The sequence below is a fragment of the Engraulis encrasicolus genome, chromosome 8, assembly GCF_034702125.1.
Source record: "Engraulis encrasicolus isolate BLACKSEA-1 chromosome 8, IST_EnEncr_1.0, whole genome shotgun sequence".
NCBI lineage: Eukaryota > Metazoa > Chordata > Actinopteri > Clupeiformes > Engraulidae > Engraulis > Engraulis encrasicolus.
Genome location: NC_085864.1, coordinates 36,283,725 through 36,427,903, shown reverse-complemented (window position 1 = coordinate 36,427,903; position 144,179 = coordinate 36,283,725). Strand labels below are relative to the sequence as shown.

Here is a 144,179-nt window from a genome sequence, read left to right as displayed (position 1 = left end):
TGCACTTTGGATGTCTAATCTGTTGTCTAATCTGTGTCTAAACTCCAAACCCCAGATTGAATCTTAATCTTAATAACAACTGCACATAACAAAATGAACTCTCTGAATGCCATTGTAAACAACACTTCAAAAATAGAAATGATTTTCAAACAATGAAACCATAAGTGGTCATGTTTTCTTTTTTTCAAACCTACACAATGGAGGGGAAAAGGTTCAAAGTCGAGACGGGGGGACAGAGTAGGCAGAGGAGAGGGTAAGGTCTTCCGCACATAGGCTCTGACAAAGTGCTGAGCACTGCTTCTCAAAAATTTGATTCCATTGTTTTCAATAGAACCCCGCACACTGGCGCCGATGTCCGCGGACATTCGCCGATGTCGGATAGCAATTAGAGACAAGTTCTATTTTGTCGGCGCCGCCCATTGACTATCAATGCTATGTTCGTGTGAAATTGGGTTTGGGGGTCCGAATTCTGTCGGAAGTAAAAGTGCGCCGCAGTGCTGATGGAGCCAATGTGCGGCCGGCCTAAAAGTAGGCCATGGACGTACTGTATCCCCACACCTCTCAGAGGGGGGTTGGGAGCTACACAGACTCAGCGGCCCACACAGGCCCTCCCCGTCTGCTGTCATCATAGTCCAGCCACCGTGGGCGTGGGGTGACACGCGGAGACTGTTAACCTTCCTCTCACCCGCCTTAGTGACGGTGGTGGTGGGCTGCTGTCACGTCGCTAAAATGGGCACATGAATTATTCAAAGAATCAGGCCCACCACCAAAGAACGACAGAGAGAGAGAGAGAGAAAAAAACAAGGGAGCGAGGGTGGGAGGCGAGGGACGAGAGGAGAGGAGAGGAGACGAAAGGAAAGGAGGGGTTACTGGGACAATGAGGAAGAGGAAAGTGGGCCAAGAGGAGATGAAGACAGACGAGGGAAAAGGCAAAAGAGGAAGAAGGGATTATTCATCTTTTGTTTTGCCCCCCCCTCCTTCTCCTTCTTCTTGGTGTAGATTCTGGGGCCATTTAAATAAAATTACACTGCTGTGTTGCTCACTCTTTTGCACATTCACAAGCTCAAGTTTGTGTTTCTCGACATGTCATTTTGAAACTGTCATACCACACACACACATTTGGAGATGATGGCAGTGCTTTCTGCCACCCACATTGGGTCTAAGTCGACCCATTGCTGCGTGCTTTCGGCAAAGATGAAAAGACAGGCATCTTTAGCTGTTGCTATAATTGTTACTAAATGCATTTTCACCAGACGAAGAGTCACTAAGCATAGTGGTGCTTTAAACTTAAGTTTCTTCAAGCTCTCCTTTCAGTATACCTTACCCTCTGCTTTTACAGCCATACATCAATGTGTAAATAAATTTAAAAGAACTACACAAAACACATGCATAAATACACTCACATCCAAGGGTTGCACATCCAAACATTTCACACAGGTATATCTTCCTCACAAAACAGAGTCACACAGTGATATAAACTGCAACACTGAAAGCAGACTTAGCCTATATTTATTGCTATCACCAAGGATTTGTGCTGTGTGTAGTAAGGAGCCCTTTTGTATCAGCCACTGCAGGCGTCTATATGGATTTGTGTTTGCACTCACAGAGCTACAAGGAGCAAGACATCAACGGGTGCACATGTACTGTAGGCTGGGAACTGTGCTTTGTGTGTGTGTGTGTGTGTGTGTGTTTTGTGTGTGTGTGTGTGTGTGTGTGTGTGTGTGTGTGTGTGTGTGTGTGTGTGTGTGTGTGTGTGTGTGTGTGTGTGTGTGTGTGTGTGTGTGTGTGTGTGTGTGTGTGTGTGTGTGTGTGTGTGTGTGTGTGTGTGTGTTTTGTGTGTGTGTGTCTGCGTGAAAAACCTGTAAGAATTTGAAGCCAGCACACCATTGTTAGCTCACAGTCTGCACTATACAGTACAGTGACGATCCATTCTTCATTGTAATGCCCCGGCAATTTGCTGTCATTTTTCCTCTTCTTGGCAGATTCTCGTTTGGCACACCAGGACAGAAAAGCCTGTGCTTGTCAATGAGGGCAAAAAGGGATTCACAGACCCCAATGTGGAAATCTGACATCCACCACTGGTGAGGACACAATACTTCGTCATGCACTCATGTTTTTCCCCTTTGTCTGTAATGGCAATCTGTATGCAGTAACCCATTGTTAAATTTAAAAAAAATAACAATTGAATTCATTAGCTGGATAAGGGAAAAGTTCAATTGAGTAGGTAAATTGACTGAATGAAGTAACTCAAAAAGGTAGTTTTACTAGTTTTGACATCAGGGAAGAAATGAAATATTCAGCTACTGTGACATCATTTATTGAAGAGAGCCTGGCTGACAGGACAGAGAGGTAGAAGTGGACCGTGTGGACATATCTATAATTTATCATTTAAAATCTGTAATTTCCATATGTATGGGCCTTCCAGGTGTATGGCAAGCATTCATCTGATTACATCAGCCTATAGTGGAGGCTTTAGTTGAAAGCCACTGATTAGGAATAAGCGTAAATGCACAGGGCTCAGGGAAAAAAAATCTGTAGCCAGACTACCAGATGGTACCCACATAGTAAAACAAAAAGGCTATACTGGAGTATAGCAGTGATTTCTTTTTTCACCGCAGGGTTATTTAGAAAGCCCGCCGCGTGGGTTTGTATGTTGGGATATGAATGTTTGCCTAAAACATGACATTTAGGTAAATATCAACCTGTTTGACATTTGAGAGAGGTTACATAAATACAACACAAGAAATAGACACAGGGAAGAAAGGCGTGAAGGAATGAGAAATGCTGCCAGTAAGAGGGAGACAGTCTGTGTCCTCCATATGTTTTTTTTTCAGGTGTTGTCAGAGAAGTCAGGCGTTGTCCTCACAGTTGGGGATTTTTATGTTTTACATTACTGTATCATAGTTATTTCATTTGTTGTTTCTCCCGCCCTCTTTTTTTCTCCTCTTCTCTCCTCCTTTTCAGGTTATCTGGCTTTGCTAAAGCTCTTTACAAACCAGAGGGAGCTTGTCTCAAACCCCACCTCAAAAACACACAAGGACTTCGGACTTCGGACACCGGACGTATCCCGCTGTCTTTGGACTAAGCTAAAACTAACAACAATACAGATGTACAGCGTTGTATTAAAGCACAGAGTAGACGGCAATATTTATCAGGTCTAATAAACAACAAACAAAGCAAGCAAGCAAGCAAGCAAGCAAACAAGCAAACAAATACCAAGATTCTAGACACTTCACGGGGGACATGGAGAAAGGGGACCTTTGAGTTTTCTGGCACATCAATGGATATCTCCGTCCCTCAATGGATATCTCCGAGCCTCAATGGATATCTCCACCCCCAATGGATATCTCAGACCTCTGGGAGACAGCACAACAATATATGAACACAGCAAGGAACTGAGATGTACCATAAGATGGAACTCTGACCTCTGAACTTTGAACTTTGAACTCTGAAGGCCTGCGTACAGGTTATGCCATCAAGAGGGAAATTTGGTCTCACTTGGTCAACTGGTCGCAAGGGATACTGTGACAAAGACAGGGTCTACAGAAAGACACAAACGTAATACGTAATAAACTTTTGACGCTGAAAGTTAAACGAAGAAAGGAATAAGAAGGCTTAAATGAACATTATTGACAACAAAAGCTTGGATCACCGCAATGACTGATTTGAGGTGGACAGAGATGGGAGAGAGTTCTAGAACAAATCCTCTGAGATTCTTTTCATCCTTAAAAAAACTAGCAACACTTAGAAGGGAAGGAGATTTTTTTTGTTTTTGTTTTGGTACATAACTATGTCTGCTTTTAATTGAATGTTTTGTTGTTTACAATCATTGTCTTGCTCTTTCGGAACTACTGATATTTGCATCCATCTCAAAACCCCCATTCCCTAATGCATTTTCAGGGTCCTTAAATGCCCAGGAAAGTACTGACAGAAAGTTCACACTCTCTCGTACGAAGTGATAGATCCCTGCAATGACACTTTGGAAGAGGTGAACCTAACATTCTCCAGCAGCACTTAAAAATGTTACTCACTGTGTTCCTATGTTGGAACCCCTGTACATATGAACTTTAAAAAAAGGAACAATCATAGGCTTCAATATGAAGTAAACTTTACAGAGCGAGCAATGTAACTACTGTATTTATGTAACTGGTAGAAGAGCAGAGAAATAACTATGAAAACACCTTGAAACATCTAAGAAGTATCTCCCATAACACCTTGCACACAATACTGTACATGACCAGCAAAAACTCACCTAGCACAGGGAATCAGCAAGGACCAGGATTTTCATGCAGCCATATCGACCCTTTGAGTAGCATCGATCAAAGGTCAAAGGTCATTGTAGGCATCAGGCACATAGCGCACCGCAAAAACATCATATCACTGCACTTTGGCCCACGCAGCTGTAGAGGAATGGCCATCTTGTCTAGAGTTAACATGTAAATGTATTCATTAAAAAAACAGTACAGTACACATTATTGACACAGTCCAGTTACACGTTGTGCCTACACTGGTTGTCTGACTCATGGCTTTGGTATGTCCAGAGATTCTTTAAGTATATAGAGATATGCCAATGTAATAGGTTGCTATGGGCACCTAATATGACCAGGTTCCGGTCTGCCTAAAGGGGCGTGTCATAATACTCCTTGTATTGAATAGAACAGTCTTTAGGTCTGCCTAAAGGGGGATTTCCCCCCCTCCCCCTTGCAATTGTAGAACCCGGAAACAATGGGCCACCGGAACCTCTCTCTTATCTACTCTCTCTGGTATGGCTGCTCCAGCCATTGTGAAGTCTTGCCCTGTCGCATGAGCAGCAGGAGCATACTGTACTCATCAAGACTCACTTCTCTTGTGCATTCTTGTTTGTTAGATAGGTCATATGTACTGCAAGGGCCTCCACACATTGGCTCCAACAGCATTGTGGAGCACTTTCTCTTTCCCGACACAATTCTGAGCCCCAAACCCAATTTCACATGAACATAGCATGGAAAGTCAATGGGCGGCTCCCACAAAATAGAACTCGCCTCTAATCGCTTGCCGACATCCGTGAATGTCCGCGGACATCGGCGCCGGTGTGCGGCGTTGTATTGACAACAATGGACTCGAACTTTGGCGGAGCAGTGCTCCGCACTTTGTCGGAGCCGATGTGCGCAGGTCCTTAGCCACAAGCTTAGCTTCCTTATGTTTACTCACGACCATAGATCTCAATAGCATTGTGCACTTCGCCAAGATGCTTCAAGAAACACACCAACATAACAGTGATGGCCTGGGATTAAAAACAGACAGTGCTAACACGAGTTCTTTTGCCTTTTTTGCCTATTTTCAGCCTATTTCCATTGGGCACCGTGATCTTTTCCAGGTGCCATTCTCTTATACATCTATGGATCATACCAGCTTCAAAAGACTCTACACTGATGTGTTCATATCTTAAAAGGTCAATTAATTGTCCAGGCTAAAAGGGTTGTTGAAACAAATGACTGAAAAAGACCAAGTTTTTGTACGCAGCAGGGGTATCCGAGAATTTCTCATAGAAAACCCTTTTGGTTAGAAAGCAACGTAAAGGTGTTGCTTGTGGAATAATGTTCTTATCATGTCATGGCTGTTTGTTTTCTTTTTGCAATGATATGACAAAATGTAAACACATACTTACTATTTTGCTACACATGCAGTCATAGAAAGTTCACAACGTTCTACACTATGTGATGTTGCATCACTAGACCATTGACATCTATAGTGCAGCACCATCTACCTGTTTGAATTCCTCCTAAGCCATGGCTGTGATCAACTGGAGTCGTGTGGAGAAAATGAGAGTGTCCCAAGTGACTGCCGGGGGTCATGTTGGGACCACTGAACAGAGTCCCCTTCTCTCTCTCTCTCTCTCTCTCTCTCTCTCTCTCTCTCTCTCTCTCTCTCTCTCTCTCTCTCTCTCTCTCTCTCTCTGTCTCCGTCTCCGCCTGATCATCTAAGCGCAGCACTTTGTCTCTCCTCCCAAGCCCATGCATTGACCTGTCAGTTATTTCAGCAGCAGGGCACAGCCTTGATCTTGTTTGCCATTAAATACTCTTGGGCAGAAGCCATAGGGGCCACCAGCGTACTCCTCATATACATGCATACATGGTATTCATTTTGAAGAGATGTGATTCGATCACTTCTTTTTGTGGGGGGCAATGCGATAGTTATTTTAGTCAGCAGTTCCTTCTCGAAGGCTTGGATCATGATCTGAAACAGTAACAAGCTGTATTGTGTTTTACCTGTTCACTTACACATACACGCACGCACGCACGCACGCACGTGCACACACACACACACACACACACACACACACACACACACACACACACACACACACACACACACACACACACACACACACACACACACACAGAGCAAAAAAGCCACCTCTCCTTTCTCTGTGACCTGGATGCGCTGTGGGTTTTACTTTTTTATAGGCAAAGATCAACCTGTTGTCTCTTGTGGATGTTAATTTTGTTTAGTTTTTTTCTGTTTTTGCATGTACTTTTAAGGGTCACATTAGTCACACAACAAGCACAAAAAAAAACACGAGAGGGTTTAGCATGATCAGGACAAAACTGAAAACTACAAATGTGCCACATGTTACTGAGCAGTGTTTGTTGATACGTATAATGGGTCAGTTTAAAAAATAAATGAAAGAGGCGACAGTGTGGCTCCCCTGTCACACTAGGCTACTACTGGTGTGTCTGCAGTCTGCACTGAGACGGTATTAAAAACTCAGTCATGCTTTCACCTATCATACATGAGTCGGTCCCAGATTTTTTTTTTGCTATTGAGCCAAATTTCCATAAATGTCCATTTTTCATCAACAATACCTAAATGCTAACATGTTGCTAGGGCTACATGGGCTACATGTTCTTTGGCTACACCCATTTCAATACATGTAGAGGAGTCTGTGTGTGTGTGTGTGTGTGTGTGTGTGTGTGTGTGTGCGTGCGTGCGTGCGTGCCTGTGTGCGTGCGTGCGTGTGTGCATGCAGGCTTTTGCCACATCTTGTTTGAGAGGCAAATGACGGATTGAATGGAGACACAGCAAGGAAAGACGTACAGTGGTAGGCAAGTACTGTACAAACCAGCCAATTGATGAGCAAAGACTCCTCTGAGACGGTTCTCCTTCATGTCTTGCGATGGAAGGTCGTGAAACATGCATGAGGAATATGTACATGCTCCAACCCATTTGGAAAAAAAGACTATGATTCATTTTTCAGCTTGTTAGCATTTTAAGGGTTTTCTTTTGCCTTACTCTCACTGTATTCTTCTTTACATGGCCGTTGATATGAACAAAAACATGGACCTGAAAATGCAATTCTGAGAACAAGACTACTACAGTATATTACTGAACAAAAGCACAGTGCACAGATACCCTTACTCACAATAAATGTTCCATAAACATCTTCTTAATCCCCTTCCCACCCATTCGCTGCAAACCCCTTAGACGGTCACTGGATAACTAAAATGGGAGTCTTATAGTGGTGTGCATTGGCACTGCCCTCATGATTCGATTCGATTACGATTCGGGATAGCGATTCGATTTGATTTGATTCGATTCGATTCGATTCGATTCGATTCGATTCTACGATCCACGGAAGTAATAGAAACTTGAAAAAATATGCCGCATCAATTATGGCACTTGCCGCATTGAATTGAATTGCCCTGCCCCGCATTGCGATGCATTGCCGAATCGATTATTGTTGACACCACTACAGTTGTTTCTAAGGCTAGAGCTCGAGGCTTGCTTGGGAGACTACGCTAAGAACCTTTGGCTTTCTATCACAGATTACAATTTTCTACTTTCTACCCCTTGGTATTGCATGTCTTTTGTGTGTTCTTCTTTTCTCCAGACAGAAGAAATCATCTAATATGTGACTACCGTACAAGACAGACACATTGCAAGTATGGTCCCATAAAAAAAGATCTGAAAAATAATAATTTTCATGACAGGAGATTTTCAAAAGGGGTTAAGTCTCATCAGAGCCCAAATCCCCTCTTGTTTTTATTCTTTCTTTACTGTCGTTTTCATCCCCCCACTTGCAGCCAAGCTGAGGGATGCAGTTGTATTGCAAATGCATTGTGATGTTTGATACAGGCTACAGAAGTTGGGACCAATTTTTAGGTCCTTACAAATACGACAGTCTTCACTTTACAAGTGAGATATGTGTATGTATTCACGCATAATATATAGGATGTATTTATTTATTTACTGTAGCCTATATATTTTATGTCAACAGCCCATAGTCCCTGCTCTCAAAATTTGTTACAAAGGTTTTGTTTATCTCACAGCTCACTAAGGAATGTTCTGTTATGCCTGTTTAGTGGATGTGTGCAGCACATAAAATTGGTTAGTTGCAATTAGAGTTATTAGAGTTCATGTTGACCAGCCATGTTAAAATGGGGGGGGAAAAACATTATCATCCATTCTCTAATGTGCCAGAGGGGGTGTGTGTGGGAGAGGGGGTGTAGAGAGAAAGAAAGAGAGAGAGAGAGAGAGAGAGAGAGAGAGAGAGAGAGAGAGAGAGAGAGAGAGAGAGAGAGAGAGAGAAAAGAGGGGGTGATACAATGTCCATCCATTTTCAGTCTTAAGACTTCACACCGTAAGAAAAAAATATTCAGATACAGGCGGGACAAACTGGGTCAGTCGTTTCATCTCCATAATTCTCAGAAAGGGATTTGTGCTTTTTACATGCTTAGTTTTCCGAAGATTGTATGCACATTTTGCCCTTCTCTTTCTATCTCAGATAGCAAATGTGCTGAATTTCTCTTGCTCCTTTAAAGTAAAGATGATAAATACTTCTGTCAAGACAGGCATATGATCCCACAACATTTAAACAAGTCTAAGACAGACATTGAATTTAAGACTGGAAGATGTCAACACAATGGGAAACATACTGGACAAGTGAGACTGTGAACTTCCACGTCTGAACTTCTAAGCCAAACAATTTGTCACATTTCCAAGCATCTTTTGGTCATTTGATCCACAGTATCATACAAAATCAAAATCATCACGTACTCAGTCACTTTGTCTGTTTTTTATTGCTTGTAGCACATCATTCGTATTCACACATACATTAGACTTACATACTCATACAAACCCCTACACAAATACACAAACATATACATGCACACACATAACACAAAGTGATAGACAGACCATGTCTGCATGTTTCTAGAGTAAAGGTTGTTCAGTTTCTTCACAATGCCCATTTCAGGAAAATAAGAAAATAAAAGTGTTTTAAAAGAAAATAAATTAAACTTGTTGGAAAAAGTCATGTTGTCTGGCTGTCTTGTTTTTGCTCACACCTATACACACATAAGTATAAACATAGATACACACACTAAAGTCTCAGAAATGTCTCCAAACACTGTACAAATAGTGGACCACAACAAATATTGCATTTAGGCTTTTTTTTACCTTAATGTATACCAAATATAAGAAGAAGAATATATAATATAGCCTAATAATAGGCTATTAGTTAGTCCTACAAAAAATATGAATGGCTTATATAGGCCTTATATATATGTCTATAATGAATAATGAAGTGTTGAGTCAATTCTGTTAGGAGGTACATATAATAGTGCTATAGTGTTATCTTTTGTGAAATGTTGTTTATGACAACAGTAGAGGTCATAAGCTGTTCACAACACTGCTGGAAACGCTGCAGGATGACACAGCATCGTGTCAAAGCAAGGTCGGGGACATTGATGTCTCTTCAGTATTGAATTTTGCTTCCATAACCCAGTGTTCCTGCAGCATGAAAGGGCAGAGAGGGGAGAATAAAAGCTGCCATTACCCAAAAAAAGCAGAAGAGTGTGAAAACCAACACACACCGCAGGGCTGTAGGCCCAGAGGCTCTGAGAAGCCGATAGCTGACTTGGCTTTATCTGTGAGAAACAAAGCAGACAGTGCCTCGACTCCTCAATAAATATCGAACCATTATAACGCAGAAGAACAGTTGGGTTGTTCCAGCAGGCAAGTCTCTTTTAGTCTCTTTCCTCTGTATGTTTTTGAGCAGGCAGTAACTCTTGTAATAGAAGAGGCCTGTAGCTTTGTTTTGATTGAAGAATAAACCTGCAAGTCTGTTCTGTTGCCTCTTTTCCACTGCCAGTTTTCTAGTAGGCCTACAGCTCGACATAATGCGACTTGGCCGCCATTTGCGAATGAGCTGTGTCACTCGTGCCTATTCGAAAAGCAAAAAGCGGTGGCCAACAAGTCGCGCTTTGTCGAGCTGTAGACCTACCAGAAAACTGGCGGTGGAAAAGAGGCATAAAAGGCGGTTCACAACAAGCGTTAGTATCTATAACAATATTTTTTGGAATATGTCCCAAGAGCATACTGCGAAAAAATATTTTCCAAAAAATTTCAATTGCCTTGTTTAGGAGAATTGTTCTAGTTATTGTCTAGCTAAACACACAGACAGACAGACAGACAACACACACACACACACACACACACACACACACACACACACACACACACACACACACACACACACACACACACACACACACACACACACACACACACACACACACACACACACATACACACACACAAACACACAAACACACACACACACACACAGGTCAAAGCTTAAAGGTCTTCTCTAGGGACATGCCTGTCAGCCATTATCATGCAGACATGTAGTCACACATTGCACATATATAATCACAAATTCAACCGCACCACCCCAAACATCCCCGTCGCCCGTCCCCACATAGTGTATATATCCCTCCAATATGGCTGTTGCGTCATCTGAAAGTGTGGTGTCAGGTTTTATCTCAGCACCTCTGTACCTGTCACACTTATCCGCATATATCACCACAGTCCCCCATCACATCTTGCAGCTGAATACTAATACTAACCAGCAGAGAGAGAGAGAGAGAGAGAGAGAGAGAGAGAGAGAGAGAGAGAGAGAGAGAGAGAGAGAGAGAGAAAGAGATAGAGAGACAGAGAAAGACAGAGACAGGCAGATTCAAAGATGAAAAGTAGAGTAGAGGGACCTGTAAGGAGAGAGAGAGGGGGGGAGAGGACAGATACAGGCAGATGGATCCACAAAGATGGAAATGAGAGTGGGGGGCGGAGAGAAAGAGGACAGAGTGCACGAGAGAGAGAAAGAGAGAGCGAGAGAGCGAGAGAGAGAGAGAGAGAGAGAGAGAGACTTTGACTTTTAACCACCCATTTATTGTATCATTTTCCGCAGGTCAGATTACACGTTTAAGCCATATAATTACACACCATATGTGGAGGGAGAAAACAAAAAAACCTCTCCTACACCTCAAACACACACATTCTTTGTGAACAGAAACAACACAGCCCCAAGCTAACTATCCCCAACTGAACAGCAGCCTCTGGTTGCCCCCCACTGTCCAAAGTCCCTTATCCATACACCATTTCCTCGCAAACAGCTCTAGGTCCTTTATCAACTGAAAATAAGCGAATTCAGCTGAGATTCTAACCTCAACTAAAGTCTTAAACATTTCACTTATTTCCACTACCCTCCCTTCTTGCTCCAGCTTACAGCATTTCCATACAGCCATCTTGGCCTGGCCTATGAGGAAATTTAAACAGGTGCATACATATTTGTTTCTGTTGGCGTACCTAACTCCAAAAATGAACATTTCCTTAGAAAAAATTACACCAAATTTATCACACACTCTTATGAGCAGGTCAAACATCAGTTTCAATTTGTCACATTCTGAGAAAACATGGTACACAGTTTCCGGCACATTACACGATGTACAGAGATTGGAGTCCTCACCCCCCACCCTTGCAACAAAAACCTTCGTAGGTATGGCACAATGCAATATACGCCATTGGAGATCGCCCGACCGTTTTGGGATGGGAGACTTGTAAAGCATCCTCCAGGATGGCGATATTGATTGGCTAGTACCAAAGAACGCCCTCCACTTTGTATCAGGCCGCCCGTTCAATTGCGACTGATAAGCAACCTTCACACACATGTGATAGAGCACCTTTTTCCCCACGGTGCAAAAACCCACCCCAGTGTATCCAGTCCATGTCAGTAAAGCATTTTCTTGGACCGCTTCCTCAGTTACATTCGGTGATATTTTAAAATCAGGAAACCCCACAGTCTCTGACACCATTCCCCTGGAGAGAGAAGACTCAATAGACGCCCTCAAGTGTCCAGGGAAGGAAGCTTTTAGAGTCTCGAGCAACATGTCAAGGTTCCTCAAGGACCTGACCCCCAGTTGTTGTGCTAGGGGCCCCACCGTTCTCCACCCTCCCGTCACAGGGTCCAGTAAGTCTCTTACCCTTGAAATACCAAGTCCAATGAAATTATCAATTAAGAACTGAGAAAATCCCTTCTGTTCCCCCAGGTACCTGTTATGAAACAGTGGTTCCTCCACCCCATAATGCTCATCATCCCCCCGCGAAATGTTGAAACGACCAAGAGCTTTAAACACTGAGAGATAGAAGGAAGAGCAGGGTCTCAACCTGCTCTGCCCACTAACACTGTCCATCAGCACCAGATGTTTATCCAGCTGTCCCCCTCCAGCCTTCCTTAGTATTGATAATCCAAACTTTGTCCATGGTGTGCTCTCTGCAGCATACAGTAGTCTCTGCAGTGATTGTAAACGTAAAGCCAAGATCTTTGACTCCACCTGGATCAGACCCTGGCCCCCTTCATCCACAGGCAAATGTAGCACCCCCGGAGCAAGCCAGTGGTACCCGTCCCAAAAAAAATTCACAAATTCTTTTTGAATCTGCGTAATGAGCCCTGCAGGGGGGTCAAGGACAGTGACCCTGTGCCAGAGCATAGAGGCGGCAAGGTTGTTTATCACCAGACACCGCCCTCTGTATGACAGCTGCGGCAGTATCCACCTCCACTTGTGCAGCCGCCCCTTCACTTTGTCCAACAGCCCATCCCAATTCTTTTGCATGTAAACGTCCGATCCTAAAAACAGCCCCAGTACCTTAAACCCATCCCTCCCCCACACACACTGCTGAGGAAGCTGCGGAGGTTGCACCGTGGCCCAACTCCCCAGCAGCAGGGATGTGCACTTGCTCCAGTTGATGCTGGCCGACGTAGCTCTTCCAAAAAGGTGCAGGGAGGTTAGAAGGCAACCAATGTCACTGTTGTTCCTAACCACTACAGTCACATCATCTGCATAGGCCGTGAGCTTCACAGGTGCTGAGAGAGAGAACCCAGGGGCAGTTACTCCAGTTAGGTGTTTCCTTAACAACACTAACAAGGGCTCTATGGCAAAAGAATAAAGGAGGCCAGACAAAGGGCACCCCTGACGAATGCCCCTCGTGACCGGGAACTGCCTGGACAGCGCCCCATTAATCTTAACCATGCTGTATACATCCTTATACAGTAATTGGATGTACGATATAAAGCCTTCCCCAAACCCAAATGCTTTCAGAGTCTTCATCAGATAGACTGTACAGTAGGGTGCATCAGATGCCCCCTATGAAAAGATATTGCCTTGGCCCTATAGTAAAAATGTTCTACACCCAGTAAAAACACACTGTGTAAAATATTTTGAAATTTGGATGAAGTCTACCGGGGCCACCAGCCCCATGAAAATAGAAAGTAATGGTGATAGTCAGAATCTTGGAATAGAAATGGACATTTTGCTGCATAAAGCTACCCAATAAAAAACATATTGTCTCAGCTCTGTGATAAAAATGTTCTATGCACAGTAAAATCACTCTGTGTAAAATATGTTGAAATTTAGATGAATTCTACCGGGTCCACCAGGCCCATGAAAATACAAAATAATGGTGATGGTGATGGGCAACCTGGATTCCCAAGTTGAAATCCAGTGCCACATATTCCAGATGACATACCTAGTTTTACCTTTCCAGTTAGGGCAATTGGACAGGTAAAACCAGGTAATTTGAAATCTGTGGCACTGGATTGTGGCTTTTGAATCTAGGTTTGCCATTGTCTTAAAACAGAGGTGGACACATTTCGCGTGACACATTTGCCCCAGCCAATATAATGAACCAGCTGAGCCTAATTACCACTTAAGCCAGGTTGATGAGGTAATTAGTGAGATCACCTGTATTGGGAGCACAAACAGAAGGAATATCTAAGCAGGTTGTGTATTCAGTCGATCCACTTACACAGACTTCAGTCTCAGGACAGACTGATGGTCAAACTGCTATATTTAGGCAAATTTGCTCTTTTGCAACACAATATCAATTCCTTGCTGCCTTGGACCACTGCTAGTATCAAGCAAGAGATTGCAAAGCTGCATGACTGTTATATTTGTGTGTTTCACCTGTGGGCCTACAATTCATGGAGGAACATCTGTACCAAAGCTGTGAATGTTCCTTGGAATGCCTAGGCTACAAAGCAGTCAATACAACTGTATTGAAGAGTGCCATTACTTCGTTATCCCATCGCCTGTGGTAGTATTTCAATTTACTCCATCAGATGAGTACCATAACTTACCTGAGAGGCCCTTGGCAATGGACTCTGGACCTGGTGATACCCATGACATACCTAGAAGCCACTTAAGTACAGGTTTTGGGAAGCCACTCTTTCCAACATCACATACAGTTTTATTGTATGTACTCTATTGAACTACTGCAGGGATTTCTTAAAAAAAACACAAGTCATTCCAAGGAGCATTCACAGCGTTAGTACAGAAGCTCCACCAGGTATTAACAGCTACCTGTACAATCCTGTAGGCCCACAGGTGAAGCACACAAAAGTCATACAACTTCGCAATATCTTGCTTGATACTGGCAGTGGGTCAGCTGGTTCATTATATTGGCTATATTTGGAATATGTGGCACTGGACTTTGGAATCCAGGTTGCCCATCACTATCACCATTGTTTTGTATTTTCATGGGCCTGGTGGACCCAGTAGAATTAATCTAAATTTCAACACATTTTCCACATTTTCCAGAGTGATTTTACTGTGCATAGAACATTTTTTTATCACACAGCTGAGGCAATATGTTTTTATTGGGTAGCTTTATGCAGCAAAATGTCCATTTATATTCAGGGCTGGACTGGGCGATAAATAGGGCCCGGGCACTTTTGGATTTAAGGAGATTATTAGTGCCGGAGAACTGACTCACTGGTGGGCCCCGCACCCTCATGGGCCCCTATTTTCAGTAATGTAAAAAAAAAAAAATGGGGGCCCACGAGGGTGCAGGGCTCACCGGGAAATGCCCGCCATGCCAGATGGCCAGTCCAGCCCTGTTTCTATTCAAGATTTTGACTGTCACCATTATTTTCTATTTTCATGGGGCTGGTGGCCCCGGTAGACTTCATCCAAATTTCAAAATATTTTACACAGAGTGATTTTACTGTGCATAGAACATTTTTATCACAGAGCTGAGACAATATGTTTTTTATTGGGTAGCTTTATGCAGCAAAATGTCCATTTCTATTCCAAGATTCTGACTATCACCATTATTTTCTATTTTCATGGGGCTGGTGGCCCCGGTAGACTTCATCCAAGTTTCAAAATATTTTACACAGTGTGTTTTTACTGGGTGTAGAACATTTTAACTATAGGGCCAAGGCGATATCTTTTCATAGGGGGCAACTGATGCACCCTATTGTACAGGTCTTATCAAAGGCCTTCTCCTGGTCTAGGGAGAAGAGCCCCAGATCGATTGAGTAGGTCTTTGAGACAGTCATGATGTCACGCATTAAAAACAGATTATCAAAAATTGTTCGTTTTGGGACGCAATATGTCTGATCCTCGTGAATGAGGGCGCCCATGCATTCCTTAAGTCGATTAGCAAGTGCCTTCGATAAGATTTTAAAATCCACACATAGGAGTGAGACCGGACGCCAGTTATTTAGATATCCCAGGTCCCCCTTCTTTGGCAGTAAAGTCAGCACCGCCCTCCGACAGCTCATGGGTAGCACCCCATGAGCGAAACACTCCACAAACACACTGTAGAGGTCTGGTCCAATGGTATTCCAAAAAGTCTGATAGAATTCCGCCGACAAACCATCCAGCCCTGGAGCCCGCCCCCGGTTCAGCTCGGCTGCAGCCTTGGATAATTCCGCATAGGATGGACAGCTCTCCAGTTGTTGCCGTTTCTCCTCTGCCAGCTGTGGTAGGTCTCTCAGTAGTTCATCCATTGCCTCCTCCTCACAAGAGCCCGCCTTGTACAGGGTCTCATAAAAGGAGGCGGCATGCGACATTATCTCCCTCTGGTCGAGTGTCTCTCTGCCATCAGGCAGCTTGAGGTGCGTAATCCTTTTCTGCTCCTGAACCCTTCCCTCCAGCCCAAAGAAGAAGGATGTTGGAGCGTCCATGTCGTTAAACTGGCAGAAACGGGCCCTCACGAGCGCCCCCTTCCCCGTCTCTTCCATGAGAGCTTTCAACAGCAGTCTATTTTTGCTCACTGCATCAGATCTTGAATTAGTCCATTCACCATTAAGGTGACTTGCAATTGTTCGTTCGATTGCCAGCATTCTCTCCTTAATCATTCTGGTGTTGTATGCTGTATACTGCTGACAGAACATTTTAATTTGCACCTTACCCACATCCCACCAATTGCTCAGGGATGGGTACCTAGACTTCTCATCTCTCCATGCCTCCCAAAAAGAGTTGAAAGCGTGAATAAAAGAGTGATCCTGAGCTAGTCTGCTATTAAAATGCCATTGTGAGGAAAAGTGTTGTTTAGCTTGGACAGTGACAGTGCAAGAGACAAGATGATGATCAGAAAGACAAGTAGGTGAGATAGAGTTGTTATAAAACAAACCCCTATGCTCCTCCCCCACATAAAATCTGTCTAGTCTAGCTCCAGCAACATGGCTAGACGTCATTCTCACCCAACTGTATTGCCTAGACCCCGGAAAAGCATCCCTCCAAATATCAATCATATTAAAAGTAGTAATTACAGATCTCAAAGCCTCAGCAGACGGGTGATGGGGCTCATCATGATTTCTGTCGGCCCCATGATTTAAAGTGCAATTCCAATCTCCAATCAGGACAATAATATTACCCTGAGGGCACATTGATAGTGCTTGTGACAGTTGATTAAAGAAAACAATACGTTCATTCCCTTCATTTGGCGCATACACATTAAAAAATGAAAATCCTTTCTCTCCAAGCACCACATCTACCCTCAACAAACGCCCCTGCACCACCTCCACAATGTTTGGTTGGGCAGAAACCTTGGATGAGAGAGAGAGAGATTACAGATACAGGCAGATACAAAGATGGAAATGAGAGTAGAGGGAGAGAGAGAGAGAGAGAGAGAGAGAGAGAGAGAGAGAGAGAGAGAGAGAGAGAGAGAGAGAGAGATGCTCAGTGGGTGATTGGATGCTGAGCTCTTCACATACAGTACATGTTTCCCTTCCCCTCAGGTGCATCCAGATGTAATACCACCATCAATTATTCAAAAGCCTTCTTTTTATTTATTATTATTTAACAAAATCCATAATGACACAACATTAGCATGAATAAAATATAAGTGAGACGTCATCTTCAAGAAATATGTCGGGGGGGGGGGACCACATATTTGATCTGGCATGCTTTATTTGTTGTCTTGACAAAACGACATACACTAAATAAAAAGTAAGAAGCTCAAAGACCTATTTAAAAGATTAATGCCATAATGAACAATAACAGAAACAAAAATCAAATACTGAACACATACTGTACACACAAAGACACAAAGACACATAGAGACACACACTAACAAAACAAAACAAAAAAAAACATGGTAGCGATGTGACCAGGAATCTCATTAAATAACTTCTCCTGGGAGTCGTGAGATGGGCTATTTCCTCAAAGGAAAACAAATTACAGCGATAGCTGGTGAATAATTAATAGTCCAGGCAGCTTACTGACGTGCTGCATCTGCCCAGGAAGTGGGCTAAGTGTCCCAGGGAGAGCAGGGAGAGACAGGGGAGACCGCGGGAGGAGGGAGAGACAGGGGAGACCGCGGGAGGGGGGAGAGACAGGGGAGACCACGGGAGGGGGGAGAGACAGGGGAGACCATGGGAGGAGGGAGAGACAGGGAAGTGGGCTAAGTGACCCAGGGAGAGCAGGGAGAGACAGGGGAGACCGTGGGAGGGGGGAGAGACAGGGGAGACCGCGGAAGGGGGGCAGGGGAGACCATGGGAGCAGGGAGAGACAGGGGAGACCATGGGAGGAGGGAGAGACAGGGAAGTGGGCTAAGTGACCCAGGGAGAGCAGGGAGAGACAGGGGAGACCACGGGAGGGGAGAGACAGGGGAGACCGCGGGAGGGGGGAGAGACAGGGGAGACCACGGGAGGGGGGAGAGACAGGGGAGACCACGGGAGGAGGTGGAGACAGGGGAGACCGTGGGAGGAGGTGGAGACAGGGGAGACTGCGGGAGGAGGTGGAGACAGGGGAGACTGCGGGAGGAGGTGGAGACAGGGGAGACTGCGGGAGGAGGTGGAGACAGGGGAGACTGCGGGAGGTGGAGACAGGGGAGACTGCGGGAGGTGGAGACAGGGGGGCAGGGGGGCAGGGGGGCAGGGGAGATCATGGGAGGATGGAGAGACAGGTGAGACTGCGGGAGGGGAGAGACAGGGGAGACCGCGGGAGCAGGGAGAGACAGGGGAGACCGTGGGAGGGGGGAGAGACAGGGGAGGCAGGGGAGCAGGGGAGGCAGGGAGGGGCAGGGGAGATCCACGGGAGGATGGAGAGAGAGGGAAGTGGGCTAAGTGTCCCAGGGAGAGCAGGGAGAGACAGGGGAGACCGTGGGAGGGGGGACAGGGGAGACCGCGGGAGGGGGGACAGGGGAGACCGCGGGAGGAGGGGGAGACAGGGGAGACCATGGGAGGAGGGGGAGACAGGGGAGACCGCGGGAGGGGAGAGACAGGGGGGCAGGGGGGCAGGGGAGATCATGGGAGGATGGAGAGACAGGGGAGACCGCGGGAGGGGAGAGACAGGGGAGACTGCGGGAGGAGAGAGGGGAGACCGCGGGAGGAGGGAGAGACAGGGTAGACCGCGGGAGGGGAGACAGGGGAGGCAGGGGGGCAGGGGAGGCAGGGAGGGACAGGGGAGATCCACGGGAGGATGGAGAGACAGGCAAGTGGGCTAAGTGTCCCAGGGAGAGCAGGGAGAGACAGAGGAGACCGTGGGAGGGGGGACAGGGGAGACCACGGGAGGAGGGGGCAGGGGAGACCGCGGGAGGAGGGGGGCAGGGGAGACCGTGGGAGGGGGGAGAGACAGGGGACGCGGAAGGGGGGATGAGATGGCGATGATGGGGGGCATGGCACAGAGTGATGGAGGTGGTGGGTGGTGGTGGTGTCTTTCTTTGTGTGTGTGTGTGTGTGTGTGTGTGTGTGTGTGTGTGTGTGTGTGTGTGTTGTGTGTGTGTGTGTGTGTGTGTGTGTGTGTGTGTGTGTGTGTGTGTGTGTGTGTGTGTGTGTGTGTGTGTGTGTGTGAGGGTGTGGTTCAGATGGTGGTGTGATGTGTCTCTCTTTATATGCACACTTCTTTGTGTGTGCGGTTGTGTGCGTGCGTGCGTGCATGTGTGCATGCTTGCTTGCCTTGCATGTGTGTTAGTATGTGCGTGCAATGAGCAATGAGAGACTATTTCACTGAGACTGGAAGATGCGGCAGTGGTGGTAGTGGTGGGTGTAGAGGTGGTATGGTGGTGATTTGGTGCGTGCGTGCGTGCGTGCGTGCGTGCGTGCGTGCGTGCGTGCGTGCGTACGTGCGTACGTGCGTGCGTGAGTGCTGTCTTGCCTGCGTGCATGCACACGTGCATACGTGCGTCCGTGTTTGTGTGTGTTTTTAGTTGTTATCTATAGCCGGTTATATCTGTACCCTCACATGACTCACTCTCTGAACGACGTCTGTACTGTACACCCACAGTGCATAAACTCAAGCAACCCTATTTCATCGATCAGAATAGGCAGGGGTAGGTGTACTGTATATTACTCATGTTTTAGCTACAAAAAACGTAATACTTAACAACTGACAAAGCCGATATGTGTTTAAGTGAATTGAACACCTAAAATGTGTTCTCTTGTATGACACTGGTGTAGAAGCCCAATTAAATCAGGACCTGACAAGTATGATGGATGATGTTGACAAGCCTATCTGCAGGGCCGCTGATAGCTTTTGCTGGGCCCAGGACAAAGTCATCTGAAAGGGCCCCCTGCCCAATACATACAATGTAATGAGGACCCAGTTCTCGGCAGACTGTCTCCCTGTGGCCCTGGACATCATACCCGTTTGCACCCCCTCTGTCAGCGGGTCTACCTGTCTGTCTCGTCCTTGAAAGGCGCCTCCTCTGATTCCACTGATCTGATGGCTTTCGTGATTCATGTCGGCCTGACAATCAATGCCGTCCTACCGACTTCCACCGAGATGTGCTCACTGCCAATCAGATTGGTGGGGTTACACAAGGCTCCAGTGCCTTTCTGAAGGAGGAGGAGAGAGAGAGAGAGAGAGAGAGAGAGAGAGAGAGAGAGAGAGAGAGAGAGAGAGCAAGAGAGAAGGAAGGAAAGGTGAAAGGAAATTTGAGGGAGAGATGAGAGAGGGGGCGCACTAGGAATAGAGAAACAGAGATCATTAACTCCCCAGACTAAACAGGGGTGGTCCTAAGCATGGGGCGCCAGGACAGTCGCCACAAAAATGTACTGTGTTGGGAGGAATTATCTGTCTTTTTTGTTTATTTATCTTGTCTTGTCTTCCTTGTCTTTAGTGTTTTCTGTACAAACACACCTTATCCCCTTCTGGGATAATAAAGTTCATGCTGCCTAAATTCACGTTTTGTTAAAAACGAAAGCTCGGGAGAAGTGTAACGAAATTTGACATGCCTAATTACCACCTGCACTCTATTCTCTGCTCAACTGTCAATCGTCTGAATTCAGCGCGAAAGATAGGCAAGCCTCGCTCACACCCACCACCTACCCGTTCGCCAGCTCTCAGAGGCGCCCCATACTCCCGAGCTCAAAAATGTCTCCTGCATAGATATTTCTCAGCTGTGGCAGTACTTCAGCACCACAGCCAGCGACCTTGCCCAATATGCCACGTAATCTATCTCAGCTTCTTGAGTGCAGTCGTGCCTGCGGACCCCGTGAAGCACTTTGATGATCGGTCCACCACGTGGACAGCCACTCTCCTGCGAGAGCGGCACGATCACGAGAAGTCCGTTCTCCAGCAAGAATGAAGATGTATGTATACATGCTTAATCCAAATTTCAGAGAGTGAACTAATGAATTGTAATTGTGCAGCAAAATAGCTCTCCTATGTTTGTTTTTCTTCCTAAAGGTGGGGTTGGAGAGAAGTTAGTGAGCACGTACATATTTTTGTTCGTATCTGGGGTTGGGAGGGACCAGGGGTGAGGTACAGGACAGTCAAAAAGGGATAGACAAAGAGAAGGTGAATGAAAGTAAAAGACTGGAAATGGCAGGACCACCGGCATGTGAAGGATGAAGAGGCAGAAATATAGAATGAGAGAGAGAGATAGAGAGAGAGAGAGAGAGAGAGAGAGAGAGAGAGAGAGAGAGAGAGAGAGAGAGAGAGAGAGAGAGAGAGAGAGAGAGAGAGAGAGAGAATTATTAAGATGACAACAGACAGTGCAGAGCAGATGTAGATTTTTGAAGTTTTAATTAAACTCCTTCAGAGTAGGACCAGAACCCTCAAATGTTACTTGCGACTTTTTAAGGGTTGAATTAGCACTGCGAAATAAAATATACTGCAGGTAGGCTAGCATAGCACAGCAGCAACAGTGTTAGGTGCCAAATGGATTTCCGGTGAAGATGTTCTACATCGATCTACCCCGTCTCTCTCTGCGGTAATGAGCCGCTCTAATCTGTACGATAAAGCCCTATCAGACAGACCTGTCCTGCGCCTGACAACACAGCACACACAACACACACGCACACACAGTACACATACATTATACATAGCCTACAGAGCTTCATGAGTATGTCACACATAACACACACACATAGAACCTCATGTAGGTGTGTGCTGTATCATGATCACACACACACACACACACACACACACACACACACACACACACACACACACACACACACACACACACACACACACACACACACACACACACACACACACACACACACACACACACACACACACACACACACACACACACACACACACACACACACACACACACACACACACCAGATAATTACTGTATTTCTCTGGGAAAAAAAGGGAAAAAAATATGTGCACAGTGAAGTCAGTGCTCCCATCTGCCGTCTGCTAACTTCAGAAGATAAGAAAGCCAAAAGCACTTAAGTACAGAGGTCAAGTGTGAGCAGAGGAGTTGCTGTTTTAGCCGTGATAACGGAGAGTGTTTAGCGGTCAGTAGGTTCTTTGGATTAAGCCACGGATTAAAGTTTTAAGATGCAAATTAAAAATATGAAAGCGGTGCGGGGGGTGAAGTCTCGTGCCCTGTTGTCTTTTTTAACTGCTCCAAGTCCAACCAAGAGCGAGAAAAAAGGAGCATTTCAATAGTCAAATCCATTTTCTCTCTAAAGGCGCTAGAGCCATCTAGTGGTCATGAAATGCATTGCCAATATAATGTAGTCGCTTCAACCATTATTAGTCAGATATAGGCTATACTGAATGTATTATGTAATGGTTGACATCAGTATTCAAAACTATTTAGCCAGACTTAACAATATCAGGGCTTATAACTTTGCATTATAACATGAGTTGGTACAAATAGCTTTGAATACTTTTGAATACTTAAAATAATGTCAATAATTGAGCCCTTGCCCCACTTCCCAATACAACCCATAAGGAATGTATTGATGATATTTCATACATTTCAGTTCATACAAAGACAAAAAAAATATGACACTGCCGTCCTCATGAAAAAAAATGTGACAAGGACACAAACAAAATGGACGACTGGACATAGAAATGTGTCATGAAAATTAGAATGAACAATTATTTTTCTGGCCACCTGTTATGTAGATTGAGGCCAACAGTCAGCATGAACAGACGGCAAGCGTCCATGGTTAATGCATCGGGTCCGAAGCTGCCAATTCTTCTGCTGCTTGCAGCCATCATTTCACAACATATGTTTGTTAGAGGACTCATTGTGTATTCATTTGACCTGCAAGATTACCAATCTGTTTTCCGGTTTTACCTCACAATTCAAAATGTACCACCTTAAATCCTAGGTCATCACCCACACAATGCTATTATATTGTAGAGTACATTATTTTGCATTTTACATTATTTATTTATAGATCAGACATGTAGTAGCCTATCTTTTATACAGAGTGAATAGCTCACATATTGTAGGCTGAAAGCAGTGACTTCATATTACATGTATGGTATGAATGGCGTTATCAGGTCAAATGAGCAATAATGACCCATAATGACCCATAATCACCCAATTATGTGTCATTACAGCAAAAACGTGTGATGTAATTAACGCCTGAATACTAGGTGGGCTGATTACAGTGATGATGGAGAGCCGTCTCACGTGGCTTTTCACACAGGAGCAGAACCCAAGAAGATATGAGCACAGCGCAGATCTGGCCCAGATTTGGCCTGGAGTTGTCTCAGGTCAGATGTGACCCCCGCATTGAATCTAACGCCACGTTGAACTTGTGTCATAATGACTCTAACTTGCAGTAATTCTGCAAGGAGAACATTTGAATAGAATGTGGATAGGATGGCAGTATTGTTCAACACTTTGAAAGTGTAGAATTGACATCACAAAATTCAATGTGCTTGTTCTGTTTTATTCTGAGCCTATTTTGTTACGATATGGATTTTGGGAGGCAGATGCTACAAAATAAGTAACATATTGATGAAGGCCTATAGACATGATCCAGAACATGTGCATTCGGACCTTACAAAATGTCAACTCCCTGTCTCTCACACACGCACACACACACACACACACACACACACACACACACACACACACACACACACGCACACACGCACGCACGCGCGCACGCTCGCACACACACACGCACGCACGCACGCACGCACGCACACACACACACACCTACACACACACACACACACACACACACACGCGCACACACACACACACACACACACACACACACACACACACACACACACACACACACACACACACACACACACACACACACACACACACACACACACAAAGTTCTTTTTTATAATGTGCCCTAGACCTTCATTAGCCATTCGATGTTCTGCAGGATTATGTGATAAATCCCATCAAAGACACTCCACCATCTTACCACAGCACAGACGTAATTGAGTGCTAAGCCCCAATAAGTGATTCAATGATGTGAAGATTTAGTGGCTTTGCGATATTTATTGACACAGATTTATCACTTCAACCCATGTGAATGGAAATCACAACATGAAAAACAACTGAATAACATACATTTTCAACTGCTGCTGCAAGGTGGTAATTATTTACTGATTATACCTTTGCCTATGGAGAGTGGGTGGCAGGACAGGAGCACACTGTTTTCTGGCCATTTGTAACAGATTGTAACAGTTGCCATGATTCTTTCAAGGGGTGCGAGGAACTGCTTGTCAGGGGTGCGTTTCTCGAAAGCGTAATTGTTAGCCAGTTAGCAACTAGGGTAGTTGTCAATGGGAAATTGCATTGAAAACAACAAAGTAGCTAACACAGTTAGCTATTATGGCTTCGAGAAATGCACCCCAGAATTGCTTGTCAGTAGGCCTTACTGGCAGTAGGCCTTACCTACTTGGAAAGTTAATTTCAGGACAAAAAAAGAATGTGCTTTGTGTTCAAAAGGGGTATTTTGGCCTGAACGTAAAAAAACTAGAAATTTAAAAGGTCACAGTGAGTCAGTGTGTTTAATGAGGAGAGATCATGACCTGACTTGCCTATAGGCCTACACTTGTTCCGAATGTCTGACAGAAAATAGAGGAAAAGAAAATATGGAGGAAAAAAAGCAAGTGAAATGAGGACAGGAAAGTAGGCCTACTGTATGTGCAGGGCTGCTGACAGTTTTTGCTGGGCCTGGGACAAAACCATCTGAAAAGGCCCCCTTCTCAATACATACAATGTGATGAGGTCCCAATTCTGGGCCCCTCCTCTCTCTGGGCCCGGGACAACTGACCCCTTTGCCCCCCCCTGTCGGCGGGCCTGCCTATGTGCATCACTATCTACCATCCACATTCACTGAAACAATTGCACACATACACACACAGAGACACACACACCTCAAACAAAGCATCAGTCTGTTTGTTCTGCTTTGAAAGGCGCCTCTTGTCCTTGTTGCATTGGGGCATTCTGAAACGGCTGCATTGATCTCCCACTGGTAGGTTTTGGTACCAAGGCAGCAGCTCCGCTGGCTTCAAAAACCAAACACAGGGCAGAAAAGTCACAGCAACCACCACAACCGGTCAACTGTCAACTGTCAACACCTCTACCATTGCCACAAGGTAGGCTGTCGGTTATTTATATTATATTCACAGAGCCGGGGTAGTAAAAATGGATGAAAATGTGCTTGGGAGTTTGTAGTATAGTGTGACTTTGGTTTAGCTTAATTTCCAAACCATAACTTCACTACTCGAACAATGTTTTACCGGCAGGCTGTCTTTTTTACTTGTCTATGGACATTTAACACAAAGTTCATTGAAAGGATATATTTGAATTGTTCACTGTCCATTGGGTGGCTATAAATGTGTGAGTATAGTATTTATGTTCTCAGGAATATCTGCTGCGATCATGTCCAAATACAGTGCTTGTTTTATGAATGTAAACTAATTAGGGCACTGTTTTTTAATCTCTGAGTTTTATGGACAGAAGAGAATCGTGTTATGTAGAGAATGATGTACAGCACTTGAAGTGCTGTAGTTTGAGTTGAGGGAAGAGGAAGGAAGCTAGCCACTTGATACAGTCTAAGACAGTGATTCTCAAAGTTCTTCAGACCGAGGACCACTTTGGCCCCCCCAAAAATCTTCAGGGACCACCTGTCAACTGAATTGACAGTTGACGGCTAATTTGACACTCCTATTTTCAGATCACTTACTTTTTTTCACATTACAAGCCTGTCTTGTTGTGGTGAAAATAAGACATCAGCTACATTTAGCTTTGTAATACTGTAATGTTACAATTATAGCCTACTGCTAGCTTGTCTTGGAAAAATAAAAATCTACTCGCGGACCACCTGAGCTCTGTCGCGGACCACCAGTGGTCCCCGGACCACACTTTGAGAATCACTGATCTAAGAGAACTTAATTTAAACACCAGCTGGAATGACAACCCATGATGGCCTACTGCTCTGAATTTTTATTATTTTTATTTTTTTACAAACTTGAAAAGGCCCTCTCTTCTAGACTACAATACAGTGCTAGTCTCAGATATGTTACCATTGTTGTCATTATGTCCATACCCAGACACCACACAGTATAGACATTCACATTTCCTCTCCACAACAGTGCAATCTGAATTTCTCACAAACGTATCATATCTTCTTCAGTTTGGATACCTTCAGGACAATGTTACCACTGCATGATCATAATTTAGGGCTGGGTCGGTTTATGTGAGCCACTTCGTCTTTTTTTTTTTTTAGAGCGAGTGGGAGAGTGGGCAGAGGAACATGGCAGAGAGACAGGGTCTGAGAGCGGAGTCCAGCCACTTCACCCTGCAGGGGGCCCCCTTTCGCATCTTGGGGGGGTCCATCCACTACTTCCGCGTGCCCAGGGGCTACTGGCGGGACCGTCTGATGAAGATGAAAGCATGTGGATGCAACACGCTAAGCACGTAAAAGCAGCATTGCGACGAGTGCTTTAAAAACATGCACATACTACACACATACTACAACACGCTAAGCACGTAAAAGCAGCATTGCAACGAGTGCTTTGATGCACATGCACATGCACAGACACATACACATAAACACTTGGGTAACCACACACACACACACACAGTCACACACACACAAGCAAGCATGCACAAATGTACGCGTACGCGCAGATAGGTCCACACACACATGCACTCACACACATGCACTCACATACACACTTGTGTAACTAACCACACACACAAACAAACAAACACACACACACACACACACACACACACACACACACACACACACACACACACACACACACACACACACACACACACACACACACACACACACACACACACACCAAGCATGTGACTACACAGACAGAGAAGCTGACAAACATGCACGTACACAAATACACCATCTTTCCCTCTCTCCCTCTCTCCCTTTCTCGCTCTCTCTCTCTTTCTCTCTCTCTCTCTCTCTCGCTCTCTCAAGCATGCAAGCAGGCACAAATGTACACATACTGTAAGTGCAGATAGGTCTACACACACAAATGCACTAATGCACACACACACACACACACACACACAGAGACACACACCTGTACAAAAGATAAAAAAGTGTTATCTCGCACATGGTATGGAAAAGTGTAATATGATTTTTGACACATATAAAATTTTGTATTGACCAAAGATCAGCATCATGATAATGTCTTTCTTGTGTCTGCCATTGCACAGGTACGTTCCTTGGAATCTACATGAGCCTGAGAGAGGCCTTTTCAATTTCAAAGACAACTTGGACCTAGAGTGAGTTGTATCTCTGAATTCAGTTGTCAGGTTGCTGTTTTGCAGTGAGCACAACTAATTTATTATTTCACAAATAGGCCAATACCCAGAGGAACAATGTGATCAGACTAGCCCTGATGTCTCCTCAGGCTTTTCAAGTTTCCATTTGGTTTTTTTTTCGTCCAAATATGACCCGTGTTTTGGTTCTGTCCAGGGGCGTAGGCAGAAATAATAAAACAGGTGGGCCCAGAAAAAATCGGACGGGCCCAACCCGAAAGCGTATAGGTAGATATTATAATATCGTGCTCAAAAATGATACTTTGAAATTGAAAAATCATAGAAATCACAGAAGATGAACCAGACTTTTGACAAAATGATTAATTATCGCTCAGTGCTATGCCATTAATTATAGTTCAATGAGGCAACAGTTGACTGTCAAGTGTGAATGGGGTGGGCTTGGATGTCAAGTGGGCGGCCCAGGCCCACCCTTGGCTACGCCTATGGTTCTGTCTGATCCAGTACCATCATCAGGACCACAGACAACTTTGCCAGGTCCCAAGGCAAAGTCATCTGAAAGGCCCTCCTCTCAATGTAATGAGAACCCAAATCTAGGCCCCCCGTGTCCCTGAGCCTGGGACAACTGACCCATTTGTCCCGCTGTGGGATGCTCTGATCATCAGCATGTACCATCCTGTATATAGAGTACAGTAGAACCACCCACTGAACACCCAGACACATAATGAGCATTATTAAAAGGACTGAGATCGGAGAGCGCTGCCTTAGGAGCCTCTACACAGTGTACACGCACACACGCACACACGCACTCACATAACACACGGCCCTATTTTTTTACCTTTTTCTTTTCTCTTTTCCTTTTATTTACATGCATGTTTTTTGCTTCTGTAGTGGATTTTATTTCTTTTGTTACTATAGTCAGGGAGCCGTGGGGTTGAACCCAGATTTCTTTGATAAAGTTCTTTTTTTTGCTTTATCTGATAGATTTTAGGCAAGTCTTCAAGATTTCAGACGATGCCCGGTGATATCACTTGAGCATTTTCAGATTTTGAGCCTTTATTGTCCCATAAATGCAAATTATGACAAAAAACTAAAGACACCTAATATTACTGTGAATAATGTTACAAAATGTACCAAATTACTTATATTACCTGAAAAACATTCACATTGGACTGCCTTAACACTGCCCTTATTGAAACAAACCCAATATGGGGTAATAATTAACCCTTTCATAACAGCAATCCCACAAATAAGACGAGACACTGTAGGTGAATAGGGTTTTTTTTTTTTTACTTGCAGATATCAATATGAAACTTTATCAGATGATTACTCGTATGAATTGGAGAAAAAAATGTATTACAAGTTTTCTATATTTTATGTTTAAATATGCTAATTAGGCTATTATCTAATTAAATATGCACTAATTTGCATTATATTTTGATGCAATGAATCTGACCACCTGAAAATGCCAGCTTCAAAATTCCTTTTTTAGTTTGTTAATATCCTACATACAAGAATATTTACTGTGGTTAATTGTGGCTATCTCCTTTTGTTATCCAGGTACAGAGAAAATACTGCTAATAACCTTAAAAAATGCGATTTCGGCCTATTTTTATGCATTTAGTTATATAAATCAGGTCATGAATGACAAATCAACAAATGCCTCAGTAAAAACATTCACAACATTGCTTAGAATAAGACTGTAAAGTATGGAACGGATTGTGCATTATGAGATCCTGCATAACATCACATCATGACAACATACATGACAACATCGCCGGTAGGTAGCCTACCACAAATAGCCAACATAAAAGGGAAAAAAAAAAGAACAACAGAGTGTGGGGGTAACTGGTGAGCAGTCGTTGGCTGTTCCAAAAGATGAGTAAAGAAATGACATACATCCAGTGTATCCAGACTGGTATTGAATGATCACTTAAATCCATAAAGCCCTCAAATAAGATCTGTATATGCATTTAAATTTACACAGAAAGACCTATATACACTGCAACATACAGTACCGCACGCTCAGAGAGAGAGAGAGAGAGAGAGAGAGAGAGAGAGAGAGAGAGAGAGAGAGAGAGAGAGAGAGAGAGAGGTCTAAACATAGGAAAACAGCTATACATTATATATACGGTTGAGTCAAAAAATTAAGTCAATCCAGTGTATCCTGACTGGTATTAAATGATCACTTAAAAGTCCATGAAGCCATCAAATAAGACATGTACATGCATTTAAATTCGCACAGAAAGACCTGTCTACACCTATACAACATACAGAGTCCTTAACACCTAAAACACCTATAGCCTACATTATACCACACACACACACACACACACAGTAAAGCTCACACAACATTGGTTCGGCAGCATCCCAGCCGAAAACATGCACAGAAAATGGTGCAAGGCACACAGTTTACAGCTCTCTTTACAGGGGCTTTTACTCTTGCAATCACATCTGATCATCTGTAAAATGTAGTCTGGTGCCACTTTGACGTTTTCTGGAACACGTATTGGTATCAGTGCTTTGTTGCATGGGTCTTTCTTCCATCCAAATGCTTCAGGAGATAGTTCAGGTGGAGTGTGAACCAATGTCCTCCACAATATTGCTTGAAAATGAGCCCTTATCACATTCTCAAGAAATGCCTCTGTTGTTGGTGGAAGAGCAGCCAGGTTAGGTGAAGATAAATGACCTTTCCCATTCTTTTTTCCCCATACCACCAACCTTGTATGTGACATGCTGATACTGTCTGGAATGCCATAACATGCCGACACAAAGTTAGTGGCCTCACTGGAAAGTTGTTGGAATGGTGCCAGCACATTACCAATTGATGTCAAGTGATATCCAGCTTTTAGGGTCTTGATAACAGAGCCTTTACCAATACCAAAATAGGATGCCACAGTGTCACACCCTGATATGGTATGGGCTGGTAAAAGGTCAATTACAATGTCATTTTGTGGATTTACATTTTTAATTTTATCTCTTTCCATGTTAATACGACCACCACTGAAATTATGTACTTTGTAGGCAAACAAATAATCAGCCAAAAATTATGTAATTATTACTTACAATTTTTATTTTGTGTTACAACAGCACAGGAAGAGTAAATAGCAATGTATGAAATGGTGAAATTCTGTGTTGAATTAGTACCGGTAATCCTTTCTGGGTATGTCTAAGCTGACACCACCAATATTCGCCTAAATGCTACATATTTCTGCTTGACAAACAGCTAGTTATGTAATTGTCTAAATTGTATTTGGTACAAGGACGCTTTCTCCACTTTGATGTGGCAGGCCTACCACCCAGAATGCTCTATGGTTAATCATAGTGCAGTTATGAAGCTGTCAAAAGCTTGTGGGCTATGGCTGCAGCGAAATCAACATGAAAGGGTTAATATCTGAAATTGGCACATCACCCACTCTTATCCTGATGGGTAAGTGTTGGACAACTACAAACAGCAAAACCAAACAACCCACTATGAGATATAAAGCCACGTTTGGCGAAATGTTGGCCTTTGTGTCTCCGACTTGGAAAATCAGGCTTTTTGGGTGAATGCCCCGCCCCCAAACATGCATGACCCCACCCCCACTGATGTCCATACCTCACCACCTGTTCTTATACACATCCCACCATGTAAACAAACACAAAATAAGTATGGTATAGGGTATTTGGTCAGCATAACATGAATTGGGAGCCAAAGACTGTTGTAATCTATGGCTGCAGCACATCAAGCATAAAAGGCTCAATATCTGAAAATGCTCAAGGGATATCACCGAGCATCGTCTGGAATCTTAATAGGTACACCTTAGGCAACCACAAACTGCAAAGAAAAAAACTTTATTAGACGAAACTGGGTTCGGCTGATATTTGGCTTTTGGCTGCCGGACTATAACAGTCTGTTTTGATATTGGATGAATGTTTGGGATTTTAATTTCTATTGCTTGTAAACATCTAGCCTGCCTATTTTGGACACCAGATGGAAATTAGCCCTTGGGCTACAATCTGGCATATTTACATATATGTACATGTATGTATATGTTCATTAATGTGCAATGTCCTGAAGAAATAAAGTAAAGTAAAGTAAAGGTCTCAATCAAGGGGGAAAAAGGGCATCAGAAACTTGAAAGTCAAGGAGGGTCCCCAGGAGTGTTGCCTCGGGACCCTCCTTGGCTTTGACATAATGGGCATTATTAATAGGCTACAGCCAGGATTTCTCCTCAGGGCCTTCATCTCTTTGGCATGTGAACTGGAGCTATGGGTCATCCTACGACCAGGACCCTACATCTGTGCCGAGTGGGATCTAGGAGGGTTGCCCAGGTGAGAAGGTATCAGCCTGGTAGTGGCAGTAGTAGTAGTAGTAGTAGTAGTGGTAGTAGTTGTTGTTGTTTTTGTTTTTTTATGAAGTGAAAGTAGAAGACAGTCATTAAAAAGTTTATTTGTAGGCAATTCATTATCTTTTTGTAGCATGAGCTGTGAGCCAATTATCTGTGTGCGTGTGTGCGTGTGTGTGTGTGCTTGCGTGCGTGCGTGCGTGTGTGCGTGTGTGCTAGGGTGACCAGATTTTTGTAGTCTGAAACCGGGACACTTTGTGCGTGACTGAAGGGTCTGGGGGTCCTCCCCCAGGAAAATGTTTATTTTTTAGATGCAATTTCCTGCATTCTAATCAATTTTAGAGGGAGGAATGACAAATCGCAACTGACTCCTTCAGACTTTCTGTACAAGCGCTGGCTGCCATTAATTGTGGCAGGTAAACATATAATTTTTTCCATATATTTACCCTGATAGACACGGTGCAATGTAGTGGGTGGCCAAAACTGGGACATATTTGTGTCCCCAGAGGATTTGCTCGGAACCTGGGACACACAACTCCAAACCGGGACTGTCCCGGTCAAACTGGGACGTCTAGTCAGCCTAGTGTGTGCGTGTGTGCGTGTGTGCGCGCGTGCGTGCGTGTGCGCGTGCGTGCGTGCGTGCGTGCCGTGCGTGTGTCCGTGCGTGCATTCACCTTTACCTGACCTGTGCTACAGTGCTTACTTGTTCTACCAATTTCTACCCATGTCCAGCTGGCTCCTACGAGACAAAGATATGAAACTGAGAACAACCTACCCTGGCTTCACTAGAGCTGTGAGCTCCTACTTTGACAAGCTCATACCCAGAATTGCAAATCTTCAGGTAGGCTACCAGATATAATTTTGACTTTATTTATTGAGGATTGCAATGCCTCAGAATGGAAAGTGTTTAATTTGAGCAGCGAAAACAGCTTAACAAAATTGTAGTGTAGGCCTGTGATGATCTATGCAAACTCTGGGCAAACTCAGGCCTGGGGGCCACATGTGGCCCGCTCAGCCATTTCATGCGGCCCTCAGAGCCTTTCCAAGAAAAAAAAATACAGATTCATATGGTCACTCATTCTTAAATTGGCTACCTAAAACAAGGGTCTTGGAAACCTAAGATTAGTACATCTAGATACAGTTAGTAGGAATGGCATAACTGACAATGGCGTAATTATTGCCATACAACATTTCTTATTCTTGGCACAGGCAAATTGCCTATACGACATCCGGCCCCTTGGTCAACTTTCTAAACCCAATGCGGCCCTTGGGCCAAAATAATAGCCCACCCCTGCCCTATGCACTGCCACATCCAGGAACCTTTGCAATGGTTTCATCGCACAATAATTTGTATAATTTTTATAATTTGTACAATTTATGCAACAATTTTATTCTATTCCGGTGATACAGATCGCAGCTCTGTTCAGTCAAATGACCCTGAGTCCGGACAATAGCTTTGTTGTTCATGAGTGAAGTGAATGGTAATTAGGTCAACTGCAGCAGTACATGGCATTAAATGGCCATTGTAATCAACATGACCTTCGAATAATGGCATAGTATTGCATGCTGGTTCATACTAGTAACAGTACTAACAGTGTATCAATGGTGATATTTGCAGCAATGTTTCTGTCTTACACTGACTAGTTCGATGCCCTTAATGACATCATTGTCTGTGCTCATGTTTTATGTTTTCTAGTTCAGCCACGGAGGCCCAATCATCGCAGTCCAAGTGGAAAATGAATATGGATCCTACTCTAAGGATGCTGCTTACATGAAATACATTAAAAAGGTAAATGCATGACATGACATCACTTATTCATGACGGTATACCATGTTTGCACCATTTGTTGTATACAAGTGTGTAAATAAAATCAATGCAATACATAATAATTCATTTATCCTTATATTTTCATGTATCCCAAACAATTTTCCCAAATTCTGTATGGTATTGGACACCTAATATCCGTGAGTCTGTCTGTCTGTCTGTCTGTCTGTCTGTCTGTCTGTCTGTCTGTCTGTCTGTCTGTCTGTCTGTCTGTCTGTCTGTCTGTCTCTGCAGGCTTTCATGTCTAGGGGTATAACAGAGTTGCTACTGACGTCAGATAACAGGGAAGGCCTCAAGTGTAGTGGGCTAAATGGAGGTACTGTATCAGCTATTCAAGACTGCTTGATAACGCCTTTGATGACATATTGAGATCAATATTAGACATGCACCGGATCCTGATTTTTAGGATCCTGCCGGATACCGGATCCACTGCTTAAGATCCTGCCGGATCCTGAACCGGATACCGGATCCTACGAAAGGGTTGAAACACATAACCTACTCGCACACGTGGGCCCCTTTTATCACGTTGGCTCAAACTATTTTGACTGAAAAGCCTCGGCTACCGGATCCTGGATCCTGGAACCGGATCCGGATCCTGTGAAAAACCCTATTATCCTGCCGGATCCGGATCCAGTGCATCTCTAATCAATATGAAAAAATCTTAAAATGGACGTGTGTGTTTTTTTTACATGCCTTCATAATGCCCATGGTCGAGAAAGTGACAATCCAATAGTGTGTTTACTTCATAGTGAGTTGGATATGTAATGGACTGTTATGAAAATTGAGAACTGGCCGGCGACTGTGCTTTCATGTCAAGGACAGTCTGACTGAGAACAAGTTTCTTTCTTCAAGCCATTTGCTTATGAAATTCCTCCTAATGACTGGACTCGACTCCACACACACCTGTACACATACACACACCTTTCTTCTGCACACCTTTTTGAATCGGCCACTCATTTCATTACACAGGACAGGAAAGTGTCTCTGTATATGACAAATAAATATCCTTGTATCCTAGTCAATGAAAAATGTCAAATTCTCAACTGTGTATGCTTGGCCCACCCTCCATGTAAATCCAAATGTTAAGAAGACATACTACTTAATACACAATCCACTGCACTTTTAAAGCCCATTTCTTCCATCTGTTGTCTCTTGGTAGTCTTGAGAACCATCAATCTCCAGAAGATTTCATACGGAGCTCTGCAGTCCTTGGCTGACATGCAGGTATATCTACAGGGTGTATAGCCTAGACACTTTTAATTAGGCCTATTGTAAAGCACTTGGGTGTCTAGAAGCTAATCTGTTTTTCGATGTGCAATATAATCTACAGACATCATTGTATTGTTTTGTCAAACTGACATGCCATCTGGTCCCAGAACTGCTCCAATGAGTGTTGCAGGTTTCATGATTTAGATTATAGACATTATTTTGAGAACAGGTTTTTAAATTCTATTACTTAATTTAAATTACTTTTTTAAAAAGAGCTCCTTAGAAATGATTTAAAGTGTGTAGACATTTTGGGACATCATGTAGGCCTACCATTTATTCTCAGAACTGATATCTACAGAAGTTGATATATGTACATCATTATGCACATCAGTTGATAGCCTATACATCAACAGACACAACAACCCTACCCACCAACCCAAACTAATTAGTTCTCATGTCCGCTCGGTTTACTCCCATAGCCTGAAAGACCGTTGCTTGTGATGGAGTACTGGTCTGGTTGGTTTGATGTTTGGGGCGATTCTCACCATATCTTCCCAGCAGAAGGTATGAAAAAACAAATACACCATTGTCCGCAAGAAATTGTAATGTGTGACAAAACACAGTAAAGTATTGGACAAAAAACACAAATACACTACACTTTGTCTAGGGCCAGGCTAATCTCTCCCATGTCCCCTTCCTGCTTTGGGTCCGACAGCACCATCTGGTGTTCAAAAAGAGTTGTGCTCAGTGGCCAATGGACATCCACTAATGTTGGATCACTTCCAGTACGTCGCCTCTGACGTCTTTTCTGATGCATGTTGATATCCCCATCATCAACATAGTGCATTGCACGGTTAAAATGTATATTTGCGTTATCTACTGATATTTTTTGAGAAGTGCATATTGTGAGAGAGCATATTGTCCTCCAGGCATTTTTCCCTCCTCTACACTAATGTTTTAAGGGAACCCAAATGTATATATATATATGTCAGTATTTCAGTGAGATGACAGAATAAACATTTCAGTACTTTTAAGCATATTTACCAGTATACCTCAGTTTAACAAACATTTTGTGAACAGCTTGGTTGAGCTAAGATGGCTGATCTGTGTGGATGTGGTGAAATACAACGTGACGCGTCTAGTCTTCTAGCCTACTCTATGGTTGTTCTAAAGGGGCTGTGGCCACAGCCGGTTTGCATAAACCGTCTCTGCTGTGGCGTCAAGTGCTCTATTATTTGCTGACCTCTGACCTCTTTGATCATAGACATGATTGCTGTGGTGACAAAGCTTCTGGAACGTGGTGCTTCAATCAACCTCTACATGTTCCATGGAGGAACAACCTTTGGCTTCATGAATGGAGCAGTCGATTTTGGCACCTACAAACCTCAAATTAGCAGCTATGGTATATATAGCACTACCAACGTTATTTTTTTAAATCACTATCAATTGTATTAATTTTACATATTTTGAATACAATGGATTTTGAAAAGCAATGTGCTATGTGTTCCTTGTAGACTATGATGCTCCCTTGTCAGAGTATGGAGACTACACATCAAAATATAACCTGCTCAGAGAGCTGTTGAAAACCTACAATAGTACGTATACACATGTTACCTCAGAACATCAACAGGATACTACCAGAATATTACAACATTTTAGTCCTCTTTAAACTGAATGAAACTGGACTTTTTGACAAACTAAATCTCTCTCTCTCTCTCTCTCTCTCTCTCTCTCTCTCTCTCTCTCTCTCTCTCTCTCTCTCTCTCTCTCTCTCTCTCTCTCTCTCTCTCTCTCTCTCTCTCTCTCTCTCTCTCTCTCTCTCTCTCTCTCTCTTTCTTTTTCTCTCAGGTGAGCCCTTGCCCGATCTTCCACCTCTTCAAGGTAGACAAGCTTATGAACCTGTGCTTATGTCTCATCACATGTCACTGTGGGACTCTCTGGCCTATGCTGAAAAGGTAAGAAATGTCCTGTTTTCCAAGGAAAGGAAGTCATTACAGACTGCCATCCAGTTTGACGTTTGCATTAATAGTAATGTTTTGCAAAAATATAGTAGGATTCATATTAATTTCCTACTAGCGTGCAGGAGTGCCGACAGGGGGGAGGGCCCAGGGAGAGAGGGCCTCCAAAATTGGGTCGTCATTACATTCTATATATTGGGCCGGGGGGCCTTTTCAGATGTCCTGGGCCCAGCCAAAGCTGTCAGCGGCCCTAATGAAAACATTTAAAATATCGGTGTGTTTATATTTTGCCATGTCCTTGACTTTTGATAGGGACCCCCTCGAAAAAGAGATGGAACATCTCAAGGGGCTATCCCTTAATAAAATAATTGAATTGAATTTAATTGATTTCATTACATGTTTCAGTGACCAGGGGCAAGCCCCCCTCTCAAACTACGCCCATGCTTTCAACTGTTTTACAACTACTGTAGCCTATATTGAGTTTCACAGGTGCACAAAATGAACTGAAATATATGATATTAATTTCTCGTCCATCACTGCAGCCTTTCAAATCAGAGGAGCCAATCAGCATGGAGAACCTTCCGGTCCACAATGGCAATGGCCAATCATATGGCTACACACTTTATGAGACAACCATTCAGAGCGGAGGGAGCCTCAACTCACGAAACAACATTCGTGATAGAGCCTTGGCGAGTATTGCCCGCTAGCATAACATGTCCTATATATAATGACTAAGGTTACATTTTCAGATATATAATATTTTATACATTTCCTCTACAGGTGTTTGTTGACAAGAAGTTCACTGGTATTTTGGACTACAGGACACAGAGACTCACAATACCAACATCAAAGGTGTGGACTGCATTTATGTAACACTATCTTCAATCTTCAATTGGCACTATTATACACCAATGACAGAAGGCTACCATGCAAGGTGGTTACCAGAATATCATAGGTAGCAAGTGTTCAAGTGTTCAGTCTTGCACAAGAACAATGTTAACTTGAGAGGGATATACTACAACGTCTTGCTCACAGATATTTTTTGAAAAGCAGCTATCTACCTCCTCAGCTCTGTATACTACATTCTTAAGTAAAGTAAACAATGGTGAGTATAATCACAAAAGACTGGAGGCTCCCATCGACAGATGTGGAGGAATAATAATCATGAATAATGTAAGTGGTTTTCATGATTGCATATTTTAACCATGAATAATTAAGACTTTTGGATGCACTGTAACACGATGCTGACCTCCAACTGTGCATTTGTGCTTTGTCTGTCTCTCTGTCTGTCTCTCTGTCTGTCTCTCTCTCTCTCTGTCTGTCTCTCTCTGTCTGTCTGTCTGTCTGTCTGTCTGTCTGTCTGTCTGTCTGTCTCTCTCTCTCTCTCTCTCTCTCTCTCTCTCTCTCTCTCTCTCTCTCTCTCTCTCTCTCTCTCTCTCTCTCTCTCTCTCTCTCTCTGCTGGTTAGTATTCAGCTGCTGATGTGATGGGAGAGCTGTGGTGATAGATAGATAGATGCAGATAGGTGTTGTACCGTAGGTGCAGGTGCAGAGGTGCTGAGATAAAACCTGGCACCACACTTTCAGATGAGGCCACATCACAAAGATGTGGTGATTCAAAGAAATGTGTAGTAGCAATTCTATACTAATCGCTAAGGAAAGTCAGAAAGCTCAGTCCAAGGACGAAGAAAATGAAAGGAATAAGTAAAGGAATACCAGTCTATTAAACGACCATATCAGTGTTCAAAAGTTGAAGTCTGGGGTGGGCGCTGTGGCGCAGCGCGCTAAACCCCCCACATTTGGGCTTGCATGCCCACCCACGGGGACCCCGGTTTGAGTCCGGCCGGGGTCATTTCCCGATCCTCCCCTGTCTCTCTGTCCCATTCGCTTCCTGTCACCATCTTCAACTGTCCTCTCAAATAAAGGCATAAAAGCCCCTAAAAATATATAATAAAAAAAAGTTGAAGTCTGGTGGTTGAAAGGAAGGTATGTTGCCAGAACAATTAGTCACAGCACAAATAAACCCAAACCATCTAATCGTCATCGTAATCCTCCAAAGAGCAGAACACTCTGGGACATGAATGAGGAGGGTCCTTGACTATTTTGCACACAGTACATGACTAACGTAAAGCCTTTTTACTGTGATACCCAAAATGTGTGTGTACAGTACACCAAAAGTGACTAAAGTGACAAGAGTCGCGGAAGTCATTATTTCTCTCTGATTTTTACTGCAGGATACCAGGACCCTGAGTCTGCTTGTGGAGAATTGTGGCAGAGTGAACTATGGGGAGGCCTTGAATTCCCAACGGAAAGGTTGCTTTTTGTCACTTTTGCTTTTTTGATCATGTCCACGATAATGGATGTGTATATTTAAACGTATGTTTATTATGAATGTAGAACAAATTTAGAATGTGATCAACAATTTAAAAAATAGTGTGTGCTTATTTATCCCCGAAACGCGGAGCGTCGGGGATGTAATGGTTTTGCGTGCGCCGCCGCCGCGTCCGCCGCCGCCGCGTCCGCCGCGTCCGCCGCGTCCGCCGCCGCGTAAGGTCTTTCGTGTTAACGCGATAACTTTTGAACGGATGTTTGGATTTGTCCCAGATTTTTTGGGTGAATGCTCTAGGGCAGGTTCATGAACTGATTCGAGTTTGGAGGTCAACACTTTCAAGATGGCTGAATTCAAGATGGCCGAATTTTTGTTTGGTCCATAACTTCTGACCGGGTGGATGGATTTGTCCCAGATTTGGTGTGTGAATGCTCTAGGGTAGGTTCATGAACTGCTTCGAGTTGGGAGGTCAACACTTTCAAGATGGCTGAATTCAAGATGGCCGAATTTTTGTTTGGTCCATAACTTCTGACCGGGTGGATGGATTTGTCCCAGATTTGGTGTGTGAATGCTCTAGGGTAGGTTCATGAACTGATTCGAGTTTGGAAGACAACACTTTCAAAATGGCGGAATTTTCATTTGGCCCATAACTTCTGACTGGGTGGATTGATTTGCCCGGTAACACCTTATTTTAATGGTTCACCATTTCGGTGAATCTACCATATTAGGTACAGTGTAATAACCAATGTAACAACCCATGTAATACTAGTGTAATACCAGTGTAACAATATGCAATATCAGGTACAGTGTAATAACGAGTGTAACAGTATGCAATACCATGTAATATAGTGTAATATCAGTGTAACAATATGCAATACCATGTAATACCACTTACGCACAAACACATGATGTAAGTAAAAAATTACATTGTATTAAATATTGTTACACTGGTTATTACACTGTACCTAATGTGGTATATCCACTGAACCATTAAAACAGTATTACCATTTGCCCCATTTTTTGCTTCATTTTCACAATAGTCGTTTGGTTTTAAGCCTATGCACGTCATGTCACGTCTGTATGTATCATATACGTTTACGAAATGGTGGACGGGAGTGGTAGGAATGATGGGGGACTGGAAGCGTTGCGTTTCGGGGATATACCTTAAGCAGTCGAAGGCGACTGCACAGGCAGTCTAGTTTATTTATCAAATCAACTTCAATATTCTATTCTCTGTTTCTCCTGTCCAGGCCTTATTGGGGATATTGTACTAAATAACACTCCTCTGAAGGGATTTTCAGTGCACTGTTTGGATATGATGCCCAGTTTCCTAAAAGGGTTTGTTTGTTGTTTATTTGATTTATTTGAATATGCTTATTGACACTTACCAGTATTCCTTTGTCCATATACTGAATACTCTACTCTGTTATTTTATTATTGTCTTTACATAGTGATTAATGTATGTCACATCCATATGCCCATCCATCAAACCATCCATCCATCCATCCATCCATCCATCCATCCATCCATCCATCCATCCATCCATCCATCCATCCATCCATCCATCCATCCATCCATCCATCCATCCATCCATCCATCCATCCATCCATCCATCAATTCATACAGTCAAATAGAGCATGAATTACAACTATATTACCAGAGGCATTCGCTCACCCATCCAAATGATAAAAATTAGGTGTCCTAATAACTTGGCCTGTCTGAAGGTCTATATAACATAAAGCACATTGGCATGTTTTTACTAAAAATTGTGAAAGATTGGGCCACTCTCAGGCACTCAGTGAACTCCAGTGTGGAACTGTCATAGGATGCCACCCATGCAACCTTGTGGGGAAATTTTTGGAGCGGGCCCTTTCCTCTTCCAACAGGACCGTGCACCAGGGCACAAAGCAAGGTCCTACATAGAGATATGGATGACAGAGTCTATTGATGAACTTGACTTGCCTGCACAGTCCTAACCGGAACCTGATAGAACTCCTTTGGAATTAATGAGAGCCATGCCTTCTCAACCATCAGTGTGTGACCCCACCAATGTGCTTTTGGAAGAATGGTCAAAAAAAGTTCTATAAACACACTCCCCAACCTTGTGGATAGCCTTCCCAGATGACTTGAAGTTGCAATAACAGCAAAAGGTGGCCCAATATCATAATGATCACTAGGGGTTAGGAATGGGATAGCAGTTAGTTCATATGTGAGTCAAGGCAGGTGACCGAATTCATTTGGTAATATGAAGTATTTTGCACATGACTGCTTCATACAGTATGTGATTACACATCTTCTATGTGTAGTTTGACTTCTGTTTGCTATGCTTTGTTTCTGGCTGGGCCATTGTAGAATGCACGGGGGGAAATGGAAGTCCATGACAGAGACTACAACATGTCCCGGGTTCTTCAAGGGCATTCTACTTGTAGACGCCGGGGAACCTAAAGACACCTTCATCAAAATGCCTGTAAATAAACACTGAACTGTTATTACACAATGTGCAGATGCATTACCAGCTGTTTCAGACTGCATGTATTAGTTAGTATCAGTATGCCACATTAATGTGTGTTATTTACAATCTGCCTCTGTCTCTGTCTGTCTGTCTGTCTGTCTGTCTGTCTGTCTGTCTGTCTGTCTGTCTGTCTGTCTGTCTCTCTCTCTCTCTCTCTCTCTCTCTCTCTCTCTCTCTCTCTCTCTCTCTCTCTCTCTGATAAAACCTTCAACTTTACTCCTAAATAAATAGCAACAGGAATGGATGAAAGGAGTGGTGTTTGTGAATGGGCATAATCTTGGACGATATTGGCATGTCGGCCCACAAAAAGAACTCTACCTTCCTGCTCCTTGGCTAAAGAAAGGAATTAACCAGGTAGGCCTACTGTTGTTGACATCATACTTTGACATGACTTCACCTAATGGCTTAACACTTCATTCATACTTTCTGGTTGCCAGAAATTAAAACAGGTAAAGTAAAGCAAACATCTTAATGTAAATTTCAAGTAACATGAAAAATGTATGTCCATTTCTTTTTTTCACAGATTATTGTGTTTGAAGAGCAAAAATCTGCCGGGAGAATTAATTTTGCTGAGAATCCAGAGCATGGAAGAATGATTGATGTGTCCAAACATCCTTTCTGCACAATTATCTAGCATAAAGAGGATAAATGCTCTGTCGAGTTTTGCTTCAACACTTGGGTCCAAAGAGTGATGATGATGTGTTTTGTATCATATTAGAGTCTTCATGTGACCGAATAACGTTCACTAACTGTAATACTTTTCCTGCAAGTCATGTTAACATAAAATATGAAGACACATTTTGGAAACAACATGCCCTTGTATCACACTTGTGCTTGTGGTCCATAATAAACATAAACAGTCAAGCCTTTTGTACATAACTGGTTTTAAATTTAAGCCAACATTTGCATCCATTCACTTTTTTGCTACAATAAAAATGGGAAAAAACACTGTAAAACATCAATAATCTGCCAAACCCCGCGTCTTGTTATAGATAATTTAAGAAATAACCTACAGTAGACTATGATAGAATTAACCAACTCATGGACTAGAGATTTTCTGAATGACCTGGTATATCATTTGCAGGTCGGCCAGGCTAATCTAATTTAGGACAGGCCAGGGTGAGATGCACACATGCAAAAACGTGCATGCGCACGCACACACAAACACACACACACGTGTGCGCGCAAAGAAAAACACATGTGCTATACACACACTCTTTCACCACTCTTTCTCACACACTCCCTCACACAATTGATGTTGTTAAGCACTTTCACTTTGCCAGTGTATGCTGTGTAAAAATGCTTTATAACCTACAGTAGAATGCATATCCGCATAGAAAATGCCCACGGCTCATGCATACCCACACAAAGAAAGAGGTTGGTGTGTGTGTGTGTGCGTGTTCGCACATGCGCGCATGTATGCATGTGGGTATGTATGGGGATATTTCAGCTGCCTTTCAGCCATGGATGGATAGGGAGAGGTAATGGTGGGATTCAAACCTGAAACCCTCTAATTGGTAAAAAAAAGTGCCCCATTTATGAACTGCTATATCTCAAAAATGTTTTACAAGTTGTCAAATGAAATTCACACGAATAAGTGTCACAACCCAGCCCTCTATGTCAAAGTGAGCAGTGCAAGTTACCATGATCAGGATGCCTCAGTTGAGGAGTAGGCGAGAGCACTGGATGATCCTGATATAGTTTTGGCAACAAAATCCTGATAAAGGTACACAGAAATCCAGCTATTTGCCATCAAACACAGAATATTGAGTATTCGAGGAGGATTTCCAAATTTGTAATGTACAGTAGTTTAAGAACTAGGCTTCTGCTGGATATTTAGGAAGAGAATCTCATGAAGACTGTTGAAGTCGAAACGTAATCCAGCCATGAAATAATAAAAGAACACAAAAAGGATTTTAAGTGTGTTGACCTCTCACTCCGAAACTACTGATGGATATTACCCATGGAGGAAAGGCCAGTAAGCACCACTCTGGACTAGCCTTGGAACTCCCATACAGCCTTAAAGGGGTATGCCACTATTTTGGGGCTTAATTCAGTTAAAGTCGTTGGCCAGGGTTTATAAAGGTGGTGGAGTGTCTTATTTTTCATGTGAGCAATTGTCTTGCTTTAAGACAAGTTAAAAGAGGGAATATGTTGCTAAGATAGTGAAAGTCAATGGTGCTACACGGATCCATTGACTTTAACTAGCTTAGCGACATATTCCCTCTTTTAACTTGTCTTAAAGCAAGACAACGCTTTACATGAAAAATAAGACACTTTACCACCTTCATAAACCCCAGCCAACGATTTTAACTGTATTAAGCCCCAAAATAGTGGCATACCCCTTTAAGTTCTACACAATCGTTCCGATCTGAAAGACATCAAACTCAGGACTGGACAGGCTGATTTAAAAGACATTGTGTAGGCCTTCATCTGTAAAGATGGAATGAGAGATGAAGTGTTTCTGTGTGAGAGAGACAGACAGGATTTGGTTTGGTTTCTGTTTTATTTCACCTGCATGTTATCACAATACCAACATAGAGATGACAGAATTTATTTGCTTTTGTGGTGGAAATTCATTTTTTAAAATAAATTGCACTTATTTCATCATCCACGCAATTGGCAACATGTCATTTTATCTACAATCAATTATTTTGATATAAAAAAGATATACATCAAAGCCCACACATACTGTACATACAACAGCTATTACAAGTCATTTCATTTTCAGTTTTCCATTCGTGTGCAGCATGACACTCCATGTTTATGCAGTTTTCCTTAAACCAAAAACCTTTCAGAGGCAATATAACCAAAAGAGGAAAAAAACACACATCTTAACAACAGACCCAGAAGAGCGTAACATGAACTTGATCTTGATGAAGAATTCATTCACCCAGCCATTTATGAACCCAGAAGAATGACCCAGACAGACAGGCAGACTTCGTAACAAGGAAAAAAAAGCATCTTCAACAGTCATCAGTCCCAATACACAGAAATTTGCTGGGGCAAATGGGAGCCTCAATATTGTGTAGTTGTGGCGGTACACGTCCACAACCTCCCAATCACAGCTAGAGTTCGGCATGAGGGCACATGTAGCCTACTTTAGCACTGAGCTAAAGGTCAAGGTCGATAGTTCAGCGCAAACGCATTCGTATGAGGCTTAAAGATGGGGTTCTACTGACGTTTTACTGTCGAACTCTTAGTTGGCATCCGTTACATAGTGAAGAAATAGTTTTAGTTGTTTGACAGCTATATGAAGTGTGAGAGAATGTGAAAGAGTTTTACAACTAGATCCCCACATGCCCTCAAACCAATACTGAGACATAACTCATCTGCTGAGATACAACACGTGTAAAAATGTTGCCACTTTTAAACTGAGACAAATGCTTCGTTGAGATGACAAAGTATTGAAAAATGAATAGTGGTTTTTGAAAGGAGATGCATGTTTGGAGATGTATCAGGTGTTGTACTAGAAGGGCATTTCCTAATTGGTCTGTCTTCCTCCCTTGTTGGAAAAGTCGTAGCTCTTCCATACTCCCACTGAAATTCTCTGTCTCACACACACACACACACACACACACACACACACACACACACACACACACACACACACACACATACACATACACATACACACACACACACAGAAGGACCCCCCCCCCCCCCCCCCCCCCCAAAAAAAAAAAACCCCAGACGACAACAAAAAAACATAAATATTTCAGGCATGTCAAACCTCCTTCTGCAGAAGATGGATTCGCCACCAGTATATTGCATGCTGACCGGTGACTGTGAACAGTGACAGTGGGGCTGGTGCTGAACAGCCCATGCCTCTGTCCACCCATGGACGGGAAAAGTGCAACATTAGCCTTTTTTCATTGAAGGACAGAATTGTACAGGGTGCCTTTACAGGTCTGTGTCAGCAGATGGTGCTAGCGACACAGCTTTCCAAACCTCTTCCAACCAACCAACACCTATTCCAGACATCTTTCCTTTGCTAACACTTCACTTGACGCCGGCGTCATTCGCATGACATAACAATATCATAACAGTGTCGTAATGCAGTCGTTCATGTGTCATACATTTTATGACTTTATCATTAAGTGACATTTGGTTATGGCAAAGACCGCCCTAACAATGTCAAATTTGTATGACCATAAAACATTTATGACACTGACACCAAGTTTACAACTCACTCATGACTGTGTCATGACACTGTTATGTCATTCGTATGACGCCTGCATCAATTTAAGTGGAACCTTTCCTTTTTAATTGGTGAAGTTTGAGGAGTCCTGTGGCATAAGCTTTTGTCAGGAATTCTTGTGCTTGATATATATACACGTGTCCTTGCAGGTGTGCGTGAATGAAACTTTGGACAGGACATGGGGTTTGGGGGTAGGGGCTATAAGGTATCATGCTGGTATATTTAAATGTATGTACTACTATGTATGCATTTATGTCCTCCATCACATACTCATTGAGCCGTTACTGGAACGCTTTGAGGCGAAGCTAAATGTAACAAACTTTTTTCCATGTACCAACAACAACCACAGTGCGACGGCCAAGGTGCGTTTGTATGGTGCGCAAATGCAGATGTATTTTTACCCCCACCAGTTGGGTGGATAGAAGTCTACTCTACTATGGCAATTCTGATCGTGACTCCACAGTGTTTAAAAAGAAGCAAATGCTCAATGTGGACCGAACAAACATCTTGGCTGGTCAGCTACGAGTGGTACATGGAAAACCCGTCATCTTGCCATCCCAAAACCACTCCTTGGATTCCTAAGTACAAAACTAGACATTTTATATTGAATTTAGACATGGCTCAACATTGTTTTGTAAACTTCCCTAAGTCAGGACACCCTCCCCCATACACACAGAGAACACACCGTCCACATGAGGCAAAGCTAGCAATGCTAGCAGTGATTTCCACTCTTCCGACACCTCATCTTCTTGTATGTATGTGTGTGTCGTCGTGCTACAACCACAACCCAGGAAAGGGAACCTGAGTCGACCACTTTCCATTCTACTTGAGAGAGAAAGAGAGAGCAACCAACTTTTGCTGCCTTGCACCACCAATTCATCTACATACAACACACATACACGCTCACAAGTCGTGCTGCCGCGGCAGGAAGGCAGGCGAATGAACTGAACCCCCTCGACCGACATCTCTCAAGGCACTGTATTGCATGAAATCACTCCAGAGGGGTTGGGTTTTTTCTTCGATCAATTCAACAGACAGACATGACGCGGCACAGGCGGGTGCCATGTGGTTACTAGCTAAGGTTGTTGGACTTGCTTTGGAGAGGACGGACAACAAAATAGGGAGGAGGTGATGGCATCCACATTTTTGATTTTTGACTCTAGGGGGCAGCAGTGGTGCAAACACAGTGGCAGTCTCTGTGTGAGCACTGTGGAGGGGAGGGCAGTAGTTCAAGGGGTTAGGGGGGGTATGGTCACTCACAGCACTGTGCCACCTGCTGTCTCTTCTAGGGTACAGCAGCCACATGCCGAGTCTGAGTAACCAGAAGTCTCTGATGCAGGATAGTGTGGAGTAGGGTAGCTGATATTGGGAGACAAAAGGGTCCATTGTCCCAGGCCCAGAGAGAGAGGGGGCCCCGAATTGGGTCCTCATTAGTTATTGGGGGAGTTGGGGGAATAGACATTTATATTTGTGTATGTACTGTATGTCTTTGTATGGATGGGGGATTGCCTTTTGATGCACTTCTCAGAGTCTCCAGCAGGGAGGCGACCTTGAGCGGTGCACATGAGAAAGGGCTAGTGCGGTAGGGGGCAGGTTGGCGCAGGTAGGTACGGTAGGGAAAGGCAGGAGGCGACGGGAGCACGGCATGGCATGGCGGTTGGGAGGCTCTGTCCCAGTGCGGTGCTGTGCGGTGGCCAACATCTTGCGTTACATCTTGTTGGCGTAGAGCGTGTCCTCTTCGCTCTCGCTGTCGTCCTGGAACTCGTGGCTGAGCAGCGACTTCTTGGAGCCCATGGAGGTCAGGTGGATCTCGTCGTCGTAGTCATGTTGCTGCCGCAGCCGGTGGAAGCCGTCCTTCTGCCGGTTGGACTTGGCCGAGCAAACGCACCAGATGATGCAGGCCGTGACGATGAGGGCCGTCATGGAGGCAGCTAACCATGGAGACACAACCAGCAGAATTAAGAGCCATCTTAAAGCTGTGTTTTGCATTATTTGATAGGTCAACTTTTCTGTTTTGGCATTAGTTAACACATGCAGTCAATATATTACACTCACTAATTGTGCTAAACATGTTTAAAGAAACATAAGCAACTTATTTATTCATGTAGGCCAATTTATTTATTCTGTAACCATTTTGTTGGGGGGGGGGGAAATAAATACTGTTCTTCTGGGGGGGAATGGCAGACAAAGTTTGAGAAACACTGGCTGGAACAGGTTGGAAGGGCTGTGGCATTTCAAAGAGCAGGCTATGTGAAGGTACCTTGAGCATGTCTTCAGAGTCAGCTTTATTAAGTACACCTACAGTGCATGTTGGGATATGCAATATTACATTGTGAACAAAAAAAGAAAGAGTAGAGAGATAATAGACAATCTACCAAAATGGAGAAATTGTAATGATCGTCTTGGCCATTGACTGCAATAACTTGAAGTTCTATGCTAGTCCTACGTTCTATCCAATCAGCAATTGCAATCAGCAGCCATATGCAAAGTGTGCACAGAACCGGTGGAATGGAAAATTGCAACTATGTACATTAAAATGTGTTCGCAAAGATCTGCACCATATATGTCAGTCATCTAACACACATAAATGTTACATGAATGGCAGATACTGAGATACTATCAGGCATTTGTGATTGAAAAAAACTATCTAAATTCAAGACAGACTCAGTCATTGCATTCATCAGAGGGTATTGCTAGTGAAGTAGTATATGTATTATGTAGTGAAGGAGTATATGTATTTACCTGCAGTGGCCACAACAAACTCCCTGGGCAGGCCAAATATACGGTTGTCCATGTCGAACTCAATGACAATGGACATGGCAGCTTGATAGGCAGACACTATCACCTGTAGAAGAGATCATACATTTACACACAACACATTACTACATTATTTCAACAATCCTGTGTACTGTCATATCCCAGCTTTATTGCAATACTGATTTTTTTTTTCTCTGCTATGCGACCTAGCCTTATGTAAACTTAATTTCGAAGAGACTGGCAGTATGATAATAAAGAGACATGTTGGTTATTATCCATGCATTTCCAACAGGATGCTTAAGTAATGTAAAGCAATTAAGTATTTTTCCTCCACTAATACTAGTGAACTTCCCGGACCTCTTGTCGTTGTTGTTGGTATCCCTCGGCGACGGCCTCGATGTTGTGAGAGCCAGGGGCGAGGAGTGCGTGGAAGTATCCTCCCTCGCTGGTGAAGACCCGCACGCCCCCATTCAGCACGATCATGGCACCCACGATAGGCTTCCCGCTCTTGTCCCGCACCACTCCACGCACACCCTTATGCACCTGGGGAGGAAGCGAGGATGACCAGTGTCAAATCAGCCACTTAAAAAGGGCCAGTTTGTGTGGAAATGAGCAAATGGGGCAGCCGTGGCCTAATGGTTAAGGAGATGGGTTTCAGATCAGAGGGTTGCAGGTTTGAATCCCACCCTTCCACTCCCTACCACATTCCATGGCTGAGGTGCCCTTGAGCAGGGCACCTTACAGCACATCGCTCCAGGGACTGCTACCAATACCCTGTAAATAACTTTACATTACAGCGTAATGTAATGTAATGTAATGTAATGTAATGTAATGTAATGTAATGAATGCCCTACATTTCATCATTCACATCTCCATGCATCAATCACTTTCATTACATAACATTTTAAATGTTTGAAATTCATTAGAAAGGTATTTGAGTTGTGGAATAAATCTATGGCTTGTTTGTATGACAGTACAAACAATACAGCTCTTATTTTCATGGATTTGCTCAAGGAAATCCCCACAAATGTAAGAAAAACAAACTCTAGCTCATGGTTGATTTCCTGCTGAGCATTTCTGGGCAACCTTGACATAAAGAGAGTTTGACGGGAAATTGGAGAAGTTGGGAGAGGGTGTAGGTAAATATAGAATACGTAAGAAAGGATAGAGAGCGAAAGAAAAAAAGAGTGGGAGAGTGAGCAGGAAAGAGAGAGGATGAGTAATGAGAGAGTGAGATTAAGAGAGTAAGATGAAGAGACAGTGGGGGAGAGCGAGAGAGAGAGAGAGAGAGAGAGAGAGAGAGAGAGAGAGAGAGAGAGAGAGAGAGAGAGAGGTGGAGAGAGGGAGAGAGAGAGAGAGAAAAAGAAAGAGAGAGAGAGAAATAGAGAGTAAGTGAGTGATTTTTTTCGCTCACCTCTCCCTATGAATTTTTATACTCATGGTACGCCACCGAGTGCTTCAGAAAGCCTGTTCAGGTTCATTTACATAAACTGACACAGACACCTTAATGTCCTTCGGGATTCATTTAAGTCACTCTACTCTAACCGTGCATTAATGTGCTCTGGGAGTGATGGTAAATACCAAGACAGACCTGCAGACATGGGGAGAACACATGAACACCCCCTTGTGATATTTCCCACTGGAAAACACATTGACATTTTTCACATTTCAAAAAGGAGTTTCCGAGACTGGATAATATCTACTTCCGAGGACCTCCGTGCAGCTGAATGCACAAGAAGAGAGAAAGTGAGAAGAAGAGTGAAGGGCTGCTAACCTCCACCAGCATGCGGAGCAGCGGCTTCCTGTTCTCGGCCCAGAGAGCGGCCAGCCGGTCAGCAGGGGGGAACAGACAGCAGCTGGTGTACACCGTGATCTCAGGACAGTGGCCAAAATCCATGCTGAAGTCCTGCAACACACATAATACACACACATATAATACACACACATATAATACACACATATAATACACACACATAGTACATACACACACAACACACACACACACACACACACACACACAAAACACACATACACAAAACACACACACACACAACACACACACACAAAGACCTTAGTCATGCCAGTGACATACTTCAAGACAATGCTTCAGTGTCTGCTCGCCAGTAAGTGCTGGGTGAGGACGTCATTGTGTATATACTGCATTAGCAGGTGAGGTCAGGTGATTGTGGCCGGCGAAACATACCTTCATGCTGCCCATGTGGCTGTGCTTCTCCGCAGCCCGCAGAAAGCCACCATTCATTGCTGAGGACAGAGGGGAACAGGTGGAGCCACGTTGAAACAATAGGGTGTTGAGGGCATGTCCATGTTTTGAACAGTGGGAACCACAGCATGCAAAAAACTGTAATTTACTGTACTTATTTTTAACACTGGTAACAATACATACAGATAAGAATGATATAGGGAAGTAAACAACAGATAACAGCATAGCATAGAGTAAACTAAATATAGATAACAGCTATTTCATTATGTGATAAGGGCCACTATACTATAAGTAACGAAAAAAGAGAGATAGTGTTGTAATGATAAATACAGAATTATTCTGTAGTTCTAAGAAAGCGGTAGGAAAATGTTTAATAAAGGGCCTATAGTGTCAGAGAAGTACAAGGAGAAAACATACTTGTGCTTTCCCCAGGACATCCCGTGTCTCCAGGCATGGTGGGATGGTTGTCAGCGTAAACCTTTGCCAGATACTTCAGTGTCTCTTCATTTTCAACTAAAACAGAAGATATTGTCCACGTTTACATTATATTTTTAATTCCAAAAGAATAATTAAAAATGTAATAGTTCCGTCAAGTTTACATTGCACTTTCATTTAATGTGAATTGAGTAGTGTTAACATGACGTTTTCAAAATGGTATTAAACTTAATTCAGAATTAAACTGAGTTAGTTCTGAATAAAATGTCTTTGGTAAACGAGGCCATTAGCAGAGTGTGTGTCAAGCTACAAACACCTACACGACTGGCATTAACGGTAACTCTAATCCTCGGACATTCACATTGCTCAATTGCATGAGGCCACATAAAAGGCACAACTGGTCTAAGGAATAGGGATTAAATTGCCCTGAATGTAGGGGAACGGGTTATCGTGTTTGTGACCGGCCCAAAGCATAGAAAGCCATACAAACGTTTTAACAAAGAAAGAAAAACTAAACGAGGTCAAGAGACCTCCGTAATGATCAAGCACTCCAAAAAGCAACTGAATTTCTGACAGACAGGCTGACCTACATTGTGATGTATAGAGTGTAGGCCTGTAACAATAATCAATAAATTATATAATTGTCAATAGATTTTTAACTAGATCAATACGTCATTATAATACATACTACTATATACAGAACATACTACATACAGTAATTTGTCATTTCCATCCGCACACATTTTTTATTTTCCTCATCTCTCTCTCTGTCTCTGCCTAAGATACTGAATGTCGAAATCCTCCTATTACTCTCCACGGACCTCTCTTGAAAGAACTTGTCTCCTACCACCACATTACACTATCCTTATAATGGATCTTATAATCTTATCGTTTTTGTTTAGTTTCAATATAATATAATTTGTCTCAATAATTTGTTGGTTAGTTAATCTTCTAGCGAACTCTATTATCGTTACAAGCCATGTGTGTGTGTGTGTGTGACTAAAAGCTGGCTGGGTGTCCCACCTGACTGCACGGGCTTATCATAAGGGTAGGTGGCCAGGACGGAGCCTCCATCCAGCGCCACAGACAGAGTGTAGCCCTTCTCCAGGATCAGGTCCATCACCGCACGGGTCTCCGGCTGAGCCTCCACCACACGCTGGGAGGCATTACCTGGCATGGCAAAAGCACACACATTTTTACATTTTAAAATATTAAACTTTGACTTTTTTTCGCATACCTCAGCTGGCAGGTGCGTCGGAGATGGCACCATGGGTCACTCAGCAACAACTTAAAGAAACTCCCGCACACTGACCATTTCGCTGCTCTTTCTTTAATAAACGACGTTTCGGTACTAGACCTTCATCAGGCCAGTTACATTTTTAAAATATCACATGCTACTGTTTGCTTTCATGGCACACACACATGCTACTGATATGTATCAGTTCAGAATAAGAGCCTTTTAGGTAGGTAATTTATGTACTTTTTCAGGATGTAATTTCAATGGTTAGGTAGTAGTAAATGTATTTAATTACATAATTAATATTTCACTGGTTGAAATATCACATGCTGTTGAGATACATTTACTGTCATGGCACAAACTCACATATTTCATATCAGTGCAGTACACTTCAGATATTTTTTGTGTTGTTTGTTAATTCACTGATTAAAATACAAACCTTCACAATTCACTGTTGTGAAATATTATAATACACACATTCACAACTCACTGGTTTTACAATTTCAATGCAGCTGGAATGCTATTCCTTTCATGGCACAAGCACACACGTTACAGTCAGTCAGAATTTTTTTTTTTTTCAAACTTCGTAAATTCTCTGGCTAAAACACCAACATCTATGAAAGAGAACCAGAAAAGTTTCATTTCATGACCATTGACCAAACCATCTTGAATCTAATAGGAGTTATTAAGCACTTGTAAATTTGCTGTGTTAAATACCTATCCATCTATCCAGCTATTTATGCATTCATTTATCCATCTATCTACAGTACCCATCGAACAGAACCAACAAACATGTGTAATTGGCTTACTTGAACAGTTCAGTTTTTAGCCACGCTAAGATTAAGCCAATGTCCTAATCTGGTAGGCCTGTAATTGGTCACTATTAGCCTCCACAGGAAAGACAGTTTGTGCCAGCTTTAAACAACACTTGGCGTTACTTCAAGTCAATCCGCAATACGGTACAGGCTTGAATTAACGCCAAGGGCAACCAAAGTGTCAATGTTAGCATAGCTGAACAAACTTAATGTACTCTTGCGTACCTCAATTTTACATCCGGACAACATACAGTATCTCTAATCTACGACTACAAGATAAAAATGCATTATTGTCATGTACTCATAAACTCTACTCATGAACTAATTTATGGAAAATGAAAATGTGCTCATTAAGTCCCAAAAGTCTTCCTCACAAAAAAGATAGATAGACAAATAAAATGAGAGCAGAAGAATTCTGACATGGTATCTCATGGCAGTTGAGTTGATCTAACACCAAGTGTTACTAACTGTAACGTGACTGGTGGGGAAAAAACTTAAGTTCCACCCCTGGTGTGTGTGTGTGTGGGTGTAATGATGGGACTGACCAAAGAAGTCAGTGTCCAGGTCTTTCCCACGGGCGTTGGTCTTGCCCAGGGTGGAGTTGCACTGCTGCTCACGGGCCTGCTGCCGGCCGTCTGGGTTGATGGAGGGCACGATGATGATCCTGGTCTCATTGATGAGCTGCAGAGAGGGGGGTGAACAGGATGTCAGGTTAATGGCCTAATGGTTAGGGAGGCGGTCTTAAAGGGCTCTTATTTTTCAAAGAGGGAGCATGTCGCTAAGCTAGTGAAAGTCAATGGATCCGTGTAGCATGCTACACCGGGAAATGACATCTGGCGGGGATTCGAACCCCGGTCCCTAGCATAACAGTGTAGCACCTTAGCCACTTCAGCCACACCCAAGGCCATACTCAATATTCGATTTGAATGCAATATATGAGGGCTGGGATGGAGTTGGGAGTCAGGGTTGTCGGTAGGGATGCACGATGTCAAAAATTTTGGCCGATACCGATATCCGATATTGATATTGCGGTTTTGGCCGATAACCGATATTAACTGATACCAATGCTTTTTTTTTTTTTAAAGAGATGACAATGATGCAAACAAACTGAATTTTTGAATGTCTTCTTATTTCCAAAATCACTTTTTAACTACCTGTGATAAAATTAGATCAAAAATAGAGACAAACAATGAAAGTCACCGTCAAGTCCAATCTTTTAGAACCGTAACATAACATAAAAAAAACATTGGCGTTAACATTGGCCCAGTTTTACCCATCGGACCGATGGCCGATGTGCTGAGAAATGTCAAATATCGGCCAATACCGATACATCTGGCCGATACATCGTGCATCCCTAGTTGTCGGAGTGTTGTCTCACCCTGGTGATGGCCGGGTTCTTGCCGTAGTTCATGCACAGGTACGTGGCAAACTCCAGCAGCAGCTCTGTGCCCACCGGCGCGTTGCCGTGGATACCGGCCATGAAGCGGATCTTGGGCTTGGAGGGTTCCGGAACGTCCGGGTTGTTGGAGATCTCCAGCGCCCAGATGGTCCTGTACTCCCAACTCTGACCCAGACTAGAGAGAGAGAGAGAGAGAGAGAGACAGACAGACAGACAGAAAGAGAGAGACAGACAGAAAGAGAGAGAGACAGAAAGAGAGAGAGACAGAAAGAGAGAATGACGGAACATCAACTTACATCAGCAGAGAATGGGGAAATACGAGTCACACAGTAAACAGTGCTTGACATTTGGCCAGAGAGTGAAAGCCACAGAGCAGCAGAGAGAGAGAGAGAGAGAGAGAGAGAGAGAGAGAGAGAGATCCCTGCACTGCCGTTACCAGACAATATGGAAATACATGCTGGTCACACAGCAAACAACGCGTGATATTTGGTCACACAGCAAACAGTCACTGTGCAGCATTTGGGTCACACACACACACACAGTCACACACAGTCACACACAGTCACACACAGTCACACACACACACACACACACACACACACACAGTCACACACAGACACACAGTCACACACAGACACACACACACACACACACACACACACACACACACACACACACACACACACACACACACACACACACACACACACACACACACACACACACACACACACACACACACACACACACACACACACACACACACCAATGTGACAATAGGTGACATCCTGGATATTAAGCCAGGGACAACACAAAGGTACTTAAACAGCTAAAAACGCAAATACTTGAACATTTGTTCATACAGGATGTCATTATCGGGCTGTGTCAACACCATATGCAATGTGGCCATTTTAAGGCGGCGCTAACTTAAACAAACAATGTCATTCTGCTACAACGGGTGACAAACATTAGCAGACGGAGGGAACCGTTTAAGCTGCACTTGACGAATCAATCTTTCGTAACCTGGACAAACAGCATGTGATAAGGGCATCATGCGTTGCCGTAAGGGATTTATACTGTATGTGCTGTGGCTCAGTGAAGTATGAATAGGAACCATGGAAAACTAGTGCCATTCAAGCTGATCTGTTAACAAATGGCTTATAGCCCAACTGCCATTAGATTCCAAAGCAAGACCAGGTAGAGGTTTCACTCTACAGGTTTGAGGTGTAATTGTCCATTATCAATGATGAGATTTTCTTACCCTTCTGCTGCTGTACCGTTGCATGTGGCTTATCGCCAGTGTCTTTGGAATACATAGTCTATTTTGCACTGGCTTTAGAAAAAGTGATGTCTCTGTTTATGCATGTTGCTTCAATAAAAAAGACACTTTGAATTGTCTCACTTCTTTTTCTTCAGACAGCTGTTGCACCTCGCAACACTTTGCAACACCTGTCTCCTGTGGCTTGAGGAGATTTGAAAACAAATTGATCTATGTGTGGGAACGTTATTCAGAGCTCCGAAGGGAGGCCGTCTGAGCCAATCAGGTGACACCTATAGCCAACGTGTCCCTCAATGCATTTCTAAGTCAATGCATGAGTCATGAGGAACTGAGTCGAGGAGAAGGCAAATACTGACTATTGGATGCAGAACAATGGCCATTGTTGTTGGAACATGCCGTTTGTCTCATTCTGAATGAGACGACATCTTTACCAACAACACAAAATTGGCTAAGGGAATGTTGTACATGTAAATGTCTTGAGAACAATAATGACTTAAATGCGTGAAATGGCCATGCCATGAAATGGCCAACGTTTTGAATAATATATAAATTTAGATTCAAAACATGCTCATAGTGATTCAACATATTTTCAGATTGAACATCCCAACACGTCAGTGAAAATCTGGACCATTTGTTGATGCGACGTTTAAATGAGGACCAATCAAATTGCATGCCAATCTGATTTTAATTCCGAATTCGTTGACAACACAATTGTTGCAGTTGCAGTTGCAGTGGATTAACAATCAATGAGTACTGAGTACTGCTCAGCTTTGCTCGGTTTAGCATACCACCTCGGCCTTAAATCACCCAAAGGAGATTTTAGACTTATGTGCAACATATCGCTGCTTTAGAGTTTTTAGGCCTAAAATTGAAAATGTGTAATTTTAGATGTTTTTTAGGAGTCCGCGGACACCCTGATGCCCATGTGCCTTTGCATAGGGCGTCTTAGGGAGGGCAATTCATGGTTAATTAATCTGATGTGAATTCAACCCCATTGTAATAGGTGACACTGAACGAGTAGGCCTACTGTGTATAGCTTTTGCTCAGCAGAACATACTACAACACCCATGTGCCCCGGCTTAAAAGCCAGGCCGCATCCTCCTAGTAATGCAACACCTTTGCCTTGTCAGGCCAGGAGCAATACAAATATCGCTTCTGAGCTCCAGAAATATCGGGAACTCCTCCCACTTTGTCAGGAAGCAAACAACCAGTAGCAAACAAAGGGAGGTGGGTCAACCATGCCGTTTGGGAAATGTTTATCGTTGTGTTCTTGGTCAGACCAAATCTCGAAGAGATTTGAAAGTCGATGATAATCAGGCTAGGATACCAGCTTTGTGCAGGCAGGGGGCCCTTACTTCCGCAGCGAGACGATCTTGGGGAAGTCCACAGACACCCATGCTGCCCATGTGCCTTTGCATAGTGTGTCTTAAACAGGCAACAATTAAATTGCATGGGATGGCAATTCATGGTAAATTAATCTGATTTGCTTTTTCCTCAACTGAACATACTGTCATGTGCCCTGGCTTTGTGCGGGGAGGGAGGCCCTTACTTGCGCAGCGAGACGATCTTGGGGAAGTTGAGGTTGAGGCCGCGCATGAACTCGGACAGGCCCTGGTAGTTGTGGTAGCTGAGGCTGCCCTGCGTGGCCGTGGCCGAGGTGTCCAGGATCAGCTGGTCCAGCCCGGAGCCGATGGACAGGCGCCTGATGAAGCCCTGGAACTCCTGGTCCGCCAGCTCCGCCGCTCCCCTCGTCACCGGGTCCGAGCCCTCGCCGCCGCTAAGGCCGCCGGCGCCTCCCAGCCGCGGCAGCCGGAAGTTGACCTCCATAGCCTCCTTCTCCTGGACGCTGACTGTGATGCGCATGGGGGAGTAGCTGGAAGATAAAAGTATCTAAGATTTAACTACGAATTAATATTTAAGACCAGATCCAGTGGAGTAGTTGGAATTCAGAAATGCAAGTTTTAGCCAATAGCAATCAACACTAGATTCATAACTATCCCCTGGAGGCATATTGGGAAATTAACTTTTATTGCCTCTTACAAACTAAGAGAGAGTTGTTCCTTCACGGATAAAACAATGCATGGACATTGAAATGTAATGTATCAGATTAGGGGCAATATTCAGATACCTTCAAAAAGCAGAAGAGGACAGGAGGGAGGGGAGCATAGTGGCATAACATTTAGCATCTTGTAAACATGTCAAAGGAGTGTCATAGCATAGACAGATACACAACCCAGGTCATCTTCAACCCCCCCCCCCCACACACACACACACACACACACACACACACACACACACACACACACACACACACACACACACACACACTCTGAAAGGAGTATTCAGACCCTTGATGGCAGGATTTGTTTCACGTCGTAGAGTTTCGTTCACTTAAATGGGATATGTGAAAATACCCAAAGCACGTAAAAACATGTCATCAGTTGCATTTAGCTAGAACCTTCATTTTGTACTGGATTGTGTTCATTCAGCTCTAACATACCCACATTTTAAATAAAACAGCTCAAATCTCAAGAACCTTAATGCAGCGTATATGTCGCTCCAGAACACAATGGGTTAACATGGATTGTAGACAATGTTTGGAGAGTGCTTATTTTGGATGAATGGTTTCTCTAATGACATGACCTTCGAAAGAGTTCCTGGTAAGACATGTTAACATGTTGACAGGATCTGAGGAGGATGTCTTTGACTAAACAATGGGGCTGAGTAAGAGAAAATGGATGACCTTACGCCGATATGGCAAAGCCAAGCTCAACTCTCCGCCCCAAGATAACCTTTCTTGTAAAAGTCTCCATTCACACTGAATAAAAACTTCCAAAATCCATTCAAAAATGCAAATATTCACAGTCAAGTGGAAGTGCAGGCTTGAAAACGTTAACTCGTGGTGAACAAAAAAAACTTTAAAAAAAAACTGAATGGGATCAATTGTTGCGGACATTCCATGTCATTTTATATTTGTATGCTTTTTTTTGTTCGGCACATACAGTAGTTCTTGGCTGTGTGCATATCGACCTTCAATTTAGATCAGGGGTGGGGAACCTATGCTGACAGGCGTTCACGGCCCTTGCGGCCGTTTTATCCGGCCCGCTATATAATTTTAATGTTGTGCAGCTTCACATGAAATATGACATATTTATCAGGAATATCAGAAAATACATTTGCAATACAATTACCGTAAGTCATATTCAGGGGATCTAGAGAAGGTGGGAGAAAGTTCAGGGGGAAATCCTGGTCTGTGGCCCTCGGAGAACTTTTACGGCCCTCAGATGAATTTGAAGTGGCCCCTCAAATGAAAAAGGTTCCCCACCGCTGCTTTAGATAATGGTGCACATTCCCTCTTACCCTTGTGCAGTGGCCGTGATGTTGTATACACCGGGCGCCAGAAGTCTCCAGTAGTCGCCATCCTTGTAGGTCCTAACGTGGTGGTTGATGCCGTCCACGCTGATGGTGGCATTGGGGATGCCGGTGCCATCGGTCAGGTCAATGACCATCCCTTTCACTCCTTTGTGGACCTGGAGTTCAAAAGCGCACGCACACACGCGCACACACGCACACACGCACACACGCGCGCACAGTATGACCACAAGACAAATCAGAATCACCAGAAAACATTATTTTCCAATGGTTATTAACAGACAAATGTACAGTACACCAGTCAGCCAATCTGATGCCAAAAGGACAGGGTGATGGAAAAAGATAGAGAGTGATAAGGACAGACAGACAGACAGACAGACAGACAGACAGACAGACAGACAGGAAAGGAGAGGAGAGGGGTGCCGATGGAAAAAGATAGAGTGATAAGGACAGACAGACAGACAGACAGACAGACAGACAGACAGGAGAGGAGAGGAGAGGGGTGTCGATAGAAAAATATAGAGTGATAAGGACAGACAGACAGACAGACAGACAGACAGACAGGAAAAGAGAGGAGAGGGGTGCCGATGGAAAAAGATAGTGATAAGGACAGACAGACAGACAGACAGACAGACAGACAGACAGACAGACAGACAGACAGAGAGACAGACAGACAGACAGACAGACAGACAGAGAGACAGGAGGAGAGGAGAGAGGGGTGCATTAGGGCAGCAGACCTGGTGCATGTAGCGCAGCAGGGCTCTGCGGTTCTGCTCCCAGTAGCTGCGCAGGTCGCTGGCATGAGGGTACTTGACACAGCCCAGCTCAATGGTCACCTCAAAACAGTTGGTGTTCACATAGTTCCAGTCCTGCATGCCTCCTAGAGGGAGAAGAGACAGACAGGCAGAGAGAGAGAGAGAGAGAGAGAGAGAGAGAGAGAGAGAGAGAGAGAGAGAGAGAGAGAGAGAGAGAGACAGACAGGCAGAGAGAGAGAGAGAGAGAGAGAGAGAGAGAGAGAGAGAGAGAGAGAGAGAGAGAGAGAGAGAGAGAGAGAGAGAGAGAGAGAGAGAGAGAGAGAAAGATTAATGAGACTGTTTATGAGAATCAGTACTTGGTGTTTTCTCTTCAAACAAATCTCACATCAGGTTTCTGTACAGCTGTTAGCTACTGATGCGTTTCCATGAATATTAAGTTTGGCAACAATGATTTTGCTTATAGTAGTCAAGCTGTTTGGAAAGAGTTACACATTTATAACTCACTGCTATTGCATGACATCATAATGAAGTGTACCCAGCTTCCTGATCTTGTTTTTTCAACTGTTTCACTTTTGTATATTATCGTCTTTTATTTGGTCAAGTGTGCTACCTTGGACATGAATTGCTCACAAAAAGATAATTTCACCTTGGCACCACTTCTTCTCCTGGATAAATAAAGGTTTAAAGAGGCAGTAGGAAGGATGACGTCCTTTGTGCGGTGCCCGAGGTACAGTATGCCTGTCTCAAAATCTACACCGTAATGAAAAAATGCTGTTCAAATAAACTCGCGATGAGACTGTTTTTCATCACGGAATGCCAGCAGTTGATGCAAATCTGAATACGGTATGTAAAGCGATGTTTCAAATGAAGTGTTTCTCACGACGCTCGTTCGGTTCGATGCTGTCAAAAGTTGCATGTGGGGTTTTCTGACAGTGGACCGTTGAAGTGGTCGCGATAGGCTATCATTCACTTACTAATGACTCACATAAGCAATAGGCTGACTCGGGACCATGATCAATTCAACTTTTAATCCTACCTGGAGCCCCTTTAACCTCAGACTCCAGTTCTCACCTGGGACATTGTACCACTTGGCGCCATTGGTGATGCCGTCTTTGAAGAACTCCGAAGGGTAAAGTTTCTCACAGGGGTGCCCGTTGTGCATAAGGACGTTCTCCTACAAGAAAATAAAAATATGGCACCACACAGAAATGATTACACATCAAGAAAAAAACAATAATGCAGTGTAATTGGTAACCCATCATCAACCTTTGAAAGCCGTGAAGGTACTGCAAGGACAACACTCCAGAGATGGGCAGATTGACAAAATAAAAGTCACGCCTCAGATTCCTTCAGTTTGCACCCTCAACTCTGGTAAATGAAACCCCTCACAAATAGATTTACTTACATTTGTGTTTGTAAAGCAACCTTAGAAATAGCATTTACAAAAGAAAATCTTTATCTTTTCAAGGTCCCTAGTGAAGGTGGTAGGTGTTTGTTTGTTGTCATGGTGACAAAGTGCCGGGGGAATGCCTCCTGAGTGTTCAATGATTTCACTAATTGTCTTCTAACTAGGGGTCAGCCGGTTCAGTGAACTGGCTGGAAAAATATTTATCAGGTCTTTTCCTTTCTGAACCCGGGATGTCACGTCTCCACAACACTCACCTCAGAGTAGGCACGGGCGACCATTTTGAAAACCTCGTCGTCCGGCGATTTGCTGTATTGCGTGCGGCCTGCGGGGTCATCGTCGTACGGGTAATTCACGACCAGCGACCCTGTGTGAAACAGAGAGTCAAATATTAACAACATTGCAGATTAACAATAAGAATACCATGACACTTCATCTCCACAACACTAAAGTTCTCCCATTGACCATATACTACAATAACAAACAGACCACCAAGGCTTCAGTGTAGCATGTCTGGCCATGGGGGACTTACCTCTGTGGAGGTTGGCACAAAGGGGTATGTCCTCATTAAATACTAACATTTACATTAACATAAAGACTGTTTTTTTTTGCAATTAGATGATTATTTATAGTGTATAAAACATTGTGCTCTACTTACGCATGGCAGTTTACCACAATAAATAAGAGCTAAACTGCAAAAAAAAATGTACTTGTTATGACCCTTTAAGCTTAACAACACTAAAGGCCTTCCACATGTACTACGATAACAAACAGAGCCCCAAGGCGTCAGCGTAGTGAGTCTGGTGGTGCGTTCCTCCAGGGGGGACTTACCTCCGTGGAGGTTGGCAGACAGCACAAAGGGATAGGACCTCAGCCAGTTCATCACGGCGATGGTCTCCGGTTGCCGTGGCTCTGTGATGGTGGTGTACTGGTCTGGGAAGTTCCGGTTCAGGTCGTAGTTGTTGCTGTTGTTTCGCCCTGCGTATCCACGAACGTCACCTAGAAACAACGTTTAGTGAAGAGACATCGGTTTAATAATCATACAATACGTAATGAGACATCGGTTTAATAATCATACAATACGTAATGAGTACCTAACTTCGTAAATACAATGTGGGAAAGTGGTTTAATAGCGGTAATGGGATACATTAATCTAATTTGCATTAGAAGTTTGTAAATGTAAATTGTAAATTTCTATATTGTTTCAGACGACCAATTGAATCACAACAAAACAGAATCTGCTGGAGGCAATGTGAACATACACTTAAATGTTCTGAGGAAGACATTCGTGGCTTTTTGAGTTGTGCTGACAGAAAAGCAAAAAACAGACTTCCATCACGTCAGCAAAAACATAGCCTGCTCGGCTGAGGTAATATCATCAGTGTGACAAACAATGACTCACTAACACACATCTCTACTAGAAAACAGAGCACGCCTCACCTTCCCTGCCCTTCTCGTAGCCGTCAGGGTTCATGGAGGGCATGATGTGTATGCGTGTGCTGTTGACCAGCAGCGTGACCTCGGGGTCAACGCCATAGTTACGGCACAGGTATTCGATGAGGTTGAGCAGCAGCTCGCGGCCCACCACCTCGTTACCGTGCATGTTGCCGATGTACTTGAACTCAGGCTCACCTGTCAAAGAGAGAGAGAGAGAGAGGGGAGAGGGGGGGGGGGGGAGAGGGGGGGGGAGAGAGGGGGGGAGAGAGAGAGAGAGAGAGAGAGAGAGAGAGAGAGAGAGAGAGAGAGAGAGAGAGAGGCATGAGACATTAGAAGAGTGCACCTTTACATGATGTGCCAAACCTGTCAGAGAGAGAGAGAGAGAGAGAGAGAGAGAGAGAGAGAGAGAGAGAGAGAGAGAGAGAGAGAGAGAGAGAGAGAGAGAGAGAGAGAGAGAGAGAGAGAGAGAGAGAGAGAGAGAGAGAGAGAGAGGGTGCACTCTGACAGGATGTAGAATGTCATTCCATCGACTACAAAGGTATGTCAGAATCATCAGCAGTGCAGTTCCTCATATCATTGTCGAACAGCCTCAATCATTCACTCAATCACTCCCTATTAGTGGTACAAATTATTGATGATTAATCAATTATGTATTTGATTGACCTTATTGATATACTTGATTATGATTCAATTGATAAGCAGCGTTTTTGATAAGCAGCAATGATAACTCTCCCAAAAATGTCAAAAAGTTTTCATTTTTAATTAAAATTTTGGATTTAATCAACTTTTTAAAATCGTTTAACACTTAAATTGACTCAATCAATCAATCGATGAATTAATGGTTGACATCTCTACTCCCTATTTGTGTGTCCATCTCTTTCCGTCCATTTCTATGGTCTTCATCCCACACTGACACACAGACCCGAGGTCGTTTCCCGAACCTCCCCTGACTCTCTCTACCACTCATTTCCTTTCCCACTCTTCACTATACATGTATATTACTATTCTTTCACTATACTATCCTAATAATAAAAAAGGCGAAAAAGCCCCCCCCAAAAATATACAGGCGGACAAAGATGCGTTCACCTAAAACTTTGCCACCTTGTGGCCACAGGAGGAAGTTACAATTTCAAGAATGCGTTTCAGACGGACGGACGGACAAACAGACTGACTGACGGACGGACATACCCTCTTATAGAGAGCCTAAGACGCGTCTAAAAACAGTACCTGGCTCATGCATCCCGGGGTTGTCGGAGATCTCCATGACGTACAGCTCGCGGCCCTCCACTGACTTGCCTACGGAGTAGAGGTGCGTGATGGCGGGACACTTGGCACTGTACTTGAGCAGGAAGAGCATCATGTCTTGGTAGTGGTGGTGCCGAAAGTCCTCGGGCTCCACCGGCTCCGTGGCAACGGTACCGGACCCGGACCCAGCACCAGCACCACCCCCGGCAGGAGGAGAAGCCGGGTCAGCAGCAGAACCAGACGTGGAGGAGCCGGACTCTGCGCTGGTCTCCGAGCCAGAATTCTCTGGGATGGCACCACCGCCGTCATTGCCTGTGTGGGCTGCCGTGTTTTCGGTGGGGCTGGCAGGGGTGGCGGTGGTGGTGGTGGTCGCTGTAGGGGGTTTAGAGGTCACGGCACCAGCAGCAGCGGCGGCGGCAGGGGTATCAGCAGCCAAGGGGGCCAGGGTGAAGTTGAGCTCCGAGGCTTTGCCTTCCACAACCTGTACGTTGGTAACAACCATGGGCGTGTACCTGCAGCAATGCAGAACATTGTGCTGATTTAGATAAGTGTGTACATTGGACATTGGCAAGGTTAGGCAAGGGGAGGTTTTATTGCTGTAGTGGATTTCATACCGAGCATTACTGTATGTACCTACTGCATAATCAGGGCTGGACTGGGGCCACTAACCGGCGCGGGCATTTTTTTTGGAACAGCCCATCTCCCCCATCCCCATACTACATTTATTATGGGCTCAGTCCACGGTATATTAAGGATACACCGATGTGCCGGTCTCAAAGGGAAAAATTTGAAACAAACAAACAAAAAAACAAAAAAAAAACAAAAAAAGCATCGGCCCCTGAGGACTGACGGCCCACTGGGAAAAATGCCCTGTATGCCAGAATGCCAGTCCAGCCCTGCCTGTAATGTATGCATCTGTAACGTAACCTGACTTATAAGTACTGGCATGTACCTAGTACATTGGAAAGGTGGGGCAGTTTCATTTTTCTATAGCTCACTTCATACAGAGTATGGCTGCATTTAAACACTTAAAGCACCACCACACCCTACAACAGTAGGCTATAGGCTGTCCAACTGAAATTTCACAGCATGTCTTTTTTCACAGTACCATGCGTCAAAGTAGACATCCTTGAGTAACTGAAAGTGCTCTATTTTTCCACTACACAAAGAACGGATTCCTAATACACACATACTGCCAAACTAACTGAAAAGCTCATGGCTCATGGTGTTTACTTTGTCCTTCATAAAAATAAAGACACTTGAGAAGGAGCTTCGTCAGCTGGTTAAACCTGCCCCCGAGCACCACACACGGTGGAAAACAAACCAGTGTGACCATATCCATGTGACTGATGCTTGTTGTCTGATGCCAGAGCAGATTCACAGCCTGAGGGTGTAGTACAGTGTTTCTCAAACTTTTTCAGACCAAGGACCACCTTGTCCCCCCAAAAATGTCCAGGGACCACCTGTCAACTGAATTGAGAGTTTAAGGGTGCTAATTTGACACGACTAATTTTGATGCAGATCGCTTACTTTTTATTCACATTACAAGCCTGTCTTTTTGTGGTGAAGTTGTGACTCCAGCTATGTTTAGCTTTGTAATAATGTTAGAAATAAAGCCTACTGCTAGCTTGGAAAAGTAGAAATCCTCCTCCTCGCGGACCACCTGAGCTCTGTCGCGGACCACTAGTGGTCCCCGGACCACACTCTGAGAATCACTGGTGTAGTAGGTATGGGGGAGGGGGAAGGAGGACGCTACTCCAGACATGGTTCAGGCATTTACAGTATCGCATAAGCCCAAGTAGACTGTATATCAGACAAGGCTGTTGTTCTAAAAATAGCTCTTAAAAAAGGTGGGCCATCTTATATTTAGGGTCATTTTATATACAGGCCAGTGGGTCATTTTATGTGAAATCAGACACTTTGGGTCCCAACCGGAATGGATTTCAATTAAACTTGGTGTGCCTTTTCATAGAACCCAAGAATTGCATTTTCATTAACCTGGCACTAACATTAAGGGACTGTTTTTAGAATTCTTGCATACACCTCCTTTTGCCAGGTGCGTAGGAGTGGAACCTCTGGGTCACCAACGTAGAGACAAGAAATCTCCCACACACTGTTCACATTTGCAGAGTTTTTACGTGCAACGCTTCGGTCTAATGGCCTTCTTACAGCAATTCCTTTCTTCAATTGCTTAGACGTTGCAAGAAACGTTGCAAGTAAAAACTCTGCAAATGTGAACAGTGTGCGGGAGCTTTTTTGTCTCTACCAATATTAAGGGAGAAAGAAACTAATAAAGTCTTAATTAGGAGGGTAGGACACTATACATTCATTCTTGATTATGTCCGTCAGTTTAAGTCACACAATGTTGGTTTTGATGTTGTTTCAAAGCTCTTTGTCTGGTCATAGAAATTATACAAACATTATGGAATACACCAATCATCTGAGTATGATTTATGAGATTACAGTGCCAAGCCAGAGCCAAGCCCTGTTCAGGATTATGTGGGAATACTTTTAAAGGGCACAACAGTAGGCCGCGGCTCAAACGACCGCAGGCACCGTATAGTTATGCTGAGGACCCAGATTTAATTCCAACTTGACATAATTTCCCGATCCTTCTCAGTTCTCTCTCTTCCACTACTTTCCAATCACTGTCCTATCTCAAAGCATAGAATACCCCCCAAAAAAAGCCCAAAAACCTTTCCCATCTCTCTCTCCTGCTCATTTCCTGTCTCCTCTCACACAGTCCTCTCATCAATAGACACAAAAAGCCATTAAAAGGCACTACAGTACACTAGACATGGTTCTGTAAAAAGCAGCAGCACTACCCACCCTTCAGCCATGGCAGTAACGTTGTAGTTCCCTGGCAGCAGCAGTCGGTAATAGTCTCCGAAGCGCCCCGTAGTGATGTTGTGATTGATGCCCGCCACTAAAATCCTGACGTCTGGCAACGCCGCCCCGTTCCTGGCGTCTCTCACAAACCCTCGCACTCCGATGTGGGCCTAGGACAAACAGAAGAGGACAAAAGCTGAAAGCTCCTTGTAAAGTCACATGGTTTAAAGAATGCCACATATTCTTTTTTGTGGTACACTACCGTACTGTGAAGCCTTATTTATTTATTTATATTTGAAAAACATTGACCATTAAGGACCAACATGTACTTGAGACCACAATAGAAATAAGCCTGAGTGCTTTTCTGACTATTTCTTGACTATTTTTTTTCTTTTAATGCATGGTTCAGTTTGCTGGTCCATGTTTTACATAAAGAGTGGCCAAAAAACGTCATTCATTCATACAACATCTGACACACATCACACAACACACAATATCCATCCATCCATCCATCCATACATCCATCCATCCATCAATACTTGCTCCTGGTAGGCCACCAGGGTTGCACAGGTCCAAAACAAAGTATTTCAGAAAAAAATAGTCCTTCACTCCATATACCAATCATTTTATAAGTGTCTGATGCATGTTTGAAATGCTGAACAGAGGGATTTTGCTACCTACTCCATGTAGGCCAGCAAGGCCTAAAAGTTGTTCTCACACTCCATCAACATTTTTGATGAGGGCCTGAATGATGTGCGTTTGGAACCTTATTTTTTCGATAGGGCCTAACTAACCATGTGGGGTGAGGGAGGGGTTCCTTCCTACTTGAGGGGGTGTGTGGGCTGCATTACCTGCTCCATGTAGGTCAGCAAGACCCAAAGGTTGTTCTCCCACTCCATCAGCATTTTTGATTGGGCTATTGATGCGTCTTGGGAAGCTTATTTTTTTCTAATAAGCCTAATCGTGTGGGGTCAGTTGAGAGGGGGTGTGGACTGTGTTACCTGCTCGTTAAGAATAGAATGTTGAGAGAAAGTGACAGTTGAGATGGAACCCTATATTGGCTGCACCTGTTCTGATTGACTGAATGGCAGTTAGTATGGTGCTCTAAGGCAGAGGGCAGAATCAGAAACAGTTTTTTGTCTTTAGCTTGATGTTGCTAAAAAACTAAAAGGAATTGGCACGTGTCCTGCTCACAGATCGAGAGTCATACGTGTGATCTCTCTAACAGTCTTTGAAATGAAGTTTATAGGTTAAACGGTTCAGTCACAAATGGACCTCTAATAAGCCTAATCGTGTGGGGTCAGTACTTGAGAGGGGGTGTGGACTGTGTCACCTGCTCCATGTAGGCCAGCAGGGCCTGCCGGTTGTTCTCCCACTATATCAGCATTTTTGATTGGGCCACCTGATGTGTCTAGGGAAGTGTATTTTTCTAAGGTGCTGTTTCCACGTAGCTGGATATTTTTATATGTGGATATTTTTTTCTCCTGGTTGCATTGGTTTTGCATTGGTTTTGGCCTTCCGTTTCCATGTAGCAGATATTTAAAAATCCAGGTATAAAAAGCAGGAGAAAAAAATATCCTGTCAAGGGGGCTGAAACGCATTTGTTGCAATGGAGGATTTATTTTTATCCACATGTTGCGTTTACACCTAACCAGGAGAAAAAAATACCCTACTAAAAAAATATCCTGCTACGTGGAAACAGCACCTAAAAAGCTCATTTCTAATAATCATGTAATAAGCAGAGGGTGTGGACTGTGTTACCTGCTCCATGTAGGCCAGCAGGGCCTGCCGGTTGTTCTCCCACTCCCGCAGCAGCTCCGAGGCGGGCGGGTACTTGCAGCAGCTCAGCTCCATCGTCGTCTCCAGGCAGTTTCCATGCAGGTAGTTGTAATCCTGCATCCCACCTACACAAAGGGGAAATAAAAACATATTAGACATAAGAAGGGTACAGTGAGTGGACATAATGACAATATGTTGTCCTGCATTCCACCTATACAAAGGAAAGAATGTATAAAAGGACACGCGTAGAAAGCACAAACAGATACAATGTAGTTGTGCATGCCATGACATATGCCTATATGAGCGAAATGAAAACATATGGACATAAGCAGTCAGTGTTTCCCCCAGCACTTTACTTTCAGACCACCTTTACGAGTACGACCTTGACGAAGAAAGGATGAAGATTTTGTGTTGTGAAGTCGCTTCACAAAAAGAAATGTATACGCTTAGGAGTTTCAATATTATATTTTATCATTACATTTTACTGCCTAACAGTGCAATGACGATACCCTCAGGTCTTCGATAAAGGGGTCAATTATACCGGGCCCAGGGAGGAAGCAGGCCCAAAAGCGGGTCCAAAATTGGGTCCTCACTACACTGTCTGTATTCCATGGGGGGCCTCTTCAGATACCTTTGTCCTGGGCCCGGCCAAACCTGTCAGCGGGTATGGTCAACAGTACTTGAGAGTGTAGCTAGACCAGTGTTTCTCAACCTGTTTTTATGTGAGGCACCCTTTCAATCCATGAAAAATTTCAAGGCACCCCAAACCAACAAGCCATAAAATGGCATCGCATCCGATACCACACAAGCTTAGGAAAGTAACACATTTGGAGACATCACACGACCAGCTGACTGGGGCGACCTATATTTACTTTATTTTATAATTGTGCGTAAATGGCAGATGAAAGATTCCACTGCCTAACATTACCTTATCAATTTAGACAAATATGTATTATATTACATATTTATTTATCAGCCACGTTTCTGCGGCACCCCTGAGGGTGGCCTGCGGCACCCCTGTTGAGAAACACTGAGCATGCCGCATTTATAACGGAAATAAGAACATAATGGACATTCGGTACATAGAGAGGAGATAATGGTAAGATGTGTTCTTAATTTTACCATTATTTCGCAATCTTCTATCCATTTTCTGTCCATTCTTTGGATGATGCTGTTGGTTGCTATGACAACATATTACATGGTGATGATAAGCTCAACGTTGTAAAGACACATGGTCTTTTGTTAAGTGCCCCCTGGCCAGTCTTCAGACCAAGATGAGTCAGGGATCTGTTGTTCTCTTGTAATGTGACATGGTTAACCAGAAATAACACCCATGGACAACAAGAAGGAAACAAATAATGTAATTTGAACTGGCATGGCACGATTTTGTGAGGAGCTGTCAAATTGAGGACAGGACCGCAGCTTTGGCCGGGACAGCTTTGGCCGATGTAACCACCACCCCCACACCCACCCAATTTCTACAATGTAATAAGCACCCACTTATGGAGCCCCCCCTCTCTCTAGGCCTGGGACAACTGACCCCTTTGCCCCCCCAACCACCACCTGTCACTTTCCCTGATTGAAGATAACTTATGATGACATCAGCATATTCTACGACGCAAATATACTTGTGCCCCTTTCATTTCCACTCATCATGAAAGCGGCCACAAGAAGAAAAAAAAGCAGGCCATCCTTAACCACTGGCATATGCACAGCACAGGATATAAATAACACCACGCTCCACCAAAGAGCAGCCAGTGTTGCCAGAGTGGGCGGTTTCCTGCCCAATTGGGCTACTTAGGATGGCCGTCTGTGGGTAAAAATGGCACTTGGGCGGGTTTTTTGGCTACGGTTTTTGACCATAGAAATCAATAGAATTGGGCGGGCTTTGTTGCTTCCCGGCGGGTTTTAAGCATTTTTTGGTCTGGAAATCACACTCATTCTCATCTGGCAACCCTGAGAGCAGCCAGAGCATGACTCATGGCAGGCCAGCTGAGCAGCTTTGTGTGGGGGTTAAGAGTGCTCTGAAGAGGGCCACTCTCTGGCTAAAATGTGTGTGTGTGTGTGTGTGTGTGTGTGTGTGTGTGTGTGTGTGTGTGTGTGTGTGTGTGTGTGTGTGTGTGTGTGTGTGTGTGTGTGTGTGTGTGTGTGTGTGTGTGTGTGTGTGTGTGTACATATTCAGTAAGGATCAGCCAGAGTGCTTGCAGTGTGTGTAGTGTGTGTCTGTGTGAATATGCAAGTGGCATGCTTGTGTACGTGCGTGTGTGTGTGTGTGTGTGTGTGTGTGTACGTGCGTATGCGCCTAAGTGTGTTTGCAGTAGCTGTGTGCGTGCGTGCGTGCGTGCGTGCGTGCGTGCGTGCCTGAGTGTGTTTGCAGTAGCTGGGTGCCATGTGTGCGTGCGTGCGTGCGTGCGTGCGTGCGTTTGCAGTAGCTGGGTGCCATGTGTGCGTGCGTGCGTGCGTGCCTGAGTGTGTTTGCAGTAGCTGGGTGCCATGTGTGCGTGCGTGCGTGCGTGCCTGCCTAAGTGTGTTTGCAGTAGCTGGGTGCCATGTGTGTGTGCGTGCGTGCGTGCGTGCGTGCGTGCGTGCGTGCGTGCGTGCCTGAGTGTGTTTGCAGTAGCTGGGTGCCATGTGTGCGTGCGTGCGTGCGTCAGGGCTTGAAACTAACGGGCACCAGGGGTCCAAATGCGGGTGAAAATCGCATCTGGCGTGTAACAAGTTGATCCTCACTAGCCATTTGGCTGGTAGCATATTATTGGGGAGTGATTGAAAAAAAAAACGGTGATAGATTTCTCTGAATGTTCGCTATCAAAAAGGAATCCAGTCTTGCGAACCTAGGGCACTGGCTTGTCAAACACTGCAGATGCCCCGCCTCCGTGGAGAAAGTCGGACACGCCAAGACGTGCGCCGCTTGCTCCGGTTTAAATATGTGGCGAAGTTTGCTCTCAACTGGCAAGCGACGCTATGTGCATATTTTGCGACCTGCCTTGCGACCTGCCTTTTATAATCCAGTAATGTTTTGCGTAGTTGTGCGCAGTTCTTAAGCTGTGGGTACTGACACAACCTTGGTTACAACGCACGTTATCGAACATTGCACAAACATTCTGTCAGCATCGCAATGTCTGTCTTGCTTTGACAACAGTGTAAGAAAACAGGACGACGACAGAAAGTCGGCAGGTAACGACATCATACCTGTCAAATTTGAGCTTCACAAATCTGGATAATTCCCCGAATTTACGACAAAAGCAGGAAATATTCAACAGGTCAAATTCTGACAATAAATGGGCCAGCAGTGACAAGTCGGGCGGTGCTTTGCTTTTCACGCTGACAGTTCACGTGCGAGGCAGTCCTGTCCAGAATCCACCCATAACGCACATTTAAAAGGCGCATGTAGACTTTGCATAGTGTTAAAAAATATGAAATATGTGTTCCCCCTTGTGGCTTTGTCGCCAAAATTGTCAGGAGTTGATGCAAAGAGTAATGGTGCAGGTTGTCATGAGATAAATAAGATCCTATAAAGGCTAAATAATATTTTACTTTTATGATTAGGCCTAATATCCCAGAAGATGTGATGTTTCATGGCAGGCGAACGTGCATCAGACCTGTGTGGGATACATGTATTTGCACATTAATGAACAAACGAATGAAAATTCCTTCCACCTCAAAGAAACAAATGGCCTTCTTCACATAGTTCCAGACCTTGCACTTATGCGTGTGCCCTTGCACAACACAGCATGTTCATTGTGCTTGTCGTTTCTGATCAATATATAAAGCAAATAACACCAGACATCAGATCAGTTCTGTAATTTCCTGTCTGCTCATCCGAGTAAAATATTACTACATATTATATTATATTATATTATATTATATTATATTATATTATATTATATTATATTATATTATATTATATTATATTATATTATATTATATTATATTATATAGGGTCTAACATCATATCAATCATATCAGGCTAATTATTAAGAAAATAATGGCTAGTGAGGAAGCCGAATGGCTAGTGAGTCAGGGAAACCACTAGCCATAATGGCCGGTGACCAAAAAAGTTAGTGTCAAGCACTGGCGTGCGTGAGTGCGTGCGTGCGTGCGTGCGTGCGTGCGTGTAGCTGGGTGCCGTGCGTGCGTGCGTGCGTGCGTGCGTGCCTGAGTGTGTTTGCAGTAGCTGGGTGCCGTGAGGGTAAAGTGAGCAGCTGTGTGTGCTCCTCTCTAAAAGCTCAGTGGACGGTTGCCAGGGAGGCCCACATCACCAGGGAATGGAACCTCCTCGTAAAGAAAATAAAAAAGATAGAGGAATAAAGAAAGAAGAGGTATGTAGACGAAATGGAAGAAGGGAACAGGAAGCAGACGCCAGAGAAGAGAGAATAGGCTGACAGTATTGTATTTTTCTTTGTAACTGTCCAAACCTGTTCAGATACTAATCAAGAAGGGAAACAAACAAGAACACAAACACGCTATGGCAGCTGTTGGAAAACAGTCGGAGTAAGGAATTTCTAGAGCTTCTTCTAGAATTTTACTGGAGCACTCTACAGCTCCCATAGACGTCTGTGTTAAAAATCTTGCAAAGACATTATGACATCATAATGAGAACATTTAGGCAAAATTCTAATCACATATTTGTGATGGTACTCCTCAAAGGGTTAAAGGTCGTCATACAAGATTGGACTGGTCATCTGGTAAACAGGGCATTTTGCAGGTGGGCCAACAGGCCTCAGGGGCCAATGGTGTCAAGTTGGGTTTTTTGTATCGTCTTCTGGTCTTGTATCATCCCACAATTTTCAGGGGGGCAGGCAAAAGTACCCAGGCTCTTTTTGTGCTCCCAGTCCAGAAATAAACTATTATTAAAAAAAGTCATACTCTACTCTACCTTTAAAGGTAATCATGTGTTTACTCTAACGCACACTAAGACTGGTAAGCTGCTGTGCTTCATTTAACTCCGTTAGTTCGGTTCAATAAGAGGTGAGAGTGAGAGTTAGCGTTAGTGTTACAGATTTGGCCTCCCTCGATCAGGAGCTGATTAGCAGGTCGTGTAAGTTACTCTCACACCAGACTAGACGACACACAGGAAACATGCAAACAGGAAGCTGCCACCCTACCCTCGCAGTGCACTTCCTGATTGACATATTCTGAGGTTGTTCCAAGATGACCCGGGCACTTTTGGGCACTACTTGAAAGGTTGAAAGGGTTGAAAGAAAAAAAAGGGTTTGCAGTATGACAAGTTTGCTTAAGTTAGTGGAGTGTGTGTATGCTGATTTGATCAGAGGTGTCAAAAATTAAAATGGAAGTAAATACACAGTGTAAGTCCAACACTAGCATGTGATATTACCGGTACATAGCTATTACATAAACTAATCCACTGAAGCTAATGAGGTAGATAGACTATGTTGTTACTAAAAAACAACCAATCCAGACTCAGCTGATTGCAAGACAAGTATGCTGGTCTACTGGTTACTCAGTGAAGTTAGCCGCGTTGGGAGGAAACTGTTGCAGGGTTGTTGTTGATTTAGTTTTTTTACCTCTACATTTATTTCTGACATCTTGGAATTGGATTGAAATAAATCAAAAGTATTAAAAAATGTTGAAATAAATGCACTTAACCGCTTTACTATTACATGGCCCTACACAAGTGATGAAAAGCAAGGAAACGGGCAGTGATGATGGGGAGATCAGACTGTGGAGAAGGAAGGAATAGGGAGTGGATAAGGCCATTTACTTTTTGCCTGATGAAGGTCTAGTACCGAAACGTCGTTTATTAAAGAAAGAACAGCGAAATGGTCAGTGTGCGGGAGTTTCTTTGAACTATTGCTGAGTGACCCATGGTGCCATCTCCGACGCACCTGCCAGCTGAGGTGTGCGAAAAAAGCCGAAGTTCAATTTTACCAGCCAAAACACACACTCACTAGTTGGTCAAAGTGGCTAGTTAGTTGGTCTTCTCTACCAGTTAAATTGAAAGTACAGCAGCACTTGGCCAGTTTGTGGGTGTTAATTTAGAGTCCATAAACTCAAACGTAGGCACAATCTACACTCACCGTAGCCTACGTTGGACCTTACTATCAGCTGGTGCAACCCATTGCTGGCGTGAATAAGGCAATGGATGGCTGGTTGGAGGAGTGTTCTTTGCGTGCTGAACTAATTTTAGTGGATTAGCCCTCAGTAAATTCCACATGTGTCTTGGGAGGCCAAGAATAAAAACAAGACATACCAAGAATAACTTCCTATAAATAACTTCCTACAACAATAACAGTTTATTCTGCAACCAAAATCGCCAACAGACATCCAGGCAGATGTGTGATCAAAATGATTCACAAGGGAGCATTGTGAAACCAACTGTTACAGAACAAGTTGTGAGAAGAAAATGTGAGAGTTAACAATTGTAAAATGATGTGCCAATGAAAAATTAGTCACAATAAAAGACAACAAAAAAGGAATAGGGAGAAATTCCTGCCTCATTTCTAGAAATATCTCTTTCACTTTTGATAACCAAAAGACAGTCATGGGTAAGCAGTTAGGGCGACTGACTTGTATCCCAAAGGTTGCCAGTTCGACTCCCGACCCGCCAAGTAGTAATTAACTAGTGCTCTCCCCCATCCTCCTCCATGACTGAGGTACCCCGAGCATGGTACAAGCCCACTGCACTGCTCCCTTGGGGTGCCATTGGGGGCTGCCTCCTTGCACAGGCGAGGCATAAATGCAATTCCATTGTGAGCAACGTGTGCTATGTCACAAAGGGAATGGGATTTGGAGTTTCCCCAGGTGGGCTTTCACTTTCACTTCCCCACGACAGAAATGATCAGGAAAGGCTATGTGATTTGTATATGTGGGTTGTGGAAAACATGTGCCATAGGCTACGTGCAGAACAAAGGCTGCCCAGGAACATTAATCATGTGAACATTAATCACCTGAAAGAGGAGATGAGAGGAGAAAAGAGGAGAGGAGAGGAGGAGACTAAGGCGGCAGGTAAAGAAAAAAAAGAAAACGGTGATTAAAGAGCTGGGGCTAATCCCCCTGTGGGCTTACTGCACCCCCTGACCCTGATCAAGTCTCACAATCACACAATGGGAAGGGGTCACAGCATCAGAGGCTGTGGAGGTGAAACATATGATGATGGTAACTGTGTGTGTGTGTTTCTGATTATGACCCAGTTTCACACACAATTAGGAGGCCATAGCATCAGAGGCTGAATGGGTGAAAAAAATATTGATTTCTGTCACATATGTGGTAGGGCACCTATGAAATGCACTCAAAACTCAACTCTTAAATGTTATTTTAATTTGACTGTGCATGCTACTGACCCTGACCCAGTCGCACTCACATTGGAGGGAAAATGATGACGAGCTCAGGTACAGATGTGGTAGTATTACCACAATTATGCTTCAAAAGCACTCAAAACATAGCCTGGCTCTCACGCAGACCCTTCGTGCTTCGTGAATCTTTGTTAAACTTTGTGAGCTCGCACGAGGGTCTGGAAATCTTAGACGAGCCCGAACGGAATCAGATATTTCACAGCCTGTCCAATCAGAATCGCGGGGCGGGTATACAAGTCAGTGGTTGAAGTAGTAGTGACTCAAAAACAGCCATGTGAATTCTTCATTTAAGTTTGAGCTGTTGTGCTGCAACATGATCTCCAAAAATTCTGTGCTCCTGGACACGGATGCTAAGGACACAAAATCCGTGTCCAGGAGCACGGATTTTGCCAAAATTCTGTGCTCCTGGACACGGAATTGTTTTCCGTGATGGACACACAGAAGTGCTCTCCCTATACTCCCACAGCTCTATGTTTCCACAGTCTTGTGTTTTCTCAGGATTTTTCTAATTTCAAATATTTTTTTCTCTAAAAAAAAAACATTTCGTACCGACAGGTTAGGGTAAGGGATTGTTTTGGTCTGGGCACAGCTAGTATTCTTTCATTCATTATATGAATTTGATAGCCTATCAACCAACTGGAGAAGGTATTTCTCAAAAATATGTCTTTAAAAGGTATACTGTGCAGGAAATGGTCAAAAAGGGTACTGCAACTATGCTGCTCAATGAAACTGGGCTGCCTATTGCCAAATGTGATCTTTTCATGAAAGTTTACAAAGTAGTAAACTAATATTTTCTAGCATTTTCATAGCAGACCATGGAGAAGATCCCCCTTTTCATGTAAGAAAATTGCAATTTGTTCAGTCATAATGAATACTTAGAATTTGATGGTGGTGGTAAGTATTCATGAAAAAGGTAACATTAGTGAATATGTAGCATGAATTCTAAAAATAAACAACTGAACATCTCACACAGTGTCCCTTTAATGACAGGTTAAGGTTAGGGAATGTTTTGGTCAGGGAACAACTTAAATTGCTATAGCATTATTTTGCTTAGGATTAGCATTTGGTATGTATTTTCTAATGATAGAGTTAACACAGTGTTGTGGGAATATAGAAAGCACTTCTGTGTGCCCATCACGGAAAACAATTCCGTGTCCAGGAGCACAGAATTTTGGCAAAATCCGTGCACCTGGACACGGATTTCGTGTCCTTAACATCCGTGTCCAGGAGCACGGAATTCTTGGAGATCAGGCTGTGTGAACACACCCAGGCCTTTCCAGAGCTAAGCGATAGATAATGTTCCAGATGGTTGGTAAAAACCATCGCATGAGAACCAGGTTACTCAAAACACACCTTTTTGCTGTTAATGTTAAATGATGTTTAAAATTTAATGTTGCACGATAATTTTGTATATTTGTCCTGACCCTGACTCATTCTCACAGACGATCGCAAAATGAGGGGCAGTCATGGCATCAGTAATTGGATGAAACAAATGACTGCATGTCGGTTTCTGTCACTATGTGACAGAGATGTGGACTTGTGACTTGTGACTCGGACTGACTTGTGACTTGAGTCACAAATGACTCGACTTGAGACTTGACTTGCCAATATTAGGAGTGACTTGTGACTTGACTCGACTTGTACGCTATTGACTTGAGACTTGACTCGACTTGACAGTTTTAGCTTGCAATGACTTGCAATTGTGCTCCAAGTCAATGAATATATATTTTTTTTTTGCATTTTGTGTGTGAAAAAAATGCATGAAAGAAAGAAAAATAAATGATTTACCTTCAACCATAGTCAAAAACCATGCTAAAAAATATATATGATCAATTGTGGGTTGCATGGTCACCCAAACAAACATGAAAGCTTGTCTGCAGCCGTGCTGTAATGGTTAGGGAGTTGGGCTGGAGATCACAGAGTTGCAGGTTTGAATCCCACCCTTAAACCCACCTCTTCCTACATCTCCATCCATGACTGAAGTGCCCTTGAGCAAGGCACCTAACCCAATATTGCTCAAAGGACTGTCACCAATATATGCGTTGGATAAAAGATAAAAGTAATTTAATGAATAATTTTAAACCGTGGTAAAACCATGGTTAGTTTTCAGAGTAAAACCATGGTTCAATTTATAGTTAAACCTAGTAAAACCAAAAACCAATGCCAAACCATGCTCAAAAAACTGAAATCATAGTATACCATGGTCGATTTTCAGGACATGACTGGCGAAGGGGGACATGCAAAGCAGTGTGGAGAGGTAATGAATTTATGACCAAAGGTAATTGTCAATATTGCACATATAATACAAGGTGACTTGTTAATGACTTGGAAAAAATAAGACTTGGACTTGGACTTGACTTGGCTTTGGCACGACTTGGACTTGGACTTGACTTGACTTGGCTTTGGCATGACTTGGACTTGGACTTGACTTGGTCAAATGTGTCGTAACTTGTGACTTGACTCGGACTTGATTGGAAGGACTTGAGACTTACTTGCGACTTGCAAATTAGTGACTTGGTCCCATCTCTGCTATGTGATGCCCTTTGAATTGCACTCCAATTAAACTTGTCTTTTTCACATTTTCACAAGTCTAACACTAATTTCGTCAGGCTACCCCTAGCGGATGATTTAGACAAACTTACATATTTATTCACTCTGGGTAACAGCGAGTGTGGGTGCTACCAAAGAAGCCTTGTAGCTTTGTTTTATCAAAATAAAGGCAGAGGACTCTAATTTAAGATTGTTTACCACTTCCCCTGAGGTAACGGTGAGTAAGTTTATTAACCCTGCTCTCTAAAAAAACCCATGTGTAAACAGTTAACCACTGTGGTGGCTTACAGTCATGATGACCTACTCCCACTGAAACATACAGCCATGATTAGGTTTGTCATATACCCACAAACACCAACTGAAACAACGTCAGAACAGAATATTATGAATGTTCCAGAATGAAAAGCAGCACTATAGAGAAATAACCGTGATGAAACTTAACCATGTTGAAACTTCCAAACAAGCTGGGCCAATTTGGCCTAACACTGGGTCTTAGAAAGGCAGAAAAACAACTCGCCAAAAAGATGACGAATCATTCCCCCATCAGTACCAGATGCGGGGGGAAAATAAACAAAAGCCTTTGCCAGTAAGCCAATCACATCTCTCTCTCTATCCAGATGAGTCTGGTCTTTACAAGAGAGGTAATGGCACACACATTTCAAATCAACAATAGACTCCACACACAGACACAGACACAGCTTGCTGATTCATTATTGGCAGAGAAAGCATGCGACGGCCTGGCCCAGGTCACATGAGAGGGTCGTTGAGGACAAACTAATGGATTTGAGTCGCGAAACCAGTTTGCTTTTTGGAAGATTTGCTCACGACGTAGGTCTGTGGACCTTGTATGCCTGTGGCAGATCTGTGCCCCGAAAGCCTTCTCAACCTCTCTCTCACACAAGCACACACGCATGCACGGACACAGACACATACACAGACACAGACGCACACACAGACGCAGACGCACACACAGACACAGACACAGACACAGACGCACACACAGACGCACACACAGACGCACACACAGACACACACGCACACACAGACACACGCACGCACACACACACGGGGACACACACACACGGGGACACACACACACGGGACACACACACACATGGGACGCACACACACACGGACACACACACACACACGGACACGTACACACACACAGACATACACACACACACAGACAGACATACACACACACAAACAAACCCAGGGCCACAAGCAAACATAGAGCTGAGACAATGTTGACCGCACCCTATAACATCTGCAGATAGTGTGCACATACAGTGCCACTGGCAAAAAGGCCTGTAGACATAAAATGGCCAGGAGGTCAACTGCCCACCACACATGGCCAACACACGCGCGCACGCACACGGTTTTCCAATACCAAATGAGAGTAGGCTAGATCTCACCTAGGAATACATGGACAAACATGTACAGGCACACACACAAACACACACACAGACATACGCACGTGTGCGTGCGCGCGCACACACACACACACTCCTTTGCCAAAGTTATTTTGAGAGACCTTGGCCACTGATGTCTAGGTGCCAAATCACACACACGAGTTTTTCCGACTCCACCTTGAGCCGGGTTCCAACCGAGCACAGATTAGGAAGGTGCGCTCGCCTCCAACACACACGGCCGTATTAAGTGCAAGCTCACTTAAGCTCACACACTGCTTCCAATGTATATGAAATGTAACTCATTTCTGCCACGATCCGTTTAAAACAGACACAACAATGCATCTCGGCAAATAAGATGGTTTACCCTGGTATGAGGGGCATCAGGACAGTCAATAGTGTTTAGGTGAATGCAACTAGACTACTTTTTATAGATGTAAAAATGTATTTTCTGTTCTAATTCTGTCCAGTTGCCATCAATTGAACTCTATTGACTTAACACGACCTGAGTGAATCGAGGATCTTCATAATTCTACTCTTTCCAGTCGAAAACAACACACAAACAAATCATCCCAAAAAACACGTAATCACGTAAAGTCTGACCATAAATTTGGGTTGTGCAGCGTGCTAGAAATAGGTCAATGCTAGGTTTAGGGGGCATAATTAGCTCCTTCTGCTATGCAAGGCATGCTACAGCCAAGCTGTCTGCCTTTTGAAGGAATTTGCAATGCACAGGGGATTAGGAGAACACACCTACTCAAGAAGGATACAGGAGGTGGGTTCTCTCTTTCTCTCTCCCGCACGCACACACACCTACCTCTCTTGCGCACGCACACACACACACCTACCTCTCACACACACACAAACACCTCTCTCTCTCTCACACACACACACACACACACCTACCTCTCTCTCTCACACACACACACACACACAGACTACCTCTCTCTCTCTCACACACACACACACACACACACACACACACACACACACACGCACGCACGCAGACGCACACCTCAGACACGCACACACACACCTACAGACTCTGTTTCATCAAGGCTCTCCTGCTGTGAATTGAAATACTGCACATGCCCAGAACCAATTTCTTACCACAACAGGACTCACTTCCACAAAGAGGGTGGGAGAACAACAATTACGGGCAAATTACCAACAGCAACAACAGGCCGACAACAATCTGCAGAAGCCAGTGTGGGTGTGTAATTGCGTTTGCCCTGACGTTATCTCTGTCTCTTAATCGGACATCACATGGTCTCCCTTCCTAACCCAACTCCCTGATAACACCTCCGGATACGTGGACACTAAGCAACCATGCAAATGACGGGCCAATGCCAACAAGGGAGCCGAGACGTAGTACACCTAGCAATAGGAACGTAGTAGTGCGATGACATAGCAGTTGCTGGGGGTTGTGATCATGTGGTCATTTTCTTTTTTACTAAGATTTTTTTTGGTCTTTTTGACTTTATTTATGACAGGACAGTGAAGGTGGTGACAGGAGGCGAGTGGGAGAGAGAGACGGGAAAGGACCGACAAAGGACCCGGGCCGGGAACTGAACCCGGGTCAGCCGCATGATAGACAGAGTACCCTTCCGGTTGGCCACGGCAGGGCCCATGTGGTCATTTTCAACGCAATAAAAACCTTAACAAACATTGACCATGGCACTATAATCAGCGGGTAATGAGTCTGTAACGTCTGCAATGAGAATTATTATTGCTTTATTATTATGTGACGCAGCGTTTCGGAAGTTAACCAGGTCAACCAGCCGTTCATCTCCATCAGGCCTCTTCAAACATCAATTACCGTATTTGCCTTTGTTGTGGCCGGCATATAAAATGTGTCAATATTGCCTTTGTATTGGCATCCATGGAATATAAAAACGGCATGCCCTCAAACAAAACGAAGCCTTAATAGACACCCAGGACCGCTTGCTGCAGAGGTTTATAAGTCCCTCTTAAAGTGATACTGTCCCATTTTTGGAAATAAGCTTATTTGACACCTCCCCTTGAGTTAATAATAGAGTTTTACCTTTCTCCTGTACTTTCAACCATTCTCTGGGTATGGCAGTGCAGATTTTACCTTCATGCTAGCAGCTAACATTGAGTCCTATGAGACCAGCTGGCGGCTAACTGGTCTCATAGGACTCAATGTTAACTGCTAGCTTGGAGGTAAAATTTGCACTGCCATAGCTACAAAAGGGTTGAAAGTACAGGAAAATGGTAAAACCCTATTATTTAACTCAAGGGGAGGTGTAAAATAAGCTCATTTCCAAAAATGGAACAGTATCACTTTAAGAAGACTAAATATGACTGTAGCATCATGATAGTACTGTATGTCGTCTGGCATCAGGAAGACTTCGAAAAAAGGCTCTCACTCTGTATTATTATTACACAGCACAGTGCAGTGCAGTCTTCCAAATATAGCCAGCGCTTATTATAAGTCTGTCACCTCTGACTGCAACATTAGTCTTCATTTACCGCTGCCTGAAGCCATCCCGGACAATGGCCACCAAATTGGCCTGACACTCAGTCTATTGTGTGGCGAGGGTGATGCTCGAGCACCCAAGTACAGCTGTTACCAAACGTACCCTCCTAACAGACAACACAAAGAACTGTTTTTTTTTCCAAAACCTGTAACCAAAGAGAGCTTTTGGTCTCTTTGCCTGTAGTTAATTTGGTTAGACGACTCGGAACACTAAACAAATCCAAATCAAACAAAGCAAAGCGAGATGTGTGTGTGGTTTACAAGAGGTGCTGTTGCCATGGCAAATGAGGGAAACGATTTGTCGTCGCTCTGTCGCTGGCTGACTAATTATGTCATCTGTAAATCAGTGACATCTAGATCCCAGCACTTGTCTTCATTAGTAACGCTTCACAGTCAAGATATTTTTTCCCTGAGATTATTTTGGAGAAGAAAAAAAACCTTTATTTTGTTTTGGGCAAAGACCATATCAAATGTATAGACAGACACGCAAGTGCACATTTCTTCCTTCACTGGAACGGTAACTACAACATCCACCTGGCAAAGGCATTATTTCAAAAGTTTCTGTTTCGAGCGCATCACACAAAGTTTTATGTTATCTTGTAATATCGCATCTTATCTTCCGCCATACCGGACATCAGTGGGCAGCCTGCACTACTACAACAACCACATTTCCTTCTTCCCACCCTGCTATAATATGCACCTATGAGAGTAAAGAGTTAAAGTGATACGGTCCCATTTTTGGAAATAAGCTTATTTTACACCTCCCCTTGAGTTAAATTTTACCATTCCCCTGTACTTTCAACCACTTTCTTGGTATGGCAGTGCAAATTTTACCTCCAAGCGAGCAGTTAACATTGAGTCCTATGACACCAGTTAGCCGCCAGCTGGTCTCATAGCACTCAATGTTAACTGCTAGCTTGGAGGTAAAATGTGCACTGCCATACCCAATGAACGGTTGAAAGTAGAGGAGAAGGGTAAAACCCTATTATCTAACTCAAGGGGAGGTGTAAAATAAGCTTATTTCCAAAAATGCGACAGTATCACTTTAAGTGCCAGAACACCCAGTGAACGCACACTTGTTCATTGAGTGCAACACAAGAAGTTCATTGAGAGCAACACAGTTGTAAAAAACTAAAAGCTTTTAAAATATAGAGATTTCCATCACAAGTTTTATTTTAATCGAACCACTGCTTAAGAAACACAGACCCAAACTCAGTTTAAATATACATCTGAAATGAACACGAGAAAGGTATGGTGGTGCAACGTTTTCCTCTGGATAAAATTAATTTACTCAATGTGTAGTTGAACCTCTGCCCAAACACCTGGATCACCAACCACCTGCCAGCTCGATCTCTTGTATGTACACGCACTTCTCACACACGTTCAAGCATGTACACACACGCGCACACACACGGCTAGAGATGGAAAGTAAGACACACGACGAGTGCTTCTCCTCTCAACAGTGTCAGGTTTTGTGGTCAATGTCCTACACCAGTAGGTCGTATACGTAACTCACAGATCACACACACACACACACACACACACACACACACACACACACACACACACACACACACACACACACACACACACACACACACACACACACACACACACACACACACACACACACACACACACACACACACACACACACACACACACACACACCTAGATCAGTTTCCTGTCTGGCACAGAGGCTCCTCCATCTTAGCAGAGGTGGAAGGGCAGGTGAAACATGAGCATGCCTTGCTGCTGAAAGTTTGCTCGAAGGAGGAAAAAAAAAATTATCCAATGAAACCTGATACGAGTAGGCCTGGAGCTACTGGGTGATGATACAAGATAGATCGGGAAAACTCTGTGGGAGCTAAGGGGTCACTTGCGAGGTTTTAAAGTGCTTTGGGCTAGTGATGGCCATTGAAAAACGCAATATAGGACAGGAGCGTAGTTGAAAAAAAAAACACTACCACAATTGTTTAAAGAGATATTAAGTAATTCACAAATGTTTTAGATGCTGAGCTGATTGTCTAGGTGCGACACTATTCACTTTCTAATCAGAAGCCAAACACCTTTTTACTGGCAAAAAACCATCAAACACCTTTTTACTGACAAAAAACCATCAAACACCTTTTTACTGGCAAAAAACCATCAAACACCTTTTTACTGGCAAAAAACCATCAAACACCTTTTTACTGACAAATAGTTACGTGGAGGTTTAATTAGGCTTGAAGGGTTAACCTGACCCCGGTCAATTATTAGGGAATGTGCGTCAAAATCCCCCCTTCAGAAAAGACTGACGAAACGCACAAATCCCAGAAAGGGCTTTGTCACCATGGTAACTGAGCACTTGCGTACCTCGTGCACGCATGGTCTGTGACAGCCAGTCACTGCGAGATGGAAAATGAATATTATTACATTACATTACCCTTGGCAGATGCTTTTATCCCCGGTGAGTTGCAAAAAGACAACACACACAAGATTAAAATGAGCAGAGGAATACAGAGTAGCCTGACCTAGGGCATAACAAATGGCAAGAAGTTATGGAGGCCAGGTTGTAAGAGAGAGTTTGAGGTTAGTTTTATATTAAGAGAATAAATTCTCTGTTTCTTAAATTGTGTTTTATCCATTTCAAAAGTATCAATTTTGTAAATTGTGTTCCTTAGCAAGTCTGAATAGTAATGGTGGGGTGGCGTCCGCGCCAATGTCTTATCCTGTGCGTATCGCTCGGTGCGTAATTCCAAGAGCAGTATGATAAAGGGAAGAAAGGAGTCGCACACTGGAGCTGAATGCAAAATCAAAAACTGTATTAAACAAGGAAAAACTGGGAACACTGATGATGGGCTAGACCCGAAACGTTTGTCCCCTGTCTGTCGGTTTTATTTACATTTTTTCGGCTTTGTTTAATACATTTTTTGATTCTGCATCCAGCTCCAGTGTGCGACTCCTTTCTTCCCTTTATCCTTAGCAAGTCTGTGAAGCACGTTTTGGGTCAACTGTGTAATGTTTAAATGTGCTGTAGACATCAAAATGACTTGACTTGACTTCTTACCAGGCACGTCATACCACCGGGCGCCGTTGGTGATGCCATCCTTGAAGCGCTCGTCGGGCGCGTCCTTGCAGTTGGGCTCGCCCTTGTCCATGGCGGGGTTGTTGGAGGCGTAGACCCGCGCCAGGTGCCTGAACAGGGCATCGTCTGAGGTGCGGCTGTAGAAGCCCTCCGTCAGGTGGCGGGGAGAGTCATCGAACGGGTAGCTGGCCACCACCGTCCCTCCGTGGAGGTTCGCAGACAGCACAAACCTGCCATGCGGGAGGAGGAGTCATTCAGCTTATAGGAGATAGCTACAGCAGCACGCTGCGGATGCACACTATTTGTTGACTGCAGTGGTTCTACCCATGTGGGGGTCGTGGGGAAAATATAGGCTTGTGTCCCTTTTGAATTACTTTCACTGATATTTACCATGGTGGGGTTAACTGTTGGGGGAGGTCCTACAATGCACAATTTTGGTGAGGGCCAAGGCAACTGCCCAGTCTGATAATTGGTAAAAGCACCAGCTCTGTTTGTTGGTGTGTGTGTGTGTGTGTGTGTGTGTGTGTGTGTGTGTGTGTGTGTGTGTGTGTGTGTGTGTGTGTGTGTGTGTGTGTGTTTTGTTGTCTTGTTGTCTTGTTGTCTTGTTGTCTTGTTATCTTGTTGTCTTCAGAATCTCTGTAAAACCCTGGCATGTGTCTCTTCTACGTGTGCATTTGGCCTAGGCAGTGTAGTCTACGTAGAACGCAGGTAGGCCTATACGCAGTATACCCACTTCAAAATGTTAGGGATTTCAGTGTACCCACCTAAAATTGATTGATCCATTATTTAGAATAGCACAACTATATACAGTATACCCACCTCAAAAAATGATCAAATACAGTACCCACCACAAAAAAGTAGACTACACCACTGGTCCTAGGTGACAAGGTGGATTATCAGATGAATCCACCTCTCCAGCAATGTGTGTGATCACTGAGATTAGCTGGTTAAGACAGTGGCTGGATGTGCAAGTCTTTTTTTATTTTGTTATTCCCTGAAGCTTACACAAAGCTGGGTAATGTACCGGACACAATGACATCTCGGCATTATTGGAGGATGTCTGAAACGTTGTTTATGGTGTGATGTGGTCACGCAGAACGTGGGCTACAGAAACAACTAGGTATGTTTCTTTAAGAAACAACTGGTCAGACAGATGTAGGCCTTACCATATCCCATAAGAATACTTGCAGGAACTAAGTGTTTGATGGTCAATCAACAACAAAGAAGTTTAGCCTAAAGTAGGGCCTACGTGAGTGTGCCCCAAGAAAGCTAGGAGAGCAGAGTCACAAAACTAAAGGAAAGATACACAAGTAGGCTTTCAATCAACAAGACAGGAAAGGGTAGCCTACATTACAATTTAGGATACATTACTTGTTATCTTGGATCCATTTTATGACAGCCATGACTTCGGGGATCTCCGATTCTGGGACATTGATGTTGGCAAACTGGTCTGGAAAACTTCTGTTGAGGTCACGGCTGTTAGCATTCTCCCGACCACCGGCGTCTCCGTTACAGTCCCCCTCTATGGACTTCTCAAAGCCATCGGGGTTCATACTTGGCATGATGTAAATATCCGTGTTGTTGACCAACTCGGTCACACGTGGATCAGAGCCATATCGATCAAGCAAATACTCCACCAAATACACCAAGACCTGTCTAGAAATAGTCTCATCCCCGTGCATATTCCCCACGTATTTGACTTTAGGTTTCCCTGGTAGATCGACATGAGGATCCTTTGTGATTCGCATTACCCACAGCTCTCGGTGCACCACGGACTGCCCGATGCTCGTTAAATCGGCAATATGTGGATATTTCGCTGCCAGGGATTTCAACAGTCGAGTCAGATCCTCATAGTTGTAGTATTTGCTGTAGGATTCCCCCTCATCTGGCGTAGTGCCTTTCAGGACCCTCGGCGTAGCGACAGCATTGACGGGGTTTAGAGAGGTGATACAAAAAACAAGGAGGGCGCAAAGTGAAATGTAATGTCCAGCACGGAAAAGTAGCTGCGCTCCTTTCAGTCGCGCCATGTCCTCGAAAACGTACTTTCCTAACCATTCAACTGTGTAACACACGTTAGCATTAAATGCCCTGGTTAGAAACGTCGCTACCTTCTGTCAGGATCTGACGCCTTCTATTTTCTTCTCATAACTTCCTGCTAACCTACGAGGGGAGGAGCTTCCGATTGATGTCACCATCCGGGGTGGAGTTTGCTATTTAAAGTAACGACGTATGATTTTTGGTGGCTTTTACCAAAGAAAATGGAATCTTGTACAAGAACGACAACTAGCTGGTGTGGCCAGGAGTGGCACTGCAGCTATGTTATCGCAGCCAAGTAAATAATGAATGGGTGCCAATGGGGCTGTACGCTTCTCTTAGAACTATCTGCCCGTGTGATTTTTTCCCTGGAAACAATGAAGTCGCGTTCGATAGATATGAGTAAGTGAAAGCATTTGCCGACACGTTTGCATCTTGTCAAGTGTTAGATTCGTGAAAATGACCGCTATTTCAACTATAGCAATGACATAACACGTGACAATCGACTTTACGGCACTACGCCATTTGTTTTGTAGTTTTAAGTCTGACTTCAGATGTCGATGTGTTTAAAGTTATGTTAGGATTGTTGCGGACACCTGTTATTTATTGCATTTAAGGTGGTGGAAAAGCGTCATGTGTACATGGGGTAAAGGAAATGACTGCGCTCATCCTTAAGAATTTGGGCACCTTCAATTAACATGTTGGACGGTGGTGGGGGTTGAGGTGTGTGACCGTAGATGTCTCTGCTAGGAGGATCAGTCAGAGTACGTCTCTCGTCAGCTCTGGTCGTGAATAGTCGCAGAGATTCCTCAGCCAGCAGGTATTAGCCGAATGCTAGCGTGTTGCAGGACAAAACTAACACGTCTTTGGGAGAACAAAGCCATGTCAGGAACCTTTAACTTCACTTCTAATACAACTTCCATGATAAGGTACAGAATGTGCACACATCTTTACAAACCAGAGAACAGAATCGTCACAAATCCCTGCTGAGCCATTTAGCCCAATAGGCTCCCATTCATCTTTTACTTGGCTGCGTGCGGCAACGGGGCTACAATGGGAGCCAATGACAGATGCCTATCTCATAGCTTAGAACATTTCTGCTTTTACCAAACCAGCCCATCATGTGAAGTCACAACTGGTGGCAAGTAAGTAATTCAATATAATTACTTACGTGGCTGAAAATCAAAATGTATAACATCTTATTAAAAAATGAATCACTTTTATTTCACCAATTATTTGTTATAATGGAGTTTTTCTTGTTCAGCAGAAAACTGGACTTTAATCAACACAAAATGCAGTAGGCCACAGAGGACTGTGTGCATGTTGCCTAGCCTGATAAACCAGACTAAATGTGGATGTCTAATTTAGTCTGGCCTCGATGCATAATACATCCGAAAATTGTTGATGAGAACAACCTTCCCTCAAAACCCTGCCCGTTTTGATTCAAAACACATCTTTGCGTTGTAATTGGTTTGCCAGATTCATGGCATTCTGGCTTCATAGAATCATTATGCGAGGCCAGACCCACCCGTAGACAAAACATTTTGCCGTCCAGCGGGTGGCGCTGGTTCACCAGGCTACATGTTGCCACTTCTCAAATCTGTACTGAATAGCTATAGTTTGATCATTTTGATCTCTCACAGTAGGCTACCCTCGTCTGGCTGCTGGAGGCCCCCATAGAAGGCACATTTTGCGACAAAATTACAAAGTCCCAGGGACTGCAGATGGAAACGCAGGGACTGCAGATGGAAATTAGCTTGTAAAATATAATCTGGAGCAGGTCATCTCTTCACTTCTTGTAACTAATGTACTTTGCACATGGTCCCTGTTGACATGAACCAAATAAACTAAACAAAGACTGTGTCATAATTCCAAGATGGCCATTAAGCATGCTACACGGATCCATTGACTTTCACTAGCTTAGCGACATGCTCCCTCTTTTAACTTGTCTTAAAGCAAGACAACGACTTACATGAAAAATAAGACACTTTACCACCTTTATAAACCCCAGCCAACGATTTTAACTGTATTAAGCCCCAAAATAGTGGCATACCCCTTTAAGAATAACATATTTGCTGACAATTTGTTCAATATTGCATCTTATCACAATTCTGCCTCCACCTTCCCACCCCACTTTTGCCAACCGGGGGCCCCCTGGCAGGTGGGGGCCCCCTAGGCTGTAGCCATATCTAGCATGTGCATTAATCCAGCCCTGCCCACCACAGCAGATTCACCATCGGTGACACAACCTTCACAACCTTCTGGAATATGCTACCCCCTCATATCATATCTGCCCCCTTACTGCTCCTGTTTAAAAAGTACTAAGCACACCTATTTACAGAAGGCTTTGGCTATTAGTTGGTCCCGTTCTCTTAGTCATGGGTAAGCAGTTAGGCGGGCGTCAGACTTGTAACCCAAAGGTTGCCGGTTCGACTCCCGACCCGCCAGGTTTGTGGGGGGAGTAATTAACCAGTGCTCTACCCCATCCTCCTCCATCACTGAGGTACCCTGAGCATGGTACCGTCCTGTCTCACTGCTCCCTTAGGGCGCCATTGGGGGCTGCCCCCTTGCACAGATGAGGCATAAAATGCAATTTCGTTGTGTGCAGTGAACACTTGTGTGCTGTGGAGTGCTGTGTCACAATGACAATGGGAGTTTCCCCGGTAGGCTTTCTTTTCAGATACTTAGGCCTACATTTAGGCATGTCTACACCCATTGTAAAGCCTTCTTGGCTACTTTAAAATGTGCTCTATACAACACCTGCATTGTTTTTATTTATTATAGAACTACTGACTATCTCTTGTCTTTTCAGGGCCATGTTGATGGAGAAAAAGATAGAGGCAAAGCTTGATCATATAGGCCTACTGTGTGTACAATGGGCCTACAGTTGTATTGATGATGCTATCGGCAATGCAGACACTGCATTTATTCATGTGTTGCTGTTTTGACCAGAAGTTGACATATGAAAATGATTAAAACCTCTAATGTCTATGCTCTATTGCAGTGGTCTCCAAATATGGAAGCATGTGGGCCAGATCCGGCCCGGACATGGCAACATGGACATTTGGCCCGGCATGAGGTTGGAACAAATGAAAACATATACAGTTGAGGACGATATTAATAGCCCCCCTCCTGAAATTAGACATTTCTCTTGATTTCTCAGTAAGAATGACCATTATTAACCGTTTCTGTTATTCTGGAAACAAATACACTGATGGAGATATGTTCAATGACTTGAATTTGGATGTGTCTATTGTTACGATGAGTTTAAACAAAAAAGGGCAACAATGACAAGGACAAAATGATTAGCCCCTGATCTTTAATAGTCAATATGGCGCCTTATGAACCAAAACTGACAACAGACTCTGATAAGTTGCTACCTAGGTTGGCACATGCCCCACTAGGGATTTTGGCCCATTTCTTCACTGCAAAGTGTTCTAGCTGGTCCAAATCACATGGATGCTGAGCATAGACACTAACCACAGACTCTCAGTGGGATTGAGGACTGGACTATGAGTGGGTCATTCCAATATCATGGTTTTAGTGTCCTTGAAGAACCTCTGAACTAATCTAAATGTTTGCTTTGGGTTACAATGTTGTTGGAAGACTCAGCAATCCAGATTCAGACCCAGACTCCCTTTGTCTGAGGCTGAATAACAGACTAAACTTGATGCCCCACCACTATGTGAAACTGTGGAAACTACTTAGCCTCATTAGACCAAAGAAGCATTGGACACCTGCCTAGATGATTGTTATTGAGCTGGCCTCACCTGGAGGTCACCCCCCCCCCCACCCCCTCCCCAAGAAAGACAGTTGTTAGGGCTTGTCATCATATTGGTCATCATCACAGAGGAACCCCTTCACTAAAGGCAGTGCATATCAGAGTGTTATTGAGCTTTGCCTGTGAACATTTGAAAGTCAAAAATGAGTTTTGAACGTCTCTGCTTTCATCTTGTGATATTCAATTGCACCTGCTTTGATGCATGGATTCTGCTTCTGTCAGGTGAAGAAAGGGATAGGCCTTGTATCGTTATGGTTTCCACAATTAAACATGGTGGTGGATGCATCATTCTGTGGCAGCCTCAGCCACAGGAAACCTTGTTTGGGTGTACGGCACCATAAAAACTGAAAATTATGATAGAATGTGGAAAGTGACCTTGCAAAAATATTCTCATAGAGGGGGCTAAGATCTTCACTGGATCTTTCAATAAGATAATAACCCAAAACTTGCATCCAAAATAGTTCAAATGTTCTTCAAGGATACTAAAACCATGGTCATGGAGTGGTTCAGACCTCAATCCTTTAGATAGTATTTGAAGAGTGCTGAGAATGAATGTCCATCCTCAACATCCATGCAATTTGGACCAGCTTAACTATTTGCAATGAAAAAATGGGCCAAAATCCCTGGTAGGACATGTGCCAACATAGTTAACAACTAATCAAAGTGCCTGGTGTCAATTTTTGTTCATAAATGGCACTGTATTGACTATTAATGATAAGGGGGCTAATACTTTTGTCCTTGCCATTTTTACACTTTTTTGTTTAAACTCATTGTGAAAATGGAAATGTCCAAATTTAATTTATTGGATACTATCTCCATGGTGTATTCGTTTCCAGAATAACATACATTTATTAATAATGATCATTCTCAATGATCAATGAAGAGATTTGTCTAATTTCAGGAGGGGGGCTAATAATATCGTCCTCAACTGTATGTATGCTATCTGTGACCATACGATTTGTTTACGCCCTCAGCCTCCTATGCGCTACATAATTTGGTCCTTGGGGAAAAGTAACTGGAGACCACTACTGGAAACATCAGTAGAGGAGCGGCCTCCACATGGGCCCCAGAGTGGAACTTTAGCTGTATCTGAAAGTCAAGGATCCTGGCCTTGCTAGGGTGAAACGCCAAGTGATTGGATACTTCGCAGAGTTCACCAAACAGTATCCAATTACTGGGCATTTCACGTCTTAGCAAGGCTAGAATCCTTGACTTTGAGATACTGTCTGTGCGTGTTTTATCCTGTAGGAGGCAGCATACTGGTATAAATAGGTAACACAGTACATGCTCGCATGATGTTGTAATTTGCCGGTTTACTACAGCAGTTGAGATTTTTATCAGCATTTTTTACTTCCCCGTAAGTAATTGCATCAAGATGATTGATTTATGTAAACATGATGTGCGCAGCGCACAGTCATCTTTGGACAAATGCACCATCATAAGTGCTCATAATTACAAACACACACAGTGGAATGGTTTATGTGCTCATTCTCTTTATTGATCACTGTCGCACATGACTGCACTGTGACGGAGATAAAGAGCAACATGACTTTGGCCAGCAGCTGTTGGGCCACTCCATCTCTCATGGTGGAAAGTAGATGGGCTTATTTATTTCATATCAGGTAGGACAGCACCAGGCGGTCAACCTGGGCTGCCTTTGAGGTCTAACAAGCTTGGATTGGAATGCTAGGGCGTAGAGGAGGTGGAGGAGGCATCAAGGGAGAGGTGGTGGAGGATGAGGAGGAGGAAGGTGAAGGGGAAGAGGAGGAGAGGGGATGATGAAGAAGGCAGGCCCTCTCACTGCTGGATCCTGCGCAGAGACTGGATCTGGAAGGTCTGGGCGTGGGAGCCCCACTCTCTGTAGTGTTTGTACTCGCCGCCATGGCGATCGCACTCCAGGATGTACTGGTAACCACGGTATCCAGGGTACTGGTAGCACACCCAGCTGTGGAGGGAGGAAAGGAGACGGTTAATAGGACCGATCAAACCAGGTATATACTGAATGGCAGGCAGACAGGTCAGCCGTCCCAGACCCAGGGAGACATGGAACACAATATTGGGTCCCTATTGCATCGTATGTACTGAAGGAGGGCCCCTTTCAGATGGCTTTGTGCTGGGACCAGCCAAAGCAATCAGAAGCCCTGATTACTCTAGGGAACAGAGTCGCCCCACCTAATTCAGACCCAGACCTCCAGGGTATCTGACTACGTAGGACTCTGACCACAAAACTAAAGAGCCTGGCTCATTGATGGGGCGGTCAGAGCACATCCACAACCCTGCTCATGGTAACAAAATCACAGGCTCTCTATATTGTATTTTTGACATATATTGCACATGCTGTTTCTTGTATTAGATGCTGATCAGTCTGTTACCTTGTACTGTATTTATACATACATGCATGCATGGAAATAAAGTTGAATATACGTATATTGTATATTATCCTGTTGAAATGTAATCTGGTTTTTTTTTGCTTATTTGCATGATCAATCCTGTGCACATTCTATGTAGTTGTCTTGCTGTTTATTGTCTTTTATCACTATCAAAGGAGGAAGGGGGAAGGCAGGAGGAAGGAGGAGGAAGAGGCAGGACACTCACGCTCCACTCTGGACCTGCATGGATCCGATGGTGTTGTTATGCCATCCCATGGCCTGGAGGGAGGGGTAGTCATCACACATCTCCCACTGACGCCCAATGAAGTTCTCAGTCTCAAAAACGACGATCTTGGACTCCTTGTGGTTCTGTGGAGGTGGGGGAAAAATCAAAACACACATAGTAAAAAACAAATGTTCATGCACAATTTTTTTTTAACTTAAATTCCCTCATTAATTTGAATGGTCTAATTGTGTTATTTTCAATTGTCTCTCACACACGGTAATCTACAACTCCTTTTTTTAATTAATAAAACAAGGCGCCAGGGGGGAAAACTTTAGGTACATACTAGGGATGCCCATTGTCCCTCCCAAGAAATCTTATTTATCAAATGTAGATGATGTACTTACGGCAGAGCAGACTGGGCGGAAGGAGTTCAGTCTCTCGATGTGGTAGGCGTTGCTGCCACTCCAGGCGGACCAGCGGGGGTAGTCTCCTCTCTCCAGCACAAACTGCTGCCCACAGAAACTGGAGTGCTCATAGCCCACCCAACTGTGGAGACAAATATATACAGATACAAACACTAGGATGTGTTCATTAAGGGAAAGGCTTTGGAGAGTGGTTAAAGGATAACTTCAGCCAAATTTAATATGCTGTTGTATTACTCACGCTACCCTTGACTTGTCAGTACCCGGTGATGCTGCATTTTTTTACTCAGCCCTTTCCAAGATCTGAGCTATTCTAATGGGGCCAGATTTTGTTTACTTTAAAACTTTCTTAACATAGGCCTACTCCAAATATTAATCCCAAAAGGTATCGCTGTTTGCTAGTTGTCTGCTGATGTTGCATATCCTTTTGGATGTTATTGGGAATGAATCAAGATGTTTTTTTATGTAAACAAACACCTGCTCCCATTACAATGACCAGGATCTCGGAAAAAAACTGAAGAAAAGAAAAATTCTTAGGTACTGACAAGTCCAGGGTAGTGTGAGCATTACAACTGCTTGTCGAAATTGGCTGAAGTTATCGTTTAATGCTCTTATAGGGTGAAGTTTCTTTGGAAGGCATTGTTACATTACACTGAAAAAAGTGAAGTGTTAATTACACACTTCTGTATTGTATTTGGTCCCGGGGTAGGCCTACTCTGCCTACAGTAACACTACATTTTCTACTGCAAATAAAATGCGTGCGCAAAGTGCATGTGCGAGGGACACTAGTGTATGTGTAAACTTTTAGTGATGATGTGAGACCTATTTCCATATATTGCCTAGGGGGGTACCTCATATTTAAGTACTACTTAGGCGTAGTTCTGCTTCAGAGTTTTTGGGAAACTCAGACCTCGCTGTCACACCAAGCTCATAGACACAGCTTTCTCTGGCAAACATCCGATAGACAAGAATGTTTCAGAGGCAGGCATGCTATGCAAATCTGGGCATCTTTCCAATGCCGCCGTATATTTTGATAGACAGAGGAACAGTACAATCACGGCTGGTGTCAATGATGTATGTACTGTATGTATGCTTGTGTAGTCGTCCATTTTCATTTGGCCAGAGTAACTGGAACATAAAAATCCAATGTAGTCACAGTGTGGGCAGGCCAAGACTAATCTAAATCATCAATTATCGCATAATGCTCTTTGCATACCGTCTACTTCCACTGATCATCATCCGTCTCTCTGTCATGCCATTTATCCACAACAAACCAATCGATAAGTATGGTAAAAGTCTGTGTGTTTTACCTTTATACATTACACAGTCATCACGACTTGAGGTCATGATAGGGTGTCAGTGTTGCCAGATGCAAAATGCTGAATTGTCGTACCAAAACCTCAAAATTATCGTTTTTGGGGGCTTTTGGGAACAAATTATCGTACAAAATCCAAATTGTTGTTTCAAGGCATCTAAATGAACTGAATAACTACTCTGAAATTGTTAATTGTACATCATGTTTTTTTGATCGTACAGTGGACAAATTGGACAAAATTATCGTACAAATGCGATAACTATCGTACATCTGGCAACACTGTAGGGTGAGGTTGTGCAGAGGTAGTAAAGAGAAACCTTAAGACTCACGCTCCACACTCCACCTTCACGGAGCGGATGGTGTCATAACCGCACTCCATAATGTTCTGGCAGGCCGAGGTGAACTCCATGCGCTTGCCCTGGAAGTTCTCCTGGTCATACACTGTGAGCTGTGGAACAAGTTACAGCGTTACAACCAGGGCTCTAAATTAACTTTAGGGCATTAACTTCATTTCTCACAATCTGACCTATGAAAAACACCTGGCCTGCACTAAACTCATAAAGTGATCATACCAGATCGCATTCAGAGATAATAAATACTATATTTTTGGGAGAACTGCATCAGGCAACTTCAATAAAGTACTGAATTGCCTTGACCTTTTTTTCCCAATCAGCGGACTGAGGGGTATTTGTTCATCAATGAGTAAATGTACAGTATGTCCATGGACAGTGTAAAGGTCTCCAAGCCAGTTCAGAGACAAACACCTGAAACATCTGCATATCACACTGTATATCTTCTACTTTGAAGATTCCTTTCGACATACTATGTCCTTTTTGCAATGCCATTTAGCCACAGTAGATATGTGAAGAAGTAAAGAATATTCCTATATTCTGTACTGCGTATTAGGCCAGGGGTTCCCAGCCTTTTCCAACTTGGGGCCCACCTCTGGCCCAATAAGCAACACAATTCAGAAAAAAATAGAATAGTCAACAGAAACACAAAATGATTTCAGGGCCCTCTTGGAATACCTTCAGGGCCCACAAGTGAGCCCCAGCCCACAGTTTGAGAATGACTGTATTAGGCAAGACTTCTCTCTTTGTAATGTTTTTTTTGTTTGTTTATCTACTGTATTATGTATGTATGCTACTGGACACCTTAATTTCCCTCGGGATCAACAAATGATACTCTCCTTCCACTACTACTCTATTCTACAGACGCCAGGAAGAGTTGTAAGCTGTGCATGCCTCTGGTGTGATGTCTTGAGAAGCACATCAGGGCACTGACTTACCTTCCATGGTCCCATTGGCATGGGGTTAGTCAGAGCCATCCTGTCAGACTTCTCACTTGGCTGACCTGCCCATCAGACACATGGAAATGATATGGTACACACACACACACACACACACACACACACACACACACACACACACACACACACGGACAGACAGACAGACACACACACACGCACACACGGACACGGACACGGACACAGACACACAGACACACACGGGGACACATACACACACACACACACACACACACACACACACACACACACACACACACACACACACACACACACACACACACACACACACACACACACACACACACACACACACACACACACACACACACACAGACATACGGACACACACACACATACATATACAGTTAATACAGGTGGATGCAAAGACAGACTTGAGCAAGACAAAATAATAATCAAAAACATTTGTGTGTGCTCTCATCCTGAAAATAAATGACAATCACATCTTGAGTATCATCAAATATTCACAAAAATTCTCAAACCTAAAATTCATAGTCCTTTATGGCTTACTTTTCAACACTAATCTGAATACAATGTATTGCGTATTTCTACTTCAAATATTGTCATGAAACATGATATGAATGACATAAAAAATGCATTTTATAGAGGTTTAAAAAGTATGTTCTCAAAACATCTGAATGGCAACAAGTCACACATAGATGATAAGACTAATTCCAATATTACAATGCAAAAAGTCAAAAATGCTGTATATCTCATTTTGGAAAAGAGCTCTTCAAATGTAAACATGATATTCACACATCAATACTGAACTATGTTTAGGAGACAACACATGCAAAACCAACACACAGCCACTGCCCATGTGAACACAGCTAGACAAACTCTCCGGTTGAAGTAATGTTATGGTGAGAAGGAAGAGCAGCAGGAGAAAGAGGAGGAGGAGGAGGAGGAAGAGAGGAAGAGGAGGAGGAGGAGGAGGAGGAAGAGAGAACGAGCCCTCTGATGATGCATTGTATAGGCACACCTCCATCTCCATAGATTTCGTTTTGTCATACCTCAGCAGAAAAATGCGAAACGGAACATGTCAGCAAAGGCTAAAAAAAACACACTAAACGGAGGTGGGTGGGTGGGTGAGTGAGTGAGTGGATGGATGGGTGAGTGGCTGTGTGTGTGGTGTGTGTGGTGGGGCTTACCTGACCTACTCAAAAAATAGCTGTGTGCATTCAGGGGGGCTCCACACAAACGATCTCTTGACCCCCCGGTGCCTGGGTCTATTTATACATGGCGCGGCGCTGAATGCCGTCCAGTGGCACGGGCCGCGGGCAGTGGTCAGCACATTACGGGCGGCACCATTGTTTCCGGGGCTGAGCCACTGGCTTTAGTCGGACCACCCCACCCCCCAAAATTGCACAAAGCGAGGTGGGCACAGAAAGAGAGAGAGAGAGAGCAAGAGAGAGAGAGTGGACAGGGCACCGTGCCCACTGCCAGACAGGCATAAGTTCACGTCCCATGATGCCAAGCAATGCCATACATGGTTGACTGGCAGGGGAGGGGCCTGGGTTGGGCTCAGTGTTGGGGTTGAGGTTGGAGGTTGGGCGAGGTATTGGTGGGGGGGCGCAGAATGAGGCAGAGTGACGCAGGTGTGAGAATGAGGATGTTGTTGGTTTTAAAACTTGTGCTTACAACATGGAGAACATTTATTTAGTTGACGTTACGTTAGCAGTGGCAATGCTGTAACAGAACTGAGCAATGTTGTAAGAGAAAAAAAACAAGTCCAGGTTGTGTCCTGGAAAGCACTCACAACACCTGCTCTTGTTTTTTTTTCCTCCCAAAGCCACAAATGAAGCCTGAAATCCTTCTAACATGAACGAGCCCTGGAGACAGCAATCACTCCACTCTCAGCTTCTCTCAAGCCGTGTCATCCTCGAGCCGCGTCCACCTCGACTGACCTCTCGCTCCGTGTGTCTCTTCCATTTGTACATGTGTGCCCGCCCACACACATGCATACCGGTACCTACCCATCCCCCAAACCACACACACACACGGGCATGCACACAAATGCACACACACGCAGACATGCATGCACGCATGCACGCATGCACGCATGCACGCATGCACACACACGCACACACACAAAACACATGCACATACATGCATGCCCTTTTTAACGTGAATGCTGCATGGGCCCACCCCTTTCATGCTATGCATACCATCCTATTCATGCTCCCTGAGACAGGGGCCATTATTGTCATAGTCGAGCTGAATGAAGAGCATATGGAGAGGAGAGGAGAGGAGAGGAGAGGAGGAGAGGAGGAGAGGTTAGAAATTAGAGGAGAGGAGGAGAGGAGAGGAGAGGAGAGGAGGGTAGAGGAGAGGAGAGGAGAGGAGAGGAGAGGAGAGGAGAGGAGGGTAGTGGGTGGCAGGGGCGGTGAAATTGGATTGAGAAAGTAAAAGTCCTACCAGGTATTCCTTCTGTCTTTGTTGCAAAGACAGGTGGTTTCACCATTAGGTCATCAGATCAGACAAAGTAGGCCTATAAAAACTCACACATTGACCATTTCGCTTTTTTCTTTAATATACAACATTTCAGTCTTCATCAGGTAAATATAAAGGGATTTACAGGATATTTTTTGCCAGCAGAGGTGTGTGAAAGCAAAATCACACATTATTTTAGGAATTCTATTTAGGACATCAAACTGGCTGAAGAGTTGTGGAAATTAAGATCAGCTGGTTCCTTGAATTGACTGGAGGAAATAAGTGGCTGGGTTTTTATTTTCTGACCCCTGGATGTCTGCCCCTGGCTGGTGAATGGCAAGGCAGGTGGACAGGGGCATAGAGGATGCCCAGTGCTTGAAGTGGAAAAAAAGAGGTGCAGGAACCCAAATCGTCCGAAAATATCATCCAAAAAGAAGTACAGGAACCCTGATTTTGCGACAGTCTCATCAGTACCAAATCAGTACAAGTCACGTTTTTGTAGGCCTATTGCCTGCACACATTTTGAAGAACTTGTTTTGAACTTATAAAATGCGGCGCATGAGATGACATGGAACGCTGATGATGGAAATTATGGAACTGGGTTCCCCTGAGTCCCCCCCCCCCACTTCAAGCACTGAAGATGCCTACATAAGATGGCCAGGGTGAACAGGGATGATGAGTATGTCCAGTGCCATCCAGGCCTTATGCATCTGGCTTTTTGTAATCAGTACCAGTAAACATACGCCAGTAAATATCCAATCATTTCTGTGATTTTTTTTTAACTTTAATTCATATGTATACTACATTGCATTACTTTTATCTTCACTTTCTTTTCTTTTAGTGAATTCAAAGTGGTAAACCAATGTGGTACATGTGGTTCATGTGGTACATGTTGGACTGCAAGTGAGACGCAAATTTGATTGTATATGTAGTTTTACATTGTATATGTGCACGGGCACTCACAATTGCACACATCTTATTCCATTTTATTCTCCTTAATATGCTGTATGTGTACTACATACAGGCGAAGCGAACTAGAGAGTTCATTAGTGAGTTCATAAGTACAACATTCAGAATGCATAGCACATACTGTATATGCAACCACACCCCTTTTCACCTTACCTTGTAACATTCAATGTAAAGGGAACATTAGAACTGGGTTCTCTTTTGGTCAGAATCAAACCAAGAGATAACTTTGAGAGTTTTTTGGTAGATATGAAAACAATGACTTGCTAAAAATTAAGGTCTTGTTTTATGGTTGATTTACACTGTTTGCAAAATATTTGCAATATTAGTATCTGTAAAAAAAACAGTAATAGGCCACTACAGAAGACGGTAAAACAGCAAGGAAACAAAGCAGACACAGTACAGTACAACACAGTTTTTCACACATGTAGAGGTTAACAAGCTATTCAGTGGTAGATTTTAGCCATTGGTAATGCTATTCAAGATGGTAAAGGCCCATTACCATTAACTCTCTCTCGCTCTTTCTCTCTCTCTCTCTCTCTCTCTCCCTCCCTCTCTCTCTCTCTCTCTATTGCTATCTCTCTGCCAGTCACTCTTCTCCATTTGCTGTTGAACATATCCACTCCCTAACCACACTTGATTTGTTCATCTGATTTCGACATCATGTCAAAAACAAAACAGACAAACAACTAGTCCTATGTCAGGGGCAGAGTTAAGCAGGGGGCACAAAGCATGAAACCGAGGACCAGATGGCTGTTCTGTGGTACACTGGTACATTGACAACCCCCCCCCCCCCCAACACACACACACACACACAAACACACCTCTCTCTCTCTCTCTTCCTCTCTCTCTCTCCCTCTCTCTCTCTCTCTCCCTCTCTCTCTCTCTCTCTCTCTCTCTCTCTCTGTCTCTCTTCATGACTGTTCACACCACCAGTGCACTGGGTTCTCTCTCTCTCTCTCTCTCTCTCTCTCTCTCTCTCTCTCTCTCTCTCTCTCTCTCTCTCTCCCCCCCCCCCTCTCTCTCTCTCTCTCTCTCTCCCTTTAGTGCTGCATGCCCATACCGTCAGTGTGGTGTGGCCGAAGCCAACCTGGTCTGGGCCTTAGGAGGGAGGGGGACAAAACCCAATGGTGCACTGGGCCAGGGCTGTGACTGTGGACACAAAGGATCCAGAGTCCAAAACAATAACAGTGATGTTTTCGGCACAAAGGAAGGAATGGTGGTGGGGAGAATCAACTGAGGTCAGCAGATCGCACTGGCCCACGCTCGCACTGGCCAACATGAGAGAGAGGGAGAGAGAGAGCGAGAGAGAGAGAGAGAGAGAGAGAGAGAGAGAGAGAGAGAGAGAGAGAGAGAGAGAGAGAGAGTGAGAGAGAGAGATAGGGAGGAGGTGGGCAGACACAGAGACACCGGGGCGGAGAGGAGCGAACAGCTTTGGGATAGGGACCAAATGGTGAAATGTAGGAGGAGGATGATGAGATCATCACACATAGAGAGGCAAAAGCAGAGAGAGACAGACTGAATGAGAGGTGGTAGAATGAAGACGAAGAAAGTAAGAAAGAGAGAGACAGAGAGAGAGAGAGAGAGATAGAGAGAGAGAGAGAGACAGCCAACCAGAGATGAGGAGACGGGGAAAGCAAGAGAAAGACTGAGAAACAGAATGATTGAAAACAGAAAGGCAGTGGAAGGGGGAAAAGAGGGCAGAAAGAGAGACAAATGGAGCGATAGAAAAGAAGACTGAAAGAGAGCGAGAGAGAAACAAACAAACAGGGATGAGAGAGAGCTTTAGTGCTGATAGTGATGCAAATATGCACATTGGAGGCCGCATAAACAAAGGGTCATGCCAAGTCAGCAGGCCAGGGAAGAAGAGGGCCCCAGCACCACCTCCATACCACCCCCCTCCCCAGGGCCGCTGACGGATTTTCCTGGGCCCAGGACAAAGTCATCAGAGCGGGCCCCTTACCCAATGCACACAATGTAATGGGGACCCCATTCTGGGCCCTCTCTGTCTCCCTGGGCCCGGGACAACATACCCCTTTGTAGCCGCTTGTCAGCAGGCTTGCCCCTCCCATTCAATGGCACACACTGGAGTGAGGTGGGGTGGGATGGGTGTAGTGGGGTGGGTGGGGGGAGCCAGGTCCGCTTGTGAAGGGGTTCAGGGATGTATATGTATATATAACCCCTGTACGTGGCCAGCGCGCACACTTCTCGCTCTCTGGTGGGCCTCTCCAGCCGTGACCACCTCTCATCTTCTCACATTCCACTACTTTGTACCTGACTGCAGCGCGCTCGGTGAGACTTACTGGTAGCTTGTTTTGGAAGATGCCATTTTTTTGTTGTCTGTTGGTGTTCCTGTGGAGAAAGGGGTGAAAAACACGGATGGGTAAAAACCTGTGAGAGTCCTGGGAACCCAGGGAAATGGGTTCTTCACCATCTTTTACCTCCACCACCCAAAACAATATTGTCAAACAATTCCTTGCTGTACACTGGATATTAACTTGTGGTTTTTCCGAGAGGAGAGGATGAGAACAATGAATCGGCTATGAAACAACTGGGACAAGTAGAAAAAAAGCTATCGAGGTGCTTTTTTTTCAGAGAACCAGAACAGTATGCTAATAGGACCCATATCTTGTCTCGCCGGTCACCCTGCCCTGGAAAGCAATGATGGCTGAAGGGGCTGTTATGATGATTTTTTTGTGTATAGTTCTATCTGCCAGAACTAGCTCAAAGGTTTTCTTGGATCCTGTACCCTGAGTGGAGCTTATAAAGCAGGCAAGAAAAGGCTGAAAGTGGATAATGTTTCTGGTCTGTAGGGGCAGGATGGGATGCAGTAATGGAGGAGGAGGGAAATGTGTAATAGCTGCTCAATTTTGCCATTTTCTTTCTGTGTCAGTCCAACTGTTTTTTTGCCATTATGCTCCAACTATCATTGCCTTCGTGCTTCCGGGTGACGGTGCTACTTGCTGAGGTGCTGCAGAGTTTTCAACCTTTAAGAGTGTATCGTCACACCGGTGTGACAGGAATGTTCAGGCAGTGAAAGTTCTATAGAATTGTGGGCGCCATACAATACAATTTGGAATTTTAGAACCTTGCGTTGTTGTAGAACACATTCTTTTTATAAAAATGTTCAAAAACCCACACTCTTAAAGCAATGGAGTTGGTTTTGACAGATGTCTATTATTTGACAGATGGCAGTTGTGGTATATTTGACAGGTACCAGTTAGTCATGGGTTGAGTTCAAACCCAAATTTGCTAGTAAATTGGTCAGACATTTTGTGCAAATCCAGATGCAATGCAATTTTTATCACCAAAGTGTGCTTTTGATTAATAGCAAGGATTCGATTTTTAGATTATATATAGATTTGATTATAGAATTTATAGATTTTTATTATCTCTTTTAAATGTAAAGAAGTCGGATGACCGAAACATTGTAGCCTATTAAAGTTTGTTGGTGGAATGGACAGTGTTTGAGATTTCTTACCATTTGAATGACAACCCCACCGGGATAATATCCCACACAACTGTCTAACTACAGAGGTGCGCAAGAGTGTTATTTGAACTATTCTCTCTTTTAGTCTTTCTCTGTCTCACTATATTTTGTGTTTTCTTTTTGTGTTGGGCCACAGGTCCAGCCATGTCTCATACCGCAGTCCAAGGCAGCATCGGCAGCCACTCAGCTGGGGCCTTCCGCAGCCACAGAGTAGGTGAAATGTCCCCACAAACACATAGTACCCCACAAACACACACAGACACACACACACACATAGAGCATACACATAAAGTCCCCACAAACACATGTAAATCAATACACACACACTCGCACACACGCTCGCACACACAAACGCATGCACGCACGCACGCACGTGCGCACACACACACACACACACACACACACAAACATAGAGCATACACATAAAGTCCCCACAAGCACATGTAAATCAACACACACACACATAGAGCACACACATACAGTACCCACAAACACATGTAAATCCACACACACACACACACACACACACACACACACACACACACACACACACACACACACACACACACACACACACACACACACACACACACACACACACAGAGCATGCACAGAGCATACACATAAAGTCCCCACAGAGCATACACATAAAGTCCCCACAAACACATGTAAATCAACACACACACACACACACACACACACACACACACACACACACACACACACACACACACACACACACACACACACACACACACACACACACACACACACACACACACACACAGAGCACACATATGCAGTACCCAAAAAAACCATATAAATCAACACACACACACACACACACAGAATATTAAATTCACTCAATATTGCACGGGCGTCAGGGGACTTCTGTTATATTTGGAGCTGCTGTACAGCGATATCAAATTTCTCCACATTTTGGATGAAGTGCCAGGAAGTGTTGCAAGAGTGCATGTGATAGCATGTCATGTCTCTGTTATCAGATTTGGATGTACGAGTTCGAGAATTTCCAAGGCCGCAAGATGGAGTTCAACTCTGAGTGTCGTAACCTGGCTGAGAAAGGCTTTGAGCGTTGCGGTTCTATCAGGGTGGAGTGTGGACCGTGAGTTTATTTATTTTCTTTCATTTATCATCCTCCTCTTCTTGCTTCTAGGTATGTGATCCTGACCTGTACTTGATAGCTTTATGTTTCCTTGTCTCAACACCACAGTTCATTTCTATTTTCATATTGTTTGATTGTAACCAACTTTTATTGTATATAAGTAGCCTACTGTCAACCGATTGAATGAAAGTCCATTACATCAAGCACATTATACCAGAGGATTAGCCATGTAGACTTTGAAACGTTCTATTCTATTCTGATTTTACGATGCCCCAGACGGCATAAATAAAGTTTCTTAAGGGTGCAGTGCGTAGGATGGTGGCTAGAGTAGGTATTGCAACTATGCTGCTCATTGAAACGGTGGTGTTTACTGCCAAATTTGATCTTTCATGAATATTCACAAGATAATAAACTAATATTTACTACTATGACCACAGTACATTACGTTTTGGAGCTAAAAATGTCTATTTCTGGGAATTCAAAATGGAGAAGATCCCCTTTTTCATGTGTGAAAATTGCTATTTTCACAGCCATAATGAATACATAGAATTTGATGGTGATGGTAAATATTCATGAACAATGTGAATGGACAGAAGGAAATAAACTACAAAAAATATAACACAGTGCACCTTTAAATAACATCATAACGTCAGAGAGAGTAGAGAGAGAGAGAGGTTCCATTGGCCCATTGTTTCCGGGTTCTATTATTGGGGGGGAAAATCCCCCTTTAGGCAGACCTAGGCAGACCTAAGGACTGTTCTATTCAATGCTAGGAGTATTATGACACGCCCCTTTAGGCAGACCGGAACCTGGTCATGTTAGGTGCCCATAGCAACCTATTACATTGGCATATCTCCATATACTTAAAGAATCTCTGATAACGTTGTGCTATACTTTTTCATGGAAATTTCAATGCAAGCTGTATTGTGATTTTGACGGTTGTTTTTTCTCTGGCAGCTGGGTGGGCTATGAGTTCATGAACTGCACAGGTGAGATGTTCATGCTGGAGAAGGGAGAGTACCCCCGCTGGGACAGCTGGTCCAACAGCTACAGATGTGATCGCCTCATGTCCGTACGCCCCGTCCGCATGGTAAGGATGTATTCACCTGCGCATGCGTGATATACCAGCATGTCAACACATACACATACATAGGCCTACTCTACTCACACACTCTCACACACTCACTCACATACACACACGCATGCACGCACGCACGCACGCACGCACGCACGCACACATACACATACACTCACACAATGCCATTAGGACCACCTAGAAGGTTAGATTTTGTCTAATTTTCTGACGGTCAGGGTAGGCTGGTTGTATGTGGTGTCCAGGATATCCATTCTCTGAGTATTTCACAGCGTATTTGTTTGTTTTGTATTCCCAAAATATACATATTTATAAATCAACCAACCTTTATACTCCTGGTCTCCAAATGGCAGCCCGTGGGCTAGATCCGGCCCAGGCATGGCAAACATTTGGCCCACCATGAGTTCGGAACAAATGAAAACATTTATGTGTGCTACCTGTGTCCATACATTCGGGCGATTTGTTTAGCCCTCAGCCTCATTTGCGCTACATAATTTGGCCCTTGAGGAAGAATTGGAGGCCACGGCTTTAGACCTTTGCTGATCTTCCTTTTACAGGACATGCAGGACCACAAGATCTGCCTGTTTGAGTGCAATAACTTCGAGGGTCGTAAGATGGAGGTCTGTGATGAGGACATCCCCAGCCTGTGGTGCTACGGCTTCCAGGACAAAGTCGGCAGCATCCAGGTCGGAGGAGGAACGTAAGTCATCCAACTTTCAATTCAATCCAAAGGATATACGTACGAGTTGAAATAAATAATACGGAAGTGTCCCTGTGCACAAGCCTTACGACATTCAGGTGCCGGTGAAAGCTAAGCGTTAAGCTAAGACTGAAGCTAAAGAGCTCTGTAGCTACGACACTCAAGAATCAGAAGTACCACACACTGATCTCTATAGCAATTTCATTTTTCAGGGAAAATAAAAAAGCACTGGACAGATGCTCTTCATTCCTCCGTGTTCCAAACAAGCTAATCGCTCCAAGTGGTTTTCAGTGACTACAGATTTAGGCTTAGACCCATCCTATGTGTTCGTCTATGGGTGTATGATGAGGTGTCGCAATGGTGCGGTATAGGGCAAAGTGAAATTCACAACGGCAAAAATGTACGTAACACCTCATTCGACACGAGCGATTTACGTTTTTATATTTTTGGGGCCTTTATTTTTGTGAAAGGACAGTTGAGGCAGACAGGAAGCAAGTGGGGAGAGGGAGATTCGGGGAGGGGTCGGCAAAGGACCCAGGCCGGAATCGAACAAGGGTCACCAGCAGGGGTGCCGACAGGGGGGTACAAAGGGGAAAGTTGTCCCAGGCCCAGGGAGTTAGGGGGCCCAGAATTGGGTTCTCATTACATTGTATGTATTGGGGGGGGGCTTTCACATGACTTTGTCCTGGGCCCAGCCAAAGCTGTCAGCGGCCCTGGTCACCAGTGCAGCAGTGCAGTGCCCCACCGCCCGAGCCACGGCAGGGCCCACTATGGGCAATTTAAAGTGAAGCAGTGGGATCTCCTCTCCCTGGTTGCAGAGCTGTCCTAATCATCTGATGTGGTGTAGTTAGGAAAGGGTGGTAGTGGATATTAACAGAGGTGCATCTTGCCACCAGGCAAAGCAGGCAGCCGCTTGGAGCCCCCAAGCCCCTATATAGTGAATAGCAGCCCACATTTTACCACAGTAGTGGCGATTTTGGTTCATTTGCATTTTCGCTTGGGCCCCCACCTGACCTTAGAATCGCCTCTGGATATTAACTTCTTAAAGCCTCTGAGTGGGCAGACACATAAGGATGATTTGGAGGAACCAAAGCTTCACAGTAACCATCAGGCTGCTGTTCCATGGTTGGGATGGGGGCCCAAAATGATTTTATTTTCAGACAGACCACAATTTCTAGTAATGCCCCTGTCTGAAGCAGGCTTGTTCACTGACCGCTTCATGTCATACTTCTTAAACCACACCGCTTTCTTTGTTTTATTTATGTATGTCATTGCAGGTGGGTTGGATACCAGTACCCTGGTTACCGTGGTTACCAGTACCTGTTTGAGTGTGGGCCCTTCAAGCACTGGAACGAGTGGGGCGCCCACCACCCCCAGATCCAGTCGATACGCAGAGTGAGGGACATGCAGACAGACCACCGCGGCTGTTTCGACATGTCCATGGCCTCGTAATAACGGGGAACACTGACAATGACAGCGTGCGACTGGATAGAGAGACTGAGACCCTACAGGTGGGAGAGACCCAGAAAGACCTCAAGACTTTTCAACACATCAATCAAGGAGCTGTGTGTCCCTCTGTCTTCGAGTGCCCTCTATCAAGCTTCCCCAGTAACCATTGATAGAGACACCTGACTTAATGCAGAGAGACCTACTGGTAACAGTTCATGTTCTTTGTTTATAGGCCTAATGAGAGGCTGAATAGATATTATTTACCACGACATCACAACTCTATTTTGTTCATTACTTTATTTCAACAGCTCCCATCCCTAACCTTTCTAAGCTCGATCTACCCCTTTCATGTTTCTTAGTTATGATTCTCAGATATTTCCTTTTAACTACATCAATTAAATGAACCAATTTCCCATTTACGTCATTGGGGTTCTGGCTCATTGTCGAGTCGATGTGATGCATCTTTTGCAAAGCACCAATGACGGATCGCTGTAGTGAGCAAAATGACACACAGGGGGGCGCTGTTAGCCTTTTGTATATTCTGTATTCGATGGCCCAGATTTGCCCCAAGGTCAAACACTACTACTATTATCCACACTAAACTCCCGATGGTGAATGAATGAATGAATGAATGACTTCTGCAAGTTTGTTCCATCGGATGGAAGGGTTATACAGCAGGTTCGTGTGGAATTAGTGTGAGGCGCTCCGAGATTATCTCAAAATGTTTGCGACTGGGGGATCTCGGGGTGTACACATACACCACCTGCTGTAGGGGGTCCGTCGGATGGTGGTGAGAGTGTGTTGAGGACAGACTTTTTCACTCATCTATGAGTAAGACGGGCTGATCTTCAGTCGTGGTAGGCTACATTGTGTCTTTCTCAGGGATGCTGGCGTCTGGAAAGCAATTTTCCAAAATGAAAATAATTATTAAAAAAGATATCAGACCTCAGAAATAAAGCTGCATAAATCTCTGTGGCACGTGTGTTCAATCAACAAGTTTCCAATTTCAGTTTGTGTATGTCCCTCCAAACTTTTCCCTTCTCTTCGTGAAAATGTGTGGAGTATTCTTCTTATCATTGAATGGTTAAGATTGCCAAGTTATGCTTTCGTTTGTTTGTTTGGTTGGATGTTGTTTTTTGCCAAAATAGTGTTGCGCATTTGTCCCTATAACAAATAGCCTATGAGTTCATCCTCTGCGCACTTAGTAGCCTACACGAGAAACGTGCGCGTGATGTAGCCTATAACTGAAATATCAATTCAAGTGCATCCTTACACAGCCGCGCGCCAACGCCTGCCGTTTCCTTCCCTTATTCACCCCACAACAACACAACAGTCCGCTTGTCATCCAACGGAACAGATGCCCAGCGGTAGGCTAGTAGCCGACGGTTTAAAGGACCGAGGATTTAAATTAAATACTGTGTGAAGCAACCGCTGATCCTTCGTGGGAGGGGGTAGACTGCTTGGTATCCTTACCAGCCTGCGAGGGGGAGGAGGCGCAGAGAATGAGCTATTCTTGTACCAGCAGAGAGGCTGCATGTAATAGCCAGGACGCATCCAGCGCCAGTGTTTCGTTAAACGGCCGTAGTAGTTGCAGCGCAAGTGGAGGTATCGAAAGCAAAGTCACCATCACCAAAGGTCCGTCGCAATCGGACACCAAGTCGCCAGTGGCAATGAAAGTGAAGACGGGGAGCAACGCGGCAGACGCGGGGGTCCCGGTTACAACAGAGGAGGAACTGGTTAAAAACAGTGTCATAACACCGGAGGATGTATTGGGATTACAGAACATCACATCGAGTAAGTGACTCTTTTATGCGCGGTTCACTGAGTGGCGCTGCGGAGCAATTCGTTTGCATGCAAAGCAGTGCGCGTAAAACTGTAGACTACCTATCTGAGACACAGGTGGTTATTTGGCAAACACATTTTAGAGAATGCCCAAGTACTGAGTCACCCATGAGAAAGTTAACACACAGACTGTTGACATTCAACAGGGCTCAGTGTGCCAAAACACAGTTGTCTCACCTTTTAACCATTGTGCGTAAATCATACATTATCCCCCATACATAACACCTCTCACGTGCATTGCCTCATCTCAGAAAGTGCACTGGGACCTATGGCAATGTATGAAGTTTTGAGACAGTGTGGCTGCCAGTTACCTGAGCAGCCTTGGGTGTGAGGTTGCTTAGACACATGGTTGGCTGACAGGTACCTTTGGCAGATGCCAAAACTCTTCAAAGCTAAGGTGTCTTCATAAGGCCTGCCTCTTATTAAGCTGTTGCTCGATAAGGCCACAGTTTTAAACTCAAAATCCATAATTGAAGTTAAACTTCTGCACTTGTAACAACTTAGTTAGTTCTAGTAACTACCATTAGCAATCATTCCAGTGTAAGTAGATTTCATGCCATCCAGGCGTTGGGGGGGGGGGGGGGGGGGGGGGGGGGGGGGGGGGGGGGGGGGGGGGTTGAGTAGTCTTCCTGCTGAAATCATGTGCCATTTTTTTCACTGTCTAATGGCCTTTTGCCATGAATAAAACAGATTTGGGAAGTGAAAAGGAGATGTGTGGCCAGGATACGTACAGTACAGACTGCATGTAATTGCTGGAGCCTATGATGGCATTAACGTAAGCAACAGTTGGTCTCCCCAGTTTCATGTAAACTATTTTATAGGATGATTCCGCATGGCATCACCTACCTAGCAATTATATCACCTCTCCATATCTGCAATTGTCACCTCTGTCTCTTATACTTTGGACATACGTATACTACAGTAGTAGTTGTTGAACACAATGGAGTCAAGTCAGGGAATAAACGAAAGAAAATATCTCTGCTCCACGTTTGTATACACAGGCCTATGCTTTGGCGTCACCCTGCCTCTAAATATTCTAATGCAGACATTTTTATCATGTTCAACTTCCCGTACTGTACTTTGTCATGTTGGAGATATACCATATATCAGGGTTTCCCAAACTGTGGTGCGTGCACCCCTGGGGGTGCGCGGCCTGCTATAAAGGGGTGCGCGAGCTAAATTGGAAAAGAGGATTCAACTGGAGGAAAAAAGAGGATTCCACAAACAACTGTGCATAATGTGCAGTGAATGCGCAGTGAATCCATATTTTCGTAGCCATCAGCACACCAAAAAAAGTGCTTAGGGGGTGCGCGAATCACAATGAAATGTACAAGGGGGTGCGCAGGGGGAAAAGTTTGGGAACCGCTGCCATATATGATACCTCCTCCCCTCCCTCACTCTAGAGCATCTCAGGGTGGCTACAGTATGTCACCTGGTTGTTCCCATAACCTCCATGTGTAATAGATGTTGAACTCCAAAGCTCAGTGGGCCCTGAGTCTCAGCGCATGTCTCTGTTGTAGAGGTGGGGAGGGGAGAGGGGTGTGGTGTGGTGTGGTGGCGAAGTGTTGTAGAGGTGATAAAGTCACTGCCTTTCCTGATGTCAGAACTGAAATAATCTAACAAGGAAATGGCTGTAAAACCACAAAGCCATCTCGAGTTTTTCTTGAGCAACATGTGTCATCTTTTGACGTTTAAAATATGAGTTGAAAGCTACATGTGCTTTACAGTGGTGTGCACGGGAGGCAGGTGCTTAAGGGGGGGGAGGGGAGGGGGTGTTGGGGGCATGTGCAACTACCAGCTGCCTGGATGTAGAAGCTATATAATATATTGGGGCATTATTATAGCATGCATTTGATACTTGAGGCATTAGTAGTAGATTATCATGTGAACATGTAGACACAGTACATTGTGTGAAAAAAAGTTCCAAAAAGAATGTTCAAAAAGGGCATTTTTGTCCAGTATAGGGAAAATGGGACAGGTGCTTTTGCACCACCTCGTCCCTATCTGTGCACAGATCCCAGATCAAAGAAGCATGGCTAAAACAGTCAAGTATGGGATTTCAGGTTATAATCAAGTGCTGTTGCTATTACATGTATGTAGTATTCATAGGCTTTCACAGTAGCCTACAGGTATATTGCACGTTCAGATCTGAATGTGATCATGTCATGCAATGATAATTAGACATAGGCATGTATCCAAACATCAGGAATAGAACAGCCAGGTGCGCTATTAAGCTTAAAGGGTCAGTTGATTGATGCAAGTGTGTGATTGGTGCAAGTCTTGATATGCTGTTGTTCACTGCATTACTGTACATTTCCAATCAATCTCTCTGTTTGTTTGGAAATGTGATTGAAAATGCATTGCATCAAGGGTGTATGGTGAAAGAGATCTGGTAACATGTCCTCTGGAATGATTGTTGTTGTTGATTATATAACTCCAGCAACAGAGTGAACTGTAGTTGAGAGATTTCCATTTTGAAGGACTAACTTATCGCTGATATTTGTCAGATAGAAGCCAGCGTCTCATGTTACCTTGGCTCATCTCATTGAACCTCAGGTGTAATGACGTGCTCAAAAAAAACCTTAGATTTTCAACATCCGACGAAAATAAACAAATTGCAAAAAGAAGCATTCCATGTTTTTGAGGTGGAGGATTTAACATAGACACTAGGAAAATACAAAATAATCCACTCCAAACACTAAAACACTCCAAACAAAACTACTGAAAAGTCTTGTAACATCCCAGTTAAAATATGATATTGTAATGCAAAGTGCATGGTTTGTCCTTATGCCATTTTGTAGCCATAGTCATGAAAACGTGATATCACCATTATGTGGTTTAAATGGTCTTTCACGGTAGTGCAATAAGATCTTGAACAAGTGTCATCATCATCATCACTGAAACGACGTTGTCTCTCCCGAAACCAATGTCCACACAGTCGGATGGTCCTGAAATGCCCTAATTATTCACCCCTATGAAATTCTCTGCCACATTAAACACCGAAAATGATACCAGACCTCTGTAAGGCCAGACATTCATACTTCACACAAGCAGGGTGATCATCCTCAGCATCATCATCATCATCATCATCATCATTAGAGAGGCAGACAGGGTGAAGCAAAGGGGTCTGTGTCTCGGGCCCAGGGAAAGAGGGGGCCCAGCAAAAGGCCAGACATTTATACTTCACAGAAGCAGGGTGGTCATCATCATCATCATCATCATCATCATCATCATCATCATCATCATCATCATCATAATTAGAGAGGCAGACAGGGTGGAGCAAAGGGGTCTGTTGTCATGGGCCCAGGGAAAGAGGGGGCCCAGAATTGGGTCCTCATTACATATTGTTTGGGAGGGCCCTCTCAGAATGCTTTGTCCAGGGCCCAGCAAAAGGCCAGACTATTTCACAGAAGCTGGGTGATCACTGATCATCATCAGTGAATCAGACAGGATGGAACAAAGGGGTCTGTTGTCCCGGGCCTATAGAGAGAGGGGGCCCAGAATTGGGTCCTCATTGCATATTGTTTGGGAGGGCCATCTCTGAATACTTTGCCCTGGGCCTAGCAAACGCTGCCAGTGGCCCTGATCTCCATCCTCCTCCTCCTCCTCCTCCTCCTCCTCATCATCATCATCATCATCATGCTCCTCCTTCTCCTTCTCCTCCTTCTCCTCCTCCTCCTCCTCCTCCTCATCATCATCGTCCTCCTCCTCCTCCTCCTCCTCATCATCATCATCATGCTCCTCCTTCTCCTTCTCCTCCTTCTCCTCCTCCTCCTCCTCCTCCTCCTCCTCCTCATCATCATCATCGTCCTCCTCCTCCTCCTCCTCATCATCATCATCATCCCCACCATCATCTCCTCATCCCAGTGCACACCGCGTGTCCTGACCACACACTGGGACCAGTGCCAGGCCTCTCTGCACGCATCCTGTTCAACTTGGCGATAGAAGGCAACATTAGACCCAACACGCTCTGCTGTATTGCCAGATCATGCAGCACGTGAGCTCTTGATAAAGGCACATTTTGCTTTAAAAGGAAGTGTGTTGGGAACAGGTGGTGAAAGGCACTGCAGGAAATAGTGTGCTTTATCTTTACATAACAGATAGTACAGATATCACTGAGCATCATGTGAGGTGTGGTGTGCGTGGTGGTGTGTCGGTGGAGGGCATGTTAAAATCTGTTTTTGAGTGTTGTTTTTATTGTGAAGAGGGACACAATTTGAAGATGACATCAGTAAACGTCACCTGTGGCATTTACAAGAGTGGCAGACTGGTGCGATCAGATTACACGAATTGAAAGACTGGTGCGATCAATGTTTAAATCTGTGCTGTTCCGTGCTCTTTTTGGGTTTGTGGCAAAGTGTGTCACATTCCATGTCAAGTCACACGTCCTTCCTCCAGGTGATCATCTTTCATTTGCTTCATATCTCACATACAGGTACCAAAACACACAAATAGAGTATGCCTACTAGTGGTGTGGATTGGCAATGCCCTCACAATCATATTTGATCACGATTTGGGAGGTTTCGATTCGATCCGATTCTATGCGATCCGATCCGATCCGATCCAATTCTACAATGTATTGCAATGCATTATATTTCTACTGAAATCAAATCAAATGTTTAACCAGTCATGATGAGGGAATACAAGTAGTCAGATACTGAGCAACACTTTATTGGCTGTTTTCTGTATCAGTCTGTATCAGTCTTGCAATGTTTTGAAGTGCTTTTATTTAATTTAACATTCATTTGCTCCCGAAATATCCATGGAAGTAATTGAAACTTAAAAAGATTACCGGATCGATTCTGGAACTTGCCGGATCGATTCTGGATCATCCATGCCCCGCATCGATTCGTATCGCCGAATCGATCATTGCTGACACCACTAATGCCTAGGCATCACAGTGTTTGCGTCCATTGGCGATGCCAGCTGTCCATCACTGATGAACAATGATATCCTCTATCAGTTTCTCAAACTTTTTCAGATCGAGGACCACTTTGTCCCCCAAAAATATTCAGGGACCACCGATTTCGATGCAGATCACTTACTTCTTATTCACATTTGTAAGACTTCAGCTATGTTTAGGTTTGTAAAAATATTACAAATATAGCTCACTGCTAGCTTGTCTTGGAAAAGTAGAAATCCCCTCGCGGACCACCTGAGCTCTGTCGCGGACCACTAGTGGTCCCCGGAACACACTTTGTGAATCACAGCTCTATCGGCACAACCTCATGTTGTAACAGTGCTCTCGTAGCCTCTTGACCTCTTAGTGCATGTTATAACCTTACCATCACCAATATTGTGGTGGCTATGTCTTAATCTGTTACTTAAGGCTCTCGGTACTGTCAACAACAATGTTGTTATGATGTAGTGGAGTATTTTCAGCAAAGAGTGAATTGGCCCGCCGGCGACCCCATCTGCAGTGAGAGGCTACTGCAGATGGGCCAGTCGACCGGCGGGCCTATTAACTCTGCTTATTATATGGTGTGACGTCATCGGTCGAATGCTCCATTCATTTCAACGGGGCTCCCCAACGTTCGCACGTCTGTTATTTTTCGATAACGGACGGGTTGGTCTATAACAGACCGCTGTCAATGGCAACAAGACTTTTCACTGCTAAAGCGACTTTTCAACAAGACTCTAATCAGCTGCTGTGATAGACAACACCTGTTGTCCTGGCTACCTAGCTGTTGCCTAGCGGTGTTCCACAACGGCACTGTTTTGTTTTTGCGCAGCAACAATCTTTTGATAATAGACTTAACATTAAATAGGCCTAAAGAAATGTCCCTGCCATGTGTGAATGATTTAAGTATATCCATATAATAAGCGGGTTAACTTTCGGCGAGTCGGTCGCTTTGTGGAATAGCAGCACTTCAGAGAGAACAAGACCCCTCCGCTCCGCGTCGGGGTCTAAAGATTCTCTCTGTCGTGCTGCTATTCCTCGGTAGCGACCTTCTCGCTGAACGTTAACCCTTACTTAAAACACTCAGCTCATTGCACCATTGCCAGTAATGCAAGGAATCTCAGATAACAAATTAATTATATTATTATTATTATTATTATTATTATTATGATTATTATATAATAAATGACTTGGTCGTTGCCATTTTGGTGACTTTAAGGTTATAACAGAGACTCTGCGTTAAGGTGCTAAATTCATCGCCATTGTCTTTTCTGTTAAGTGAAGATTGCATACCGGTAGTAATTGTTCCTAGCTATGCAAATCTGCTTCACCATGGGGAGATGCATGAATCTTGATCATGAGGTTTTGTTTTATTGGTTGTTCTTTTCAACGTGGGTGACATCCCACGCTCCACAAATCAAACCATCATTCAGGAAGCTGAACAAGCACAATACCATCCGGGGCTAAGAGCTTTTGTTCTTTTAATTGAGTGTGTGTGGCTACATGACTTAGTTAGCACAAGGGTTTAAAAATCCAATTAGGGAAATCACTCTGAAACACTTAACTTGAATTGGATTGGACAAGGCTCGTGCATATTTTATGTCCCCCAATTTCAAACTTTTTTTCTTCATTTCAGCTTCAGACAAGTAATTTGTGAATTGTGGAAAAGCTTTTGTGACCTGTCTGAAAAATATTCCTCTGAAACTACCTTAGAGAGGCAGCAAAGATGACAAGACTACCTCTATGTCTCCTTTTGATATCAATGGACACTAGCAAAAGAGACCGTGGTGTGTAGCAGACCCAAAAACAGAGAGAGGCAAATTTGCTCTTGTATCGATTTCTTGCACGAGGCGTTTTATGTCAGAATTACACAGTGTGACTCTGAAACCCACTTGAGTGACCTGCAATGGTGCAGCACAGAGGCAGAGGAGACAGTGGAGTGGGGGATTTGTTTTTCCACAGGCTGGCTGTCACTGAGATAACACTCTTTCTCGTTCTGTCTAGACGGTGGTACGCCGTTTGTGTGTGTGTATATGTGTGTGTGTGTGTGTGTGTGTGTGTGTGTGTGTGTGTGTGTGTGTGTGTGTGTGTGTGTGTGTGTGTGTGTGTGTGTGTGAGAGAGAGAGGGATAGAGAGAATTTGTGTGTGTGTGTGCGTGTGTGTGTGTGTGTGTGTGTGTGTGTGTGTGTGTGTGTGTGTGTGTGTGTGTGTGTGTGTGTGTGTGTGTGTGTGTGTGTGTGTGTGTGTGTGTGTGTGTGATTGAAGTCTACGTAGAATGCAGGTATATGCTGTATACCCTATACCCACTTCAACATTTCAGTATACCCACCTAAAATTGATTGATCCATTATTTAGAATAGCACAAATATATACAGTATACCCACCTCAAAAAATGCTCAAATACACAGTATACCCACCACAAAAAAGTAGACTACACTGTGTGTGTGTGTGTGTGTGTGTGTGTGTGTGTGTGTGTGTGTGTGTGTGTGTGTGTGTGTGTGTGTGTGTGTGTGTGTGTGTGTGTGTGTGTGTGTGTGTGTGTGTGTGTGTGTGCGTGCGTGCGTGCGTGCGTGCGTGCGCACGTGTGTGCATGCACTGTGTGTACATCAGACTTATTTCCTCTCATCCTCTCTCTGGTACTGGACTGTGCACACATATGAATGGCTGAATGGACCTAGTATCTTCCCTCACTCCAGTAATAAATCCACAAGCTCCTCAGCAATTGTAATAGCTCACCACAAAACCTGTGCCTGTGACATTTATTCCTTTCAGAATACAATGGCTGTTTTCACTTACAGATTAAATTTAAGATGTGTCACATTAACACGTTAACAGGCCATGTCTCCATGTGCTCAGTCAGCTAGCAAGCAAAAAATACTACGCATTGTTGAAGAAAATGACAATTGTCTCTTTAACAATCTCCTGTAGCCTTGTAATGTACAATGTTCTGCATTACTATTCATTAAAAAAAACATAACTACCATAGTATTACACTCTATATTACGACTTTTCAATGAGTCTTTAGCAATACATTACGACTTGGTCATTGACATTCTACCAACAACAAATTTACAAGAGAGGGGCCATGTCTTTCCGCATGTAACGCTTTTTTATGCAGAGTCTTTGCTTTACCCTGACTGTCACCAAAATGGTAATGGTAATGGTCTTAATCCGTTACTTATCAGATTCTCTGCAATGCCATATTAATGTTGCTATAATGATGTTAAGATTTTCAGTGAGTGGAATGGGCAATGAACCCACCCGCATGAAAGGGTTAGTAACCTTCTGGGATTACGTATAGGGCTACCTATATCATATGAAAACTAATCCTTCAACTAAAAAAGGATTTGTACAGTACACGGTGGCAAATACCGTTCGGCCCTGTTTGTTTTCACTGTGACCGTGAGAAAACAGACTAAAACAATGCCGCGCATAGTTTCACTGCACTAAAAAAGGAAGTGACTTCTAGGTGGGGTTTCATCACCCAAATAGCTTGGCTGGGCAGTGACCTGCATGCGAGAGGTTATCAACAGCTCAGCAACAGTACAAGTCTAAAAGCTACAAGATAAAAACCTCATAGCCGCTTAAAAATGATCCGTTGTTCTCATTTCCTGCAAATAAATGCTCTTAATGCCATTTTCATTTTAAATAGGGAGGTAATAATAACAGTAGTTTATGAAACAAAATTGTTAATTTTACTTAAACAATTTTACTTAAACCTTCTGTAATCAACCCATTCAGACACGACTTTATAAATTAGCTGTTACCAGAATGGCAATGACCAAGTCGTAGTGCATTACTAAAGGCCCTGCGTTATGTCATAGTAGTGCAGCAAGCGATCAAGATGCTGAACACTCAACCCACTCTCCCTCGACTGTCAGCCTCTAGCCAGCAAGGCCACTGACAACCCCCCCCCCCCATCCCCCACCACCATATCTGCGACTGAACATTCCACCTGCACTACTATACTTGTGACTGAACTTTCAACCTGCACTAACTCAAAACATGCACACACACACACACACACACACACACACACACACACACACACACACACACACACACACACACACACACACACACACACACACACACACACACACACACACAAGCACACTGCACTTTCTGCACTAAACCCAAACATACACACACTGACACACACACACACACACACACACACACACACACACACACACACACACACACACACACACAGACACACGAACACACACACAAGACGCACACCGCACCTTCTACCTGCACTAAACACATACACACACATACACACACACACACACACACACACACACACACACACACACACACACACACACACACACTGCTGCTGGTGTACTTGACAGACCTTTTTTAATATTTATTTTCTTCAAAATGCTACTATTACCATGTCAGAACGCTATAAAGGAAAAGCACAAAAGCACAACAAATACCTCTTAATGTATGTCCTCTACAAGTCTTCTGTTGTCCAGTCTTGCACTTTAAATGTCTGTATGAGCACTGTCTATGTCCATACTGTCTTAAGTCCATGTATAAGTACTGTCTATGTCTATACTGTCTATGTCCTTACCTAGATTAGTCTATGTCTGTATGGGAAAGCAAGAAATGTAATTTCAAATTCTTTGTATGACCAGTGCATGTAAAGAAATTGACAATAAAACCTACTTGACTTGACTTGACTTGACTGGTAGTAAACTTTTCAATGACTATTACAGCGTGCCACTGGAGGTACAGCGTGCCTTTATGGGGCTACACCAGAAAAATATATAATTTTGCAGTGATCTCTTATTTTTGCCCAGAGCTTGTAGGCCACAAGCCACACGTGTATTTTCTTTGTATGCAGCCACGTTTCTGAAAAAGGCAAGTTTGCTTACAGTAGACGTGACGACATTGCCATGCAGAGTTCGTTTTTGCGGTCACGCCCTCATGGTGTGGACATGTGAGTGTGATCTTGGTCTTCGCAGCAGCCGAGGACCACAGACCACAGTGCTATCGGTCAAGGCAGAAATGGGGGTTTGGGTCTGCACAGCTGACAGACCTACGCATAGGCGTATTCACACAGACACACAAACACGTGCACGCGCGCACACACACACACGTGCACACACGCACACACACACACACACACACACACACACACACACACACACACACACACACACACACACACACACACACACACACACACACACACACACAGAAACACACAGACACACACACACACACACACACACACACACACGCACACACACACAAACACGCACACACACACACACACACACACACACACACACACACACACACACACACAGCCTCCAACCACTGTACTGTATGAGTCATCATCAGAGTGCTTCTTTCGGCGGTCGAGTCGAGAGCTTGTGAATAGAGAAGCCGAGGAGACCTGAAAGAGTTACTCCCTCTGCACTGGCAGGAGATACTCCTCTTCTCTCCTCTCCTCTCTTCTCCTCTCCTCTCCCCTCCTCTCCTCTCCTCTTTTCTCCTCTCCTCTCCTCTTTTCTCCTCTCCTCTCTTCTCCTCTCTTCTTTTCTCCTCTCCTCTCCTCCTTTCTCCTTTCATCTCCTATCCTCACCTCTCTTCTCCTATCCCCTCCTCTCCTCTCTTCTCCTGTCCTCTCCTGTCCTCTTTTCTCCTCTCTTCTTTTCTCCTCTCCTCTCCTCCTCTCCTCTTTTCTCCTTTCGTCTCCTCTCCTCTTTTCTCCTCTCCTCTCCTGCTTTCTCCTCTCCTTTCCTCTTGTCTCGTCTCATCTCCTCTTTTCTCCTCTCCTTTCCTCTTGTCTCGTCTCGTCTCGTCTCGTCTCGTCTCCATTCATGTCCTCTCATCTCATCTCTTCTCTTCTCCTCTCCTCTCTTCCTTTCTCCTCTCCTCTCCTCTCCTCTCTTCTCCTCTCCTCTTTTCTCCTCTCTTCTTTTCTCCTCTCGTCTTTCCTTTTCTCCTCTCCTCTCCTCTTTTCTCCTCTCTCCCCTCTTCCTTGCCAAACAGCTGCGTCTCATGCACAAGAATGCCATGAATTAATCGATGGCTATTGGTATTGCTTTTTTCATTTGCCGTTTGTGCTTTTCTTAAGATCCCAGTCACTCACCCACTCATCCACCACCAGATGCACGTCTCCCTCCCCAACCACACACACACACACACACACACACACACACACACACACACACACACACACACACACACACACACACACACACACACACACACACACACACACACACACACGCGCGCGCACGCATACACACATGCATGCACACAGAGAGAGAGAGAGAGAGAGAGAGAGAGAGAGAGAGAGAGAGAGCAAATACACGCATGCACGCATGTGTGTGTGTGTCTGTGAGTGTGTGCGTGTGCGTGTGCGTGTGCGTGTGCGTGTGTGTGTGTGTGTGTGTGTGTGTGTGAGAGAGAGAGAGAGAGAGAGAGATAGAGCACATCTCTCTGTCTGTCTGTCTGTCTGTCTGTCTGTCTGTCTGTCTGTCTGTCTGTCTGATTGTCTGTGTAGGATGCATATGTATACGATAGCCGTGTGTGTTTCCTGTCAGTGAACCCAGCTACGGTATGTATGTAGCCATAGTGTCTAAAGACAAGTCGGTTGCTCTAACTCCTAACTAATCACCTGGATTAGAGTCTATAAATGGCTTCTCTTCTCTTCTCTATTCTTCTCCATCAGGGCCGCCCCTCAGTTCATTTACCCACCAGATGGAGACTTGGGGGTGCATGAATGGCTACTTCAATTCTCCCGCGTGTCCTCTCAAACACATGTCTGTGTGTCTGTGAAGTGAAGGGGTGGAAATGTCCTTGGACGGCTGGCTGTGGTCAATTTCGGTTCACACAAATTTAATTAAACGGGGATTATTATTTCTCACTCTCACTTGGATTTATTATCTGGGTTTAGAATTGTATGTTTCTGTCAGCACTCCAGATTGCAAAAAAAATAGAGAAGAGTTTTTCTTTTCATCATTGCAGCAGGGTATTTTGTTGGTGGGTTTGTTTGTTTACCTCAATAGGGCAGGTGGGGGGAAAAAAGAAGCTAACGTGACAATCTGGCTTGGTATCAGAAGGCTGGTTGCTAGGTGACGGTGTAGGCTAAGAGGAAGTGAAGTCTGTCATCAGCACTCCGCTCGCTCACTCGGGTTCTGAATATGAGCCTGATCAAGGACTGCACTCGGACCTGTCAACCCCAGCACTCTAATCTGCTCCCCCACCCCCACCCTTACCCCCATCTCTCCAGCTCCCCCCCAACCCACTCCATATGTCTATGCAGCAATCTAGCACACTCAGAAAGAGCAAGTGGAAGGTGTCAGGGTGAGATATGGCACAAAAGAAACATTTGTATGTGTGCTCACCAGTGAATAACGCACTCCACTCACAGGCAGACATTTGGGAAGACTCTTTTCTTTCTCTCTCTCTCTCTCTCTCTCTCTCTCTCTCTCTCTCTCTCTCTCTCTCTCTCTCTCTCTCTCTCTCCCTCTCTCTCTCTCTCTTTCGTTCTTTCTTTTTTTCCCTTCGTTCGTTCATTCTTTCTTTCTTTCTTTCTTTCATTTCATTTATTTCTCTCCCTCTCTCTCTCTCTCTCTCGCTCTCACTCTCGCTCTCTCTCTCTCTCTCTCTCTCTCTCTGATTCATGCTTTATGCTAGTGCTTGAAGCCATTCCAGCTAGGTTTCACAGGAATTCTTGTGCACGAGAATGTCTTATCAGATGTTTTCAAAGGTCACCATCATCATATCAAATCTTGATAGTCCAAAATCTGGGTCACTGCATGCTTATTATGACAGATGACTCACTGCTTGTAAGCAAAGGATTTTTTTTCATTCATTCATTCATTCATTCATTCATTCATTCATTCATTCATTCATTCAGTCATTCAGTCATTCAGTCATTCATTCATTCATTCATTCAGTCACTCATCGACATCCTTTCCCTAAAGTCTAAATCCCTCATAGTACATATTGTGGCAGCTTCCTAGTCATCAACCAGAAACAATTTTGGAATCACATTATGCGTTTCAAATCCTTTCTTTCAATAGAATGTAAATGTATGATGTTATATCGCCACACCACTCCTCCCACACACTGTATATAGCACACACACGGCTGGCTCCATACTCATTATCTGCTCGTCACAGCTTTCACCAGTGCCCCTGTTTGATGGTGTTTTATGATGAGAATCATTTCAGGGTTGAAAGGAGGAAGGAAGGATGGGGTCGGGGATGTGGGATTTATTGTGTGCCACCAGGCACCCCCCCCAACGGTAAAGCAGGTCAGTTGTCCCGGGCCCCAGGGAGAGCAGAGGAGACAGGTGCCCAGAATTGAGTCCCAATTACACAGTAGGCATTGAAAGGGGGGCCCTTTCTTTTTTTGTAATTTACTTTTTATTGGCTTTTTTTCCACAAACACATGGAACAAAGACAAGCACTGAACATCCACAGGTGAACAGGGAGGACTACAGACAGACACTGACTAACAAAGCTAAACACTGTACAATATATGTACTATATAAAGATCAGTGTGAAAAGGGGGGGCCCCTTTCAGATGATATTGTCCCGGGTCTGGTCAAATCTGTCAGCGGACTTGTGTGCCGCAGTAAAGCCTGAGTCTTTAGGGAGCATCCAGGCAGAAACGCCTCATACAACACACGCAGACTCCAGTCTCCCCATCCTCCTCAGCCACTCCACACAGCTCAGTGCAGTCAGAGAGAGTAGAGAGAGAGAGAGGTTCCATTGGCCCATTGTTTCCGGGTTCTAGTATTGCAAGGGGGAGGGGGGTGAAATCCCCCTTTAGGCAGACCTAAGCACTGTTCTATTCAATGCTAGGAGTATTATGACACGTCCCTTTAGGCAGACCGGAACCTGTTCATGTTAGGTGCCCATAGCAACCTATTGGTATATCTCTATATACTTAAAGAATCTCTGGTGCAGTACAGTTCAACTGGGCTTGCTTGGCTCCACCACAGTCACCACAGCCAGCAGTGTTGCCAGATTGGGCGGGTGCCCGCCCAATTGGGCTACTTAGGATGAGCGTCGGCGAGCAAAAACGGGAAAAATTGGCTATTTGGCGGTTTTTTAAGCCGTTTTCGGCCCATAGAAGTCAATGTAAGTTGTTGAATTAACAATGCAACATTTTGGCGGTTTTTGAGAGCCTTTTGGGCGGGATTTGGTCAGACACATCTGGCAACACTGACAGCCAGGCGCTCATTCAGGCACCCCAGGATAGCCTCGAATCAAATCATTGCTTCTACTACTCAGAGAATGTCATCATTAGTCGGAGCATTTCAAAAGGCAAATCGTGGGATTGGGATGGGATCTCATGGCAGTGGTAAATTATGTGTAACCTTGATGTCTGTATTTGTAGTAATATGATATCGTTTTCCCCATGAAAACTTATATTAAATTGATATGTTACGTGTGTCTTCATTTAAGCTTCCCTTAATAATTCTCCCTCATAATCAACAAGAATTACTGTATTTTGCTCACATAACCTTCCCACACACACAAAACAAAAAGTAAAATATTGTCCATGTCTTAATTTTTTTCTGCTTATCTTTTGGCAAGAGTTAATGTAATGATATTGGTAATCTCTGACTCTACAGAGGAAGAGCTTTGCAACTGCGACTTCCTTGATTCCAATAGTCATGTAATCGTCTCGCTCTACTGCACACACACACACACACACACACACACACACACACACACACACACACACACACACACACACACACACACACACACACACACACACACACACACACACACACACACTCACACACACACACACACACACACACACTGTTACAGAATCTCCTATCTCTCACTGCCCTACCACACCACATAAGCACCCCTCTTGTGCTGTCCTTAGAGGATGTCAGTATGAGCGGGCCGAATCGCGTCATAGCTCATTACCATAAGATGAGATGACTTTTAATTGTTAAAATTCGCTTTGGTCGCTCAGTTCGCTTCGCTCCTGGCGAATTCGCTTTGGTAGCGCTGGTCGCGTGCCCTCCATAGAGAAATAATGACTTCCGTCGCTTCGTTCGCTCCGTTCGCTCTTGGTCTGGACATGGCATTATGCTGCAGTCACTGAGGCGTTGCCAGGCTTATGATGAGGTAAAGTGGGGCGTTTGTTTACAATAGGTTGAGAGCCAGTGGCTTAGAGCAGTGTTTCTCAACAGGGGTGCCGGGGCCCCCCTCAGGGGTGCCGCGGAAACGTGGCTGATACATAAATTATGTAATATAATACATAATTGTCTAAATTGATAAGTTAATGCTAGTCAGTGGAATATTTCATCTGCCATTTATGCACGATAAAGTAAATATAGGTCGCCTCAGTCAGTTGCAACTTCGAACATAGGACGTGTGACGTCTCAAAATGTGTTACTTTTCTAAGCTTGTGTGGTATCGGATGCGATGCCATGTTACGGCTTGTTGGTTTGGGGTGCCTTGAAATCTTTCATGAACTGAAAGGGTGCCTCGCCTAAAAAAAGGTTGAGAAACACTGGCTTAGAGAATGTGTAGGTTATTCTCGCAAATAGATTCTTCTAAAAGCCTCTGTGGTCATTGTGATTGCAGAGTGCCATGATGGCTGACTCTGGCTGTGACTCCCTAACTGCCACCACTACTTTATGATATTGCCATGGCGACAAGAGATGCCACGAGCGGAGCAGACTAGAGCAGAGCTGAGCCAAGCGCCCCCAGGCATGAGACGAGAAGGATGCTTATTGCTGTAGTGCTTGAAGTAGCAGCTCTCGAGTAGTGTGTGTGTGTGTGTGTGTGCGTGCCTGCGTGCCTGCGTGCCTGCGTGCCTGCGTGCCTGCGTGCCTGCGTGCCTGCGTGCCTGCGTGCCTGCGTGCCTGCGTGCCTGCGTGCCTGCGTGCCTGCGTGCCTGCTCTCATCCAGTAGTGTTGGGGAAATAAGAAGCTTGCGGCTCAAGGGAACTGTGGCCCCAGGCCCATTGAAGCATGATAGACATGGCTATTCCTATGTATTTATCAACACTCTTTGTTTCAGGTGATCTTACTCTCTGCTTTTCCATGTATTTGTGACAGTTGTGTTGTCTCTCAGCAGTCATCATGTATTGTACATTAGTAGTTTTTTCACTATTGATTTTGAGGTCTCTACTACGAGTGCTACAAGAGAATGTATTGTGCGTTGGCGTTGATGTAGCCTCTATATGCAGATGGGCCCGTTCACCAGGCTCTCCATAAAGGGAGGAAGACTATGCTCCAGTTTCAGGCTTTTAAATGCAGTGTTAGTTCAACACTTTAGCAGTTTAATTTAACATCTTGTAGAGTGTATTTGGTTCCAGAGTACTCTCCAAATGTTGAGTTACCTCTCCATTTTTACGATGTTTGCATAACAACAGGGCTTAGGACTTGCCATGTGAGCTGAAGGATAATCGTCGTGGAATTACAAATCCAGGTTTTAATAACAACACTGTAATAAAGCACAGCCTCTAGGCCTACTGTATGCTTCCAGTGGTGAAGGCACTGTATAGTCAAAATTATTATAACAAAATTGAAGTCTTGTTTTTATGTGCCTATGGTGAGGTGACAGTAGTGCCCAGGTGCCTTTTATGACTCATCATTATGAGAGTATGAGTTGTGTATTTCAGTGGCTAATGTAGACAATAGAGCTAGGAATTCTTAAGCATCAAAATAATCGAATCCCTGCGGTATCGTATCGTTGTTGAGGCTGTGATTTACACCCCTACTGTGTAGGCCCAATAGGGAGACATACAACACAGACAGCAGAAAAGAAAGAGGTGGGAATAAGAAGTGGTTTGCCGGGGAAGGTGACCTTTAAAAAATTGTGCCCCTCCACCACGCTCCTTAAAATGTTTTCAATTTTAATGTCACAGTAGATGCTTTTGGTATTGTGTTGTTAGCTGACAATGACTGTGCAAACAATCAGCATATTTATCATGGCAGTAGGAGAGTGATTTAAATGTATAAATGTCACTGGCTCTCCAGCTAACATGTGATTACTTGCCTTATCTCTCTTTATCCTTTCCCTGAAAACCTCTCACACTCCCACACACACTCTCTTTTTCTCTCTATCTTGCGGTCTCTGTCCGTCTGTCTGTCTGTCTGTCTGTCTGTCTGTCTGTCTGTCTCTCTCTCTCTCTCTCTCTCTCTCACTCTCATTCACACACACGCGCGTGTGCACGCACGCACTCACACACTTACACACACACACACGATAGTAGTAGGTGTATAGTAGGAGGTAGGTGGATGCTCACTGCAAAATGAGGAGACAAGTTGTAACGAGTTGTAGAGACTTGAACGCATATTAAATTCCAATTCATCTTGTAAAACAATCATTAGCGATTTCAGTTAAAGATGGCGATGAAAGTACGGCTATTTTATAGACCAATAAAACTTCTCAAGAGGTGTAATGAAGAGTACTTTCACTGCTTTATGACAGGCAAAGCACCTCCTTGAACCGCACGGCATTGACTGCTGCAGATGTGTGTGAGAGTCACAACCACAGCTCAGTGCTCGTGGCAGACATAGGCATCATGCAGAATGGCTATAAATACGCACAGCGATAGGCTAGAGCCAGTTTAGCCCATCTGTTCTTTAACCTGAAGGGAAGATAGAAGGAAGAGATGGGCAGTACAGTATGATTGTTGTTGTTGTTTTTTTCTTTTTCTTTTTATGATCTCAGCACATCCATTCAGCTTTTCATACTAAAGCAAGGCTGGCGAGGCCCAGCACAGACTGTGTTTCCAGGTGATGCCATTGCATTAGGGCTAATGGCAGGCCCGTCCAAATGGGCAAATGGGCATGTTGTCCCAGGCCCAGGGATAGGATAGGAGGGGCCCAGAATTGGGTCCTTGTTACATTGAATGTATTGGGGGGGGCGGCTAAAGCTGTCAGCTGCCTGGGCTATAGGGGACGATTTCCTCCCCACTGCACGACCGTCCATGTCTGTCGTCGAACTGGTATGATGTTGTCGTGCCGATGTCAGGGACAGAGGTGGCCGGTGCGCTAGCTGTTTATGATAGGGAGAGAAGACGACATGTGGAGACAAATAGGCCACCTATCGTGGGCCCAGAATTGGGTCCTCATTACATTGTGTACAGTATGTATTTGTTGGGGGGGGTTTGATGGCTTTGTCCTGGGCCTGGTCCATGCTGTCACTGGCCCAGATGATGGTCTGCTGCATGGCTGGATTGGCCATAAACAGTGGTGTAGTCTATGTTTGTAGAACGCGGGTATACGGAGTATACCCACTTCTAAATTTCAGGGATTTCAGTATACCCACTTAAAATTGATTGATCCATTGTTTTGAATAGCACAAATATATACAGTATACCCACTTCAAAAAATGCTCAAATATACAGTATACCCACCACAAAAAAGTAGACTACACCACTGGCCATAAGGCATACAGGACATTTGCCTGGTGGACTGTTGATGATTTTGGCCTGGTCTTCTCCTCAATGCCGCGCTATCAGACAGTCCTCATTCTGTTACAGCTGAGTCAGGTCTAAATACTAATTTTGGCTGTTGTCAAAATAGCTCGTAATAGTTTACTAAACTGTTGTCACTGACTTCATTGTCTCTGCCAAGGCCTGTCGGACCGGTCTTGACTGAAAATGCCCAGTCTGCTTTCTCATCCCAGTCCATCCCTGGTATGCTGGCATAGTAGAGAGGGATGCATCAGAACCCCGGAGTTTCCTCAAATCCCCTTAGCATCTTCCAATCTGTACCATGTGACGATGAAACCCTGTAAGCCTCTTAGGTGTAATCCAGGCACAGGAAGGAGGGCATTGTGGGTAGCCAGCGTTGCATCGAGATGAGTGAGCTAGGCTGTTGACATTAGCCCAAACCCGAACCCTAACCCTTGTCGTTTTACACATACACACGTGTAACAATTTCACAATTCTTTCTATAGCTAGGAGAGGTAATAAAGAAATGTGGAAAGCCTTTCGCCCTGTGTCACCAAAACTGACTTGCAGCAACCAAAGCAATATTATTCCCCGAATTTAACCCTATCCCTTACGCCTAGGCAGGGCCGCTGACAGCTTTTGCTGGGCCCAGGACAAAGACATCTAAGAGGGCCCACCACCTAATACATACAATGTAATGGACACCCAATTATGGGTCCCCTATCTCCCTGCATATCCAACATACCCCTTTGCCCCCCCGTGATGTCTGCGGCCCTGCGCCTAGGGGCACTACTGCAGTGTGTTGTAATGCCTTGGTGCTGTAGCTCAGTTTGACAGGTCGCTCATATCGACAGGACAGCGGCATCACTGTGTGCATCGCCACTGTTGACTGACAGGAGAAGGCAGGAAAGGAGGGGTATAGCAGGATGCCAGCTGTCCCATCCACCCCTATGTGTGTGTGTGTGCGTGCGTGCATGCGTGCATGCGTCCGTGTGTGTGTGTGTGTGTGTGTGTGTGTCTAGAATGTGGGGGCCCAGCATCACTGCCCTTTGCTACAGTTTTAGCCAAATTTAGCCAAACTCAGGGAGGAAGACCCAGATTTGCTTAAATTCAGTAATTTCATCAAAATGTACAGTTGTTGCTGTTCTGTTCTGTAGCCACAGTTTTTCTCTTTGTTTGTTTATTATGTTAAAGTGTGTAATTTGTAATTCTTTGGAGGACAGGTACTGTGAATTCATCAAGCCATGCACAACTGCAGCTTATACTTACTCTGATCAAGCAGAATCAAAACAATACAACATATAGACAACATAGCCAATCAGTCCCTCCAGGATTTTGCACTGGGATTTTGTGATTTTTGCGGTCAAAATGTCTGATTTTGTGGCGGCATTTTCTCATTTTTTGCAAAGATTTTGCGGGATTTTCTCATTTTTTGCAAAGATTTTGCACCCCTTTCTGGGTTTTTTTTGGTAACTGAAAACCACAATCAGTCTAAGCAGGCTTAGCTTAAGATGTGCACGTCTCCCGCCAGCTTCATAAGAACAATGTTTCACTGTCGCTTACTCTACTGTGATAAGCGGTGGGAAATATAGCCTATGCGATGTCATCTCAATCGTGGAGTTCCGTGCATGCGATTTCATCTGGGTCAGTCAGAAATGGCAGTTTGCTTTAGCGCCGGGAAGAGTGTTTTTTCAAACGACAAAACTGGTTCATCATAGGCAGGTATGCATGGCTAAACTGACTTTACTGTTAGCCCAAGTGCTATCGTTTTCCTCTCGTAATACCACCGGGCGTCACTACAGTAGGTGACCTCGCGCGCGTAAACCCATAGGCATAGACTTCAGTGTCTTTCAGAGCAATATGAACCGGCTTTGCTATTAAACAAAATACTTCCCTGATGTCTACTTTACTAAAATAAGCTGCATTTTGTCATATATTTGGAGACCTCGCCTTGCCCTTTCCTTTCTGCAGAGTGCTTTTGGGAAGCGCGCGCCTCTCTCTACTCTCTCTAGTTCTCTCGCTCACACACACAAGCGACGCTTGCACTCTTCGCAAGACCTCACTTGACTGATCTTGTTGGATAGACCAGCAAAACTTGCAAGCCAGATAGCCAATAGTTTCGATTGTGCTGCTTGTAGAGTAGGCAAAACTGGTACAATTTAGGCTGCATTAAAGCATACACGTTAACTTTCACGTTGTGCGATGGATGGAGACAAGTTTGGAATCGCTCCCTCTCTCTCCCTCTCTCGCTCACACACACACGCGCGACGTAATTCTCTGCACTCTTCGCAAGACCATACTGTCACTTGACTCGTCTTATTGGATACCAGCCAAACTTGTAAGCTAGATAGCCAATAGTTTCGATTGTGCTGCTTGGACTGGAGGTAGCCTATTTAAACTGTTAAAATGTAGGCTGCATTAAAGCAACCACACGTTTCAACGTTCACGTTGTGCGATGGGTGGAGACAACTTGGGAATCGCTATAAGTTAGAGATTTTTTTAAAAACATAGGCTGGCAAGATGTAGCTGCCTATAAACTCCACAGAATGTTGAAGGGGACAAAGAGGAAATTTTGCGGGAAATATGCGGCTTTACAGGAATTACGTGGCATCGTGAAATTATGCGGAATATCATTGAATTTGCATGAATCCACGCGATCGCTGAATCGCGAAAAACTGGAGGGACTGGCCAATGCAATGTATACAGACAATACTAACTAATAATACTGCAAAAAAAAATTAAATAATCATGAATTTCTTTACTAAGCATAAATAAAACCCCCGTTCTCAGGCTGTTATCGGTTCTAGTGCCCAGTATGTGTTTGTGTGAAGGTTACGAGTGGGGATTTGTTTGAGGACAAAGGGCAGATGAGGTTGTCTTGGCTGCGCTTTCTAGAGCCTTGTACTTGTAGTAGTCAGGCCCATTGGCACTGGGCAAACGGGCCAGGTGTCCTGGGCCCAGGTAGTGGGAGGCCCAGAATTCCCCATTACATTGTACTGTACACATTTGAGACAGTGGCCCTTTCATGTGATTTTTGGCCCTGGCCCAGTGAAAGCTGTCAGCGGCCCTGTTTGCAGTGTTACTGGGTTAGACTGGGGTTTAAAGTTAACTGTATTGCATAGACAGTTGGAGGTTTGTAGAGCAGCAGGTAAATCTGTGAAGAGGAGGATTTAACACACAGCCCTGTTGTAAGGTTATTGTGACAGGCAATGACCAAGTCGTGATTTGTTACTAAGGACTCGTTGTCGCCTAATGTGCATAGAGCATTACAGAACTAGAAATGCACTCAGAGAGTGCAGACCTCCACCAATGTAGGTATTTGATAGAATATTTGACTATGTTACACCCCATTTCAAGTCTCTCTGCCTTGTTTTTGTGGAGTTAGAAACTGGAATGTCAAAAATATTGCAATGGTGAAGAATCTTTTTTAAAAATCCTGGATCCGGATCGTGTTCCGGATTACCACCAAAATCTAACCACTTGTTCCATTTGTCATTTGCAACAATTCCCCAAAATGTCATCCAAAGTCGTGCATCACATTTTGAGTTATCCTGCTGACAGACAAACAGACAGACAAACAAACAGACAAACCAACGCGACCAAAAACAAAATAATGATAGTGCATATATAAAGCATTCCACTGGTGGGGCGGCGTACATTAGGGGTCAATACATGCTTATTTTTTTCACACAATTGAGTGTAATAAAGCATTTCCTGGTGCTGGACTGTTGGGGAAATTCAGGTGAACCGCATCAGCAATCTCCAAAACATTTCCAATTTTGCTGCAGGCATTTGCTATTGGCTGTGGCTTTGCTGCACCCGGACTTTTTCACAGGCTGTTCTGACTAAAACATTTTATTTGTTACTTTTGTGATGACTCTCATGAATTCATGTATGAATGTCTGACAGAAAATGTGTTTTTAGCGTGCAGAAGTCAGATGGAAAATAGGAGATACTGTAACCTGTCAAATCTGTCACGACTATTTTCCAAACCAGCTCATCCTAAAAAGCAGAGAGATCACTATGTGATTAGATAGACCTACTCTGATAGGCAAAATACACCTATTCTGTTCTGCATGGCGATTTTTCACTCCTCAAAGACAAAAATGACTCTTCTTGTTGGTATAGGCTACCCTTATCGGTAAAGGCATTTTAATAGGGCAGGAGGACAAGTGACACCTTTGTTTGATCAATTGTCCTGAAAGCTATTTTCTCCAAATAAAATGTATTAATACTTGCATTGTGATGTATTGTTACTATAATTGTTACTATACTATAATCAGAAAGCATGCAAGAAGTGATCAGCTTACCGTGTGTAGGAATGCTTACCGTATGTAAATGCTTCTCCCAAAGATTTTCTGCTGACATTGGGTGAACAAGTGTCTTGTTTTCTGAAACAGCTTGTACTGTATTTCTGTGAACAGGGAACAGGGACAGGGGTAAACCAAGGCATATTTGATTGTAAAAGAAAGGAACAACAAGAATAATATGCATCTCTTGTGTCTGTTCTTTTTGTTTCAGACTATCTGTGTGGACACGAAAACAATGTACACAACATTGACTTCACGCGGTTCAAGATCCGAGACATGGAGACGGGAACAGTGCTCTTCGAGATCACAAAACCTCCTGCCCCAGGTGGTGGTGATCTGCACATGACTCTACTCCGTGGTTCTCAACCTTTTTAATAAATGCCTCCCTGAACCTGACAATAAGCCTGTCAATGCCCCTTTGACCTCATCATAAAGTCTGCCAATGCCCCCCCTCCCCTTAGTATTAAGAAAATAGGATCTATTATTCCCCTATTTGCAACTGACTGCCCCCTCTCACCTGTCTTCTTCTCACCCACCCCACACCCCCAACAATGGCTCCCTAACGCCCCCTAGGGGGCTGTAGAGCCCCTGTTGAGTACCACTAGACCCTATATCACCTCTTTACACATTGTACAGGTTTCAGGTTTATCTCTCTCAATCTTCAAAATCATGTCAAAAATAGTCTGAAGGGGGGGGGGGGGGGGGCACTGTGGCGCAGCGCGCTAAGCCCCCCACATTTGGGCTGGCATGCCCACGGGGACTCTGGTTCGAGTCCGGCCGGGGTCATTTCCCGATCCCACCCCGTCTCTCCTGTCACCATCTCAGACTGTCCTATCAAATAAAGGCATAAAAGCACCTAAAAATATATTTAAAAATAAATAAATAAATAGTCTGTATTGTCCCCACACATTGTAGGTTGTTGTTTCCTCTATTGTAAGTCACTTTGGATGAAGCGTATCTTCTAAATTTGCCATGCATGTAACCCTGGGATACTTACTGTCAGTAATTAAGTGTTAATTTAAAGCTTAGATAGTAGGGTGATTATGGTGAGTGTTGTGGTGAGTCTGTTTAATTAGTGCTGCATTCGCCCAGCAAGATGCACTGTGTACTGTAGTGTTTAGGCCACACAGTGTTCACCAGCTAGAATAGATGGAGGAGGAAAGGGGATGAAAGAGACAGAGTTGTATGAAGTAGAAGTACTCTTACAGATGTAATTACAACACTAGTAGTATGATATATTACATGGTTTCAACTTTGCAATATCATTTACAGCCGCCTCCAAAAGAGTTTGGAATAACAGCTAGTAACCTGACTTTCAATTAATCACTTGGCTTCAGAAGTCACTCATATGAAAGCTACAACCCTCCCGAATGAAAATGTATGTACAAAAATAAATTTCATTCACCAAAGAAAGATTGACCCTTTAATGAACACAGACAGGGCAGATTTTCACAAGACAAAAGTTTTGTCGCCTATCGAACATAATGTGAAAAAGAGCAGATAAGTCACTCAAAACACTTCAAATACGCAGATTGGGTGTCATACTTAATCACTGAATCACTCTTACCTCTTCAAAAAAAACAACTTTGGCCTTAGGTGTATGTTTAGGGTCATTGTAATCATGGAAAGCAACACAATGAAAATCAATGGAGGTCAATGAGAGATGGTGACATATTTGCTATTCGTAGAGCAATACATTAGCTATGAGTTATTAGCTGTTATTCCAAACAGATAAATAGGCGACAACTCTTTTGGAGACGGCTGTATGTATGCTAGGACACCTTCATTTCCCCCTGGGATCAATAAATGATACTGTACTCTACAGGTACTCTACTCTTCTCTACTCTTTTCTACTCTACTCTACTCAATTTGTAAGAGTACTTGTACTTCTACTTTATACAACTCCGGGTGGCAGTGTGTGCATGCTTTCAGTGAGAGCACTTCAAACGCATGGCAGCGTGCCCATGAATTGGTTGTATTTATTTTTTATTAATTTATTTATTTCTGTTTGTTTTCATGCCACCCACCCAGAGAGTGCCAGGAACAAGAAGGAGCTAGACCCCAGCGCAGGACGCTTTGTACGCTACCAGTTCACACCCGCCTTCCTCAGGCTACGGCAGATTGGCGCTACGTAAGTAGGAGCAAATAAACACACACACACAGGCACACACACACACACACACACACACACACACACACACACACACACACACACACACACACACACACACACACACACACACACACACACACACACACACACACACACACATACAGGGAGGTATGGAGATAAAGAGAGATAAAGAGAGAGAGAGAGAGAGAGAGAGAGAGAGAGAGAGAGAGAGAGAGAAAAACACACTTACACAGGGGGAGAGAGAGAGAGAGAGAGAGAGAGAGAGAGAGAGAGAGAGAGAGAGAGAGAGAGAGAGAGAGAGAGAATTAAAAAGAGAGACTTTCCTCTGTGTTTTATTTTGTCAAAAATAAGGCAACTTTGCAAGGGTTGCGTTCAGAGGTGAGTTGCGTGTTTCTGTGTTATGATCCTTCACAGTGACTTACAGTACCACCAAAACCAGGAAGGAAACACCAATGCGATCACCACCGGCACATTAAGTTGACACATTAAGTAGACGCACAACAGGGTGTAACAGCAACAGCCAGGGCGGTCACCAGAGTGTGCACTCTGTCGCAGCGTTGCAATTCTGTGCATGTGCGGATATCTTTAGTCCTGTGCCTGTGACTGACTATAAGTTGTTTTGAAATGAGTATTGTGTTGCGTGCCTCTGAGTGGGTGGGTTATGCTAACCACCATCACCAGCTGCTTATTACTCATATTCACAAATACACACATAAATACATACAGAGACCGAGAGAGAGAGAGAGAGAGAGAGAGAGAGAGAGAGAGAGAGAGAGAGAGAGAGAGAGAGAGAGAGAGAGAGAGAGAAATAGAGAGAGAAATAGAGAGAGAAATAGAGAGAGAAATAGAGAGAGAAATAGAGTGTTAAAGACAGGCAGAGAGAGAAACAGAGAGAGAGAGAAAGACTGAGAGTGTACTCTACAGTATGTGTCTGTTAAGGTTGAGATGGACACAAGACTCAAATACCGTACGATAGGAGGCAGCTGATGGATCTGAGATGCAGCATGGCCGTGCTTATATTCTAATCGCTTCTTTCAAGAAAAAGATGGACCAGATGGAGAGGAGAGGCAGATAAGACTACTTCACTATTCCCACAGACTGAGCCAGGCAAGGGGAGATTGAGCCAGGCCCTGTCTCTGCCTCTGATTCTGATTCTGATTCTGCCTGGGTTCTGCATCAGTCACAGTCCCTGTCTCTTTCTTCCTTTCTGCCTCTGCATTGGCTCTGTTTCTGCCTCTGTCTTGGCTCTGCCTCTGTCTCTGTTTCCGCCTGGCCTCTGGCTCGCGGCCTCTGTCTCTACCTCTGCCTCTGAACTGTAAAACACTCAACTTGAGAACGCCTCGAGTTGAGTAGCCCCTGCCCCTGCTTCTACCCCTGCCCCTACCCCTGACCCTGCCCCTGACTCTGACTCTGACTCTGCCCCTGCTTCTACCACTGCCCCTGCCTCTGCATCTGCCTCTGCCTCTTCCTCTCCCTCTGCCCCTGCTTCTACCCCTGCCTCTGCATCTGCCTCTCCCTCTGCCCCTGCCTCTGCCCTTGCCTCTGCATCTGCCCCTGCCCCTGTCCCTGCTTCTACCCCTGCCCCTGCTTCTACCCCTGCCTCTGCCCCTGCCCCTGCTTCTACCCCTGCCCCTGCTTCTACCCCTGCCTCTGCCTCTGCCCTGCCTCTGCCTCTCCCTCTCCTTCCCCTCTACCCCTGCCTCTTCCTCTGCCTCTCCCTCCCCTCTACCCCTGCCCCTGCCTCTGCTTCTGCCTTGGCTCTGTTGGCGTCAGACTCCTTGAGAGCATGATTCAGTTGTCAGCTGCTCAGGCTGGCTTCATCAATCACATGGCAGTGACAAAACCAAAACGCTTTCTGTTTGCCAGCCAGCCAGCCTGCCAGCCACCCAGCCTCTTGTACACTCACCCCTGTCAAAAACAGAGAGAGAGCAAGGGGGTGGGAAGGGGTGTCAGAAGAACTTGTATGAAATGTTGTGTTTTTGGATAGCCTACGTCTACGTATATTGACTGTGTGAATTGCTTTGAGGGAGCACACGATTCACGACAACATTTTTTGTACAGCTGTGTATGTTACTATACAAAATAGCAAAAGTGCAACATTTGTTTCATGCCATGTTTGTTTTAGTTGCGGCACACTCAAACTCAAAATAAGCACTGAAATAAAGAATATGCGGTTTATGCTCAAAATAAGCGGTTTCTGCTAAATATATGTGTTTTTACTGTCACCAGAGGATGTATCTTTATGCTTGGAAGTTGAGTGAGTGTTCCGTTTTTATTTGTAACTACCAGAGATGTACTGTATACACTGTAAAAAATGCCTGTTGAAATTACGGCAAAAAACAGTCAAATTGCAACAGTCAGGGACCGTAAAATGTAAAACAGTTTATCTCTGTACTAAATATGGCAAGCCACTATTTAGTCAAAAAGCGCTACATAACTTTATTTTTGACAGGTGTCATATGTAGAAAATACTGGACTGTTCTCTGTAAACGAAGATATTGGAAAATACCGTTAAGTGAGATGAAGTAGTCAAGAAACGGTACATAACTTTATTTTTCACTGGTGTCAATATGTACAAAATACTGAACTGTTCACTGAAAAGAAAATATTGGAAAATACCGTTAAGTGAAGATGAAGTAGTCAAGAAACGGTACATGACTTTATTTTTCACCGGTGTACACATATGTACACAGCAAATTTGCCAGAGTTCGATTGATCAGAGTTAGACTGGTGTTAAACTGAACTTCCCATTTGCTCTTTGATGTAAAAGTGCCCTTCAGCAGAGGTGTCTTTTAGTGTTTAAAAGTGAGCTAGGAGGCCTAACAGCAATTGCTGACATAGGGTAATTAATTAATAATTCAATAATTTAATAATAGGCCTACTATTAATTTAATAATTAATACTACTACTAATAATGATAATTTGCATAAATAATAATACAACCATGTATAATGAGGCAAACACTATCTGATGTAATCCCCCCCCCCAAAAAAAAGAAAGGCCCTGAAAAGAAAGGGGGGGGGGGGGGTGTTGCGCTCCATGCGGCTCTCCTCCTGACTTTTTTCCCCTAATGTGGCTCTTGAGGAAAAAATAGTGAGTATCACTGGGCTAGTATAATCTGAAAAAGTCTACCTGGGACAGTAATCCCTTGAGCTCTTAGAAGTAGCCCAGTCTATTTGAAACTGTCATTCTACCCCATCCGAATCAATCTATCAATCAATTCCTGACCTCACCTGAGTGCTAAGGGCTGTCATGCAATGATTAACTTACTGCCTGCACCTGCCAAACGCTTCATCACTCGGGTCACATGGTTCACTTGAACATGTATTTAAACAGGGACTGTTGCATTGTACTGCTCACTGATTGCTGGCTAGCTAGCTGGCTGGCTGGCTGTAAGGCCGGCTGGCCGGCTGGCCGGCTGGCCGGCTGCTGGCCTGCCCTCACCTGGCCGGCCCGGCTAGCAGGTCACGTTGTAAGGGTGGCTGCATGGTGGCTTGCTAACTAGCTTGTTTGTTAGCTTGCTTGCCCCGCTAGCTTTGGCCTTCATTTTCCTTAAGGTTATTTTCAGGCCTTTTTTAAATAAAGAATGGATTTGCATACCCTTCATTGATGATACTAGACTGGTCCACCTGCCTGCACTAGACAATCTGGCAATTGGACATTTATTTAGGTATCTAATTAAGTTGATGTTTATTGGACTCCAATGAGTAGAATCAGTCTAATCAGTTGTCTGTGATTGCAACTCTATAATTGGACTCACCTGAGTATAATCAGTCCAATCAGTTGTCTGATTGTAACTCTATAATTGAACTCACCTGAATATAATCTGTCCAATCTGTTTTGGCAACCACTGCTGCCATAATTTTACCGTAAAATGTAAAAAAATTAATACCGTTATTTATTTAACGGTAGGCTTTGGCAACCACTGCTGCCATAATCTTACCGTAAAATGTAAAAAGGAAATATACCGTTATTTGTTTAAAGGTAGACTTTGGCAACCACTGCTGCCAGCAATTTTCCGTTAAAACAACAGTTCTTTTTTTACTGTATAAAGTAGAAGTAGAAGTACTGTTCTCACAGTGTTAATACTAGGGATGTAGGCCCTGCAGTGGCCAACCGGTTGGGCACTGGTCTGCCTAACCTAGGTTCGATTCCCAGCCCGAGTCCTTTGCCGACCCCTCGCCGTCTCTCTTCCAATTCGCTTCCTGCCCACCTCTTGCACTGTCCTGTTGAATAACGTCGAAAAAGACAAAAAAATCTTTTAAAAAAAGTAATTACTAGGGCTGTAACAATATTGTAGCGAACCGAGAAATCGCAATACGCAGGGTCATGAGACTGTATCATGATGCAAGAAGGCAGTATCGTGATGCACCCTTTCAAAGTCCTGTTACCCTTTGGTCCAGAAAACAACCACATGATAGTATGTGATAGTGCTTCCCAGCTTCAAATCAATATCATTATTATTTGAAAACTTAAAAATATATATATAATTAGTAGCCTCTCATAACCTATTCTACCTATAAAGGAACATCAAAAAGGTATCTTTTAAAAATCATGGGGTATAGGTTAGGTTAGGTTGGTTACTTTATCAGTATCCAACTGTAGGTCAAAAATGGAGATACGAACCAAATAGTGAGTTGAGTGTATTGCTACAGCCCCAGTTACAGCACTACTAGTAGCCTATGATATATAATTTATTTAATATCAAACTGCTGGTGCTGTCAGTGCATGCATAACAGCACTTCTCCATACATTTCTGGTAAATACTAGCTAATCACCCCCATCACCTCCACTCTCTCACACCTCTTCCCTTCTCCTCTCCCCACCCACCACAGAGTGGAGTTCACTGTGGGCGACATTCCCATCAACAACTTCCGCATGATCGAGAGGCATTACTTCCGCGGGCAGTTGCTCAAGAGCTTCGACTTCGAGTTCGGCTTCTGCATCCCCAGCAGCAAGAACACCTGTGAGCACATCTACGAGCTGCCACCACTCTCAGACGACATCAGTACGTATACAGCACAGCACACGTACTGTATGCTTACGTAGACACAGCACTAACATTTCATGAGAAAGGCACTTCTCATTCCTCGTAGCTTCTTACTGCAGATGGGGTCGCCGGCGGGCCTATTCACTATTTGCTGACAATGCTCAACTACATCATAACAACATTACTACGACAGTACCGAGAGCCTTAACCCCTTAGCGCAGCACTACATCGCCGGTGACCACAGCTGCAGTAAGAGGCTACGTAACAGATTAAGACATAGACATTACAATTTTGGTGACAGTAAGGTTATAACATGTTCTTACAGATTTTGAGATGAATAGTTTCATCCCCTTTAAAACCTTTTACTTTGTAATTGTTCGATTTTTCTTTCGGCAGAACTGTGTGGCTTATAAGACTACCATAGGGAAGGGTCTCTCAAAAAACTAGGGCTGCAACTAACAATAATTTTAATAGTCGACTAATCAATAGCTCTAGTCACGATTAGTCACGATTAGTCACGATTAGTCATGAAAAAAAGACGCGCTCCAACCTCCAGCTCACAATGACCTTTAAATCATGATAGTAGCTTATTTACTCCAAAACACAGCGTCCAATTCATAAGTTCTGAGCAATTTTAGGTTTCAATAAAGTAATAGAGCATTAGTAAAGTAAGTAAAAAAGTTTTGAATTGTTTTGAAATGAAGCGATTAGTCGACAATGAAAATTCTTGTTGACAAATTTTTATTGTCAATTAGTCACGATTAGTCATCTAATTGTTGCAGCCCTACAAAAACCCCTTAGCCAGAGACTATGTAGTGTGTAGCCTTACTGTCACCAGAATTGTAATGGCTATGTCTTAATCTAATATTTAAGGATCTCTGTAATGTCAGAGCAATGTTGTTATGATGTAGTTGAGTATTTTCAGCAAATAGAGAATAGGCCCACCAGCCACCCCATCTGCACTAAGATGCCACACTAAAGAGAGATGACCTACTAGTTACTTTGAATGGTTACAGAAGACATTTTACCTCTGCATCACTGAAACAAAGTTGGAAACTGAGAAAGACTACTTTCAGTTGCTTCAACACATATACGTGGTTTTAGCTAATAAAACACGCACGCATGCATGCACGCACGCAAGCAAGCACGCACGCACGCAAGCACGCACGCACGCACACACACACACACACACACACACACACACACACACACACACACACACACACACACACACACAAACACACACAAGGGTTTATATCTTGTTTTGAGTTCATTTGAAGTTGGTTAGTTTGGTGGTTCACATATAACATTCACATTTTTGGAAATAAGCTTATTTTGGAGGTAACATTTGCACTGCTATACTCAGATAACGGCAGAAAGTACACGAGAAAGATACAACTCAATCATTTAGCTCAAGGAGAGGTGTACAATAAGCTTATTTCCAAAAATGGGACAGCATCACTTTAAATGGGATAAAAGTGCTAAAAATGTGAATGGACCCCGCTGGATGGAAACCTGGTTATATAACTTTAGTGGAACCGGAAAATAATCTGTGTTGTTGTTGTTTGTACCATAGTCAACTGACTGCATGCAGCGAAAGCACAGAGTGCGTGTAAACATCGTAATTGTTTGTGGCAAAATGTGTGCTGTGTGAATTACTCTCCTTGCATCCCTCTGTCACATACTCCCACACACCCATCCAATCGACCCAGCACTTTCCCTGCCGAGACACAGAAAGCACGGAAGCCTAGTCACAGTTGTTCCTCTACTGATGTGCTATCCAAACAAATATGCTCACCGTGTACAGATGAAATCAAAGAGGGAAAAAATATATATTCTGGGTCCCTCTTGTAAACAAATATCACTCACACTCACTCTGTGGCTCCAGTACCACACTTGCGTTGCCATTAACCAAAGTGTGGTGTGTGTACCATTGAGGCCCACATAATTTATTTGCGTGATCAAAGTTTTTATGAATTTTTCCGAAATGAGGATCTGTGTGCGTGTTTGTGCACATGTGCGTGAGAGAGAGAGAGAGAGAGAGAGAGAGAGAGAGAGAGAGAGAGATTCTGTGTTCATAGACATGTTACTGATATCACAGCCACAGCAAAGTACAATTATGCAATCTAAAAAGAGGGACGGTCTAGGAGGAAGAGCCAACTTATTGCACAAATATACTAGTTTATTATAGCACTACATTTTCTTAGACCAGCACCATATATTTACCTTGTTTATTTTCTATTATTTTCCTATTCCCTGGACTCTGAAGAAGGTGTAGCGACACCGAAACGTTAGTCGGGTGTGTGCACAGAATAAAGTCTTGAAAACTAAGTTGCAGTGTGCTCCAGCCTCTCCTTTTTACTTGTTTATTTTCTGCTCCCTTTTTTTGCACAAGTATACTAGTTTATAGCACGACATTTTCATTCATTTTTTCATTCTTTATTTGTGACAGACACAATGGTCCATATCATACATATACAAATTACAAAAGGTTAAATAAGAGACAGACAAGGATAAAATAAATGAAAAACACAAGATAGGCCTACAGCCATCAAACATAAAGACACTTTCTCCAATGTCGCCTGAGCTCAGCAGAAAACCTTACAGAACTCTTGGCCGGGTTTACCAGAGATTCAACTATGCTATTTTGGGAGCAATCCAGTCGTCCCATGAATTTAAACATTACATTTCTCAGGACTGCGTCACACCCAGGGATATATTTTGTTAGACCCGCACGTTTTATTTACCCTGTTGATTTTCTGTTCCCCTTTACCTCCCTCTCTTCCTCTCTTCCTCTCTTCAACTCAGTCCAACTGATGATCCAGCACCCGTACGAGACGCAGTCCGACAGCTTCTACTTCGTGGACAACCAGCTGGTGATGCACAACAAGGCAGACTACTCCTACAATGGCGGCGTCTAGGGGGGCGGCACCGCCGGGTCCTACAATGGCGGAGGTCTAGGGGGGCAGCACCACTTTTTCCTAAATGGCGGAGGTGTAGGGCAGCACCTCTGCTTGGCCCTTCGATCGTTTCTTTGCTCTCTTACTCCTTCACTCGAGTCGCTGTGCCACCGGTGCTGCGAGGGGACGGACAGAGGAAGTGAAAAGGAAGAGCCACAGCAAGTGGCACCTGCTCTGGATGAATTCTACACATTTGCTACGTTTACATAAGACATTTAATTTGGAATTAACTCACTTAAATTCTGAATAAAGCTTAATTCCATGTTGAAAACGTAATGTAAACACCTCACAATTCCGAATTAAATGAAAGATCAAAGAAAGCTCGAGGGAACTATTTAATTCAGAATTATTAATTCGGAATGATAAACGTCATGTAAACGTAGTGAATGACAAAATGGCCTCTCTAAACCCCAGACCACTGTAGCCATATACAGTACATGTACGTACACAGTACATTGGGCAGTGTTATTTGCAACAGCACTTATAGAGTCAACATGAACCCTCTTTTCATTGGGCAGTACTCTGTACGTGTTGATTAACACAGCACACTTTACTGTGTACTCTGTAAAACATTGCAGCTAGTTAAACGTAAAAAAGTAAGTTGCCCTGCAGCCTTGAGTTTGTGCGTTAACTCAACTTATTATATGGTGTGACGTCATCGGTCGAATGCTCCATTCATTTCAACGGGGCTCCCCAACGTTCGCACGTCTGTTATTTTTCGATAACGGACGGGTTGGTCTATAACAGACCGCTGTCAATGGCAACAAGACTTTTCACTGCTAAAGCGACTTTTCAACAAGACTCTAATCAGCTGCTGTGATAGACAACACCTGTTGTCCTGTCTGTTGCCTAGCGGTGTTCCCCAACGGCACTGTTTTGTTTTGCGCAGCAACAATCTTAACATTAAATAGGCCTAAAGAAATGTCCCCGCCATGTGTGAGTCATTTAAGTATATCCATATAATAAGCGGGTTAACTTTCGGCGAGTCGGTCGCTTTGTGGAATAGCAGCACTTCAGAGAGAACAAGACCCCTCCGCTCCGCGTCGGGGTCTAAAGATTCTCTCTGTCGTGCTGCTATTCCACGGTAGCGACCTTCTCGCCGAACGTTAACCCTTACTTAACTCAACTCGAGGCTGTCTCAAGTTGAGTTAACTTACAAACTTAAGGTAGCAGGGCAACTTATTTT

The 144,179-nt window shown here is 44.1% G+C and overlaps 6 protein-coding genes across 10 annotated transcripts in view; 4 read left to right on the top strand and 2 right to left on the bottom strand.

The window, feature by feature from the left end:
• b3gat1a (beta-1,3-glucuronyltransferase 1 (glucuronosyltransferase P) a) overlaps nucleotides 1-5,895 on the top strand; it is a 177,082-nt gene extending 171,187 nt beyond the window's left edge. For both annotated transcript variants that reach the window (XM_063205614.1, XM_063205613.1), the window contains 2 exons: nucleotides 1,983-2,081; nucleotides 2,965-5,895. In XM_063205614.1, the coding sequence (XP_063061684.1) occupies nucleotides 1,983-2,069 (87 nt within the window). In that variant the 3' untranslated portion in view covers nucleotides 2,070-2,081; nucleotides 2,965-5,895. The remainder of the gene's footprint in view (nucleotides 1-1,982; nucleotides 2,082-2,964) is intronic.
• A 19,436-nt stretch (nucleotides 5,896-25,331) lies between these two features.
• Nucleotides 25,332-42,558, top strand: glb1l2 (galactosidase beta 1 like 2). Its single transcript, XM_063205604.1, has 19 exons — nucleotides 25,332-25,382; nucleotides 26,516-26,706; nucleotides 27,478-27,546; nucleotides 31,759-31,854; nucleotides 32,601-32,709; nucleotides 33,565-33,657; nucleotides 33,928-34,009; nucleotides 34,853-34,917; nucleotides 35,382-35,466; nucleotides 36,167-36,304; nucleotides 36,417-36,497; nucleotides 36,751-36,857; nucleotides 37,403-37,549; nucleotides 37,641-37,712; nucleotides 39,093-39,171; nucleotides 40,438-40,525; nucleotides 41,540-41,654; nucleotides 41,931-42,053; nucleotides 42,223-42,558. Exons 2-19 carry the CDS (start codon nucleotides 26,543-26,545, stop codon nucleotides 42,331-42,333), a joined length of 1,824 nt encoding a protein of 607 aa, XP_063061674.1. The 5' UTR covers nucleotides 25,332-25,382; nucleotides 26,516-26,542; the 3' UTR covers nucleotides 42,334-42,558.
• Nucleotides 42,559-45,386: 2,828 nt separating this feature from the next.
• On the bottom strand, nucleotides 45,387-87,859 carry cpda (carboxypeptidase D, a). 3 transcript variants are annotated; one of them, XM_063205601.1, is made up of 21 exons: nucleotides 87,082-87,859; nucleotides 85,693-85,940; nucleotides 68,848-68,990; nucleotides 67,087-67,256; nucleotides 64,240-64,769; nucleotides 63,016-63,207; nucleotides 62,407-62,574; nucleotides 61,833-61,942; nucleotides 61,242-61,344; nucleotides 60,153-60,295; nucleotides 59,404-59,573; nucleotides 57,593-57,916; nucleotides 54,744-54,939; nucleotides 53,911-54,046; nucleotides 52,337-52,483; nucleotides 51,296-51,391; nucleotides 50,861-50,919; nucleotides 50,432-50,563; nucleotides 49,015-49,200; nucleotides 48,643-48,745; nucleotides 45,387-47,831 (listed from the first exon to the last, which is right to left on the bottom strand). In XM_063205601.1, exons 1-21 carry the CDS (start codon nucleotides 87,735-87,737, stop codon nucleotides 47,608-47,610), a joined length of 4,236 nt encoding a protein of 1,411 aa, XP_063061671.1. In that variant the 5' UTR covers nucleotides 87,738-87,859; the 3' UTR covers nucleotides 45,387-47,607. The 3 variants fall into 3 exon arrangements, with proteins under 3 accessions (XP_063061671.1, XP_063061672.1, XP_063061673.1); XM_063205602.1 differs by lacking the exons at nucleotides 68,848-68,990; nucleotides 85,693-85,940; nucleotides 87,082-87,859 and adding an exon at nucleotides 68,420-68,826; XM_063205603.1 differs by lacking the exons at nucleotides 68,848-68,990; nucleotides 85,693-85,940; nucleotides 87,082-87,859 and adding an exon at nucleotides 67,938-67,945.
• Nucleotides 87,860-93,322: 5,463 nt separating this feature from the next.
• cryba1a (crystallin, beta A1a) lies at nucleotides 93,323-97,184 on the bottom strand. The gene is made up of 5 exons (XM_063205600.1): nucleotides 97,146-97,184; nucleotides 96,187-96,305; nucleotides 94,525-94,666; nucleotides 94,121-94,263; nucleotides 93,323-93,470 (listed from the first exon to the last, which is right to left on the bottom strand). The coding sequence occupies exons 1-5, from the start codon at nucleotides 97,182-97,184 to the stop codon at nucleotides 93,323-93,325; spliced, it is 591 nt and encodes a 196-aa protein (XP_063061670.1).
• On the top strand, nucleotides 97,167-108,600 carry crybb1l3 (crystallin, beta B1, like 3). Its single transcript, XM_063205599.1, has 6 exons — nucleotides 97,167-97,239; nucleotides 104,210-104,283; nucleotides 105,078-105,196; nucleotides 106,154-106,286; nucleotides 106,847-106,989; nucleotides 108,267-108,600. The coding sequence occupies exons 2-6, from the start codon at nucleotides 104,218-104,220 to the stop codon at nucleotides 108,439-108,441; spliced, it is 636 nt and encodes a 211-aa protein (XP_063061669.1). The 5' UTR covers nucleotides 97,167-97,239; nucleotides 104,210-104,217; the 3' UTR covers nucleotides 108,442-108,600.
• Nucleotides 108,601-109,792: 1,192 nt separating this feature from the next.
• Nucleotides 109,793-143,937, top strand: unc119a (unc-119 homolog a (C. elegans)). Of its 2 annotated transcripts, none has more exons than XM_063205598.1 (5): nucleotides 109,793-110,232; nucleotides 133,121-133,234; nucleotides 134,941-135,040; nucleotides 139,879-140,051; nucleotides 142,842-143,937. In XM_063205598.1, the coding sequence occupies exons 1-5, from the start codon at nucleotides 109,941-109,943 to the stop codon at nucleotides 142,952-142,954; spliced, it is 792 nt and encodes a 263-aa protein (XP_063061668.1). In that variant the 5' UTR covers nucleotides 109,793-109,940; the 3' UTR covers nucleotides 142,955-143,937. The 2 variants fall into 2 exon arrangements, with proteins under 2 accessions (XP_063061668.1, XP_063061667.1); XM_063205597.1 differs by having other exon boundaries at nucleotides 133,121-133,237.
• The last annotated feature ends 242 nt before the right edge of the window (nucleotides 143,938-144,179 follow it).

Coding starts and splice junctions, on each gene's coding strand:
- unc119a (XM_063205597.1), top strand. CDS start 109,941: ATGAGCTATTCTTGTACCAGCAGAGAGGCTGCATGTAATAGCCAGGAC. Junction 133,238..134,940: donor AAAACCTCCTGCCCCAGGTG/GTGGTGATCTGC, acceptor CCACCCACCCAG/AGAGTGCCAGGAACAAGAAG. Junction 140,052..142,841: donor ACCACTCTCAGACGACATCA/GTACGTATACAG, acceptor TCTTCAACTCAG/TCCAACTGATGATCCAGCAC.
- cryba1a (XM_063205600.1), bottom strand. CDS start 97,184: ATGGCTCTGACTAACCCCATGCCAATGGGACCATGGAAG. Junction 94,667..96,186: donor GTGAAGGTGGAGTGTGGAGC/GTGAGTCTTAAG, acceptor TTGTCTCCACAG/TTGGGTGGGCTATGAGCACT. Junction 93,471..94,120: donor ATGCAGGTCCAGAGTGGAGC/GTGAGTGTCCTG, acceptor CTCCCTCCACAG/CTGGGTGTGCTACCAGTACC.
- cpda (XM_063205601.1), bottom strand. CDS start 87,737: ATGGCGCGACTGAAAGGAGCGCAGCTACTTTTCCGTGCTGGACATTAC. Junction 64,770..67,086: donor GTTACTGCCATGGCTGAAGG/GTGGGTAGTGCT, acceptor GCATTGCTGCAG/GTACACGCCCATGGTTGTTA. Junction 57,917..59,403: donor ATCACGGCCACTGCACAAGG/GTAAGAGGGAAT, acceptor TTTATCTTCCAG/CTACTCCCCCATGCGCATCA.
- crybb1l3 (XM_063205599.1), top strand. CDS start 104,218: ATGTCTCATACCGCAGTCCAAGGCAGCATCGGCAGCCACTCAGCTGGG. Junction 104,284..105,077: donor GGGCCTTCCGCAGCCACAGA/GTAGGTGAAATG, acceptor CTCTGTTATCAG/ATTTGGATGTACGAGTTCGA. Junction 106,990..108,266: donor ATCCAGGTCGGAGGAGGAAC/GTAAGTCATCCA, acceptor ATGTCATTGCAG/GTGGGTTGGATACCAGTACC.
- glb1l2 (XM_063205604.1), top strand. CDS start 26,543: ATGGCAGAGAGACAGGGTCTGAGAGCGGAGTCCAGCCACTTCACCCTG. Junction 26,707..27,477: donor GGATGCAACACGCTAAGCAC/GTAAAAGCAGCA, acceptor GCCATTGCACAG/GTACGTTCCTTGGAATCTAC. Junction 39,172..40,437: donor CTTGAATTCCCAACGGAAAG/GTTGCTTTTTGT, acceptor TCTCCTGTCCAG/GCCTTATTGGGGATATTGTA.